Here is a 123,224-nt window from a genome sequence, read left to right as displayed (position 1 = left end):
AAACAAGTTTACTATGTTTTCTCAATCATTTGTACCTGATGATGGTTGCTTGTGTTGCAATAGAAACGTCGTATTATATTATAATTTAATTTCTACGTGACTTTACCGAAAGAACCAAAGAGTAATTCCTGCAGTCACGAATCTAATTTAAGTACAACTACTTTGTTGAATCAAGCCGATGTATTTATAAACATAATTATTTATTTACGATTGAGAACCAAAGGGGGGGGGGTGCATGCTGCAGTATAGGTTAAGAACCACTGCCATAACACATTCCTGCGGAGGGAGTTGATAGGAACGTTGGGTTGCTCGGTCAATGGCCAGGGTCAACGGCGGCGTGGTGTATTTCGCAAATATGCCTGACTATGAGGGCGGGCACAAGCCGGCGTGAGTAGGTTAAACGTTGAGTTTTATAAGGGCACCACGGGGTGACCAGCCTCTCCCCACCCAGCCCCACCCCTCCCACCCAGCCCCTTCCCACCCTTCCCCTCCCCACCCTCCCCTCTCCACCCAGCCCCACCCCTCCCATTTTTGGATGCACGACGGACGGACGGACACAACAATCCCGTGGGCTGGTGTAACCAGGAGGTTCCTACCAGTATAAGAGACTCGTGATGTTCCTCTTGTGTGCCTCCAATGAGGGCTGCCTTCTTAGTTGTATCAGAGTGGTGCCGTGAGCCTGCCCATCCGTGTTCACTCGTGTTCCGCATTGCTGTGGCAAAGGCAAACTTAAGACAGACGGCGGGCACCGCTGAGACGATGCGGGATAAAATAGCCATGGGGATAGAAAATAAAGAGCACGGAGGTGTGAATGTGCTGTGCAACGATTGTGCGCGCACGTTGCCAGGTAAGGAATATGTATAAACGAATTATTTAAATGAGTTGTAGGTCCTACGAACTGAAAAGATTTTACAGGTGTAAAGAGGTGTAAAGAGTTTTGTAAATATAATACGTAAATGGTAAAATAAATATTTTATGAATTCAAATGACAAGTGTTATGTTGTGGTTTTAGTCGTATCCCACGCCCAACTTGCAGCCTTTATTACATTCTTCAACTCCTATAGACCATATCCATTGGTTGTTGTAATAAGCATACCATCAGCAAATCTTAGATGGTTAACGTTTTCCCCATTTAAGTGAATACTTTGAGAAATACATTTTTTGGGAAAACATTTTCTAACGTTGCTGTGAATAACCGGAGAAATGCTATTTTTGTTGAACGCTCCTTTTAATAGTACTGTATGTTGCAATTACATCCAGTCTCGTTGAACATAAACCCTGAGCATTGGTCTCTTTTACACACGTTAAATGAGCGTCCAATCTTTTTCTACTACACTAGGATGTTTACGAGTAATCTAGTGGTTGTTTACCTTCAAACTCATCGTGATCTTTTCAGCTTTCCTATTAGGCACTTGTATTTAAAAGGGAAATGGCTCATCCGGGATTTAAACCCAAGGACCCCTCGAACCCTAAGCAAGAATCATATCCCTAGATGGTCCAAGATTCACAACACTTGCCACACCCAAAATAGTTTTGCATTTTTATTAATCCAACTTCCCATAAATAAAAGCAACTTTGTCAATATTTAAAATCACTTCAATTACACTTCGTTGAAAAAGTTTCTTGTGATAGTAGATAACAAAACATGAGCACGAAGTACATACACAAGCATGATGTACAATGTTAACATTCTGATGCTACTTCTGGAAAGTATATTGATTGTCTGTCCTTAGGCGACTTTTAAAGCAGCAAAGCTAAAATGTTTCTCAGTGCAAAGGAATACAGTAGTAGAATCATTTCCGCGTTGTACTCCACACTCAGCTGCGCCAATCGAGAGCTTTCATGAACTCCTCTTCTGTAAAGGAAAGTAACTTGGCGGCTTCAATGTGCATCTGTGGAATGCGCAAGGGAGATAGGAGGGTTGGAGGTACAGCGGGGAGGGGGGGGGGGAGCGGGTGAATAAAATACCATGCAGGTAAAATAACTGAAAGGTAAAAAATTGAAAGGCATTGACAGCCCACGCTAATAATCTATTTAACCCTCACCCTCGTACATACCACGGCCACCTTTACTTACGAGGGTAGAGGATGAGCTGAAGCTGCCCATTGGTGAAGCGTATCTGTAAGTGCTTTTTTCTTTCCCAATTAAGTTCCAATTGCGCATTTGGAATCTGGGCAAACTGCAAAAGCAATTATACTGGTAGGAACCTCCTGGTTACACCAGCCCACGGGATTATTGTGTCCGTCGTGCAGGGAGGGGCTGGGTGGGGAGGGAGGGGCTGGGTGGGGAGGGGCTGGGTGGGGAGGGTGGGGCTGGGTGGGGGGAGGGGTGGGGCTGGGTGGGGAGGGGCTGGTCACCCTGTGGTGCCCTTATAAAACTCAACGTTTAACCTACTCACGCAGGCTTGTGCCCACCCTCACAGTCGGGCATATTTGCGGAATACACCACGCCGCCGTTGACCCTGACCATTGACCGAGCAACCCAACGTTCCTACCAGCTCCCTCCGCAGGGATGTGTTTTCAGCAGGCACCTGTTGCGGTAGGGTCACACGTCCCAGGTGTGGTTCCCTCCTAGGTACATCGAGTAGCAATGCTCCACGGAGATTCTTATCACAGTGACGGCAAGTAGCTATGCTGTTTTTGGAGCTGCCGTATGCCAGACTGACCAATGTCTGGTCCACAACTGAACGAGGTAAAAGGTGCTCAACTGGACTGTAAGTCACAAGACCCGCCACGAAAATGCAACACACCTTTTGGCGTTTTAAAATGTCAATGAGCTTCATCTGTTTTTTATATCCTGCAATCAGCTCAATTTTCTGTTTCTCCAGACGCTTGCTTTCAGCACTTAATTGTTCGATGCGAGCCCGTGCCTGCTCACCAGAGTCCTGTTGTGACATACGTGCACACACACACACAGCCGCACATACAGTATGTATCGTTCCGTGGTACAACGTTTAACCGATTTTAACTCGACTCGAGCACACAGCAGGATATGTCTGCCGGAGGTAAATTGTGGAGGTGGAGTTGCATCAAAATTATTCAATAAAGAGGCAACAAAAGCAGGATGGAACACGTTTGGAAAGTTGAGTTTGATAATGAAAAGCAGCATACTACTTGTGCCTGAGAAAACTGTTTTTGTAAGTATACATCAACAGCTATAGAATTATGGATCAGATGCAAACCTGATCATTACGAGAGAAAAAGGGGTGCACAGATGCATGCTGGGATGTTATAAATCCCAGCATGCATCTCTCCATACTACCAAACTTTTCAGATTTTGTTCCATGTTGTGTGCCAGTGTCCACGTTTATAATAAATCACAGCTGACAAAATGCACTGATTGAAAACTTTCCTCTCCAGGCACAAGTGTGCCTTTTAAAATAATAAATATTTACCAAATGCACTTCGTATTGCTTGTGTTTGCCTATTTATTCATTATTTTATCCTGATGCATTTTAATAAATGTCTAAAGTGTGTGTGTATATATAGTTTGATTTATTTTCCAGTTGCATTCCTCCAACTATTATTTTATTTTGATGAGCAACCGTGTTATAAATGACGTTTGTTCATATTTATCTCTCGTCCAGCTTCGCAGCCTTCGTTTTGAAGGTCTTCAACCAATTTCTGGCATTCATTATCATTGTTATGCTATTGACCATGGCTGATAATGATGTTTTTAACCAAGCAATGTGAAGATTATTCATTTTTAATGAACATGTGGAAGCAAACTGCATTATTGAGTGCTGCGATCTCACCAGAGTGGCTATCCTGGGAAGTTGCACGGATTTAATGTCACCTTCACAATAGACGTAGGTCAAACGTGGCCATTATATTTTTTACAATTTGTACAAAGCTTTGTCACCTGTGAAGCCACGAGAGGAAATGCCGATTGTCTCCTGAAATAATTCACCTCCCTCATCCCATCACAATGTTTACGAATCATTCAGCAAAAGCCTCCGGCATCTGTGACCTGTAGGATTCTCAGAGTGGCGGGTGGGGTAGGGGCACGACACGGGCTGAGAGAAGAGATGGACTGACTGATGCGGGTACGGGAGTATGTGGGGCTGAGTGGACTTGCCGAAGACCTGTACCAGCGGTGTCAAGATCGGCCTCGAAAGAGGAGGCTCGTGAAGACGCTACTGGTCAGTTAGAGTCAATTGCCCTTCACTTACAACAATGAGCGGAGCGCCGGGCAGCTAAAACGCAGGAAGTCGGCACAGTAGGGGGCACAGCTGGTGCATCTGCCAGCCATTAAAGTCAAACCATGGCACCTGTTGGGTCTGTCCCACGACCTCTTGCCAGCAGCGAGCCTTCGACACTTCACGTGGCCTCAAAGTGCACCCGGTCTGGCACAAGCGCCGTGATGACGTCACCGTCACTTAGTGGTGAATGGCGAGTTTTGGTATTGGTGGTATCCAGGGGGAACTTGCTTAGGATGCCCCACGCACCTTGCTGGCTTGCTGCAGCCGAGTGAGCTCTGCTTTATGTCGCTCTGCCTCCTCCAGTGCTCGGTTTAGTCGCACCTCAGCTGCTCCCTGAGCCGAGGAAGCCTGCTTCTGAGTCCGCTTCAGCGCTTCCAACTCCTGCGCCGACAGAACCCAGAACCCATGCACACGCATGCCAGCACCTCCATCAGCACGGTTAGCTACGTACGGTGCGAACAAAGTCCAACATACATATGTACAGCACAGCATTTCATTGGGAGTATTTTTTTTAAGTTGTAAGTAACAAATGCAAAGCTGTTGGTAAGAGGCTGAGCTCTCAGAGCCGAGATCACAGGTTCGAATGTTGGAAAAACAGATTTTCCAGTGCGAGTTGGAGAATACAGCCCAGTCATCATTCACTGCACAAAACAGTCCACTGTACAGCATGGCAAAACCCTTTTTCTTAATCAATCTCAGGCGTCTGATACATTTGTATCACAGTGATGACAAAATGTGCCATGAACAGCTCTCTGTAACTTGAAGGCGTACAATCCTATGGTTGCTGTAAGAGGCTTATTTTAGACACCAGAGGTATAGCGTGGATATTTGGAGTTTTCATGTTCTCCCCCCGTGGTGTGGATTCTTCTCCGGGTCCTCCGGTTTGTCCGTCCACAGTTAGACTCAACATCATGCGTTTAGAGTATTTGGCTGCTTTAAATTTCCACACGATAAGCCACACTTCGTTGAGCTATCATTTGCCGTGGCCAGGTCGCTTCTTAAAAAGAGCGAGACAGCTTAGTGGGCCCTTACCTGCTAAAATAAAAACGTGTTTGTTTAAGCACGAGCTGTAACATCGGTTTGCATCCCGGGGTTTGGAGACCTTGTTGATGGAGGAAAGCTGTGCGTCCAGGGCATCGGCGCGGTGGGCCTGCTCGTCGGAGAGGGAGCGGAACTTGTCGGCGTGCGCCTGGTGAATCTGGGAAGAGCGCTGTAGCCTCGCTCGCTCCTCGTCTGCCTCTTTCAGCCGTGCTGACGTCGCACTCAGCTCGTCGTCCTGGCAGAAGGGTGCGTGTGAGGAGAAAACTGCCCTGCAGCTGCGCTTATCTGCAAAATGGCTGTGAAAATAACGTGTCGTCGACCGTTTCTGGCCAGAGATAATAGGAGCGGTGATGGGTCAGGGGAGTTTCACTGCATTATAGGGCGGTATTACCCGGTGAGAACTAATTGAGACGAGTAATTTCTATGAAATGATTATTTACGTGAAGGGGGGCCAGGGCCGGTTCAGATATCCCTTACCACTGATGTTAGCTATGGCCCGGAATTGACCTCAGGTCACCAGCCTCAGAGTGCAATGCACTATCCACCGCAGCACAATTCCACCCATTTCCTGTGACACCTGGGTTCAAGTACAGTGGAACCTCGGTACACGTCGTTAATTCGTTCCAGAAGGTAGGAGGACTTATACCGAAAATGACGTGTACCAAACGAATTTTTCCCATAAGAAATAAAGGGAAAGGAAATAATCAGTTCCAGAGGAAAATAAATGATATTTTATACGGCATATTATACATTAATGGGGATATCGGAATATCGAGGGTGATCGATTATTTTAAAATTTAAATGCATGTGATTTGGAAAACACTGATATAAATATATGACGATGTACTGAAAACCACCTTCTTTCCACAAAGGTTGGAGAGTCTGTCCAGCTCCTCCTGCATCACTCGCAGCTTGGCCTTCAAGAAGCGGATTTGTGCCTCTGGATATAAAAAAAACGCACACACAACAGCACAGAAGACACAGCGCGAGCAATGACGACTCTGAGGTTACAGACACTCTTTACGAACAAGTCAGAGCTTTGGAGGGGCAGGAACAAGCCAAATGCTTCACTGTTTTTGCGACTAGGACTTCAGTTTGGTGAATATTTACCTGGAGGAAGATGTGAAAGTAGACAATAAGGGTATGTATGTGTGTAAATATATGTGTTGAACTTATTTCGCACCATACGTATCCAACCGTGCTAATCGGAGGTGCGTATGAAGATACATGAATGCAATATAAAATTTGCACCTCGCAATAAATACGATGAATCGCGTGCGTGAGAATTTGTGTAAAATTGATCTGCAAATCAGAATCGGAACTGGGAGTGTATTTCCCACCGAGTAAAGCCCGTAGAGCTCACAAGCTCTTGCTCAAGGGGGTGACTCGGCCGACAGACAACTTCAAAGCCTTCCACAATCAAAGATTAAGAAAACAAAGAAAACTTAATAATAGCAATACCATTGTGGGACCTCCTTTGCTAGTACCAAAATATGATAATAGGTTTTTCCCCTTTTATCTGGAAACAAAACAGGTGTTAAGATGTTAAAACACCAAACTGAAACCTTTAACAAGGAATCATGTCTACATTAACCACAATGCTTGTGGTCAGAATGCAAACAAAAACATACTCTTTTGGCGTCCTCTGGTCTAACACCGTTTGAGGCGAGGCTCAAAAGAAAGATGTCTCTGGCGTGGACCAATCAGTTTCAAGAACAATGCATATATTATCAAAGTATGTTTTTTGTTTGCATTCTGACCACAAGCATTGTGGTTAATGTCGACATGATTCCTTGTAAAAGGTTTCAGTTTGGTGTTTTAACACCTTAACAGCTGTTTTGTTGCCAGATAGAAGGGGAAAAACCCATATGTCTGTGTGCCATTGTGCAACGGTACCTGCTCCCATCTCATTGGCTGCACTGGGCATGATGTCATCATCGGCTTCAGCAGGTAGCAAATCATCTCCGAGCGTGCCCTCAATTTTGTTGATGGTTTTGGCCAAAGAGAAGTTGGTAAAATCTTCAGGCACAGCGACATCATCTGCAGCATTCTTGGATTCGAGTGTCCTTGCTCTGACTCTGATACAAGACCAAAGTTATTTTGCTCAACTGAAATTGTAACTGAAGCTGAAATATGTAAAATAAACACATTAAAAAAATCTAACTTTGAAAAAACTGCTTTCGTTAAAGAATGTTTTTTTTTACTCTTCTCAAGCTGTATTCAAGCTATGTTCAATCCCAAGGGCAGACATGTAGAACGTGTTATAAAAGTACATGAAATAAACAAGCAGTGCCATGAAAGCTCTAATGCAATTGTGTAAAATGGAAATAACCCGAATCTAAATTGTAAAAAAAATTGAAGGGTGAGCAACAGAAAGCAGCAGAGTAAAGATATTTAGTTGTGAGAATTGTTCTTCAATTAACCAGTGAATTTAAATTACAACAATTGGCACATTTTAAACGTTTGCACACAACCATTTCATTTGTTTGGCGATGTCGGGTGGCGGAATGTTCCACAACAAAAACGTGTCCATATAATGACATATAAGACATTTATGAAAAGTTCAGTTACAAATATACAAATAAGACCATGTTAAAGCATATATATATATTTTTTTTATAACATGATGAACAAGTGAAAATGTGTCCATCAAGAAAAGAAGTCGCATTTTCGTGGAAAAATGTATGAAAGTGTGAATGTTTCAGAAACGTTGCAGTCAAATACAGTATTATTATTATTGGTGGAAGATGTGTTGGGACATTCTGAGTAAAGGAGGCCCAAGGGTGAGGAGCAAGCAAAGCACTTGTGTTGGAACTTACTTGATTGGCTTCCTGCCTTTGGTTGCTGAAACTGGTCTCTGAAGTTTAGTCATTTTCGATTCTCCCTTTGATTTGATTGCCTTTGTAAAAAAAAAAAACCCCACAAATATTTCAGGGGACCTGATATTAAAAAGACACTTGAACAAAATGGTCACCAAAATCACACAAATTACGGTGTTATTTGCAGGGACAAATTACCGGCTTTGGTGCTTGGGGCAGCTGGTCCTGCAGAGAGACTGATCCTGAAGAAAATACCCTGCCACTGTAAGCAGAACATGTAAAATATTAGAAGACGAATGCCACACATGGCATGATGACAGTCATGCACAGCACACGTGCAAAATCGGTATCGCAATATGGCCTAGGCCTCCCTTAGGTCAACTCATTGTAAGATGAACAGATTGCATGGTTTTGGTATCTGCATCAGTGACTGTGGAGTTGTCTCTCCAACCGTCCAGCGAACATAGATGAGATCATTATTAATGGCACATTATCATTAGCCATTACGCTACGATTCTAATTTGCTCATTATTAACGAAGAACATATCAATATCTAACAGCCTTTCAAAATTCTTACCCCCATATCTTATTTTTTGCATATATTTCTTTTTTAATTCATCACTATTCATAACATCATTTTGCTACAAGCATCAAAGTACAGAGTGAAGTCATCAGCAACAATTAAGGACCTCGATGAAATACCACAGACCCACAGTGTTTCTGTCTCCTCAAAAGGCATCCCCACTACAACCACAAAATCCCATTGTTTCATGCTTTACTGACGTGATGCATCTTTTTGCATATGCAATGAGCAGTAGTTTGTATGTATGTTGATATTCTTTTGCACAGTGTGTAGCCAAACGTGCTAATCGGAGGTACTGCTTTTAAATCTTGCCAACAAATGTATTAAACAAAAGAATGCACAGTATTGAACACAACTAAACTGGGTGGCACCCTATCTCAATTCGCCATGGTGGAGAGTTGTTAACTACCTCGCCTGATATACAGGAGGTCGTGGGTTCAATCCCGACTGATGCCTGTATATTTGGCGTCTGCATGTTTTCTCCGTGGTCATGTGGATTTTTCTCCGGGTCCTCTGGTTTTCCCCTCCACATTAAGAATCATACATTTAGAGTATTTGGCTGCTGTAAATGTTCACGTTATAAGCCACTTTGTTGAGCTATCATTTGTGATAGCCAGTTCGCTTCTGAAAGATTTATGTAGCTCAGTGGGCCTTACCTGGTAATATAAAAATTATATTCTTTGGGTCTTTCGGTAAAGTCACGTAGATAGGTTAAAAAATATATAAAATAAACAAAAAAACTACGACGTTTCGATCGCAACACAAGCAACCGCCATCAGGTGGAAAAAAAACCAATATGAATTCCTGCAGTCATGAAAGCTTCAAGTCAAAATAAAAAAATGTTTTAGTTGAGATTCAATTGCTGGTAGTGCCCCTTCGCATTCATTTTCCTTTTAGCACAGTCAATTTTGACCGCAATGGCTTCACATAGTGAACTCGCACTGGGCTGTGTGCTGGCATCATGTGTAATAAAAATCCAGTTCATTTCCCTGCAGTGTTGGTAAAAGTATGTAAAATGTTGGTTTATGCATCCAGTGTGAAGGCTGAGTGATTCCTTTAAGTCGGAGACAATTGCAATGAATGGAAAACGAAATTGCAGTGATAAGCTGGATGGATATTGGTAATTGATAGAAAGCTCTTACCTCAACGCTGTTTGGTCATTTTCATTGTCTCCAATGTCACTGTATGCAGAAAAGCTCAAATATGTGGGGACAGGCTTGGAGAGAAGCTCTTGTTGCTCTCTCTGTAGAACCCCACCCATGCGCACACACACACACACCATGCATTTAAAAAAGACATGAAGCATTGCACAGTCGACAATAAAATGCACATGCAACGTCTACAACCTGCTGCTCATGCAACATTCTTACTCCTACTTCTGCCAGGCTGTGTGACTTACTTTTTTACTAGGCCGCCATAGCATCAGAATCAGAACAAAATATTTATTCATAACTGGAGGAATCCGATGAGCTAAAAAGCTATTTTTCACAGATGTCCAGTAGGGGCGGGTAAGAACGTTACAACAACAAACAATACAAAAACATGATAGTAGTTACAAAGAGAGTGACCCGCTTTCAGCTGTGACCATATGATTGCTTCCTTTTGGCCTAGGGGCAAGGGATGCTGAGCGGATGGGGAGCACGGAGAGGAAGGGCTGAGCCCAAAGGTGCCACACATTCATGAAGCTCTTGGGACAACAAATGGTCCATGCTGGGTCATATAAACAAGGGCCCGGTATGCCTCGGAACGGTTTCTAATGTCTAGAAACTGTTCTAATGTCTATGAGACCTAATGGTCATGGAAACAAAGAATAAATTACACGGGAGGAACTAGAACTGCGCAAGCAGGTTGCTTACGGAGCAGCAAGATACACTGCATGACATTGAAATAATAATACTGTACAGGTACATTCTGCTTGCAGCTACAAGACACATTATAAATACAAGGGGGGAGAAATACCAAATCAGTTAGTGCGCTGTACTATGCACATGGGGAACTGAGTACGATTCCCAACCCCGGCTTACTTCAGTGCAAAGGGATATCTAAACTAGTCCAGGATCCTCCTCAAGCAGCATGGTAAAGCAGGATCAAACATACCTTCAGACCAAGAGGTGTACAGAGGCTGTCATTCAGCAGTGGATTGGAAAGAGCTAAAAGTGGTGTATTCATTATTTACGATATACAATACACTACAAAGTTAATAACATTACATTTAATATATCAGAACCGTGTTCAACCAGGTAGGGATAATCCTGGACGGGAATGATCTTTCTCCTGCCTACTTTAGTGGAAATTTTATTTTGACATGATATTTGTTCGTATGTATTCTTCGTCACGAATATTCCATTGAAGTCAAAGTATCTGTGTCCAAGCAAGCATGTGGGGGCTCTGGGGCAAGGGTGGAAATTCTGCATTCCCTTGACAGTGGCCAGTCTCTTCCTAGGACCCAGAGGAATAATAGCAGTTAGCTCTTGATTAGAATTTGAACGAGCAACCTTCTAACGGTAGGCTGCTGCAACGCCGCGAAATATATTGCTGCTTCTACTAAAGAGACTACTGATAGTAACCTCCTGCTACTGGTATATTTCATTTAATTATAATGGAATTGACGTTAGCTGTAGGTTTTTTTCAAAGGGCACGCACCATCACTGCCTCAGCCTGCTGCACCAGCACCGCTGTCTTGGCCTCGAGCTCATTATTGAGCCGTCTGCATGGCACACGCGCGAAACCAAAACAGGAATTTCCATGACCATTATCAGTATTACCAACACATGGTAAGCATTTCCATCAGCATCATAATCACCACTATCATCTTCAGCCTTACCATCATCAACACCACCACTACCATATCATTGTCAGAATCACCAGCTAAAAAAAGCATACAATGTATGTTGAATTTATTTGGCACCATACGTAGCCTACCGTGACAATTGGAGGTGAAACCAAGTAACTGGTATTGGTCATATATCCCAATTATGAAAAAATAATACCTGCAAAGTACTTAATTGGGATGACTTGAAACAACATCGACCAACTGTACAAAAACTTGGCAGGGCTTTTATAAAAAAAAATATTGAGACTCAATTAGCCTTTCCTGGGTAAGCAAGCATCATAACAATTGTCATTATGAGTATCACTCATTTTTTTATTGATAGTAGTATAGATAAATGGAAATTATATATATTAATTCAACCAGTATAATATTAATATAATACTATGACAACTATTCTCATAAAAAGTATAATATCGATTATAAATACTGTACCAGGATTTTCACTCCCCCTCCTCAAAAATAACTTATTTCTACCCTAAAATAAAATGTGGAAAGTTAACCAAAAAATATAAGCGGGAGACCAGTGATAGTGACAACAAACATTGTAGGGGGGTTGTTATTTCATGTGGATTTCAATTCAATATATAAAGTTAAGTTAACAAATGCAATACCAGTGGATTGATAAATTGTAGTTTCATTGCACAATGATCACAATGCTAAATATAATACAGTATGCTGAAGGATGCACCAATAGTGACAGACACATGCACATACTTGTAATTTTCCTCCATTGCAAGGAGGTCATCTTGTGTTGTTTTCTTGGGCTGGGCAGAGGCTGCCCGGGGAACAGTTTTCTGAGCTGGTGGCTTTCTGGTCTGCAGTCGGGGAGCACAAACCCATATACAGACATCGTCATTAGCGACAAAACTATTCAGGCAATTGGTAAAATAATCCAGCAACGTACATGTATCTGGTGGAAATACATTTAAAATCATTGCCGGTACTTAACATAATTCATTTACACTCAGGTGACAGTCCACAGAAAAAAATATGTCTTTGGTGGTCTTCACCAATATATGCACCTCCGATTTCCCGCACCTCCAATGAGCATGGTTGGCTATGTACGGTGCGAAAGAAGTTCAACATGCATGCATAATTGATTAGTATTAGTAACGAATTGGCATGTTTTGTTAACGTGATAAAACCTTACTAATTGGCTGTGTCGGGTGGTGGCGGGCTTTACAACACATTTATATTTACGCGATTTAACCCAAAAAACCTGTATTATGAATCTGGAATGTGTTTTGAAGGCACATTCAGCTGGCTACTGCGATAGCAACCGTAACCACTAGAGGGGAGCACTAGGCTTCCTTAAACATCTCTTAGGTCAGGGGTCGGCAACCAAAATAACAAGAAGAGCCATTTCTTTCTAATTCGGTACAAAATTCAGTATTTCAAGAGCCGCAATGCATCTGAGTACATACTGTACATACGTACATATCGTCAAGAAGCAGCCCGTAAAGAGCCGCATGCGGCTCCGGAGCCGTAGGTTGCCGACCCCTGTCTTAGGTCATGGCCATCAATGCAAGCACATAGAACAACATGTTAGTGGAATTACAGTACAGTATATACAGACATTTTATTGACACCTAGGGAATTGCACGACGAATAATTAATATTTTGAATAGTTAAGAATACAGTACAGTTTTAAAATTTAGGATTTAAGCAACAAAACACAATGAACCACTTTTGATATCAAAACATTAACTTGATAACAGTGTGGAGTACAACATTTTCATACGCACAACTTAAATGCCAGGCAGTACAATATTGTGTTCATAGTCTTGAATATACATTTCCTCACAGATATGTTTTAACATGTGCGTGAAGAGATACTTTCTAGATATATTGCTATTTAATTAGATTTGTAACTTTCATCCTTAACAATGGAGCGATAGTTCAATTTTAATGTGTCATTTTATTGAGGGACTGTGTGTTGTCTTGGTGTGGTGTGCTGTTGTTTTGCTACCTTGCCCAAGCTTGGAAATTATACTTATGCAATTTGAACTCATATACTTAATCTATTTTACGTATTTATTTTTAGTGATCTGCTTACCTTTCTTATACCTTTCACTCCCATCGTTTTAGTATCGTTTGTTGTTGTAAATTTCTGATCCGCCCCTACTGAACATACGTGAACAAGAGACGCTGTCTTTCCGACAGACCTGTTCTTCACCTGAGGACGGCTGCTTGCGTTGTGGCCGAAACGTCGTGAGAATAAATTTTATTATTTTATTATTTCCCTTCTACGTGACATTACCGAAAGAACCAAGAAAAAGAGTAAGTGAATTGACAAACAATGATTCAAACAAAGTAGATTCGATGCATATCGTGAGCTTCAGAATCGATCTATAAGGGTCAATGCATCCTTACACGTGTTGTTTTATACCATTTATTTATCATTAAAGACACGGCTTGATTCAATGAGCGTTCCTCCTGCTTAAAGGACTGATGTATAGTTACGCAGCATACTTAGTTTCATTTAAGTTTTCATTTAGTTGGTATAGCCCTGTGAGCCATTCGGCTCTTGAATCGGGTGCAACCGCAACAAACAAAAAACTAAAACAAGAAAACATCTTAAAGTGACTGCGCAAACATACAAATCCAGGAAAAAACAGCAAAAAAATCTTCCAGAAAAAATCACCATACACCAACGCTCTGTGAAAAAATCCCAGTGGGATGCAAGTCAATGTATATATGTCCAGTTTATATCCATCTGGGTGGCGCTGTGGTTAGATCGCTTGATTCAGGGACGGTCGTGAATTCATTCCACGTCTGGGGGGGGGGGTCAACTTGACCTCCCAATACAAAATACCGAGCCCTGCTATGGCGAGGGGAGGCAATGTGTCATTTCCACACGGATTCAGACGGATCATTTTACGAAAAATCAAGTGTCGTGGGCGGATATTAAAGCAAATGTTAATTCGAGGCATTATTATTATTATACATCGCGTTTATTGTTGATTTTCGCGCACAATTATAAACATAGGCTGCTCAAAATTAAATATTTTATATTTTTTAAATCGCAGAACAATAACTTGCGCGCAGGCCCGCGTAAGGCCAGAGTGAATGAGTCACAACCCCAAACGGCTTTCAAACGCAACTGCAATCGGACAACTGCAGCACCCTCATATGTCAGGCGAAACCGCACATTTATCCGCGTGCACCTGACGCATCGGTGATATTAGTAGCAAATCTGAGCCGCTAACAATGAGCAAAACACACAAAGTGAATTCACCTTCGCGGAAAGCGAGCGGTTTGTATCGTCCGCCATGTTGCCCCCCTTTGCCGAGTGACGTCACGCGGCGGTAACCATGGCGATCGTAAACAAAACCCAACGGTGCTGGACCACAGCCTCTGTGCGAGGCGAGCGGTTCTTTATTTACTCGAATTATTATTTACGTTGCCATGAAAACCGAAGCCGCGGGGTTTTGCAGACAGAAGCGACAGCAGTGCAAACAATATTAAGATTGACACATGAAAGGGGTGACTTGTGCATTGGTGTCTAATAATACTAACACATACACACGGATAATAATATTCAATTACAAAATGTGTGGTGTATTCCATTTGTATATTATGACCCGTAACATGTACGCAATTTGTATACGCATCTTATTGAAATTTTCAGTTAATATTTTCCGTATGTGCTCATTAACCTTGGAATTTTAACGGTGTATTTTGCGCGCCTGTACATGAACGCTGATCATATAGCGTATGTTTTATTTGTTAAATATCAACCAACGCTTACAAAAATAACCATACCGAATTTGTTTGTTGCAACGTACATTGTTTGTGTGTATTATGTATGTAACGCGTGGTGCGTGCATTGTTATAGCACGGGTCACTTAACACGCGGTGCGTAAACAAGGCACAAAAACACGCACACACGTGCGCACACGTGCACACACGTGCGCACGCGCGACCACGTGTGTGCACGCATAGCCCCTCCCTCCCTCCATCCGCACGGCGCTTGTCACTCGGACTGCACCAAACCTACCCACCTCCCACACAGTGAGGGTAGAATCTCTAAACTCCTGCCCGTCAAACATCCTTATTTTAACACGCCGTGGGTCCTTCATTGACTTGAGATCGAGTAATTATAAGAACTTGTAATATTTAGAGTGTGTTTATTAATCGAGCGCGTTTCTTGGAAAATTAACGATTAACTTAGATCGTTCCACCCTCATCAAATGTGGCTCACTTGGTCGGGTCCTGCTCTGGCAGAGCAGAGCTCTCTTCCTATGTGGGGAGAGAGAGACAGACCACGTGAAGCGGGCGTCGGGCACGGATAACAAAAGTTTTACCTTCGTGCGCCTGCCTGCTTTACGGGGAGATATTAAAACAAGACGTTGGAAAAGATAGAATCTCAACAACTGTGCTCGCAGAGAGGGGGGCCCAGTCGTATTGTACGGACCGTACATGTACATAACGCGGGGCAGCCCACCGCTAATTGTCCGCAGCGTATGTTGAAGCCCCGACGTTCGCCTGCATTCCTGCGCCAGGAGACGAGCCGCGATGATGGGCGAGGGAGACCTTGGATCGGGCCGGCCAACAAGGGAGGAGAAACCTGCGACGGGCAACGTTTGAAAGTTAAAGAAGGGGGCCTTCGTCCGTCCTCCCCACCCGCTTGTGTCCCCCCCGGCCTTCGGGACTGGGTGTCGCATGCGCAGTCGGGGGGGGGGAGGAGGAGGAGGCTGGGTGGCTCGGGGTAGTTGGGGAGCCCTGCCCGGGGTGGGAGCGTGGAGACACGGAGCGGTCCGTGTTGGGGGCCGACAAGGCGGCCAGAGAGAACAGGCTAGCACGAGGTCCTTCGTAGGAGGCTAGGCCTTTGTGCCTCCTCCTCTGGCCGCTTTGTGAGGCTACGCACGGGGGAGTCGGGCTTGGTAGCGGGGCTGAGAAGAGATTGCGGCATTCGAGGGTTAGCGGAGAAGTCTTCTTCACCCGTCCGGGGGGGCCCCAAACCAAGCGGGAGCCGCAGCTATGGAGGAGCAGTCGCTCCTTGACAGTGGCCTGTCGCTGCCTGCGATGCCTCTGGACACCGATCTGGCCGCGTTGCAGAAAAACATCCAGGCCACGTCTATCGGGTGAGTGGTCGTCGGGAAACAACGAACACGAGGCACATGTTCACTCCACTGCTAGCTGCAACCTCCCCCCCCACACAACCCCGAGGGCCACCGCCGTGACCTGGCACCAACGGCCGGGGGCCTAGCGAAGGCTTCCCGCAGCGGATTCAGGCGAGGTCGGTCGTAAACGGTGACGGGCTATGAGAACTAAAACAACAACAAAAATAGATTAAATTAATAACCGCACACTTTGTGTAGCAAGTAAAGTGTGAGATTAGCGGGGAGATGTTGATGTGCCTTGCAGTTTTGTGAACGTGCATGCACGGACGTGTTTGAGGATTGTGGCTGAGTTAAAGGGTCTTCATATGAACAACACTTTAATTACTTTACAAAAGGTAAGTTTAAGGCAACTAATTTTGTGCACCGATCGGCGTTTTTGCTCAAGTCAATTCTTCTTTTTAAACAAAAAACACGTTTTTTTCACCTTTGCAAATGTATCCCCTTAGCTTAAAATACTTGTGCCCACTCGCATGATTGTTGCTAAGTAATAATTAATATTAATTGTTGATTATTATCGCTACAAGATAATGTACACTAAGAGTGGTTGGCGGGGCGGGGGGGTAATTGATTCCCGCACTGTATTGTGTTATCCGATATTTAACTCTCCAAGTTTTTGTCATTCGCAAAGTAACATAAAATCATCTTGCTAATTATTTTACACATACCCTGCAAAAAACATTATCTTACATAACGGAATTGAGCTGAACGTGTGGGTTTGTTTAATTTTATTTTACGAATTTCAGTTAATCGATTGAAATATTTGTTAGTTTTTCATAATTGTAATAGCGGGATTTAGGATGTATCATTGTGTTTTTTTTGTTTTTAAATCTGACAACGTTAACGCATTGCACGCAATGCAACGTCGACGAGTACTGCTGGCTCACCCTATACACGATTCAATATCAAGACTCGAGAAAACAAAAATAAACAAACCCCGTTTAGCACACACACACCACCGGTTATCGATACCTGGCGAAAAACCCCAGAAATAATGGTGAGAAACATTTGGATGCGATCCAAAAAGCACTTCGCGAATTCGCTTAATTCGCACTTTCGCTGGCCGCAAACCGCTTCGGTGGTGGTGGTGGGGGAATTTGTAAACAAATCTAATGAAATGAAAGAATAAAAGGGCCGCCAAATAAACACGTCTTTAAAGGCTGTGCCTATTGTTCACGCGTCCGCGCATAGACAATAGGGGGGGTGGTGGTGGACCAAAGGCCCCAAGCTCGCTGCTGCTGCTTCTCAATGTGATGGAATGTTGTCCCCATTGTTTTCTCAATACATTTAAAGGAGGAAAAGACGACATATAATACGACACTTTATCAACTCTCCCACCCCCCCCCACACACCCACCAACAAGGGGATGCTTACAATGATGTCATAATTTCGTGACGCATTCGTACGGTGGTGGTTAAAAAAAAAACATGTTTTTGTGGACACAATGAATATAAAATAAATTGAATCGTCACAACTGGGGGACCCCCTTTAAAAAAAAACCAATCCGATGTGGTTTTCGTATGTGCGTATTATATCATAACCATAGACACGCGCTTTGTTGTTTGTCTTTGTACGTTATACGGAATGTACACATGGTATGGTGTGCATACATTACAGCAGTCTCTTCGGCTTTATTTGACTACATACTATATATGTGCACGCATGGTGTTCACATGAATAATGCATTCACTGTTATGGCATACTTAAATGTCATTACATATTGCTTACAATCGTGATATACTGTTTATACTGATATATTGGCGCTATATATCTCGAGGTGTCATACGGATTCTAACGTGCTCTGCCTTGACATGTGCATCTTGTATCATCTGTCATTGGATATGCACTGTCCATATTCTCTGCTGTATGTGCATCTTAGACGGTCTAAAACAGAGTGTGTATGGGTATTTGTCCCGTTCTCAATAGCCACTATTAGGCAACTACTCTATGTATGCGTGTACCTGGTTATAAACTGGTAATATAAAATGTTTTTAAAATGTAATTCTCATCTGGCCCCATGCTGTTACACGTGCAGTCTCCAACCCTTGTTGACGATTATCTGCGTGGCCTGTCTGCTATGCAGAAGGACCAATGCCTGAAACGTCGCCGATTATGTACATTTCTTCTAAGGAAGTGTTATTGACTTAATTGAGTTTCTTGTGTTTGAGTGTATAGTAACATGCATGCGCTAGTGTATTAATGTATAATTAACTCTTACAGTGCAGTGTCTTGTAAGGAATAGGATTGCGTCTATATTATATTACGCCTATTAGGTTTTCCTTTGAATACGAGTTGTTTTAACTCGAAGTAAGTTTATCACGATTTGACATGCACCCTTTAATAAAACAGGTGCCCGCGACTCGTGCGCCATGCCACAATACGCCCGAATCTCCTCTGAAATAGCGACCTTTATAAGTAGTAATAACTGCATTGTACTTGGCAGTACGCATTGTGCAGATGTCGTTGTAGGACACTCGCTGCGTGCTTGTGTGTTTGTGTGCGTGCCTCCCCGTGGTTTTGCACGCAATATCCGAGCCACGTTCAATCCTCCTCCCACTTGGCGTGATGTGTGAGAAAGAAAGGCAACACGATGGACGGTGCCGCAACAGCAGCATTCATTATCAGCTGATTTGCAAGGCCGAAGCGGCAAGTGTTATTTAATAGCGGCACTTGATTGAGGTGAGCTTGGCTGGACCACATTACTACACCACGCCTGACCGCCTGTAATCCCTGCAGGCTACACAGCACAGCGAAATGCTGGAACGTCATGTAAAGAGGTCCATGTCCTCATTGTGCCTTTGTTTATCCACAGTTTTTTACCCCCATTTTTGCAGGAGAGCCCACGTTGTCTCTGAATGGCCAGCCCACCTGTTTATGCTTTGGCTAAAGGAGAGGCTCTTTCTCCCTCCCTCCCTCCCTCCCCTCCCACCCCACCGACTTGAATGTGGTTCTATTATTTACGCACACACTGCATGTTTCATTACAGTGGCACCACGCAGGGCATATACAGTGGGCTCAATCTGGGGTGCAGTGGTTGGTGCACGATACTGTCTATGAACGAGGTTTGAATCCTGCCTATTGGCTAACATTGAAAAGTGATATTTAACATATCCTGGCCTCCCTCTGGGGCCGTCCATAAATGACGTCACGCACCTGGGGGGGGGGGGGGTCAGACATTTGTGGCGATGTGTGACGAGGGGGGGGGGTGTTTGAGAAATGTGGCGTCACATCAAAATGCACAACTTTAAATAAATATAGAATTGTTATAACAACACTAACTGTTATAACAACACTCCTACAACATCAGAGTGCAGCGCCACATTAAATACGCACTACAATGACAATAGTTGAAAGCGATTTGAAACATGTTTTTTTAAATAGAAATATGTTTTTGGGGGGGGGCAAAGCTTTGTGACGTCATTTTTGAGGGGGGGGTCTGACTTTTTGTGACGCCGTGTGACGAGGGGGGGGGGGTCAAAAATCGTCCAAAATCGCGTGACGTCATTTATGGACGGCCCCTTTATCAACCTGCACTGACCAGCATGGTGAAGTGTGGTCAAATAACCTCGACGGAATAAGGAGGCCTACTCGTGGATGGACAAAGAACTAAGTTTTAACGTGCACACTGTAAGATCTGTAAGTATATTGTGTACTTGCTTGCTATCAATATATATTTTACACACATCGGTACGCGTATGCGTTGCAACAATAGTGGTTACGAACATCTGAAATTGGCCTTGGCATCCCTACGGTTGGCTCAACCAAAAATGAGGACTCGCTGTGGTGTTGACATCTGCACTGGAGAGTCAAAGGTTGCTATGTGCGCTCCTGGCCACACCACCACCACCCTCGAATAAGTAAGTAAGGGTCCGTCTTAACAATACTTGTGAGTTAGCTATGTATCCAACCAGTTTAAATGGGGAGATGTGCTCCAGTGTTTTACACAACTCTACTGTATTTCAATCCCAGTGACCCGAGGCTCAATTTTAGACCATGCCAAATGGTATCTGAGTGTGGTGTTTGCCAGCCTAAAGTTGTCTTGGCTTAAAATATGTACCTGGTGATGTGCGTCAACAACAGCAGCGCTTCGGAAACACATCACTCGGCTTTCATTTATTGGCCGGTGCCTTGCGCTAGCCACTGGCTGTGTGGCTTACGAACAGCACTTGCCCCAAAACAGTCGAAGGCTAAATGAGCGGACACAATGTTAGAGAACAACAAAAACCGCGATAAGCCAACGTTTCAGGCAATGCCCCTTGTCCTGTTCCTCCACCAGGGTCATTGACTAAACGTCAGGAAATGGCTGCGCTTTAATTGATGCCACGGTGCAATGATTGGGCAGGGCTAACGGGCCCGCCGGAGCTTAAGGAAAGGTTTCTAAAATTGTGCACTCGGTATGACGGCCAGCACAGAGGCACCAGCACGCCCAACCCTATCCGGCGAGCCATGGGAAGGAAGGCGCTGTCGGCCAAAACCGCAGCGGTCTCACAAGCAATCACCCGGTGTTTTGGCCGCACTGTATATTTAGTACGGGTACGCGTGTCCCGTAAGTGAAACGGTGAGACCAAAAACAACCCTGGTTGTTACAACACGCAAGGTTTTGCGGATTACTCACTCCCGTATCCAGCGTGTACAATTTTGTAACTGAGAGTCTGCGAAACACATTTGCAAATTGAATTGGCAAAGTAGCTTGAATTTGAAATGACAACTTTCAGTGTTTTTGTAAAACATTGTTCTTGCTCTGCTCCCACTACTTTCCTCTTCTTTGAGCATTTAATCTGTCCTCCGTTCTGAAAACCCTTCCATCGCAATGCGCATGATGGGAGGAGGTCGCTCCTTCTGTGTGGCTTTTAGGTTGAGGTCATTTTTCTTTTGGTTCTTCCATATCTCTGCCTTGCTGTCTGTGTAACTATGGGAGCCTACCTCTTTGTCACCTGGAGTGAATGTCTCCTGAAGATCATCCTTCAGTCTGGCCGTTTGCTCATTTTTTACGGAAGACTTTTACGTTAGATTTAATAACTCGTTATTCCTTATGCCACGCTGGTGGTGATTGTACGTTAACTTTGTATTATTTATACGGGGTTTAGAGATAACGATTCCCTGTGAAAAGATACAGTCACATGGGGGGGGGTGCGTGTGGTGTTTGCAATGCATGTGTCTGGAAAGGTGACAGTGTTGCCCCAACCTATTATACTTCGTCATTCATAAGTGATAAATGCGCTATTAAGCCATTGTCTGTTTCTTTTTTTGAGCATATTTATTGACTGCTAGTATGCTCTTGATGTTATTTTACACACTTTCCCCACAATCAGTAACCCCATCTGTTGGTTGACATCTGTGTACTTGCACGGTCGCATTTTACTTGATGACATAACGTTTTAAACATTTTGCTGTGGCTGCGCGATGTATACGTGCGCACGCGTGTGCACATTTATGCGTATTTTTAATGTGTTTTAACACAGAAATCGTACGAATGGGGCTTTCGGTGCATTGTCATGTTAAAAGCTGTATCATTTAAGGCTTTTAACGGTCATAATTGGCAGTGAAATGTTCATACAGCTTTCACCTCATTCCATGAAAGCTCGAGTCAAAATATACTTTGTGCACGAGCTTGGAAAACATTGGCTGCCCTTGACCTCCCAGGGCATGCTGAAGCATGCCAAGGACAGGTGAAAATAATCCATTGGCTGGATGTTTCGGAGTAAGCGAAATAAAAGCTATTTATATTTGAAAAAACAATTTTTACGTTATCTCCGTTCTGCCAGCCTTCTTAACGCGTTACACATTTGCATGTTTAAACTTTTCATGTTGGAAAATAGAGTTGAGGGTGGGTGTTGGTGGCCGGGTATAGTAGATCCTTAATTTAAGAATAAACTTATTGTTTGCAGGCTTGGCCTCGCCTACTCGTGATAGGAGTGGATTGCAAGAGTCGATGCTCGAATTCTTAGTAAACCAATCCAAGAATCGAACCCAGAAACAAAGCCGTCCATAAAAGTCGGTGGTTATCGTGTTTACGGAAGAGAGCGTTGCATGATGTTCACGACCATCCCTGCTGGCATTTTTAGCAGCGTAACTAACAATAATGCCTTCTCTAAAGGGCGCTGTTGTGACATTATTTAGTGTTTCTCTTCCCTGCTTTGTCGGTACTGTGTCTCAGAATGTCAAATGAAACCCACATTGTTTGTTTGCATGATCAAAGCATCGTTCTAGATTTGAAGCTTTCGTGACTGCAAGGATTCATACTCTTAGGTTTTTTCGGTAAAGTCACATAGGTAAAAATAAATAATAATAATAAAATAATAGAAATAAAATAATAAATCACGACGTTTCGGAGGCAACACAAGTCTTTGTCATCAGGTGGGACCGTCACAGCTAGATTTACTGTATATTTAGAATTTTATTTCTATTATTTTTATTATAAGAGTAGAAAGCATCGTTGGTTCAAGATATATCAATGAAAGTTGGCAGGCTTGGTTAGGACAAGTCTCGAGAAGGGATGATGTTAAAGATGGTCAAGAATACTGATGGAGAGGCAGCCATGGAATGGGACACGTCCGAGAGGACATCAACAGAGGAGATGGAGCGATGAAATCGGCTGGTGTGCGGCCATTGCACGTGGAAGCTTATGGCGCAGGATCGTGAGCGATGGGGGCGGCTTGGGAAGGCCGTCATCCAGCAGCGGATTGACCGAGCTGATAATGTTGATTTAAAAAAAAATCAACCCATTCTTTCTCTTTGTGCATTCCCTTGCTGAGTTTTAAAAATGCATGCGCCGAAGGGAGATGGTTCCTCCTCCACGCCTAGACCAGGCATAGCCATTGAAATAATTGGCGCACACTCAAGAAATTCGTGCTTATAGGCTTGTTGATATCTACACGTGATTGAGCATCTCTTGGATTTAATATTTTAAAAGGCTTATTTACCAGTACAATATTCATTTTCATTAAAGCTTGAAACAATTTCTATATACACACATGCTGCGGACTTGTTTTTTTGCATGTGAAAATATGCATGCAATATTTTTTACACATGTCTGTCACATCGTATAGCCTTGTAAGTCCAGGACAGCCTTGCAAAACAGAGATTGTCTCGGTGGGTTTATACCAGCCTATGAATACTAGCTAGCTTCCAATCATTTACATGTGTGTTTTGTATATATGGTGACGAAGATAACACTACCTTGAGCGTTATTCATTTAGGGTCAGAATTTATGCCTCCGTATTATCACCACATTATGCAGCTTAATCGTCAATCGGTAGCCTGTCAGATTAAAGCGGTAGTATGCAGATGACGTCATCGCTGTCAGTCATGATCAACCCACTGCTGGATGCAGTCCTGCCCAAGCTTGGCATCACCTCTGCCGATGCTGCGTTGTAACAAGCATATCAATACGTTACTCGTAGTCACGTGATCATTATATTACCCGATAATGCTGACTTACCAGTTCCATACATCTCCCCCCCCCCTCTTAGCTACACGTGCGATATTTGGCTCTTACATTTTTCCATTGCGCTCGGGTTATTAAACTTGGGCTAAAATCTGCCAGCGTATTTCTGTTTATTGTTATCGTACTTTCCTGAAACGTTACACGTTGCGGAAGGTGGCCTGCTCAGCCTGGCGGTCGCCGCAGTCTCTCACCCGCAGCGCGGTGTTGTTGTGGGCGGTAGGGTTCGATTCCTGTAACAGGCACCTTGGTAAGTAATTCCTGCCGGGGGGAAATGACCAAACCGAATCCTTCGTGGGCACATTGGAACACCAAATACCACGCGACGTCATTTCACAGTACTCGGCCGTTTGTTATTTTTACTGTTTCAGTCCAAATCTCAACTTTCAAATTATTTGCATCCGTATTGTATTCACATACTGTAATAGGTTATGTATAGACACTTTTTTACATGCCGTATGTTTTTTTAATCTGTAATATAGTATGCAGAGAGCCGGGTGGTGTAACTATTCTGTAAAATATTTGAACTGAACTATTTGACCAGGTAAGGCCCACTGAGCTACGTAGCTCTTTTTCAGAAGCGACCTGGCCACAAACGATAGCTGAACTAAGTTTCTTATCACGTGGACATTTATAGCAGCCAAATACTCGAAACGTGTGTTCATTCTAAATGTGGAGGGGAAAACCGGAGGACCCGGAGAAAAACCACACGACCAAGGGGAGAGACATGCACATTCCAAATATACAACAGGCTTCAGGGTCGGGATCGAAGCCACGGCCTTGTGCATACCAGGCGAGGGAGTTAACATCTCACAACCGCAGCAGCCTTTCTCAATCCTGCCATCCCTTGGCAATTCAATAAATTGTCATTTTGCAGGACTACTGTCTCGTTCAAGAATGAATTGTTGTCTCGTTTGTATTGTTTCTAGTGTGCTTTTGTCTAATTTTGGACACTTTTGTTCCCCTTTATAAGGCTGCCTATAACATTACCATATTGTTTGTCTTCGCCGTTGAAACATATGACCAAATGCTAATGCGGTGAATTGACTGGACTCCACTCCGATTCTGTGATGGCATTCAAGCAAAACCAGAGGGACCGTGTGAGCTGGGCGGCCAGTGTGTAGTCCATCATGTACACGGCAGCGATGTGTACTTGTAGCTTTGCTACAGGCTAGAATTTACACGGGGCAGCTATGTGAACAATGGTACACGTAGCCTTGGCAGTAGTGTTCACTTTACTGCAATCCGCAACCTGACCTGTCACGAAGCCCAGCAGGGAGTCCAGGAAACTCTTGAGGCCCATGTGGCTTTCCTGGGTCCCACTATTTGGACACCTGGGACCAATAAAACTGCCACTTGCACCAATGGAACCACTGTGATTGTCACTGGAACCAATAAAACTGCCACTCAGACCATTGGGCCTAACACTCAGATTGCTGGTTCCACCTGAGACTGCCATCGGAATCCGCAGAACTGCCAGCGGGATCACTGAGATCACCAGAACTTGGATTGCCGCTCGGACCGTCGGACTACCAAATGGTTGGATGCGCTCGCTCCTGCGTGTATACGCACACAGACGTAGGGGAACACCCCATAGAAGAATTGCGATTCCTGCATGAATCACCCACAGTGGAATCCGAATAATCAAATGCGATTCCTGTAGGAGTGACCCAGCTCTCGTGTGGAGCTCCTGTACACTGCGTGTGTAATATGCGAGGGGCAGTCGCGGCGATGTAAAACGAGGATTACTTCGGGAGGCTCGGGTGGTGTTGGGGTAACGACGAGCGGCTTGCGTTGCACGAAGCCCCTGGTCGCACGAATAAACATCCTTGCCTTCGACCAAACACCGCGTCTGCAGTCTCCACTGTGTCGCGCCTCCACCTCAACATTAGTCTTCTCCCTGTGATTTATTCATCTGTAGTGTGCGGGTGCGTGCTCTATATGGGGAGTTGTTGTTATACAGGGAGCGGTAGTATAGCGGTTGGCGTGCTCTGCTACAAACTCTGCAACCCGAGTTCGATTCCCACCCACGTCAAAGTTCTGATAGCAGTTGAATATTTTATGCACGTTTCAAAGTCGTCATGCTGTGGAAGAGCTATGTAGGTAACGCATTTATTTGTTTAGGGCCACGTCTGTGTTACAATTCTCTGTACAAGTGCATTATAATAATGATATGTGTGGGCAGCAGGGTGATAACACTGGTGCCTCGCAGCAAGATTAGTCCTCGACTGTGTGCCGTTTGTGTGTTCTCCCCAAGTTTGCTCGAATAGCTTAGCAAAAAATGAACATACAATGTTACTGGTGTTGGCCAAACATTTCCAATGCAGGAAAAGTTACCTACCTGGGTAAACAAACAATAATACTATAAGGCAGTATAGCAATGAAGATTTACTTGTGGTGGTGAATCCACATGTTATTCATCGTGACCATGAAAACATTCAAATAACTTGCTTCTTTTTAAAACCATTTAAAAAAAATAAGATTGAGTGGTGCTAAATATAAATTATTGTTTGTATTTATTATCATGGTTCGCTTGTGTTTTTTGATTAAGTGACGCATTATTTCTGTAAAATGTGCAAAGTGTATCTGGTAAAGTAATGGTATAGTTGGTGAGTGTGTGCGTGGTCATACTGGGTAGTGAGTGGGCTTCCCACCGACTATCTTTCGGCTTCACTATCACTCACTGTGGCAGTGTGAATTACTTCACCATTATGTCGATCGTATACTTTTGAGCTTTTAGCGCTCTACTCAAAGCAATGTACAGCTTAAGGTTCGCCATGCCCTCTGTGTTTTTGGGATACATTCCAACATTTTTGTATTTATCTTTTCTTTTCATAACTATAAGACTCCAACCTTATATTGTATTTGTGCCAAATGTTAGCTTTCTAGAACATAAACATCTACATCAGTCACACATTCATGATTGCACTATATCATCTGTATGTAGATATTTTTCTTTCCTCGGTCAATAAATTACGTACCACTTTGTGTGATTCAACAGTATTGGGACTGGTCCCTGCCATGGGAACGTTGAATTTCCACTCCTGTCTGGACAGCTGCCGACAGGGATTAACACTGTGCCACTTTTGCCTAAAAGTGGTTAAATGCTTGACTTTTCAGCTTCTCATTATAATCCGCGGACAATGAGCCGTATCTAACTCTTGTGCATTCCAAGAAGCCAATGGGTGGCATTAATTAATCTATCAAATATTCTCAGAAAAATCAGCAACAAAGACAAAGCTCTGAGCTTGAGAGTGGAGCCCCTTGCTGTGCAGAGTGTGGTCTACAGTGTCACATTTTGTTTATCTCAAGATTATTGCATTGCACGTCTGTCAGCAGCCTTGCATTGCAATGACAAAGATCCCCCATGTAGACTGGCCAGACTGTTGGGGCAAGTCCTGTTAGCGCGAGCACCTGATGAAGGCCGGAACGGCACACGGGAGGATGGGTGGCCAGCACCACGCCCAGCCGCCTTTGTCTCCCCAGTGGTGATGTTTTCACTTTACACCAGGTACTTACATGAGGCCGAGTCGACGTAAGGGAGGCCCAGGACCGGTTGAGATAAGTGTCACTGGTGTTGGCCTTGAGCGGGAATCAAACTTGGGTCGACGGGTTCGTAGCGTGGCACGCTAACCGCTACACTACCGCCCCCCGCATTACAGTAGACTCAACACGGACACTCTAGCGCAGTGCTCTGTGCGTTCAAACAGGATTGTTTATTTTTTATTGTTTTGTGCATTTTTACACCTATTGAAATGCGGTGTTTTTTTTCTTTCTTCCATTCCGCATCCCTCGACAGACAGGGGACCCACGTGTTGCTTTGGGGAGTTGTTTGCAAGTGATATTTTAGGTTCTCGCGTGGTATCCTCCAAGGGTCTATGTGAGCACGAGCTCCAGGCAGTGCTTGATCAGCTTTGCAATTGAGCAGATTACGGTAATTGCAAAAGCAAACTTTGAACGCGTATATTCTTCAAAGCCCGCTGGTGGACATGCTGAACTTTCCAAACCCTCCTTCACGTGAGATGCTCCTCTAACTTGGTTTGAGAGACCCCAGATACAAAAACCGCTCAACTCGGCGGTCTGACACTGGCACGGACAGCGTGAGCACTCGCGAGCCACCCGGGAACACCTGCACTGTTGATCTTGTTTTGTCGACTGTATTCAGTCCACTTGTGGATGAGCGTCTTCCTCCTGTGCCGGTCCCATCACCGTCGAGTCCCCTGCAGCCACCATCCAACTCAATCTATTTGGCCCAGGGTGATCCCCCCCCCATCAGGTTGGTCGTCTCTCTCGTGTTCTTGAGTGTCCCACCACTACGTTTCGTCTGCTTCACATCCCACACGACCCCCCCCCCCCCATATCCACCCACCGTCCCAATTGGGTTATCTCACGTACTGGGAATTCCTCGTACTAAGGGTTAACTGGAAATGACAAATCAGAATGTAACGATTTAAAAGACTATTGATTAAAATAAAATCCTTAAAAGAGATCCTTAGGATCTGCATACATGCACCAAGCCATGTGTACGAATCGATTATTTAAATTTCATTCTTACTGTATGTCGCTGTGATAAATTCTGTAGATTCATATGACTGTCTGACATCCACCGCTACAATGCTAAGAAAGAAACCCCGTTATTGACTTGTGAATCAAATTGTAATAAATCAACGAGTCGTGGAGGGGGTGACATCCCGAATCCCTGTGGCTCAGAGCGCCAAAGTAGTAAGGCCCTCTCCTTGTATCGACACGCTCTCCCAAACCCATTTTCTCTTTCTTAATCCATTTTTGCAACGTCTTGGACTCCAGCCGACTCCGTGACGCACGCGTCTCCCCTGTGCTCCGAGTTGCGGCAAGTGGCATCTCTTCGACGCTGCTCCAAGTGGCCTTCAGAGTCTTGCTCTGTGTGTCTGTCTGGGCCCCCCTGCGTGCCATGGCTGGCAGTATTCACAACCTGCAAATGACTCGGGAATTCGCCGTTTTCAGCATTGTAGTTCACTTTTTGTTTTCATTTACATCAATGTGGTGCTGCATTTTAAGCTGTTAAAGCGAATTTTTTATTTTTATTCCATTCCCCCAAGTTGTGTGTCCTCAAATACTAAGGAATTGCGTTTGCAAGTGCTATCCTCAGTGTTGTGAGCAACATCGTTAACGTATACAGCTACGCAATGGAGATGCAGGGCTAAGGCCTCTTCCTCGCATTGTATCGGGAGCAGTTTACCGGGCTATAATTCCCACTTCAATTCCTGGCTGTGTACAGCAATGCGAGTTGGTATCCGAGGTGGACTTGGCCACGAAATAGATGCTACCGCTTCACGTGATGTATCAGCGATGGGGAGACAAAGATTGGTGGCATGTGTGGTGTTGGCCTCACCGCTCCGCCATGCTCTTTTCTAGAATTAATGGATGTCCACAAATAACGCTTATCCCAGCAATATGTAAAATCCAAATAAGGGAATGCACGCGTGTGCGCGCGCACACGCGTGTCTCAACATTCTTTAAAAAAATGGTGGAAGCATGGAAATCCTGATTTTTTTTTTTAAGCGTTCCCAGATAAAATCTTCAATGGAACTTGCTTCACCCGTGGCTGCGTTTGCACCCAAGTCATTTTGCAACCCCGCGCCTTTCTCCATTGCGTGTCATACTGGCCTCTGTTGTGCTGCGATAGGAACTCCGCGTTGAAACCCTCCCGCCATTCTGTGGAACTCTGCTCCTGCCTGCAGGCAAGGAATGTTTGTTTTTGTGTGGAAGGCAGAAGCGGCAGGGGAGGTGGGGGGGGTTGGTGGGTATGCTGTCCCTAATATTTGTATTTGCTGGTTCTGCTAATGCCATCAGTTCTGCAGGCAAATAAATATTGCAAGTTCGATCGTTAGAAAGCACCACCACACAACCGCATTCTGAAAGGACCCCACAGGGCTTCCGTGTGTGTGTTCAGTGAGGACTTATTAACTTCAGACAGCATTATATAATGTAATTTTTTAATCCTACTGTTTATTCTTTAATTTAGGTGAGATGTACATTTATTTTGCTCTTAAAATTCACTCTTTCGATTTCCCAAGTAGAGGCACTGCCATTGAAGGCCTTATCGCTGTTTTTGTCATACTTGCAGCTTAATTTACAGCAATATATATTGACCAGTAACTAGAAATCAATGGCGATCTTTGCTACCGTTATTTACAAAATAAATTGTGTCCTAAAAATAAATGCCGTCATATATATTGTTTCAGAATCCGATCTACTGCTCGATCAGATTCGGCGGTGGATTGCAATGATTCGGATAGAACTTGCCAGGCCCGATTTAAGTCAAGTCGGGCACAATCCGGGGCACCACGAGGTGTTGACTCTCTTGGCCGTCACACCCAAGATGCTGCGTGCGATGCCAGTTGCGATTTCCCCCAACACGATTGGGAGGGAGCACAAGGCGAGTGAGCAGAGGGTGGTCTCCATTTTGTTTTCGGGCTTTTTGGTTTCCAAAGAGGCCGCTCGCTGCCGAATGAATCTGTCCCCGATTTTTAGTTCCGTGTGTCTTTGAGAGATCCGAATCCAGCTGCCGCCAACTCTCCATTTAATGGGAACTGAACGGAGAATTATCAAATCAGCTTAAGCCGAATTGCGATACGCCCGGACCAAGGATGGGCAGAAAGCCCCATCCTGAATCACTTTTAGCCCCCTCCGCTACATACACCGACTCATTCGGACGAGAAGACACTCCCTAATGTAATATACACCCGAAACATGTGCCCGGCGTCGATAAAGTTACGTAAATCTGATTACACACACACGTACACCTGTTGGATTATAAGATGGCGGGTTAACTGCTCGTGCAAGTGACGGTTTAATTTGTTTTGCTTTGCGGGGTGGTCCAAGGGTCTCCTTACAGGAGCTTGGCCAGATCCTGACATGGTCCAAACTCCAAATTAAATTGTGAATTGCAATCCATGCGACTTGCTGCGGCTTCCAGTCGGGTGCAGGGTTGCAAGCCGTTGAAGGTCTTCTCCTGTGTGTGACTGTGTGCTTCGTACACACCCAGTCCCTGTGGCATCTCTTCCTCATTTGCATGGAATCCTGAACGTTGAAAGACGATGAAAGCCTTTGGGGCAACAGTGTGCACACTCTGCTGCCCTGTATATATTAAGATGTTTTCAGCCAATTAACAAGTGTTTATACATCATTGGTACGTGTGTTGAACTTCTTTCAAACCGTACATAGCTGACCGTGCTAGTCAGAGGTGAAATATATTTTATATGTTTAAAAAAAAAATATCCCCAAATAACCCTGCAGACAACATGAACACATGACCACTGGGCTACTATTTTCACCCAGTCCATCGTTACTTTTATCGTACGTGAAGAGGTTGCTTTAAAGTCCGCAAAGATTGGCAGGCCGCTGATGTGTGCTGCGTTGGCATATGTCCTTTGGGCAGCTATGTTTGGTAAACCATGACTGTTTGCAATTCTCTGAGTATCCTAGTGGGCTGTGTACGCAGCAGCGGCAGCATGCACATGTGTTTTTTTCCAATGCTTGCATAAGCACCTCAATTTGAATAGGTTAGCCAAAGAAGGATGTAAACCCTTAAAATAGGCCGGCCTTTTGAATAGGTTACTGCCGTGTATGTGTGGGTGAGGAGAGCTCAAGCAGCAGCCAGCAAACCCGTATCCCGCCATGCACATTCTGTGCAGTTTTATGGACAAACATCGGTGCCAGTTGGTATTCGAACGTGGCCTGGGCTTGTCCTGGATGGATTTGGCTTAAAATCAGTATATATATTGAAGTGTGCTTGCGAAAATCAATATTGACAAGGGAGAGAAAGGTGGGCCGGGAGTGTAGTGAGGATGCTGACATCTGCTCTCCCTGGGGTGGAGACATCACGTTTTGTTAAGGGTACAGTACTCCACACTTTTTTGGGCTGTACTGTAGGCAGTGGGGTGATTCATGCGGGGAGAGTAAATCGAGGCCTGCATTGGTGCCTCCGCAACTAAACACGAGGTAGGGCAGTGGCTCTCATCCCTTGGGCTGAGGCAGTGGGGGTTGGGGCGGCGCAGTCTGCGGCATGGATACCGTGCAGGATAAATGTTGAACTTGCACGTGGAACGCCAGCGCCTTGTTGCGGCGACAAAACACGCGCACAAGGTGAAGTAAATCGTATGTAGGCATTCTTGACTAGAAACTATAGTATACAACTAAACCATTTTTATTTTACCAGCTAATGTCCACTGAGGTATATAGCTATTTTTCAGAAGCAATCAGGCCACAAATGATAGCTCAACAAAGTTGCTTATCACGTGCAAATTTATAGCAGCCAAATACTCTTAAACGCGTGTTTTTAAATGTGGAGGGACAAACCGGAGGACCCGGAGAAAAATCCACGCGACCGCGGGGAGACAGACGTGCAACCTCCAAACACACAGCATGCGGGATCGAACCCACGACCTCCTGTATACCAGGCGATGTAGTTAACATTTTGCCACGGTGGCACAAAGACACGTTGATTGCTGTGTATTGTGGCCTCGGTTCCCTTTGGGGAAAGTGCGGGGGGCCGGGGAGGGGCAAGGGGGGGGTGCTGCTTTACCGGTGGTCTTCCTTTGCGGGGCGACCTTACCAAAATTGTCGAGCCGCTCCGGGTAGGGATTTCATCCCGTGGTAAACCGGAGATTGCAGCCGATTCTCAACATGTGAACACGAACGCTCCTCTTCGAATGTGTTCAGCAGTTGGTTGAAAATAGTTGACGATGACCGCCGCAGCGAGGAGACGCCACTGAGGACGTTACAGTTATCGAGCGGTGGATTGAGAATGTTTTATCGGGCGATCACAGATTTAAAAAAAAAACGAGCACACTTGTTAATCACCAGCAGTGGGAATTTTTAGACCAGCAGTGGAATGAGAACGGTTGGCATGGATAGTTGGTCAAAAGCTTTACTTGTCACCTTCACGTAACTGAATTGCGCGTGCGTTTGCGTTTACATTTGTTGTTGTTGCCTTGGACAGATCCGTGCAGAAGTGGCTCGCGTGCGGGTGTGGAATGTGGGAATGGCGAGTGTGGGGAGTTGTGTGCCGACTGCTCGTGCCAGCAGCCGTGAATTTGGCAGCGAGCGCTCGGCTAGAAAAATAAAACCTTTTGGAAGTATAATGTTATAAATAAATATATAACTCTGGCGGACTTATGAATGTTCTGTCGCATGGCCGGTGCAGTCTTTGTGGTTGGCATCTCCACTATGGCAGCTTTGCGAGCCTTTGGCAGATCAGCCCTTCAATGCTTCCTCTTGGGCACTTGGCTGCTTATCCACGCGCACCGTCCACTGGCGTGGACTTTGAGGGCAGTGCAGCATCACTCGCAAGAGGTTGACCCATCGTTTGTCGTATTCTCTTCAAGAAAAGCCAGTGGAGGCCAATGGAGGCCAAACTGCCGTAAGGCAAAACATGACATTGCAGGAATAGCTAAATAAATGTACACGCATCATGCGCCTCAATTAGAAAAGTCGGAAATCTCCTTGAAGTACCTTCTGAGTGTTTTGTGTTGCAGAGCTCCATGAGTATCGCTCTTTTGATGTGGGTGAAGCTGCTCACTGGACTCTTCCGGTATTACAAATTTTTGGTGTTCCATTTGTTGTCTTTCCCCCGCACCGGTTTTGCTACGTACGGTGTGACAGAAGTTGAACATACATGCGTACAACTTTAGCAACATTCCCACAGCCCCATGTTGGTTTTGCACTCACAAAATCACACTGAGGGAACTGATCCAACAATCCAAGCATTAACCTCCTAAAAGTCTTTAGACTGGTTGGAGCTTTCGTGGGTAAATAATTTACGAGTCGGTAGCAATAAGTCGGTCCCAGAATGGGAAAACTAATCTGTGATGTAAGACCAAGTAGTTAATAAAGAAATGTTCATCTTGGGTGCATTGGGCATGGCTGTAGCCCGTTAAGTTTGGTTATCAATGAGCGCTGCCTAAGAACATTTTTATTCCTTGAACTTCTAAGGTCAAGTGACCAGTGTCATGGCCTTACAACCGTGTGAGGGTCGCTCTGTTCCAGTGAGATGACATTCCTGGTTGCGTAACCTTTCCCGCGTGAGCACACTGTTACATGTTGACGTGTATCATTAACAGCCGCGGCCTTCTTTTTCAAGAAGAACAGCATCATCCAGTGGAAATAATGTTGTTTTGAGTCGAGGGTTGGGCGCGGCTCGTCAGGACATATCTCCCGGGGGTCTTTCCAACGAGATCTTTCACATCGCCGTCGGTGCTCGCAATTGGCAGATACAGGATTTAACAAGCAAGTGAAATACAAAAAAGAGACGTGGGATAAACCGATGAGACGGTATGAAGGTGGACACGCGTGGGATGGAGAGAATTTTCATGGCACCTGTGTTTTAAAACACATTCCTGCGGAGGGAGCTGGTAGGAACGTTGGGTTGCTCGGTCAACGGCGGCGTGGTGTATTCCGCAAATATGCCCGACTGTGAGGGCGGGCACAAGTGGGCATGAGTAGGTTAAACGTACGGGGTGACCAGCCCCTCCCTGCACGATGGACGGACGGACAGAATAATCCCCTGTGGGCTGGTGTAACCAGGAGGTTCCTACCAGTACTATGTTAAACTTTACCAGGTAAGGCCCACTGAGCTGTCTAGCTCTTTTTTTTCAGAAGCGACCATGGCCACAAATGATCGTCCAATGAAGTGGCTTATTATGTGGAAATGTATTGCAGCCAACTACTAGTAAACACACGTCGATTCTAAATGTGGAGGGGAAAAACCGCAGGACTCTGAGAAACATCCACGCGACCACTGGGAAAACATGCAAACTCCTAATATACAGGCTTCGGGGTCAGGATCGAACCCGTAACTTCCTGTATACCAGGCGAGGTAGTTAACATCTCGCCATCTCGGTGCCCCGGCATAGCGTTGGGATTGCCGACAGCATGGAGAGCCCTTCATACAGCAGTGGATGGAGACTGGTCGCTGATATGCAATATGCTGCTGCACAAGCAATTGGCGCGGCTTTCTTTTCAGCTCTTGTGGGCTGCCGTTTTTGGTTCGGGGGAATGCACTCGCTTGACCGATGCAGCTCTTTTAAGTTTACAAGCCACAAAAGTTGGGCCCCTATTCTCCTGACTCAAGGGTTAGGGTTAAAGTTGTAGTGTGCAGAGCAAGCGTGGGTGGCAAGAGAGGAGAGGCACGATGAGACTTGGCTTTCACAGACATGCGCCACAGCTGCTGCGTCTTAATCCAGGCTTTGCGAACCGTCATCGAAATGCCGTTTCTTCATTGACATGCGGATTAGATTCCTCCGTTCCTTTACAAATTTGTTACGATTACAGGCTATGGGCCTCGTGTACACCTTTATACGCATGGATTACGGCTATTATGTTGTGCTGTGATGGTTGTGTGTGTGTTTTGATTCATGCATAAAGACAAAGATCCCCCTTATAGCCTTCAAACTTTTGGGTGAGTGCTGTTAGCGAGCACCTATGATTTATCTACAAACACATATGGACAAAACTTACTCCACCAAAAAACTGTATAAGTCTAAGAAAAATGTAATGTCTTTGCAAAAAAGCATCTTCCTTATTTTCATTTCAAGTCTGTACCATATTTTCCAAATTTCCAAGATGCACTTTTTCCCCACGTATTTCTTAAACACGTATTGGGGTGCGTGTGTGTGATACCAGATACGTGTGTAACTTTATGGATACATGGTACAAGTTTGGGGTGTTTCTTTCTGAGGTGTCTTTATAATCCGGAGAATTTATTTTTTGCAGCCTGCACACTTGCTCCGAGGTTTTCAAAGTTTCTCTTCACATATCAGGGTCTCATGCGGGGGTGGGGGGGGGGGTGTAATATTAAAATGCTATGAATGGATTATTTTTTTTTTTTCAAAAATTGTTTGGCCATACCCCTTTTGGTGGGGACCCGTCTGGTTTTGGGGCCAGCGGTGTTTCGTTCCCCATCCCTCTGTACCCCCCCCACCGCCTTATATAACTGGTTTGGTTTACGTTGACTGCTGTGCGCACGTGCGTCACAACGTGACGGGCCCAGTGCATTTGCCTCAATAAAAAAATGATTCGGCCAGATAATAAGAAGAACATTCAGGTGAGTGCGGTTAATTGGGTCCATCAATAATGCCCCCCCCCCCCCCAAATCTCATCACGGATAAGGGAAGTTTTCCTCTATTTGTCTCTCTACTCGATAGGCTCTAACTATCAATCATACGGCTGTAATCTTGGTGTTGAAAATCTATGCCGTGCTGCCGATTGTATCGGTATTTATTCCAGTAATTATTCTCTCGGTTAGACGTTAAAAACAAAGTGTCACCGGTTTTTTTTTTACGTCGCACAAGCACATGCGATTAGCTTGTACGTGACCCTGGGGGTGACTGTCACACACAAGGAGCCACCGAGTAGTCCTTTGGACTCTGCTCATGACCTCGTCCACATTCGTGATTTCATGCGCACACACAGCATGAATATTAACGGTTTGCCATGTATTGTGTGCTTCTATTCGTGTGCAATTCTCGTGTGTTTTAATGGCAGCATCCAAGATTTGGAGCAGAACCATAGGCACAATTAGTAGGAGAAGCTTACCACTTCACGCTTGCGTGGCTACCTTGTTTAAAAGTAGGCTTTTTTCTGATGCCTTAGATATGGCCACTATGTTGATCTACCATTTGTGGCCAGGTAGCTTTTAAACACTAAGTTTCAGGTTTTTTTTCAGTTTCATTTATTTGGTATAGCCCTGTGAGCCATTCGGCTCTTGAATGGGTGCAACCGCAAGGAAAAAAACATGAACAAGAAAACATCTTAAAGTGACTGTGCAAACAGAAAATCAAAGAAAAGACAGCAAAATATTCCACAAAAGCACTGTACACCAACGCTGTGCAAAAATCCCAGTGGGATGCAAGTCAAACAACAACAATCACAATACAACTTGGAATAAGGCCATCAGTCTAACTCCGTACTACAACAAACAAACATGGCCAAACCAAAAAAAGTTTTCGAAATCAGTTAATAACCTCCATTGGGCTTTGTATGGTAGGATGGCGATGGTTTAGTTTTATTTGAATGTGTTTGGGTGATTGTTTTTTAATCTTTCTTGTACTTTCTACTCCGATCGTGTTTGTGGATTGTTTGTTGTTGTCACCTTCTTACCCACCCTCACTGGACATCTTTTAAAAAGAGATTTATAGCTCGTCGGTTTCCAGTATAAATAAATACTCTGATTTTGACGGTGCTCCACTTTTACCTTGCATGTTGGTAGTTAACGCTTTATGAAAGGGGTTTGTACGAAAGCATCAAGTGGTTTAGAGTAAAATTAATTTTTTCGTAATACTTGTTGGTTATTAATTTTGTGTGTCGGTGCCCCCCCTCGGTGTTGAATTATGTTATCCACAAATGCCCCGCCTCACCGCAACACACACTCACACATTGTTGTTAAGAGGGGTTTATGTTTAAACATGCACACGTGCATAAGGATACCAGCGTAGACGCACAAAGACAAAGATCCCCCCTATAGTCTGAACAGACTGTTGGGGCAAGTGCTGTTTCGCGAGCACCTATGGAGGCCAGCACCACGCCCAGCTGACTTTGTATCCCCAGTCGTGGTGTTTCCACACCACACCAGGTACTCGGTTGAGGTGGAGTCGACCTAGGGGAGGCCCAGGACCGGTTCAGATACTCGTCGCTGGTTTTGGCTGTGAGCGGGAATCGAACTCGGGCTGCCGAGTTCATAGCGCAGCGTTAGCGCTAACCGCTACGCTACCGCTCCCCATTACAAACACGTACGTACACGCAAACACACATCCCGGCTCGGAACCACCAACCGCAGACACGTGTTTTGTGGCGTCTGCCCTCGCAGCTGACGTGAAGCTCTGTCTGCAATTCACAACGTCGCATGATATATTTTTTATTACGAGATCGCGACTCCAGCTACAGTTTATCCATTTCCATCACTCGCACAAGGCACATGGTAATGTGCCCACATTTATCTATCCATTCTTATTATTGTAATGTTTTTTTAAATATGTTTGTTTCGTTTTTTTTTTATCAGTTGCTCAAAAGCCGAAATGCCAAGCGGCAGTGACCAACTGCACCGTTATCAAAGTTGTAACGGATAACAGCTGGAGCAAAAAAAAAATCTAGCCGGGTTATTATTATTATAAGAACTTGGCGAAATATACGATGGGAGGGAATTCCTAAGTGGAGAAGTGCGAGGGAAGAAGCAGAAATAAAAGTGTTGTGACCTGCAGTGTGGTGAGTGGGTGGGTGGGTGCATGAGTGAGTGTGTGATTGAGTGGATGAGCGAGTGTGGTGTTGTGACCTGCGTTGTGGCGAGTGAGTGTATGAATGAGGTCAGTAGGTGTGTTTATGGATGAACGTGTTGTTGTGACCTGCAGTGTGGCGAGTGAGTGTATGAATGAGGTCAGTAGGTGTGTGTATGGATGAGTGGATTAACGTGGTGTTGTGACCTGCAGTGTGGTGGGCGAACACATTGCGGGATGAAACGCAGAAGTCGGTCTGGCGAGGAGCCTGCCTGCAAGATGATATTGACCGCAGCCTGGGAGTCGTGGCCCTCCTGGTTCTTGAGAGACCTGGAACCACCAAGATTCCGAGTGTCTCTTGATTTCGCTCTGTGCTCAGACAGGGTTATGTGGACTTGGATTTTTAACAAGTGTGTACGGTGGACGTGGTAGTCCACAGTGTACAAACGTGCGGTTTTATGAACAAAGGTGGTTACATTTGGCATGGTCAGATGCCTGTTGGGGGTGCTGTGTCTGCTGAAGGATGCGTCGCTAGCAAATGGGACCTTGCTTTTGCAAGTCTGCAGCTTTGCTTTCATGAACTGAGAGAAGCCTAATGAATCTGGCGCTATGCTCTCTGTCGGCACCAATGTTTTATGCCCCCACTGCCGGAGAGGTTTTTTGCGTGCCGTTTACATAACGAGGTAAGAAAGTCGTGTTTGGTGACATGCGATACATTGGTACAAATACACCCATTCACAAAGACACAGATCCCCCATATAGCCGCAACAGACTGTTAGGGCAAGTTCTGTCAGCGGGCGTGCTGACACGGCACAGGAGCAGGTGGGTGGCCAGCACCACACCCGGGAATCGAACTCGAGTCGCCAGGTTTGTAGCGCAGCACGCTAACCCCCTGCGCTACTGCTCCCCACCCATTCACACACTCGTGCCCATTCACATCGGAAAGATTCCCTTATAAGACCGGATAGACCATTCGAGAAAGTGCTGCGAGCGAACGTTTATTACGGCTGATGCAGCACACACACACACACACGCGCGTACACACGTGTACACAAATAAAGATGCTCATTTTAACATGGATATGCCGTTAGTGTGGGTAAAATTAGCAAGCACCTATTAAGGCCGGCATGATAGAGAGCGAGAAGGAGTGCGCGTGTCCAAAAACACACACAACCACTGGCTCGCGTGTCTCTGCAGCAGTGGAGTCGGGTTTTAATTTCAGGCAGAGTTCACTTATGGTGGGTCCAGCTAGATTCTGGTACCAATTGTCACGCGTGCCCGCCCAGTAATTGTGGGGAGCGGTAGTGTAGCGGTTAGCGCGCTGCGCTACGAACCCATCGATCCCGAGTTCAAATCCCGCTCACTGCCAGCGCCAGTTACGATTATCTGAATCGGTCCAGGGCCCTCCCCTAGGTAGACTCGGCCTCGGATGAGTACCTGGTGTGGTGTGTAAACAACGTCAATAGGGAGACGGGCGTGGTGCTGGCCACCCACCCCCTCGTGTCCCGTTCCAGCCTTCATAGGTGCTCACTAACAGCACTTGCCCCAACAGTCTGTTCAGGCTACACGGGGGTTGGGTTGGATCTTTTTTTGCCCAGCAATTGTAACTGTGATTTTCGTGCAGAGTGCTAATCAGTGCACCTCCCCCTCCGTGTTGTGCACACGTGCACGCCACATGAAGCCCCACGCATCCCTATGAATTGGTGAAGAAAAGTGCTTTTAGCAGACGTTTTAACACCCGCGGTTTGTGTATGGACCTCTATCTTTCGCTGCTGCTGTTAACATCTCCCCCTCCGTCACACAAGTTTGGGTGCGGTCGACAGGGCGGCTTGGTGACACGGTGGATTTTCTTGGTTTTTTTCGACAACGACTGAAAAAACACCACGAGGTGTTTGCAAACTCTGCTTCTACTTGGCAAGATGGCATCGTAGAGGTTTTCTGCCAAAGATGCAGTCGTGAAGGAGTGCTGGTCGCAATTTTTGGGGGTTACGCAAAAACCGAGCCAGATGTATTTATTTGATAGTCAAATTGTCTATGTACGATTTGTCCAATTGTGAGTGTTTCCACTCACAAGTGGATAAGTGTTTTCAACCAGCAGTCTCTACACCATTGACAACACAGTTCCTGAAGTTTTAGTCGAAGGGCTGTAAAGCTTCGAGCTTGCTATAAATCATCTTTTCTCTTGGAATTATCAGTGGCTTAATGGGTTTTTGGTGTTTGAATGCCTTTTTATAATCTAATTGTGAGCCCAATGACATTAATTTCAGTAAAAGCCCACGATATAACGTGGGCGTCAAGGGACATGAATTACTCCCGTGTTATAATGAGAAATGCGTGTGTGTGTTTCTGTCTTTGTCTCCATGTCTGTATGTGTGTGTGTGTATCTGTGTGTGTCTCAGTGACTGTGCATCTCCGCGTCTGTTTCTCTGGTGAGTGGGAAACGGAAGTGTAGCGGTTAACGTGCTGCACTACAAACATGAGTTTGATGCCTGATCGCGGCCAACACCTGTGACAATTCGCCGAACCACTCCTGGGCCTCCCCTAGGTCGACTCGGCATCAAATGAGTACCCGGTGTGATGCGTGAACATTGCCACTCGGGAGACAAAGGCAGCTGGACGTGGTGCTGGCCACACACCCCCTCGTGTGCCTTTCTGGCCTTCATAGGTGCTACTCGCTAACAGAACCACTTGCCCCAACAGCCTGTGAAGACGAAAAGATGGTATTTATATGTGTGTGTCTGCGTTGTGTGTCTCCATGGCTGTTTGCCCAACTGTACATTCGTGACCAGGGTAGTTGTGGGGGCTGACGGCTGTCTGATGGTTGTCTGACGTACTGCGTCGTGACCAATGGAGAGAGGGGGATGGCAGGTGGGGGTTGGGGGCTGGATCGGCCACTGAATGCCTGGGCCCTTTGCTGTAGCAACACTGGGTGCAAATCACCGATCTGCATGATCAACATTTGAGCTTGATTTGTTTTTGTACTTCCTCCGTCCTCGTACGTTAGGTTTTTTCGGGGGACCGAATTTGTCCCGTGGTGTGTCCGATTTTGCGGTGTAATGAACCACGTTATATTGGGATCTTGGTGTATTTTTTTGTGAGGCCTTACATAGGATTGGCTGTTATTTTCTTTGCATTGTAGTTGTAAGTTATTTTAACGGACGTGCTTTTTGCAATGGCGTCACAGTGTCTCCAACATCAACTTTGCAACAGATGTACTGTCTACGTTGAACTTCTCTCGCACCGTACGTAGCCAACCGGGCTAATCGGAGATGGTGGGGGGGGGTCCTTTGTATACAGAAATTGAATCAAACTATCGACTGTGCTCACGACTGATTTGTGAGTCCGCTTGTAAAGCGACCACTAGCCTAGCCAGTCGTGCATGCCCTCCTCGGAGGTCAGTGATCGTGTTAACGTGCAGAATTTGTTTACTCATTCCCCGTGCATAGGAGAGTCAACTCGTGTTGTACACAAACCCATTCATTACACAGTGAAATGACACACACTCCTGGGGGGCAGGGGGGGGACTGATCCCCATAACTGAAGCAATGAGCCAACATTTCTGAGGCCTGGGCTGAGGCTTTCCAAGGACAAGAAAGTCAGCAAAGAAAAAATCTTGGGGTTTTTATTTAAAAGTGTTGTTTGACATTGGATTAGTCAGACAACAACAAAAACTTCTTCCAAAGCATTTCCATTGTTTGCAAAATAACATTGAACATTATTAGATCTAGCACGGCTTGACGGAGTCAACAATTGCAGAGCTCTACGGAAGGAGCCGGCGGGGTTATTGGTCGGCTGAATTGTTTTAAGGAAGCAACTCAAACGCATCGAGTGACTAGTTCAATTCTCACAGTCAGACGGTTACTGAGCCGGCTAGGAGATTACCAAAGCGTGCTGTCTGATGTGACGAGGAAGTTAAAGACGTTTTCGTGATTTGAGCAAATGCGTGTTTATGTCATTGGCAAAATACAAAAGTGCGGGGGCAAAAATTTCGTGCATAAATGACTAATTACATACCTTATGTGTGTACTCCACTCCTGGATGAAGGCCTTCCCATGCCGTGTTGGTCAAGGGGTTTGTTTGACCCATATGTCGCTGTTTTGGTCGGTGCTGATTGGTCAAGGGGTTTGTGTGACCCATACGTCGCTGTTCTGGTCGGTGCTGATTGGTCAAGGGGTTTGTGTGACCCATACGTTGCTGTTCTGGTCGGTGCTGATTGGTCAAGGGGTTTGTGTGACCCATCTGTCGCTGTTCTGGTCGGTGCTGATTGGTCAAGGGGTTTGTGTGACCGATACATCGCTGTTCTGGTCGGTGCTGATTGGTCAAGGGGTTTGTTTGACCCATACGTCGCTGTTCTGGTCGGTGCTGATTGGTCAAGGGGTTTGTTTGACCCATACATCGCTGTTCTGGTCGGTGCTGATTGGTCAAGGGGTTTGTGTGACCCATACGTCGCTGGTCTGGTCGGTGCTGATTGGTCAAGGGCAGGACCGGTTCAGATGGTACTGGGTGGTGTCTGTTAAATCGAACTAGGGTCACTGGGTTCATGGCGCCGACCACTACACCACCACTTCAGTTGCAGAATATCTTATATTCTCAGAATCTGTCTGATAATTATTTACTTTTAAGTGAATGACTTACTTCTCAATCCACTGTTTTACTTAAAATGTAAAATGTGCTGTCTGGGTTTCCAGCAAGAAGCACACACCGATTAACGGTAGTCTACCACTTTCATGGGAAAAGTTCAGTGGCTCCTCGTAACCACGAAACACACTCTGATGTACCGCCGCGAGCCGCAAGAAAACACCGTGGAAGAGAGACAAAAACGATGGAGGGGGAGGAGGAGCAAACAAAAAAAAAGCCCGAGCAGATTCCGTGACAAGCAAACGGAAACATAGGCAGTGGATGGTCAAAAATAACAAGCGCGCGAGGTCTTGCCTGATCCGTGGCGCATTCCAACGCAGCTGAACGCCAGCCCAGCCTCCGACCGCAACTAAACTTAGCCTCTGCTCCCCTTTCCAAACAGCGCGGACGCCTGGAAAAGAACACCTGCACACCCGGGCACAAATTCGCGCACGCACGCACTCTTTTAACGAGCTTCGCCCAGCGGCACACGCATCTTCACATGTGCGTACGCGGGCACGGGCTCGCTCGCTCGCTCGCTTGCGCACGCACGTACGCACGACGCGTGCCTGTTGCATTGTTGTTGCAGGCACCAGCGGCCAGTTGTTATCAATCACCTTTAGCAGAATGTTCCACTTTGCGTCATCAACAGCTGTGATGAATCTACTGCTGGATGAAGGCCTCCTCCCTGCGACCTCGCCGCTGATAGACGGTCCCGCGACGCTCAAATATTTATCTGGCCGCTGCACGCGAGCCAGTCTCATCCCCACAGACGGTGGCTCTCCCCGGCACGGTCCCACCACTGGCCGTGTCACTGCAATCACCACGAGTCCGGTCCTTTGGAGGTCAACCACTCTTATCAATGTGTCCTGCCCAAGCCCACCTTTCTCACGAGTCTGTCTCCGATTTCCAATTGGTCTCCGGATCAATGCGTTCCTCTTTTGTGAATTCACAACATGCGTCACTCCACGCTCACTCTTCGCTTTTTTGTTGCGTTTCATCAGTGGCTATGTTTCATATCCACATGTCATATGATGTCTCATGCACCGATGGAAACAATGATTCTATAAACACATCGGTATGTTGCCATTATCTAATTCAGATTTCCAAGAGCACCCCAACCTGCTCTCTCGCTCCTTCGGTTGAATCGGAATTGTAATAAATGTGATTGTCCCTGGAAGCTGTCATCTGACCAGCACCATGCCCGGCACTGCCGCAGTGTTTCAGCAGAAACTCATTTGAGTTTGAGCCAACGCACAGAGAGGCCAAGGCCAAAACAAAGTTCAGACGCAGTTTGCCGCTTGCAGTCGTTTTCAGGATTTTAACCCAGGAGGCTGAGCTGAACGCATTTATCTGCAAGATGTGTGTGTAGCAATGCGTAGTCGACAATCGTCAGAAGTTAAGGATAAACTGCCGAAGCAAGTTTTGTTAGCAAAAAAAATGTTAATGCTGCCAATTGTATATTTGGGGTTGGGGTTTGTAGCCCATATCACGTGGCCAATCGTTGCGCACATTTTAGACTGGCGCTCAAATACACACGCACTTTCACGACCGTGCTAGCTACCCTGGCGATGCCGAACTTAATACATTGCCCGCTGGCCCTGTTTGAAGGAAAACTTTGTGAATACAGTACTGATGATATATACAGATATTTATATACAAAAATGTAACATTCTTTGCAGTCCCACCTGTGTAATTAGAAAACCTGCTGTGCCTTAAACAGGGCAGGTCCACAAAACTGCCTTCAGGATTCTGGGTGGGTTTGCCTTAGTTTGGCTTTCTGAGTCTCGGGCATTTTCACCGTTTCCTAAGGATATTAAAACGTATTTTGTGTAAGAAGAGCAAACATTTACACGAGCATAATTTATGTTGTCTTTTCGCATAAATAAGCCTAGAGTTTAAAATGTGTCTTTATAATTAGTATTAATTTAGAAACGTGAGTTTAGATCATTTAGATAATTTGGCTGTTTTCAATTCCACATGGTAAACCACTTCGTTGAGCTCTCATTTGTGGCCAGGTCGCTTCTGAAAAAGAAGCTAATAGCTCAGTGGGCCTTACCTGGTAAGATAATAAAATAGTTTAGTTTTACTTGTTTTAGTGATTTTTTTACCTTTAAAATACTTTGCACTCCTATCGTGTTTTTGTATTGTTTGTTGTTGTAACGTTTAGACCCCGTCCCTCTACTGAAGAAAGAGCCTCAGAGCTCATCGGATTCCTCCGGTAGGAATAAATCTTCAGATTCTGACGTGTTTTGTAAAGATTCGAGGAACTCACATGTATTTAAAGATAACACTGGTCAACAAACAACAAATTCTGGCCTGGACTTTTGCAGCTGTTTTAGACTAATTTCAGGGTGCTGATTCCAAATCTGATCTCAGATTTGCTCTATCACATCTAAATTTTATGCTATCGGCATACCCCATTATCATTGATTTTACCCGAAATTAACTCTGTCACTTATGATTGCAAGTTGTTGCGAGTCAATGACTGCTTTAGTGTTAAAATATGGTGCTGTATTTTTAGGATAGTGTGTTTATAATATAATTTTATGTAGATATCCACATTTATTTAATATTTTTCTTCTGCAGTTTTGATTGAAAATGCAATATTTGATATCTCAAAAACCTGATGTGATAGACAAAAACTGATGCCAGATTTGGAATCAGCACCCCAAAATTACCTTAAAACCGTTGGAATACCTTATGCCAGAAAAAGTGTGGTGACCAGTGTAATCTATGCTGGTATCATTACTACACTTTGCACTCCACTTTCACGCATGCATCTCTCCACGTCCTTCCAGTGCTCGCCGAGCCGCATTGCATTCTGGTTGCCAAACGAATACATTCTAAGGTCGCACTCATTACACACAAAGCGCTTGCCACAAAACAAAACCACAACACCTCACTGATCTCGTCAAGGAGCATAAACCATCACGCGAACTCCAGTCATCCTCGCAGCGGCTTTTGGCTGCCAGCCATCGAACAAAGACGGTGGGTCACCGCATCGCGCGCTTTCAGGTGAGCTTCCGCGGCTGTCTGGAACGCTCTGCCTTCAGATATTCGGAAGCCACTGGAGCTATATGCACTTTTAAACCATCTAGATTGAAAACCAATTTCTTTAGAACTGATATTCTTAGGTTTTTTCGGTAAAGTCACGTAGGTGAAACATTAAAATTAATAAAAGTAAAATAAAATAAAAATCACGACGTTTCGGAGGCAACACAAGCTTCCGTCTTCAGGTGGAACCGTCACAGCCACGACAGCTGTATCAAGTAAATGACGGTTCCACCTGAAGACGGAAGCTTGTGTTGCCTCCGAAACGTCGTGATTTTTATTTTACTTTCATTAATTTTAATGTTTTTCCTACGTGACTTTACCGAAAAAACCTAAGAATATGAATCCTTGCAGTCATGAAAGCTTCAAATCTAGAATTAATGCCCTCTTTAGAAGTGCTTTTTGTATTTAGTTTGTTCTTTCCCCGCACTTACATACTCCCTGCCGCTTGGCACACTCTTCAATTTAGTTTCTATATTTTTCATTCGTGTTTCTGATCCATGTGACATAGCAGGTAGTGTGCACTGATTGCCAATTGACTCGTCAATTCACTGGACCCTACAGCACACCAAGTGGCTGCTCTAAATGGTTTAATATTAAATAATAATAATACTTGTAATAATCCGACACGCCATAATGCGGCGTTCCTCAATTTCCAATGCATACAAGCGGTCGGAATAACTTAATTTTGTAAATGTAATGTCAGATTGAAATCCCTACCTCGTAAAGATCAAAAACCACTTGCGAAGGTAAAGTTAATGGGGGTTAATTAAAACGTGTTTTCTTTTATTATATAGTAGTAGGCTTTTTATAGTTTCCTCCTGCCTGCCTTTGGCAGAGTAGGGAGGAAGAGGGAGTGGGTGTGGAGACCAGTCTCCATTGGTTAGGTTCGTGTTTGACGCGGTGTGTCTTGCAGGCCGTGTATCCGTGTGCCAGCGTTGCTGTGCTAGCGTACGACAATGTGTGGCTTGTCAGTTTGCGTGATTCCGTTATTGTGTTGTGTGCGTGGAGAGTGGCGGTGCGATGGTTAGCGCAAAGCCATGCAAAGCCATACAAACCCGGTACCCCGTGTTCGTGGCCATGGAGATAGCAGTAGTGGCAAGCACGGTTGGCTATGTACGGCGCGAAAGAGGTTCAACATAGTACATATCTGAACCGGGCTTAGGCTTCCTCTAGATCAGCTCAGCCTGAAATGAGTACCTGGTGTGGTTGGTGAATGTCGGCCAGCATCTCCATGAATGGTGTATTTGACTAATTTATGGATCCCTGCTGTATATGTGCTTGCATTATAGGGTCTGACTGTGTCTCTGCTCTATTTATTAACTGTGCAATTAGTGTGGCGTTTGAAAACAAGCCAGGCTAAAAACACACGCAACTGATTATAATCCATAATTATAAAATATCACAGTTATGCATAACTTCTTAATAAGTGTAAGGCATAATCTCAACTGATGAAATTACTCAGAGTAGCTGTGCGTTGTTAAATAATAGACTCGTGTTGCTAAAATAGCAGCGAATACACATACATTCAGTCGACCTTATAATGTCACACCAATTACGTTGTCGACATACAATTATCTCTTTCCTAAAAATTACATTTCAAATAAATGTGCGAGTCATCATTACAAGTTCCAGGTTAAGGGTTCTCCCCCAAGTGTTATGTTCCTGCCATCAGAAAATGATTATCATCAGTTTGTAGAACGACTATTAACAACATTGATTATCCAAATGAGAAACGTTGGCTTTTTTGTAATTTTAAGAATTAAGTATAATTTAACAGCTACCAGAGAAATGTGTCCTGTCATGGTTTTAAATGAAGCCGCAAGCTGTTCAATTCGTTTGTTCATTTCTCAGTCCCCTTGTCCTGGTGAGGGTCCCAGCGGCAGCGCGCTGAGTAGTGGTGGTCCAGACCTCCCTTTCCCTGGCGACAGACTCCAGCACTACTACACTATACACTACTATACACTACACTATACACTACACTATACACTACACTATACACTAATATACACTACTATACACCACAAGGCCCAAAGTCAAGGCTGGGGCCTATCTCTGCTTTCAGGTTGAAGCTCGATATTCCAGTACCAAGGTCGAGACAGAGATACCACTCGTGGCGACTGAGCTCAAGATGATGACTAATACCCCGAAGGCTGTTATCAAGACTTAATCTTTCAACTTTAAGGCTTCCTTGTGTCACATCCAAGGTCACAAACAACTCTGTAATTCCTAAGCTCGCGGCCAATGCAGGACCAGCGCTGCGAATGGAAAGCTCGTGTTAGGATTGTCATTTGGCAAGTTGAGACAATGGAAGTGATGCTCACAGATGTCTTTTTAAACCAGGTGAAGCACAGGTTGGCTTCCGATTTAAAAAACAAGACCACCGGTGATATGCGTATATGGGAATTCGAACCACGTGGGGCATTAGTAGAGATACGCAAGCATTTCTTTGTGCTCGTTACAAAAGAAGTCGACAAACTTTCCAATTTGCGTATGTGTGTTTAACCTCTGTCGCACCGTACGTAGCCAAGGGACGGCGAATTAAACACAAAAAACAGTGAGAAAGAAATTTCCAAACTAGATGATTTATCTTCTTGGTTCTTTCGGTAAAGTCACGTAGAAGGGAAGTAATAAAATAATAAAAATAAAACATAATAAAACAATTCTCACTCTCATTCTAATTTTATTTTTATTATTTTATTACTTCCCTTCTACGTGACTTTACCGAAAGAACCAAGAAGATGAATCCCTGCAGTCACGAAAGCTTTAAATCGAAATTTAGATGATTTATCAGTTTAACACGTAGGCTTTCGTGACCAATATTATTCATAATCAACGTTTTTGGGTTTAGATCGCGTTATTTATAAATGTGTCGTAGCCCTCCACCACCCGACACGGCCAATCAGTAAAAAAGTGTCACGTTGACCATTCTGGCGAATTGCCCGATGATGCTGGATGCAATTACCAGCGAAATGTCGTACTCAAATTGTAAATGTTGTGGTTTCACGCTTCAACACACCGGTGGGCTAAAGCAGTGAACTATTTGTCTTTTGTCAACGTGACACTTTTTACCGATTGGCCGTGTCGGGTGGTGGAGGGTTACGACACATTTATAAATAACGCGATCTAAACCAAAAAACGTTGATTATGAATAGATGATTTATAAGTGCGTAGCTCCAGTGGCTTCCTAATATCGGAAGGAAAAGGATTCCAGACGGCCGCAGAAGCGCATCTGAAAACGCGCGATGCAGTGACTGTGTTTGTTTGATGGCCAGCTAAAAGCCGCTGCTGCTGCTGCTGAGAGGATGACCGGAGTTTGCGTGGTGGTTTATGCTCCAGAGAAGGTCTTGAGATAAAGTGAAGCTCTGTATAGAGGAACTTAATTTTTTTTTATTATCAGCACTCACCCATGCATTCTCTCTAACCTCAGAGATATTATTCCTTACATGCCGAATGAATCGAGGGATTTCAAGAGGGACAGCAAAAAATAACCTTCGCTCTCCAAAGCACAAAATACATTTCCCGGCAAGATGCCCTTCATCAGGATATGCAGTTGAGTTTAGTCGAAAGGGGGCATTAAAAAATAATAAAGAAAGTGTCCATATTCTTAGGTTTTTTCGGTAAAGTCACGTAGGTAAAAAATTAAAATTATATTATTTTATTTTTATTTTACTTTTATTAATTTAAATTTTTTACCTACGTGACTTTACTGAAAAAACCTAAGAATATGAATCCTTGCAGTCACGAAAGCTTCAAATCTAAAAAAAGAATAAAGAAAGTGTCATCCATTAAGTTGGTCGCCGGCCTGATTTCAGCACAGCCTGGCGAGAGTCAAGTAAATGCACGCCTGGGCGAAGTACGATGTGTTGTCACTCGCATCGCACGCAACAGTGCGGACCACGAGTTCAGCTGTTGTTGTTGTGGATGTGTCGTGATCGATGGCAGCTCGTGCTCCATAAGCCGGTGATTGAGGTTAGAGGCTCAATCCAGACATTATTGGCTTCTAACTTTTTTCTCCCTTTTGCAGTTGATGCCAAATGCCAATAAAGCGTCTCATCTATTAAAGCACAGATGGGGCTTATGTTTCTTTCCATGTGAGGGTCATAGAGCCCCCCTTGTTGTGATGCTCATTTCCTGCACAGCAGCTTTGGTCATTGCCCCCCCTCCCCTCCCTCTCAAAGACCTTGCGACGCTGATGCAGCTCACAACACAGCACCGTCGGCAAGCGGAAGCTGCGAGCGCATCTCGGAAGAAGGGGGAAGGTGTCGGCCTCGCGGCCTGCCCTTAGCACTTTTTGCCTGCTAGACTTTGTTGCGTTTCAGCAGCCGTGGGATTTGAGGGACCCGCGTTGGGCGGTAGCCGATCTTTATAAGCACACGCCCGACCACAGTATACACACGTTGGCAATTGTTTTAATCGGTAACTTTGACTGAGCCTGAAGAGCCTTGAGCCACTTTCTCTGTGTCTTTGCCGTAGGTCAGCAATCCTGAGAACCTCGGACTGAGCCTTGGGTGACTGGTTAAAGCAAACTTGCCGTGCTCACGCACTGCAAGTTTCAAGGTCTCAGCCTGCTCGCCGCGGTGGCTTGGAGATGTTTATTACCTCGCCTGGTATACAGGAGGTCGTGGGTTCGATCCCGACCCCTTGTGCCTGCTGTATATTTGGAGCAGAGGTCGCAACCGGGTACCCGATGCCCGTACCCTACCCGATACCCGGCTACCCGTACCCGGCCGGGTACGGGTACGGGTAGCCGTTTGCGACTCTGGTGCGGCTGGGTACGGGTAGTCCGTGAGTCACTGGTGAGTCACCGTTTGTCACTCATTTCGGGTAGGGTACGGGTACGGGTAGGGAACGGGTACCCGGCCGGGTACGGGTACCCATTTGCGACCCTGGTGCGGCCGGGTACGGGTAAGGAATCAAAACCCGTTTGCGACCTCTGATTTGGAGGTTGCGTGTTTCTCCGGGTCCTCCGGTTTTTCCCTCCACATTTAGAATCAACATGCATTTAGGATATTTGGCTGATATAAATTTCTTAATGGTGATATAAGCCACACTTTGTTCACCTATTATTTGTGGCCAGGTCGCTTGTGAAAATGATATATTTTTAGCTCAGTGCGCCTTACCTGGTAAAATAAACATTGTTTAGTAATAGTTTTAGTTTAGTCTGGCCGTGGCCACTACTAAAAGCATCAGTGTATCGGTGTTCCTTGTGGAATTTTTTTGACCTGGCCACACCTTGTTGAAGAGACTTTGGAGAGTCAAAAACTCACCCAGTCTGGCCCAGTATTAGCAAATAATCTAAAGGGTTTTAAGCAAATACATTTTTAAAGATATGGCTAGTGGTTTGCACAGCCATGCATATGACAAACCTGCCATCGGAACTGCTTGGTTGAATTAAGAAAAAAGAAAAAAAGATGGATTTTTGTGTAAAATTAATGACTGCACCGATCCACTGCACTGAAATAAAGTGCACTTCCACATTTCCCCCCCCAGCTTCAATACCAGTGTATTGAGTTAAATATACACGTTCTCCTGCAACTTACTTTCCGTGCCAATTAATTATGTAATGCGTTTCACATAATATAAACTCTGTGAGTGGGAGCCGATCTTCATAAGCACACGCTCGACTGCAGCATACACACGTTTGCAATTTAGTAATCGGTAACTCTGACTGAGAGAAAGTGGCTCAAGGCTCTTCAGGCTGTGTCTTTTGCTGTATTTCAGCAATCCTGAGAACCTTGGACTGAGTCCCGGTTGACCGGTTAAAGCAAACTTGCCGTGCTCACGCAACTGCAACTTTCAAGGTCTCAGCGTGGCCGCCCGGTGGCTAGGAGATGTTTACTACCTCGCCTGGTATACAGGAGGTCGTGGGTTTGATCCCGACCGCTGATGCCTGCTGTATATTTGGAGTGTGCGTGTGGTCGTGTAGACTTTTCTCCGGGTCCTCCGGTTTTTCGCTCCACATTTAGAAACGTGTGTTTAGAGTATGACAAATGAACGTCATGCTTTCAAAACAATGAGGCTTTTTGGTAATTTCCACCGCATGCACACCGAAAATTCTCTCACTTTCAATGCTAAACATTCAAGTTGGACTGACCCCCCCAAAATTACATTGTAGGCCTTGGTTTGATACTCTGAAAGGGTCTGTTTTGCACGTTTTAGAACGCGCACTCTCTTCAGCTATGCCAATGAATGAATGGTTCACTGTGTAAAATCCCTACAGCTTGACCTGAACCAATTAAATACAAACAACATTTTAACGAGTTTTTTTTTATTGTGCAGTCCTTGGTGACTGGACTTTGGTTATTTAAACTCTGTTCACATGATAAACTTGGTAACATTAAGAACCGGCAACATGGCATTTTCCACCCTGAACAACTAAGGAATCTATATTTATTTTTTTAGAGAGAGAGGGAGCGATCTTCAAATGCTAATGGTCAAGTGGTGCCGTCTTCCTCTCACGATCCGCTAACCCCAGGCACGTTGCATACGAATCTCAGTCCACGCCATCGTGACATCGTTTGACCTCTTCGTAATTCCAGCAGGTTTCATTTTTTGCTCTCGTCATTCTCGCCACGCCCGTCTGCAAGCTCCAACGGCAAGACGACGGTGGCGGACGAAGCCTGGGCACGTGGAAGGGCCGACTCGTCCTGCATTCTGTTAAGAAATCTTTCCCTTGAAAAGAATCGTGTCCATTCACAGCACGCGCGCCATCCTCCTTCGCCGGCGCTTCTCTTTGGAGGGCTGCGGCGAGAGAAGAGGGGAGCGGGCAGAGAATGCCAGGGGGATAAGGAGAGAGTGAATCGGCGGAGGGAGAAGGTGGGATGCCAAGAAGGAGACGAGAAAGTGAGAGCTGAAGAGAGAGGGAGGGAGATGGACACTCGGGGAGAGAACTGGAGAGGGCGTCGCGTAGACAAGAGTGAGAAAGAGGATGAGAGTGCCCTCTGGCATGGTTTGACATGCGTGCCAATGGATTGTGTTCCGCTTATAAACGCCCCGAACTCTCAAGCCTTTCGCTTTGTTCCCATTCAAACACTGAAATAATGATAGCTTTTATTTCACCATTGGACCCTCTCGGGGATGTGCAATAAATTCAGCGGCACCCATCGCCAATGCATTCTGTTCCAACCCCCAACATTGGCACTGCAATCCCCCTTAACCGCAGACGGTGAAGTCTGCCAACCTAGGATTTAAACCCCAAACAAGGTGGCTATCTGAAAAGCATCTCTCTGTTGCCGTGGTTTTAGTATTTTGTGCAAACAGGGGGAAGTCTTCCCCAGCCACCTCAGTAGCAGATTATGGTGGGGGGGGAGGTCTCTTTAAGGATCTGAATATGAAGCCGGCTCTGGTAACATAATGTCCAAGGTTCTGCTCTTGTAGAGTGGCCAAATCAAAGAGAGGGTATCCATGTGCTCAGCTGGGGCCTCTGGATTCTACTCGAGGTTCTGTACTCTAATGAAGGCCTCGGGTGGGGCGGGTAGGGCAGGGGATTCGGGGAAAGGATGTTGTTGATCACTAGGTAGGAAAGTGTGACAGTGGTGGCAGTGGTGAACAAACAGGGATCCCCACCCCCCAGGTTCGACGGGATAATGCAAGAGTCGTTTACAGTCGTGTCCTGCAAGGAGGAGAATTTGGGTCCGGCTGCTGGCGAGGCATCCATCTCGCCGCCGGCGTAGACAGCGAAACAGCAGTGGGCTGGCTAAGCAGGGAGAAGCTGGACCCAGGTGAAACAGGTGCTTCATCCTGAGGTCTTAGACCAGATTGTGACCGGGTTTCGCTCGACCGGAAAACCCGATTTGGTTTGTGCTGGAGGAAAGCATCGACGTAGAGGGTTTACATCTCGCTGTCAGGAATTCTGCGGGCGGTGCCGGCAGAAGTCGATGGGACCCGATATCGCGCCTTGCGGCCTGCAATTGCGAGTCTTCTTCTGGTGGAGGAACTCCACAAGGGGCCTGTCTCTGGGCTCATTTAAAGACCAGAATTTTGGCCATATCCGGCATGCCGTCGCGAAGTGAGAGGGGTATCAGTGGGGTCAGCCAAGGTCATATGCCAGCTCTTCAGAGTCGTGAAACCGGAGAGGTCACCGGTGAGGTCTGGGGTCACGCCCAGTAACCTGCACTTGTTGTTGACATTTTTTGTTGGCGGCCTCCCTTTGAGCTCTTTGTGATCTGTTTTTCAGCGTGTCCGACCGTAAAGACGTTTACTTTTCTCTGATGGCCCGTAATGTCCGCAAGGCAGACCAGTGGATTGCTACAGGCTTCGTTGACCGAGCCACCGTTTCCGATAATCCGAAAGGAAAGCGCAGTCATGAGGACTTCATTGAGGCTTGTTCCTAAGGTTCTTTGCAGATTTTCACGTCAGCCCGGAGATTTCCCTGCCATCTTTTTGTCCTGCTCACAAGCTGAGGCTACTTGCAATAAACTTTACCCAGTAAGGGATCTCTTTCTACTTGGAAAGATCAAAAGCATGGAGCAAGTCAGAGCTGCTATTTGTGCTCGACAGCCAGCAGAAGTGGGGTGGTGGGGGGGGAAGCCATCCTCTAAGTAGATAGAGGGTGGACTATTGCATGAGTCATTGCATCTAGGAGGCTTACAGAGGTAGAAGTCTGGGTCATGCTGGAACGATGTAATCCCCTTTCAACTAAGGGCCATGGCAGTCCCTTGGACCAGTGGGGGGCTGGAGTCTCCCTGGCTCCTGCTTGCAACGGCAGCCACGTGGAGTTCACCCCCCCCCCCTCCACACACACACGGTTCACCAGCGCACCAGCCACCGCAGTCTGGATACGCCGGTGTGTCTGGAGAGGACTCATTCGGGAGGGCAGTGCCGCAAAAGGGGGTGGGAGTGCGGGAAATACGTCAATAAATAAATAAAGCTTCCCGCCCGTCGGGCTCTGTTACAGGTTCATCTGTTCTGAGTTGGAGTGTCTGATGCCATTATGTACAAACATGGATTTAGTGCTTACATTAATCCTGTTTTTCATCGGCAGCCTCCGACACACTCAGTTCCCACCAACCTCTCATCTCTTAAGCTTTCGGGTTGGGGCTGTTGTTTTGTGTTTGTGGCTGGACAGGGCGACGTAGTGGCGAGATGTTAACTGCCTCGCCTGGTATGCAGGAGGTCACAGGTACAAACCCAACCCTGACGCCTGTATATTTGGAGTTTGTATGTGCTCCCCATGGATTTTTCTCCGGGTCCTCCGGTTTTTCCTCTACATTTAGAAACATGCGTTTGGAATATTTGGCTGCCATAAATTTCCACATGATAAGCCACTAAGTTGAGCTATCATTTGTAGCCAGGTCGCATCTGAAAGAAAGCTGTATAACTCAGTGGACCTTACCTGGTAAAATAATAATAGTTTGAGTGTATATACGTTGGAAAAATAAGAGTTAATTACCAGTTGGTGATGTTAACATTGATCACATTGGACCAAATCTTGACTTAAAGCTTTCGTGACTGCAGGAATTCATATTCTTGGGTCTTTCAGTAAAGTCAGGTAGATAGGGTCGAAGAAAATAATAAAAAATAACAAACTACGACGTTTCGATCGCAAAGCAAGCGGTCGTCTTCAAAAAAGCCCTTTTTTTTTAAGACGACCGAGTATTTTGTTATTTTTGATTATTTTCTTTGAACCTATCTACGTGACTTTACCGAAAGACCCAAGAATACACATTGGACCATTCTCAGTTTGCCTGTAGAGTGCAGGAGATGGTGTCCCTCCTTATTAAGCTCTGAGAGAAATTTGACGAACTAAACGAGTGGCAGAGGGGTCACATGGTGCGGTTGGTAATGTTTCATGTTGGGCTGGCACCATTTAATGTTGATGTTGCATCAGCTTTTTGTGGGTGCCCGGCATAGGATGATGCAATTCATAGGCTCTGAGTTGAGAGTATATATGTCTGCTGAACTTTTTATGGCACCGTATTGTAGCTGACCGAGCTAATCGGAGGTGTGGGAAGATATTGGCCACTGCCGATGAAAATCGGGGTTAATTACATCCTTGTTTAATTTGAACTAAACTTCAGGAAACTTTTTTAAACAACTTAGGGAAACATTATTTTATACATAATTTTTCAAAAAATACTTGATAAAAATAAACCAAATTAAAGTGGGTGTGAAAAGTGCAAATTGCATTTATTAAAATAAGCAACAAATATTCAGAGGGATTGTTATGGCTGTCTCGAATGCAGTATTAGTTTTTAGAATGTTTATGTTTCGGAGGGAGTGTTTTCGCAACCGCAAGCGCTCATTGGCACGCTAACAGCCCGTGAGCCAAACACAGCGGCTTCATTTGAGCACCCTCAAAGAGTTGACGCGCCTCCTCTTAACGAATTGACTTTCAATGGGTTGTTTCTTTTATCATTCGGTACATTTTTACGAATTGCACTTTTCCTTTATTACAAACGGTGCATTACATAACGTCATGGAATGGGACCAGAAGATCCCAGGAGACTTTGCGCGTCTTCTTCGCCTCGGGGCTGAGCTGCGTGACTCGACTGCCCCCGGCCTGCAGTGAGCCACCCGTCCCCCGTCACCGCCGCCGCCCGTAGCTCGTATTTCCAACCCGACCTGTTTTCAGATAACTTGTGAGAGGTCAGAGTTGCAGTCGTTCACCTGGCCCATATGGTCTCTCTACGGCAGCCCTCCATCGCGTTTTTTGTGCAGTCTTGCCTTTTGTTGTGGGCCAGGAGAGTGATAGGGTTGTGCGGCGGGTTACTTCGTTACCCGGGTGTGTGTGTGTGTTACCCTTGGCAGGTTGTGTGCATTACCTGGGTGTATGCATTTCCTGTGTGTGTGTGTGCATTACACTTGGTGGGTTGTGTGTGTTACCCTGGTGTGTTCCTTACCCTCGTGTGTTGGCATCAGCGTTAGTAGGTGCTCGCTAACAGCTCCTGCCTGGTAAACGTTTAGAAACATGCATTATTTTTCTGCTATCAATGTCCACATGATAAGCCACTTCGTTGAGCTATCATTCGTGACAGCCAGGTCGCTTCTGAAAAAGAAACTATAAGCCCGGTGGGTTTTATCTTGGAAAATCAAAAGTTTAGTTTTATTTAGAAATATTTTTTAGTGATTAGCTTACCTTTCTTATACTTTGCACTCCTAGCCTGTTTTCATATTGTTTGTTGTTGTTACGTTCTGACCTGCCCTGACTGGACGTGTGTGAAAAAAACGAGCTTTGTAGCTCATCGGATTCCTGCGATATAAATAAATATTATGATTCTGCTGCTATGTGCAATAGGACTAAAAGGGGCTCTTTTGTCGTGTGTGTGTGTGAGCAAAGCTGCAGTGCAGGGGTTGGTTTGCTAACTGATACCAATGACCATCTGTTTCTCTGCTATAAAGTAGGGGCCATTGCTGCAAATGTCACCTATTTTACGTAGGGTGTTCCCTTCCGGACAGTGTTATTAACGCATGCGAGCCGATGACCTGGGTTTGATTCTTGGCAATGGATAACATGGAGAAAGTATTCGCTGAAAGTGTTTTTGGATCGCCTCCCTCCCCTAGGTCGACTCGGGTCTGAAATGAGTGCCTGGCACAGTGTGGTAAACATCAACACCGAAGAGACAAACGCAGCGATACGCAGCCGACCACAACTCCGCCTCGCGTACCGTGTCGCTGTTAATGTCCTCCAAGAGCAGAATTTATCCGTACGGATCCTATGAAAGGATAAATGAGAGATCTCGGGTGTTTTGTGATACGGTCACGCGTTGGTTCACATTCGGTATGTCGGTCAAGCGACTTGTTTGAACCCATAACCACACCCAACCCCCCCCCCCCCCCCCCAGTTGTGATCAGAATTGGAACAACCCGGTGGCGAGATGTTAACTACCTCGCCTGGTATACAGGAGGTTGTGGGTTCGATCCGGACCCTGACGTCTGCTGTATATTTGGAGTTTGTATGTATTCACAGTGTTTGTGTGGATTTTTCTCGGGTACCTCCGTTTTTTTCCTCCACATTTATAATTATCAACATGCGTTTCGAGCATTTGGCTGCTAAAAATGTCCACGTAAGCCACTTCGTTGGGCAATAATTTGTGGCCAGGTCGCTTTTGAACAAGAACTATATCGCTCGGTGGGCCTTACCTGGTAAAATAAAAAATAGTTTTTAGTTTTTAGTTTAGTTTAATAGTAGGACCAAGGTGAGGTCTGCTTAGGCCAAAGTGACAGCCTGTTTTAACGTCCGCGACAAATCGGCATGCGTGGTTCTGTTTTTATCGAATCCCTCGTGTGCTTTGCCGGATTTAAAATGCTCTCACTACCAAACACTTGGTGTAATGTTTTTAAGAAATGCAAAAAATCGTGCTAACAGCATCTCGGATACGCAGTGCCTTCCCGTGACTCTCGCAAGGGGAGTTGTTTCTGTTTTTGTGTGCGTCTGAAGGGCTATTGGAGTCGCGTTAAAACCCACTTCTGCTGCTCTTTGAGGGGGGTCACAAATGTGATGTTTTTTGTTGCTTATTCATGTAGTCATTGGCACAGTTAACAATTTTAATGTCATTTTGGTCAATCTTGCATTCGATCAAGGCCCTCCAAAGGCTATTTAGTAGTTCCTGGGCTCCCGAGCACCAGGAAAGAAAAATGTCAATTGCGCCCCTAGCAGCAGCAGCAGCAGCAGCCGCCCGGATTTTGAAGACGTGTTCGAATTGCTTTGTTTCTCCCTCCCGCGCGCGCGAGACGCAAAACGCACCCGCGGTGCTGCAGAGCATCTTCGCCGTAGCGCGTGGTGGCGGTGGCGGCGGTGACTGGACATCTGTGACATCTCCTGGACATCTGTAGAAAAGAGCTTCATAGCTCATCAGATTTCTCCAGTGTAAATCAATAGTCTGATTCTGGCTGCTGCTCACGATCACGTGACAGTCAGGTGCTCAGAAACAACGTTCAGGGTGGTGGTCCAGATGTCTCTTGACCCCCCTCCCAATTAATTGACCCCGAACACGTTTTTCCTGTCCATATTAATTTCTGTGTTTTAAATTAACCTGACTCATAAAAAAAATATAAACATTTTGAGGATTAAAGTTGGTGGGGGGGGGTCACAAGACATCTCTGGGCCACCCTGTACTGTAATGGCAAGCGGTTTGCAACGTAGTCTTGGGAGACCAGGCCTCGAAGACGTCACCGTAAGACTGGCGTGGGCAGTCGAGCGAGGCGGGAGTGACGTTATGGGATTTACCCACCACCACCGCCGCCGCGTTTCCAGGCTTGTGAGGAATAGGAGCTGTCGGCAATCGCGGTTCGGACAGTCACGGCCGGTATATAAAGCGTTGAACCGTCTCATTTTTTTGGAGAACAAATACACGATTTGTGTTCTGTCGTCACGGTGTTATTTTTTCTTTCATACGTTCTTTTCCCACGTGGGGTCATTATGGTTTAATGTGATTTCCAAGGGTCAGAGGTGAGCCTCAATCCGCCATTACTGCATCTCGGAGCGAGCTGCAGACAAGAGTTTGAGCCACAGATAAAGTTTGAACAGATTTTTAAAATACTACCCCACCCTCATCTCCTTTGTACTGTGCAGCTCATTCTGTTACCTTAATATGTGACGTTAGGATGTCGCTTGCTTACACGTCATTGTGTTGTGCATCCATCCCGAGCTTCGTAATCAATACGAATCAATGAGTCGACGCGTCGTTACACCACCGCAGCATGTGCCCCTTGGCAGATTTACGCGTGCGTGCGTGCGTGCGTGGATGTGCACGCACTTTCACGGTTGCGCGAGCAGAAATCGGGAGTGCGGTACGAAAAATTACGCGATGCGTTAAGCGTAGCGAGCTGCGTTCACGATGGAATTTGTCGGTAGGATTTGCACTGGAATCCGCACGTGTAGATGCTACTCGGAATTTGCCACCACCACTTCGTGTGCGTGCGTGCACCGCATGCAGTGCCAGCCCGCCCCCCCTGCTTCCCATCCGAGCTCCTGTTGCCACCGACGCACGCAACAACGCGGTTTTGCCGCCCACACACGCGGCAAGCTGAATATGTGCGTACAGCACCGTGACCTGAAGTTCTTAATGAAATGAAATGTGTGGAGAGGATTTTACCAATTGGCCGTGACAAAAAAAAAACCCATACTGGATGTATTAAAACTATAGCAGCATGAATAATTAAAGCCGTGGACCGCTGTAGTTCATCGCACTGGAAGTGTGTCGAATGGCAGTGTTATTAGATTGAGCAATGAGAAGCAGATGGTGCGAATTTGAGAGAGCGTGCATGTTACTGCGTGTGTGAGCTTGTTCCATCGCATGTGTGTGCCGCTGTGTATTTGCACACAGAGCTATGAACCTTGCGACACGACTTCGATTTTCGCTCATGGCCAACACCGGTGACGTTTATCTGATCCGGTCCTGAGCCCTCCCCTAGGTCAACTCGGCCTCAAATGGTTACCTGGTGCTGTGTGTAAACATCAACACTGGGGAGACAAAGGCGGCCAGGGGTGGTGCTGGCCACTCACCCCTTGGTGCACCGCGTCCACCTTAATAGGTGCTGCTCGAAACAGCACTTGCCACAACAGCCCGTGAAGGCTATACGGGGGATCTTTGTTTTTGTACGTATATAGTACACCGCTGTAGTCTGCGCTCCTTCAATGGAGGAATGGCACAACTACACAAGCTCACTCCTGAAGACCCCGCGTGGAATAACAGACCTCGACCATTTAGCTCCTGAACATAAACGTTGATTATGAATAATGCCATGCGCACGAATTGTAACGGCTCGTGGCCAGTCCGTGTGGCTATCGGTGTGTTTGCCCCTTGTTTACACGGAGCCGGTCTCCGCTCTTGAAAAGGCACACCAATGTCAGGGAACATATCAAAGATCCCGTGACGACAGCATCCGTATCAAAATTGGCCTCTTCGGTGCCAGTGTCATAGTCAGGATCCAAAATTGGAATTTCTTTTGGCAACTAATTGAACGAAATAACATTCTGCCGTGACCGCTACGGTGATCCAAGTCTCATTGAAAGGACTTTGTCCGAACTCATTGACCGTGCGTGTCTGTATACTTAATTGTCTACGTGTATTCTGGGAAACGGTAGCACAGTGGTTAACACACTGCACTATAATCCCTTTAACCTGGGTTCAAATCCTCGCCGCGTCTAACACCAGTGCCACGCGGTATTCGAAGCTGTCTTGGGCCCACTGTAGGCTGACCCAGCCTTAAATGAGTACCTGTGAAGAGCAGCACTCTGGGAACCGAGGTGCAAGGCATGATGCTGGCCGCAACACCCCCTGAGGTGCTGTGTCAGTTGTAACAGGTGCTTGCTAATCGCGCTTGCCCCTAAAGTATGTCGGGTTAAATGGGAGGATTTGACTCTTTACTTTGGGCACATGCACCTGGGTGTGATGCTCGCTATGCTTGAGTGTGTACTTGCGTGCATCCACGTTACAATAAGTTCACGTGTGTCGGTGTACGTGTCGCAGTGAACGCCCGTGCATTCTTGCATCGCAGTGCGTTTGTGCCGTGACCTTACCCTTCGGTGGACGTGCCAAAAGTCGAATTGGAGCGTCTCAGCAGCCGATATCAATTGCAAACAATTATCTGTCCGAGTGTATCTTTGCGGAAAGTTCCTGTTGTGTTGTAATATTACGCTGCTCGTGCGCTGCAGGAATGCCTTGCTGTGGATGTCCTGAATTATTTTTGTAGCCCCTAACCAACGATCCTACGTTTTCTTTTGTGCTGCTGCCGATTGTAAAAAAAAATAATCTGCAGAAGATTGAGGAGTTTGAATATGATTTTCTAATCGACACCCTCATCACCCGTAAGAAAAGCATTCTGCCCGGCACAGGACACCGTCTGAGTAGAGAAATCTGACCACGGAACTTTGTCTGAGTAGGCGTTTCGTAGTCGCCGCGCCTACTGGCGCGTACAACACGTACAACATGTACAGCCAGACAGGCTCCGGCCCCATTGGGTCTCCTTGCGAGCCATGGCGGAGACAAAATATGCGCCAGACTCGACAAGAGGCGTGTGTGTGGATGTTGAACTTCTTTCGCACCATACGTAACCAACCGTGCTAATCGTGGCCAACGGAACCTTGGCTCACTGGACATGGGCCAGGTGATTTTCTTGACCCGACCCCTGCCAGGTGCCATCCTCGCTGGTGGCGCCGCGGTGGCGAGATGTTAACTACCTCGCCTGCTATACGGGAGGTTGTGGGTTCGATCCCGACACCTGTATATTTTGAGTTTGCATGTTCTCACTGTGGTAGCGTTGATTTTTCTCCACGTCCTCGGGTTTTTCTTTCCACAATAAAAATGCGTTTCTTCTCAACGTGGAAATCAATTTCAATGTAATAAGCCACCTCCACTTCGTTGAACTACCAGTTGTGGCCAGGTCGCTTCTGAAAAATAGCTATATAGCTCAGTGGGCTTTACCTTGTAAAATAAACAAAAATTGTTTAGTTTTAATCTGGACAACGCGACTACTCATAAAAGATCCTTCCCTACCCTCCCGACCTCAAGCCGTCCGGCAACCACTCGGACATTGGCACAGTGAGAGGGCGCACTGACTCCTGGCCCTCGGTAAGAGACGCCTGTTGAGGGGCTGAACGCAGAATGCTCATTAAAACCGAACAGCTGCACATCTCGCCACCCACCCAAGCAGTGACGCGAGAGCCTGCGAGCCTTCTCCTTTGGACACGTTTTGCAAAGTTCGTGCTCAAAACGTCACCGACGTTGACTTGTCGACGGGGCTGGGTGGTGGAGGGGGGGTGTAAGGCGTTGTTGCATTTTACTGGTGGGTCACAGACGGGAAGTCCTCCTGCATTGTCGCGCGAGCTGAAGGTCGCGGGGTCGCGTGTCGCGTTCTGATGGCAGCAGCCATGGTTTTGATTCCCAGACACTCGTAATAAATATCGGCGGAAGTTGAGTATCAGCAACGCGCATTTTCAACGTGTCCAGATTATCCGCCCATTTTTGTCTACGTGCGTCCCCTTTTATTTTTATTTTATTCCTCACGTAGGCCGGACCAAAAATGAACGCGAGCGTCAAATAGGTGACGTTGACCTCGCTTCACTTGGAAATCTTCTGTTTGGTGGGACAATCCATCAAAACCTTGTTAGGTTTTGAGATCGAGTTTGATAACTGATAATTGCCCAGGAGGTGTCGGGTTGGTGCTGGTTAGTGACGTGACATCTTCCTCAGCACTCTGGGCTACCCCAAGGACATCCGGTACCAGACCACCTCTTGCCGAGAACAACAAATGCTTTAATTTGGCGAGCACATGGTGTTGAAGACGATGCATCATCTGCGCTGGCGTGGTATTGTTTTTGCTCCGTTTTTACGCCTGTAAAGATGAAATGTGCCCACCCGTATGCGGCGTGATATTGAAATGTCCTCCGCGGGTAAGTAATTGATGCCGCAATGTTTTATTAAACGTGTTGTGTCGTTTTGCATAATGCATCCCAAATGCTGTCCTCCCCGACTATGGAAATCCATCCTGTCCCATAAACCCACGGTCAATGACATTTTTGCAATTCAATGCCAGATTGTGGGACCCTGTTACATTAACAACGGCACAATCATAAAAAATGCAATGCTGTTAACTAGCCAGCCCTGATTAATCACAGGTCTGAAAATATGTTAGTTTGTTTACTCCCATTCATTCTTATGGGAGAGATTTTTTTTCCACACAGTTCATGAATCCATGGTGGTAAATTCGTATCTATGGATTTTATAATATTGCAAATGCACTATTTACAAAGTAGCTGGTAAAGCAACATTCTGTATATATCGGCGGGTGCTGTATACTGTTTCATACAAATGTGAAGCAATTCTAATGTTTTTTTAAATATGTAATCTTATATTGCGACGGATGTAAATATTGAATGATAGCGATAACATTACTATCGATGTTTCTGCGAGGCTTGCGGGAGGGTTGGGGCTTTGGCCTTGCAAAGCAGGAATGGGGGGCGGGGGGTGAAAGGGGGCGGGTCTGGGGGGGAGGCAGTGTGGGGGGGGGGGGTCACGGTGGCGAAATGTTAACTACCTCGCTAGGTATACAGGACATCATGGGGTTCGATTCAGACCCTGGCGCATGCTGTATATTTGAAGTTTGCGTGTCGCTCTCTCCCCCGTGGTCGTGTGGATTTTTCACCGGATCCTCCAGTTTTTACCGTCCACATTTATAATCAACATGCGTTTGAGAGTTTGGCTTCTATACATTTCCACTTGGAAAGCCACCTCATTGCGCTATCATTTGCGGCCAGGTCACTTCTGAAATAGAACTACAGAGCTCAGTGGGCCTTGCCTGGTGAAAAAAATAATAATAGTTTATCGGTGTGGCAATGGGAGTGGGGGACACTACAGTGAAGCCTTCAGTCACAATACAATTACAGTGGTGTCCGTTTTGTGGCCTGGTTAAGCATCGCCGAGTTCGTGGTGCGGATTGCTAATGTTGATTTCCGCGCCTGCAAAGTAATTTCTGCCAATGGCCAACGAGAGCATATGAAGCGTCGAGAGGCGATTTGTAAGCAAATGACCAATTTTCCCAATAGGATGCGGGATTTAAGTTCGTACATCATCAGCATTGGTTGTCTTGTGAGAACATCAGTCCCTGTCGTGGGGAATGGTGGGAATTCTGCGTAGTTATTTCGAGGCCAATATTGGAAATTAGCACGCTTCTAAAAAAACATTTGGACTAGCATTGACGTGGATATTTTGTATTTTTTTTAGGCCAAACCCATCCAGGATTTTAGCCGTGAGGGTGCCGGTCAGAGTCCCGGTCAGGGTGGATGTGGCACCGCACCCCCACCCCCCCCCTGTTAGTTAACTGGGCAACCGGTTGGTGAGGCCCCAACGCCGTTTGGCAGCAAGACGATTAGTGGAGGTTGCCAATGGGAAGCGGCCGAGTTCTTTGCTCCTCGATAAGTACATGGCATCTCAACAGCGGCTCGGGGAGCCACTGGTCGAGATGAGCTCTCTAACCTGTATGGAAGGCGCTGTTTTTGTTCCGGCCACTTCGACATCGTTAAGAATGTAACGAGAGAGAGTTGCGGCTGCCCATTGACCCACAGTCGCGAAACAAGTAGGCAGACATCCAATGCCTCCTTCCAACATCTGTGCCTCCGGAGTGGTTTTTTTTTGCGCGCGCATCCAATGACCCACCTGGGCTTGACCTTAATTACCTCAAATTTCGATTTAAAGCTTTCGTGACTGCAGGGATTCATCTCCCTGGTTCTTTCGGTAAAGTCACGTAGAAGGGAAATAATAGAACAGGTCTGTCGGAAAGACAGCGTCAGACGCTGTCTTTCCGACAGACCTGTTCTTCACCTGAGGACGGCTGCTTGCGTTGTGGCCGAAACGTCGTGAGAATTGTATTTTATTATATTTTATTTTTATTATTTTATTATTTCCCTTAATTACCTCCTTTGTATTACAGCATCTGCATAGGGCCGAGTCCCCTACTGAATAACCGAGTAGTAGTAATAGTACACTATGCATGGAACACTGCACGGTCCCCGAGGGAGGGTGCAGGGAGTTTGTGTATGGTGTGGGAGGTTTTTGTTGGTGTGGGTGGGTAGTAGCGGGAGGGGTGGCAGGGGTGAAGGGATTTGTCAATGGCATCGATCGCCTCATAGAAATTAATCAATGGCCCGGAGAGAGAGAGAGAGCCTCTTCCCCGGACCGCAAACATCTTTAGCCACTCAATCCGCTGTCGTCAAATTGTTTTTAATGAGCGCAAAACCAATTCCCCGTGTCGGCGGCGGCAGTAGAGTGACTGGCGTGGTGCGTGCCATGCCACATTCCAAGCTAGAGGGTTCGTGTGTGGCTTCTTGTTTTGGAGGGATGTAGAGGAGGTGCCGGGGGGGGGCAAAGACCAAGGAAGACCCGGGAAATCGAGACGGGGCACTTGAGAGATGCGTAGGGCTGTTCTGTGGCCAAATAGTTTCATGGTGCGCGTATGTAATGAATGCATTTAACAAGACCGGGTTTAAATTTCGATTTAAAGCTTTCGTGACTGCAGGGATTCATCTTCTTGGTTCTTTCGGTAAAGTCTTCACCTGAGGACGGCTGCCTGCGTTGTGGCCGAAACGTTTGATACGGGGGACCTGAAATTCAGTCTTGTGGTTTTAATCACCGGAAGAGAAAATGTGTGTCTGTGTATTTCAGGTTTGGTGCATCGATTAAGAATGGCGCGCACACACATTTTGTCAATCACAACCTGCAGGTGCACACACCTGAACATATTTGCACCTCGTAGCGCCAGAGTCGCTATTGAAACGCACGGTTGTACGCAGAGCAACTAAGCATGTATGTACGTATGTTTAACTTACTTTGCACCGTACGTAGCCAACTGCGCTCATTGGAGGTGCGGGGAGATTGGATGACAAACTTTCCACAAAAATGCAGTTGTAAAGAAATTTGTTTTCAATCTTGATTTTAAAATGCACAGCTCCAGTGGCTTCCTGATATCGGAAGGAAGAGCGTTCCAGACGGCCGCAGAAGCGCATCTGAAAGCGCGTGGCCGAGCGTATGTTTACACGGGCAACTACATGTATGTGTAACCGAAGCTACGGAGTGATTTGTCTTGGCCTCATAAGCATTGCATGTCTTGTGCAGAAACAAAACCATTGGTGCCTTGTTCGTTGCTGTCCAGCTCAGTGTGTGTGATTAATTAGAACAAAGGGATGATATGCTAACCCGAAACTTTTTGTATGTAAGAGTACCATTTTATACATCCAGGGCACTTGATGTACTTTTATTCCACATTGCTTAACAGATTGCGTCATACTTGAAAAGCCCTGCGCTATAAAGTTATGTAAAATAACAACGCACCGATTCATCAATCACATCTCCCCAAAACGGTTGCTCATCTGGAAATAATTAAAGGGACCCCCCCCCAATTGTTAGTCGTGAACACTGCAGCACCATTGGTTGAGTTTATTGTGCACAAAGCATGCGATGCTGATGCTCTCTCTGTCTCTCTCCGAGGATTAACGTTTTGCAAAGTGAATTCTCTATTTAATGGTAACAGCCCGTTGACGGACTGATAATGCTAAGACATGTGTTGCCCCCCCCCCCGCTTCAAGAGTGGGCTTCCAAACGCTCCTTAAAAATATCCTGCCCCGGTGGAGCATGCCACAGCTCTCTGTGCAGTTGGCTCACTCGGGATACAAGGAATTTGCAGCTTAAGTCCACACCCACAGAGTCGTGCAGCCCGCGTGCGTGTGTACGCACGTGTGCTTGCAATCTCAAAACAAAGACAAAGATACCCCCCCTCCCCCTTGTTGTAGCCTTACCAGACTGTTGGGGCAAGTGCTGTTAGCGAGCACCTAGCTAAGGCCGACGGCACACGAGGGGCTGGTGTTGCTGACACCACGTGGCGATGTTTACACACTGACTCGGGCACTCCTAAGACTGAGGTAAATCTAGGTAAGGCCCAAAGTAGGTTCAGATATGTCACTGATGTTGGCCAGGAGCAGGAATCAAATGATGGTCACCGGGTGCATAACGCATTGCACTTAACGGTTGCATCGCCGCTCCCTACTGGGCGGCGAGTGACACGCTCCGACTCAAATGCCAGTGAGCTCTATCCCTTCGCCGAACACGCAGGAACTTTCCATTAATTAATTTAATTAATAACCACGGAAATTTCCCCAGTGTTCAAAAGTTAATGGTCATGATATATAAAAAATATATCACTAAAACCCCCGATCAGCTAAGCACATAGCGTTAGTGGCCACGTGGTTTTTTTCCCATCAGGACCGTACAACATCATCTCTGCGCCCTTAGCGACAGTGTCGATTAGGGTCTGCGGGCGTGCGATTAACCGTAAGGTTAAGGCTAATTAGCATGGCAGCGCGAGCATAGCGGGGATGGTCGCACCGTACGTAGCCAACGGTGCTAATCGGAGGTGCAGGAGGATACAGACTGCTGTTTGCAAGGCCCGGTCCTAAGGTTGATCTGAGTGCAATTGTGATGCCCCATTCGAAACGGAAATGAAAGGAGCCTTGCGAACAAAAATATGAGGCTTATAGAAATAGGGGTAGGCATAAATTAAGATTCTGATTTCGGAAGGGCCGGCAACCATATTTACCCATATCTGGACAATCTGCTGCCAAGGGCAGAGTTGAAGGAGGCTCTGGAGAGGTCAGTCGCAGAGGTCCTAAGGATGTTACCGGACATTGAGTTCGTATTCAATGGACCCAAATGCCCCTTTGGCCGACAAGGAGGATGAAACGCCTTGGGCTGTAGGCCTGGCAGCTCCTTGCGAGTCCAGACTTGCTCAACCAGAGAGGAGTCTGCCAGGGTCTGCCAGAAATTCGGCTGACTTCATGGGTGTGTTGAAAGGGGCAAGGTTTTGCCGGACTAGTTCTGAACTCAGAAGTCCAAGTTTTGCTTGGTGGGTCTCCAATGCAACTGGAGAGTTTTGCGAGATGGTGCAGGGACAGGCATCTGGATCTGGTCGTCGGTAGTGAGGTACTTAACCTCTTCCCGTTCCGAGACGTCTGCAAGTTGCAGGGCGGGTCGTCCCATTCACCGCTGAATCCCGGAACGCACAAGCGGCTAAGCGTTAATTTAATTTAGAGTCGTAGTATCGCCGCCGTTTTTGTAAAGACATCGTACTTACTCGCCGCAGACAACCGTAGCGACACGACCGCCGTACTCTACGATGGCTGGTGCCAAAACTGTGCCACACGACCCTCCCGCGTGGCACTGTGGGAGCCTCGGTACCGATGAAGTGCACACGCACGTCGCTGGAATGAGAAAGGGTTGACATTGGCGGGCCCCGGGGGCGAGGGCCCCGGTCGTCTTGGGGTTCGACGACGAGGTGCTCCGTTGGATCCACCGAGCCGGCTGTCGAGGCTTTGTGTAGGCCATGGCAACAAGAGTTTGGGCCCCCACCCACCGTGGGCTTGGGCACTGCTCCGCAGAACTTCAGAATCAGAAGAGTTGTTTCTACTGGAGAAATCTGCAGATGTCCAGTAGATTCACGGTTGTCCAGTAGGACATCTACTGGACAACTTGCACAACCAGTGCTGTCGGCGTGTACCTACGGCGGCGGTGGGAGTCAACATGTACGGCACACTGGGTGACGCGCGTGAATAGTGGCACTCGCGTACACATTTATATATAGTGTGTAAATACGTTCCGAGTTAGCACAGGCCGGCTGTATTGTGTTATTGGATACAATTAATAGCTTTACCATATGCTACAATATGGGAGCTGTCTAAATATCTGTTTTGTCTACCCATGCGTTGTTTTGTCTACCCTGATATGTGTTTATCCGCCCGTTGATTTGTCTACACTTCTAAGTGTGTATAATTTTCTGTCTATCATTGTTTATCTCTAATATGTTCTATATCACGATAAAATAATCAATAGCTTTGTGTGTAAATGTATGTTGTAAATATGTTGTCCGTCATCAATTTTTGTACTTTGTTTGCATTGTCTGCATTTTGCCCATCTATTCGTGTAAACATTTGTCTCTGTTTATCTGCCTGTCTTCGTGTGCTGTGTACGCGTTTATTTTATGTATACATTTCTGACCCATAGTGTCGGAAGTCCGTTGAGCTGCAGATTATTTTTTACCCTCATCTCAACACGGTTTGCTTAGCTGAAACCTGAACGCAGGGACCACTTTTGTGTACAAAGTGAATTTTAAACATCTTCAGACATCGGTCGTTAACCCATCGTGTGCTTTGGTTTGTCCGCCGGGATCGTTCCATCATTGACATTAGCAATCCCGTGCGTACGGCGGCGTACTGCCCAGGTTTTCCAAGCCAGGAGGATCTCGGCCGTGCCACCTCGGCAGTTCTGAGACGGCGAGACCCGAGGTGTAAAATTTAAAAGTTCACTTAATTCCGCAGACCAAACAAAGTCCCTGCTCGGTGTTCGAGCGTGGCGTTTGGAAACGCGCACCGCCCTACGGTTCTGTTGAGTCCACACCGCGCGCCGCGTAAGAGAAATTAGAATCACAACGGTAATAATGATACAATTGATAACCGCGCAATATTTCACGGACGTAAATGGACCGCGACTCGGGAGGCGACGGAATCTTCATCTTGACGTGGGGCTCCCCTAATCGCCGTCGGCCAGAACGGAATAGCCGGCGTGAAGCGGTGGACAATCGGCAATGCGGAGAAACGGCAGAGACGTGTGTGCGTGCTTGGTGCTACTGACCACACCGTGGCTCCTCGTTGGCCTGCGTCTGTGGTTTTTTATAAAACGTTGCTCCGCTGACGGCATTTTCATCAACGCTCTCTCCCGTAAGGCCATCTCGGCAATCTTTTTTGCGTAAAGCTCTTGCGCTGAGTGAGTGCGTGCATGCGGGTACGATTAGACCGAACCCTTAACACATGTATATGTGTGCACATTTCCACAATGGCCGAAAGAAACTCGAACATTTTAATATCAATATTTTTTTTTTGGTTCAAAAGTCAACAGTCTGGCCATCGTTTTTTTTTGGGTTTCTCTTCACGGATGGCCTGTTCTGTGTTTACGTTCTCGTGTAACAAACAGCTCGGCGGCGCTGCTGCAAGAGGCATGCTTTATGAACTACGCTCCCAGTTGACCTGCGCAATGACCCTTTTCACGCCCCGGTGTCATGTGCGTACAGCTGTTGCGCAATCGCAATCAGATCGTTGTCTCCCTCCCCCCGTCACATTTTTTAATTTCCTGGATGTTGGCTACGAAGCTCTAAACCTCGTTGCCGTGGCATATTTTCTGTATCGTCTTTTATACAGACCGTTGCCTAATCCACAACCGCTCCTGTGTACACCCAGTGGCTTTCCAACGCTCGGGAGGTGACAACTCAGGAGAGATATTGCCTCGTTTTTTTGTTTCGGTTCGTTTTGGATATCGTCACTGAACAATAATCCAGCTTTACTATCGCAGTCGTGTCAGGCGAAAAAGAAGAGGAGGAGGTGGAAGAAGAAGAAGCGTTCTTCCAAAACTCTGTGAATCACCGGAGCATTGCCCGTGTTCGGGGAACAGTGAAAATAATAAAATAATAAACGCCATGGAACTGCTTTGATGTTTTCAACCGGCCGAGTCGCCCTTGGGATGAAAAGCTCCTTAGCTCAATGGGCTTTACTCAGTGGGAGATACACTCCTGATTCTCAATAAGCCTTCATTGCCCAACTACGCACACGCTGTTTGTTCACCGGTCATTCGTATACGTTTCGGTGAACCGCATGTCCACCAATTTTATAAGGTCGCACTCATTTGCACACAAAGTGCTCGCCACAAATGAACCCCAGTACGTCGCTGATCTCGGTCAAGGAGCATGAACCGTCACGCGAACTCTGGTGGTCATCCTCGCAGCAGCCGTAGCTTTTGGCTGCTGGCCATCGAACAAAGACGGTGACCACCGCATCGCGTGGCGCTTTCTCACATGAGCTTCTGCGGCCGTCTGGAATGTTCTTTCTTCTGATATTAGAGCCACTGGAGCCATGCACTTTACAATCATCTTGATTGATAACTCATTTCTTTAGAACTGCTTTTTGTGTTTAGTTTGTTGTCCTTCCCCCGCACCTCCGATTAGCACGGTTGGCTACGTACGGCGCGAAAGAAGTTCAACATACGTACAATTATATATTGTTTCATTGCACCCTTGCCCCCAACGCTGTTTTATCGAACGTGGGGTGACGTTTCGGCTCGTCGCGGTTCGGCGCTGCCGAGATTCTCGTCGCCGCATCGACAAGAAGTGCGCGGTCCGCTTCGACTGTACTGTACAGTAAAATGATACGGACCCAATTTTATTTTATCCACAAATGTATGTCATGCGTACGTGTGTGTTGTTGTATTAGTGTGATAACAAATGGGGAAATAATGTTTACATAACGTTACACAATAAGGGGGAGGCGACGCTATTTTTCCCCGTCGGGTCTACGATTTGTCGAGCCACGCTTTTCCCCAACGTGGCGTTTTCCAGACACGTAAATCGCCGTGTTCGGCTCGGGCCGGGGGTCGGCAACGAAAATGTAACAAGGAGAGCCATTCGGTAAAAAATAAATACATTTTTATTCGAAGAGCCGCGGTGCACTGTGGTCAATACGAGAGAAGGTGGTGGTCCTTCATAAACAACGTCACAAAGCAGTCCTTGAAGAGACGCTTGCGGCTCCAGCCGCAGGTCGCCAGCCCCCTAGGCTAGGTATGTTACTCTTTTAACATTTTAAGTGGTCACAACTTGATGAGGCCGTAGGCATGGAACGATTTGCCCACCCAGCAATTTTTTGATTGTTCAGATTTGTGGTCGCAATTCAAGAACGTCTCCTGATTTCTGCTATGTCTTTAGCGTTGTTTACTTTTTTTTTGTGTCATTTTTGTATAATGTTGATCCTGAAATTGAATTTTAGTGTATCCTTCGTATTCATCAGATAATTGATTCTAAACATGCACGATGCGTTTGCATGTGCCTTGAGAATGGGAATTCAGTTTGCATCGATCGGTTGTCGTGTTTTCTTGGTTACCAAATAGTCAGAATATAGCGGCTTCATCTTCCAAGTCAAGACGTCCCAGGATTGCATGGCGTGATCGGCCAAATATAGTACAACAAAGTGAAGTAGATTTTTGTGTGAGTAGTGTAGCGGTTGGCACGCTGCGCTACGAACCCGGCGTTACCCGACTTCAATTCCTGCTCGGCCAACACCGGTGACGATTATCTGAACCGGTCCTGGGCCTCCCCTAGGTCGACTCTGCCTCAAATGAGTACCTGGTGCGGTGTGCAAACATCGCCACTGGGGAGACAAAGGCGACCGGGCGTGGTGCTGGCCACCCATTCCCTCGTGTGCCACAGTGCCGGCGTCGCTAACAGCACTTGCCCCAACAGTCTGTTAAGGCTACACGGGGATCATTGTCTTTGTTTTTTTGTGTAGTTATTAGTGATTGGGCTAGGCCATCGACCCATCCGTCATTGCTGGCTCATTGCACTCGCCCACCGATCGTCCACTCCACTCTTGAATTTATTTTCCCGTTCGTGCACTCAACACCTCCGAATTTAATATCGCCTTGTATTAAATTACAATCGGCGAGATTCTGATTGTGCAACGCGAGATATTGGAAATGTGTTACTGGTATTGGCCAAACATCCCAATGTTGGACACTTGCTAGAACATTACTCAATCGGGATTACACGCAGCAGAAGCAAAAATCAGCCCCCTCCTACCGTGAAAATCTGGAAGAACACCCCTCTAAGTCTAGAGATTCGACGAGCCTTTCCCGGATAATCGAGCGCAAATAACAGTCGTGGTTGTTGCGAGGGGGAGGAACATCCCCGATTTGAGATGATGGAAGGACGTTTGGAGCCGTGCTTTTGAGAGCAAGAGAAGGGGGAGTGGGGGGCGGCGGGGTGGGGGACGAGGGGCGAGTTGGAGGAGCGCCGCTCGTCCGCTCGTTGACGCGCGCGGACGGGGTGACGAGATCACCGGCGCGGCGCCCAGTCCTCGGCCACTCGTTACCGCTCGGCAGCGAGTGAAACTTCGCTTGTCGGTGTTTTGAGTGAGATGCGGCCGTGATCCAGACTTTCAGCTGTGCGTGCGTGTGGACCGTAGTGCAGCCGAGGTGGGTGTACGCGACGTACAACAGATAGGAACGTCGTTTGCGTGACGTCAGATGTTATTTTTTTTTGATGGGAGAGTCCCTTGTGTAAAGCAAAGCTGATTCGTTTATATTCTTGGTTCTTTCGGTAAAGTCACGTAGAAGGGAAATAATAAAATAATCAAAATGAAACAATAAAATTATCACGACGTTTCGATTGCAACACAAGCAATCATCATCAGGTGTGAAAACCACAGCAGCAACATCTGGTTCTAGATTTGAAGCTTTCGTGACTGCAAGGATTCATACTCTTAGGTTTTTTCGGTAAAGTCACGTAGGTAAAAAATAAAAAATAAATTAAAATTAATAAAGGTAAAATAAAAATCACGACGTTTCGTCACAGCACGCTTGCTGTATCAAGTACTTGATACAGCAAGCGTGCTGTGACAGTTCCACCTGAAGACAGAAGCTTGTGTTGCCTCCGAAACGTCGTGATTTTTATTTTACTTTTATTAATTTTAATTTATTTTTTTATTTTTTACCTACGTGACTTTACCGAAAAAACCTAAGAGTAGCAACATCTGGCTTTGTGGCCCGGTGATGCCGTGATTTAGAGTGTCGCTTGCCACGAGAAGGTTATGAATTGAAATCCAGGTTTTGGGGGTCGTCTTATCCTGTTCATCTCTGGGGTCGGTAATAATGTAGGATCGGGATCACCCCTTGCTGAGTAGCCAGAATGGCGTCTTACATTGTGTCTTGTAAGCAGCCGTCATTCATTTGCTGATCTCACATCCAAGCACAGGCCAGGCCCAGCTTTACTTATCTTCAGAGATGTGACGAGATTAGGTTCCATATCGCCACAAGACAGGTGATGGTACGCCTCTGTGTGTGTGTGTGTATATATAGCCTGTTATTTATTTCGTGAACACTTAGGTTTATGGTAACATAGCAATCCTGGCCTAACTTTTCCAGTTTCCAAAAACACGTTGCTTTATTACAGAGATCCGTCATTGGCACTTGGCTCGTCACAATTGCATGGCGCGATAGCACGTGACAAAACACACAAATGTCGTGTTTTAAACGTTCCGTAATAGGTCGGCCGTGGGTTTGCAGATCGGCAATTTATTTTTGTTGAGTGTTCACGTCATGAATGCTCGCACCATTGTTTGTGCAGGGCAGCCGCCACCGCCGCGGTGCATGAGCGGATCAACGAGTCCCGCTGCCTTGGTGCATGTGTACGTCAACAATGTGAAGTCTGCGTTCGTCCTGATGGCCTGCGAGCCCGTTGCCGAGCCCAGCTCACGAGGAGTCAACGGCTTGATTCGGGCAACCGCGTAGTTAAACTAAAAGCTATAAACTATTTTAATTTTACCGGGTAAGGCCTCCATTGAGCTATTTGTAGCTATTTTTTCAGAAGTGACCTGGCTATCAAAAATGATAGCTCAACGAAGTGGCTTGTCGCGTGGAAATGTATAGCAGCAGCCAAATACTCTTAAAAACGCGTGATGTCGATTCTAAATGTGGAGGGGGAAACCGGAGGACCAGGAGAAAAATCTGCGCCACCACGAGGAGAACATGCAAAGTCAGGTGACGAGATTGAACCCACGACGACCTCCTGTCTACCAGGCAAGGGAGTTAACATCTCGCCATCAGGGAAATTGCCAAAGCACGTTCAGAGTGATTTCCTGCGAAAATCACCATTGAGGTTGTTGCTCATCTCCCTGTATTTGACCGTTCGCAGCCCCTGTGCCAGCTGTGGAGGTTTCCCATTCCTCTTAGTGGGGCGGCAGGTCTCACCAGAGGACAAACCACTGTGTCGACTTTGCTACAACAACGTGGGTACAGTAAAACCTTGGATTGCGAGCATAATTCGTTCCGGAAACGTGTTTGTAATCCAAAGCACTCGTATATCAGTTGTGATCACGTGACGCTCGGCAGACAAAGCGTATACACGTACTGCTCGTATTGCAAGACCTCGCTCGTTTATCAAATTAATATTCATTCAAAATTTTTGCTCGTCTTGCAAAACACTCGCAGACCAAGTTACTCGCAATCCAGGGTTTTACTGTACTTCGTTTTAACGACCCTGGAGGAGAGGGGGGTGATGGGTTGAGCCACATCCACCACACCCTCCCACAACCAGATTTTGAACTTTGCGACCTTTCGCTCTGCGAGCCGCCCTACTGGCCCACCTGGCCGGTTCGTTGCGTTTGCTACCGGCCGTGAAACGACTCGGGGGTTGTTTGCTTATTTATGTATTTACCGTACCTGCTCGAGCTATACAGCGAGATTCATGTCTTTTACAGCGCCTGGTGATGGTTGTTCTGGGTAAATGGATGATACTTTGTCGTGTTGCTTTGTATATACAAAAAAGTGTCATGCCCTCCCCCGGACACATCAAAAGTTACACCTACTGTATGTCATCCGCCGCGGTTATGAAGACGGAGGGAATTGTGGATTTTAACGTGTGAAAATATCAACACGACACAAAGCGCAACGCCTTTTAAAGTATCGCTGACAGGGAATGGCCAGTTTAGGAACGGGTTTATTGCGGGCGAATACAGCCACCGGCTTGCTTTAATGACCAATTACAGGGTAAATATTTACTAGGTCGCTTGCTCGCAGTCGGTGAGTTTTACAACCGAATGCTGCCATATCGTTTGGTACAGTGGGGGGGGGGGCGGGGTAACTGTTAACTTGCAGTGGGGTCTGACTCAATTGTATTCGCAGAATTTAGGCACGGAGTTTTTCTAATTTTGGAACCACCACAATCGGAAAAATGCCACCAAAGGCCCGTTATGGAGAGATGTCGCCAAGCCTTGTCCTCTGTTCCCCCTTGTGTGGTCTAAGTTCATCAGCGACATCATCATCGTCGTCATCACCTAAAATGTGATGTTCAAGTCTCCCACGCAACCTCGTGGTCCGAATAGTCGTCATCGCAGTGACGATACCCATATTGCCATTGGATATACCGGTGAACTGCTGCGGGGACAGTAGAGGCACATGGCGCGATTGGGAATGTTTTGAGACAGCTTGGATTTGGAACTCACTTTTTTTGTCATTCCAGCTTCATGTAGCCTGGCCGATTTGGACACCCGGCAACTCTCGCCGACCACTCGTACTCATACCCGCTCGGTGTTACAGCTGCTTTGTACTTTGTCGGTCTATGGTAGAAGTTCCCAACATTCACGTTTGTCGTGTACCCCCCCCCCCCACCACCACCATTGGAACTGCCGGTGCGCACTCGCAGATCGGCCCTGCTTAGTGACCCCGCGTGACTCTACCCCACGTGACCACTGTCATTACGTGATTTGTCTCTCGCGTCCGTCACCACCTCCCCCCCCCCCCTGAGATGTGAACGTGGGACGCTGTACCACAAGTTGGGAATGGCCGGGCTGGTCTAGGGCTTTCTGCTCGGCAAATGTGACCAAAGAGAGCATCACCAACGCACTACTTGTGTGGTGTAATGTCACCGGCTCCTCCCTTGCCCAGTAGTAATTAACGGTGCCTGTCGATGCTTTAATGAGTGGCGAGCTGCGTGTCGCGCGTATAGATTTACAGTTTGTTTTGTCCTCAAAGCTGGACTGTGCCGAACAAGGTGAAAACCTGAGTTTGTATGAGTCGGTGCCCGCTGGGCTTTTCTCATTCATGGCTTTTATCAATTCTCTACCGGCACGGGAAAAGTCGTGCAGAGAGAGCCGTGAGACGGGCCCTGAGGAGTCGCTACCCTGGCCACCTCTATCTGCCCGGACTCCTTCCCAGGGCGTCCCCTTCTCTGCACTCTGACTGTTGTGCAGGGGGAGAACAGCTCTCTCTTGAGTCGGTTTTTTATTTTGTAATTGTATCTCTTCTGAATTCTTTAGAAAATTCACGTTAAAATATATATTTTTTTGCTCTATTTCATAATTGATTTCACATAATGTTCCCATATCTTTTTTTGGAGCTTGGAGCAGCGATATTATACCGTGAGCTCAACCTGCAAGGGGGGGGAAACCTTTGGCGTTTGTTTTTACAAAACGGGGGCACGGTGCACGCCACAGAAACGGCAGCCATGAGTGGCAGCGTACTTCGGGGAACTTCCATCCGCAGAGTTGGAGGGATCAGCATGTGCAGGTGGATTGTAGTCCTGTGGGACTGTAAGGGATTGGAACTCCACGGGGGGGGGGGGGGGGAGGGGGGAGGCCTTGAACTGTGAAGTCCGTCAGGGTGTGCCGTAGCGGCACTGGTCGCTGCCTTTGCCCGGCACGTGCTGGAGGATGAGGAGGAGGCTGTCGCACGGCTCTGTGGCTACTTTGAGGCTGACGTCCACTCGCACACAAATATAACATTGACAAACATATTAATTTATTTTTCTTGCGTATCCGGCGCACCAACTGTATCACAGTCACGTGTAAAAGCATTCGCTGAAATAAATAGCAAAGGATCGATCGTGACTCGAGATGATGATGATGATTATTATGATGGCGTTATATAGAAATTAAATGATGGTTTTGGCTCGGGGAAACCCTGGCACGGCCGTTATAACAATGCCCCCCTAAGTCACCTGGCCGCATCGTGAAGCACGAGATTCTTGCCGCGACCCTCTGGATCCTGCGGTGAACTGTCTCTCCAGCGTCTGCGCGTTGTTTGAGAGCAGAAGGGCAGGCTCTGTGCTGACCTCCACCCCTCGTATTAGTTTGATTCTGGGGATCATTGGGGGTCAGACGCACGGTAATTGACTTGGTAATGAAACGCACATTGAAATCCTGCGGGTGCATCGGGGTTGATCGGATTTGCCGAGATTTAATTCTTTAGCGTTTTTTTTTATCATTCTCTTTTTTTTATAATGCATTTCCACAGAATGCACTTTAACCATGAGGCGCACGTTAACCTGAAACGCCCTGTAACCCATCTGCTTTGCGGTGCCGCGTTCGTCCCAGCTGTTCTGGGATGATATGCCCCCCTGGTTTGCTCCGATAGAAATGTAAAACGGGGCGGAGAAACGGTTTGCGTCAACGGCCATTTATTTAAAATGCAGTCAACGTAAGGGGATATGTACGTATCAAGAGGTCGGTGCAGAATTCTGCAGGCCTGGAAACTGATATTTACTTAAGTCCGATGAATAGCCTCGTGGTCGGGACGCGCATCACTGGCCCAACTGTTTCACGTCGTTATCATCGGTCGCTAAATTGGTATTTTCGAGTGGAAACGTGTAACCCTGCAGCGTTGACTGCCGACTTCTATGTATGTTGATCTTCTTTCACACTGTACGTAGCCAACCGTGCTTATCGGAGGTGCGGGGGAAGGACAACGAACTAAACAAAAAATCAGTTATAAAGAAATCAGTTTTCAATCTAAATGATTTAAAAGTGCATTGCTCCAGTGGCTTCCTAATATCGGAACAGAAGAGCGTCCCAAATGGCCGTGGAAGCACATCTAAAAGCGTGCGATGCAGCGCCTTTGTTCGATGGGCTTTCCAAAAGCCACTGCTGCGAGGATGACCGGAGTTCGCGTGATGGTTTATGCTCCTCGACAAGATCAGCAAGGTATTGTGGTTCATCGGTGGCAAGCACTTTGTGTGCAATGAGTGCAACCTTGTAAAGAGAGGATCTGACCAGTTTGCCCACCATTGCCAGTTCGATCCCTGGCACAGCAGCTAATATATATTTTTCTCTCTCTCCTTGTTGGTATTGGGCACTGACACGAACTCGAAAAAAGACCGAATTGTTCATCTGGTCGTCACCGACCACGCTCCGGTTCCGATGCAACTTAAACTCCAGCCGTGTGCCAAGCGGGACTGCAACTCTCGCTTGAGAGAGTGGTCCACAAGTGGTGCAGGGGGACGGGGGATCTTGTGCCGGTATCCTGCACCGTACCGTCGTGAGTGAGAGGGTACTTAGTTGAAGTTTTTCAGTCCGACTTATCGATGGTGGCCCCAGACGGCGAGGTCCCTTGAGTGTTTTGGATTTACCAAACTGGTTCCAAGGTTTCTTGTAGGCCATGAAACAAGAGCGGGCACTCCCCCCCACCCCCTCACCCCCCCACCCCCTCACCCCCATGCTCGCGTCTATTGCTCCATGGAACGCTGTGTACAAGGTACTGAGCAAGCCGCCCTTTTAGCCATTGGCCACGTGGTCAAAGAGGCTGCTAACGCCTGAAATGGATCTCCTTGTGGCCATTACCTGGGCAAGGGAGAGTGAGCCAGTTGCAGGCCTTTGTGGCTGCCCCCCTGCCCCCCTCCCCCCTCCCCTGTTCGCTATGATCTCAAAGGGCAGTGCTCAGAATGTGGCCCCCCGATTCACGCCCACGGTACTGTCGGAATTTCATTGTGAAACCAGGAAATGATCTTTCATGCCTTCTGTCTGCTGCATTGGTCCCAAGGCCCCGGAGGAGGTCAGAACAGCCCCTTTGTAGGACCAGCAGGATAGCGGAGAGCTAGCATCAATGCAGAGCGGGTTGCTTCCTGGGAGTTTGAGAGTCCGATCCTGGAGGCTTATAAGGAGGAGGGGAAGGGTCATGTGACGCAGGTCATGGCGGTGTACTAGGCTGTTGTCCCTCCCCGCACCTCCGATTAGCACGGTTGGCTACGTACGGTGCGAAATAAGTTCATACATACGTACGAGCCTTTATTAATAAGCACTCGCAAATGGCATTTCACCCGCCACTGCATAGGGAAACGTGTTGCGTGGGAACCTGACCAAGCAACGCAACTCGACAGTTAGAAACACTTTCACGACTTCACAGAAAATACGTAAAATGTCAAATTCTCTGTAATTTATTTTTCATTTGGGTTCGGGACATCCCCGATGTTATCAGAAGTTGCTGTTCCGACAACTATCCCAGTGAATTCTACGCCGATTGCGAGTTGCTTTTTTCTTTAACCACGAAGAGCCGCTTAGGAATAGCTAATCCCACGTTTGTCATCATTCACACAGCAGTTATTGGTTTGCGGTTGTGGCCAAAGATCTTCTTACTCCATTTAGTCCACAAAAAGATCGGCTGATGAGGGGATGAAGCTGGACATTTGGCCTTACGTAAATAGCTGCTTAAAAACTCAACACATTGGTCAACATTTGAGCTTCATGGTGCGTGCTGGTGCACAACTTTGAATGCGGTCTCATCAAATAATGTATTAACATACTTGCGTGTGCTTTTTATAATATGTACTTTATATATTTCCACGTATTCAATAGTTAACATTGTATTCTTTTTATTTTCCATTGACGCCAGTCAATCCGTTTTCCACGTTTTTACCTCAGTCCTGTAGTTGCAATCGGCCGTCATCTGATCCAAGGATTTAGTAATAGTGGCAACACCGTTTTCTTTCACAATCAATTTTCTTGTCCTGTCATGGAATGTTAATGCGAGTTCTATCACATTTTACCCTGTGGCTATGAAGAGACACACCGAAGAAATGTCCTCTAGCTTCTGGAATCCTCGACACGCCGTAGACAGCAGGGATCGAGGCAGGGAATGATTGAGGAATATGTGTCTGTCTGCCAGCCTCCCCTGCTACAACCTCCAGACAAAGGCCTTCCTATTCAAATTAATAACTCCTCTCTTACGGGTCACTCTATGGAAGTTGGTATGTATACATGGACACACAGCATATTTAGGCCCCCCCTCTCGTGCTTGCCTGTATTATAGCCGTACAATTCACCGTGCATAAGAACGTCTTAATAAGTCACGCTGGGGGCCTATAGAGTTCTAGCTGAGGATTGCAGTGGTGCAGGCTGCATGACACGGGTGATTGTTATTAGGTCTCTGAGTCATCTATAGCCATCTCCGCTGTGTACTAGTCGGAAGTGATTTCTTGCTTAAATTTACATTGGCGCCTGTCCCTCCTCACCTACTCACCAGCCCTGAGCCATTTGTGGGAATTCCACATTGCTATCGTGGGGGCAAGTCTCTCCGTAGGACTCTGCCACTGGTGATTTCCCAACAAAGTGGTATCTATTTTATCACCCTGGCTATAGATGATGGCTGCGTCAAACTGCCAACCAGGACTCGAACTCGCAAGCTCACTAACAATTCTAAGCCGCTCTGCTCGCACTAACGGCCAGCCCCCTGGGTGGATATCCGACCGTTGTGCTTTTAAATATTCTTCTTTCAAGAGTTATGCAAAAGTAAGCGCAGTACTCAACAGTGCCGGTGGCTTAATCACGTCTGCTAAGATTACCGTCGTGGTCACAACCACTATTTACCCCCCCTACTCCCACAATGGTACATTCCAAAGTAAATATCCCATGATGCTCATAATAGTAGTTAGTTCAAGCTTATGCTTGTGTGACAGGTGTTATTTATACTTCACGTGGCCTCAAGGTGCACATAGCCTGGCACAAGCGTCGTGGTGACATCACCGCCACTTAGTGGCGAATGGCGGTTGTTGTTGTTATTTATACTTGAGAGCGTTCCATTTGGTAGAAGTGGGGCGGGAGACGATGCTGGTCCGTTGATAACCACGCGGATGGGATTTGTCATCAGCAATGGGGCAGCAGTGTTAATTTATTGCGATGCACTTCCAAAGTAATTTTATCTTTGCATCATCAATTATTACTTCAAAGCAAGTATAATCGAGGGCTTCGTGAATCTCACCTTAACAACGGCACAAACACGCCGCCGATGTGTGTGCATTGCCAATCCTCGTGACCCGTTGCTCTTCCTAGACTCCGACCTCAACAGTTGCTTCACTCTAACAAACTGGATTTACCCGTCACCATTAATCTGGATTAATCTCTTGCAGCCGACGAAATCGGGGCCATCCGCAGTGCATTAGAATGCTCAAAACGTGGCTCCGCAGACCAATTATGTAAGCGCAGACATCATTAAGGGATCATCACAAAACATCAAACCGAGGATTTTCTTTGGTCCACGAAGGCAGAGGTAGGATCCGTGCCAGATTTTAGTGCCAGCACCCTTTTACCCCACCACCACCACCGCCCCTGCACTGCTCTGGCTTCAACCAGCTGATGGTAATGTCCGCGGGGGGTCTCCTAAATGCCAAGGAGTTTTTTTTTTGTTTTTGCAAAGGCAAGACAAAGGAGTGGTCAGTGGCGCGAAGGCTTCTTCTCGCCAAGACGAAGCCCGTGAACCGTTGCATCAGAAAATGCGTTGCGCCATGAATAAAAGAAAATGCGTTTTTACAAAAAGTGGATTGCGTCCTATTCAACCACCTGATCTATTTTTGTTATAGAAATGTATGCACGTTTAGGAAAAAAGAATGGACCGTTTGTGTTTGGTTATGACGGCACTGACCTTTTGACCTTTTGCTTGTGGGCCCGCTGACCCCCCCCCCCCTAAGCTCAGTCAATTAGTGAAGAGAGAACAAAAACCAAATCAATTGTTTTCAAACTGAATAATACATTATGTCCACGAATCCATTAAACAGCAACGGGCACATTTTGTGTTTAACTGTAATGGCGTTAATTTTCCCCGAGTGCGTCCAGAGTTAAATAAATTTACGTCAACGGAATCCTTCAGCTCATCAGATTCGGCGTGGGAATCGATCGCCGTCGTACGCGCGCGCACATGCGTGTACACGCGTGTGTGTCATGCTGTCGGCTACAAAATTGTCCACCCAAATAGGAGATCTCGTGGCGGATGCAAATCTACCGAATTGCTTCTCTCGGCCCCAAATAATGCCGGCTCCTTCGGTCAATCTGCAGCACAGGAAGTCACGTCGCCTCTGCCACCCTTATAAAACTAGAAAAAAATGTGTTTTTACTTTTTCTTTTATTTTACCAGGTAGGGCCGACTGAGCGACATAACTCATTTTCAGAAGCAACCTGGTCACACAAATTATTGCTCAACGAAGTGGCTTATCACGTGGACATTTATAGCAGCCAAATACTCTAAATGCAAGTTTCTTATTGTGGAGGGAAAAAAACCGGAGAACCCAGAGAATAATCCACGCGACCGCTGGGAGAGAGAGACAACGCAAACTCCAAATATACAGCAGCAGGCGTCAGGGTCTGGATCGAACCCACAGCCTCTGATTTAACAACTCGCCACCGTGGCGCCAAACTAAGTCTGGTGGAACAGCCCTTCCTCTTGCTTTTGCAATGTATTCCTTACCCCGCCGTCTCATTTATTCTCAAACGGGTAAAATGTCTACATTGATACATAAGGTGGTAATAGGTCGGTGTGAGATATGGAGTTAATGGCCCGAGCCCATGCTACGTGCTGCATTCACAGGGTTTTCCTTGGAAATTAGCACAGCGGTGAAGGCATACTCTCGTGGGAAAGAATTCTCTTTTATTGATCGTCATCAGCCATGATCAATCCACTGCAAGTTTTCGGCACGTCGCACGATAGCCACATCCAGCACAAACACATGTTTAAATGTGCTGCTTTAATCCGCCATGAAGGTCCCTCTTACTCGCGCGTCACGATGGTTTCCTATCTGCTTGTTAGTGATATGTCTTTGGGTCTAGAAATGTAGAGTTTTTGAGGCCTGTTTTGAAGCCAATCTCAAATATATAAATCTTCAAAATGTTCACTTAAATGCAACCAAATACTTCCTCCTCCCCCACCTCTATTATTTTAACCCTTTCCCTCCGAACCAGGAGAAAACCGAAAATAAAAAAACTTTATCGGTACTGTGGCTCCCACAAGGCCACGCGGGAGGGCGTGTGGCACGGTTTGGCACCAGCTATCGTAGAGCGCGGTCATGTGGCTACAGTTCTCTGCGGTGAGTACGATGTTTTTGAAAAACAACGGCGCTACACCTCTCTAAATAAAATGAACGCCAAGCCGCTTGCGCGTTCCGAGATTCAGCGGTGAACGGGATTCACACCCCCTGCAACTTGCAGATGTCTCGGAATGAGAAAGGGTTGGGATGTGCAATGGAGTGAGGTGTAAAAGCTTTGGTGGGGGTCGGGAGACGGGGGAGTTGAGAGGCCCAGAAGATTTGGAAAGAGGTTGTGGAGTCACAAAAAACATAGCTGACGTGCGTCTATGGAGATGGCATATGGTGCTGTTGCCCCTCCATCCTGACCCTTGACCCTTAACCTGCTGCCCCTCTCATGGAAATGTCTGTTTTCTTTGGCCCCACTTTAACATCATGTGCCTCTCAAGAAATCGATATTGTGTGCGAGAGAGTGTGTGTGTGTATTTTTAACACCCGAGTCCACAAGACGGTTCGATTCCCATCTGAGGATCGTAAAACATTGGGTGTTTTCCAAATACATGTTTTAACTTAGCGGTAAATAGTGTGGACTCTTCCACCTGTATGTGGAAGGAGAAGTGAATGGTTTTAAATCCCTCCCATCAGAGGGAGCGACATTGCCTGTAGGGCCACATGTACTCTTACAGTTGCAGAGGGCAGTCGCTCACCTCCGGGGTTTGACTGGGAGGGCTTGACTGCAGAGACGAACATCATCTTCCATCTCGGCAGCCACTCCACCTGAAACGTAATATACGCCTTCTTGCGAGTTAGATAATGTATTACGTAAACCTAGCTATTAAGTGTGGCCCAGGCATTGTATTGATGCCAAGTGAAACTAAATACACACCTGGAATTGTTGTGGTGTATCGGGAGTTCGTGTTGCACCGTATTGGGCAGCACCAGTGGCGTTTTCTGTTGGGTTTCTCTATTGGAGCGCTCCCTGATGTCATTTATCCGTGTGTGTGTGTATAACAAGGACCATGCTTTTATTATTCCGTGTCACATTTATGGAATGTGACACCAAAGCGAGCCTGCTACGGGATGGTTTAGGTAATTAAAATATTTTTTAAGACATTTGCACGTGGGCAACAACCCGGAGCGCCCCGAGAAAACGAAAAGTGCTCGCTGGACGATGAGGCCCAAAGCGGCGAGGGCCAGCGGCTCCCTCGCAGCCCCCCACCACCGGCTCGGCGTTCCGTGCGTTGTAATGAAACCTTCGAGTACTTTCCCGCACCTCCAATTAGCACGGTCGGCTACATACGGTGCCAAAGAAGTTCAACGTACACGCGTGTGTACGTGTTTACACGCGTACGTACGTGCGTAACGCTGAGGTGGATGAGCAGAGAGGATCGTGTCGCCTGTGCAGGAGGCGTCATTGTTTTGCTGCCATCGCGCGAACATCTTCCTCCTCGATTACCCAGCAGCAGCAGCAGCATTTGGGGCCCAGTCACTCAAGGGGACACTTTAATTTATTTTGCGCCGCATTGATGGCAAAGTACAGCGACTCCTCGTCCTCCGACGGCTTTAAGCGGCGGCGTTTGATTAAACAGCTTGCAAATTAATGCAATTACTGCTCTGCTCGACTGAATTACTCGCGTCTGCAGTAACAATTGGCAGAGGCAGCCTAATTGCTTCCATTGCTTAACGAATCAAGCAACGTGTGTGACGTGGACGGGCACCTCTCTATATAAATGTCTTTTCCAGCCGACTGCACGTTTCTTTTGGCTTTCTGCTCTGGGCCTATCCCACATACAGACACCTGCCGTAAGCATCCGTATATGAAACTTGCGCGTTTAGACTCTTGAGATAATTTTGCTGCTATAAATGTCCAAGTGATAAGGCCACTTTGCCGAGTTGTCATTTGTGGTCAGGTCGCTTTGGAAAAATAAGTGAACACCTCGTTGGGCTTTGTCTGTTAGGATGAAGATGGTTTATTTGTATGTATTTGGGTGATTTGTTGACCTTTCTTGTACCGTGTTTGTGTGCTGTTTGTTGTTGTAACGTTCTTACCCCGTGCCCCAACTGGACATCTGTAAAAGAAAATAACTTTATAGCTCATCGGATTCCTCCAGCAGTATAAATACGTTGAGTCACGATCGCTACGCATTGCACATTGCCCGTCTGACATCCCATATTGCATTTCATAGCCCGCCCCAAAATACGGGCTGTCGGATGTACGAGATTGGCGGGATTCGTACGTCCATTGGCACTAAGTACGGCGCACGCACGTGATGTAACAAGCCCCGTGCACCTTTCTCGAATCGAGAAGTTTTTATACATATATATACACATTTCCACAGGCATCTTCCCCCCCACCCCACTCCTCTCCCCCCACGAAAGGTTGCCACATGGCTCGCGCGCATTGCTTAATAGAATACAGTGCACATCCTTGTAAGCATGTTCACACGCGTGTGCTCCGGGCATCCCAATTCACGTGGTGCCCGGCATTCCCCTTCACCCTACAATTAATATATTTTAGTAATTTAGAGTATACCAGGCAAGGCCCACTGAGCTGCATAGCTCTTGTTACCAGAAGAGACCTGGCAACGACAAGTGGCTGATCATTATCACGTGGGAATTGATAGCCGCCAAATACTCTTAAGCGCGTGTTGATTCTGATTCTGCCGCACACGCCAACCCGGGGCACCTCTGCATAAAAGCCCACGTGCGCGCGCTTCTGGAGTGCACGCTCCCCTTATTATAATTTTTTTAAAGGGAATTCTCATTCAATTTATTTTCGCGGCCTCGATGTAATAAATGTTGTTTGCGCAGAAGCTGCGACTGCTGTGGCCATGGCAGTCTGTTGGGGGAAGATATTGCGCTTTGTCTTGCTGTGCTTGGCAGTTGCAGCGGGGAGCGGTGGCGTAGCGGTTAGCGTGCCGTGCCTCTGACCGACCCGAGTTCCATTCCTGCTTACGGCCAACGCCGGTGACTATTATCTGAACCGGTGCTGGGCCTCCCCTAGGTCGACTCAGCCTTAAACGAGTACCTGGTGCGGTGTGTAAACATCGCCACTAGGGAGACAAAGGCGGCCGGGTGTGGTGCTGGTCACATAGCCCCCCCACCTTATCCTGTGCCGTGCCAGCCTTCATAGGCGCTACTCGCTAACAGAACTTGCCCAAACGGTCTGTTAAGGCTACACGGAGCTTCTGCATCATCTTGTCTGGAACTTTCAGAATAAATTTTTTCAGAATAAGAGGGAGGAATCTGATGAGCTACAAAGCTTTTTTTTACAGCTGTCCAATTGGGGGCCGTTAGAATGGTGCAGGTCGCCACCCCGTGCAGCGTGCCCCTTTAACCCATCGGACAGCGCCGTCCCTGGCGACGGGCGGTCGTGCCCGTCCGTGCACCTCGCGTGGAGATTTTGCCAAAGCCGTCACCAGCGCAGTTTGACATTTCCAGCGACCTTGCCACGGGATGTACCCCGAGGCACGCATTGTGTTTTGTGGAGGCTGCTTTCTGCATAACAACACCGCGGACCCACTTGGAATAGTTTCCCCTGCACCCGGCAAAGTCTTTCAGGTTTTGCGGTGAAGATGTCTTATAAACTGGCAGCTGACTCGCAACAAAACCTCAACCGGTTCCTTGGCAGTTTCTTTCCGCCTTTTGAATTGAAATATGAAATTGGCCGCTCAAGATGGCTTGTGGTGGTGTCTCCCACTCCTCTGTTAAAAGCAAACATCTATGTGCCTTGACCTCTGCTATTATAATCACATAAATGTAGTGCGTGTGTTTGCGTGTGAAGCAGTTGGGTAGAGCATGTCTCTCTTGTTCCTCACTTGCAGAGTTCAACTCCCAGTCTGGGATCAATTCAACAACCCTCTTAACTCCTGCGGGGTAGGTAAAATGAGTACTACGTTGTGGGTAGGTAAATAGCGGTTGTCCTGTTGATAGACAAGCCCCCACCCCCGTGTAGAGATTGTAGCTCGGCTGTAAACAGGAAGTGAGTGCTGACCCGTGCTTCCTATTGAAAAACTTTTCCCCATTTTTTTTGTTATCCCTGTTGAGCCGTCTGTGTATCATGTCACCAGGACCCACGTCTCCTTTTTGGATCTTTTGACAGGGCAGTAGAGTTCGGAACTTACAACTCACCCCTTGCACGTGTGAGCTTTAGGTTCGCCGCACGGCGGTCAATTCTCAAGAGCTGCAATTCAGCCAATTTAACGCCGGAACCAAATTTTTTGCGATTTGTATGTTTTTTGCGCGGTCATTGGTGACCGGGATGAGACCATCCCCCAGCTTTGGCGAACAATTACTATAACCGGTTTCCCCCCCCCCCCCCCCCACATTCACCTACACACACTGACCGGTGTAACGAAGAATGGTCAAGCAAACATTTCTCAAACAAATCGTGGCATGGGAAGGTTCTTAACCCAGCAGTGGATAGACCAAGCGCTGCCAATGATGATGGGGCATCGACAAATCGAACGCACGAGATGACCACAACCGATCGTGGCGTCCGCTCGCGGATTTCTGCGTCGCCTTCTGGAGACAAACGCGTCGCGACGTTTTAAGTTGAGAGAGAGACCGCCTTGCCCTGGGCCACGTAAACTTTACACGACGGCTTGCATTTCCAGAGGGCGAATTGATTTGCTCGTTGTTGTTGCAGATTGAGAACGGTGGAGACCAAGCGGCCCGGTGCCAAATACGCCTCGTCAGACTTTAAACGCGCCCGATGTGCGTGTGTTTTTTTTACGAAACTAATCAAATAATCATCGCCTGCGTTTACGCACGCGGTTGATGGAACACCGCCGGTTATACTTTCCCGAGGGCTTCTGGCAGCCGTTTTCTGTTTTTGCGCGTAAGAGTCCACTGCACGTCTGAGGTACAGGGTGGGCCCGCTTGAGCTCCATAGCTCTTTTTGAGAAGCGACCTGGCTGTCACGAATAATAGCCCCATCGAATATAGCAGCCAAATACATTAAATGCATGTTGATTCTAAATGTGGAGGAAAAAACGGGAGGACCCTGAGAAAAATTCACACGACCACGGGGAGAACACGCAAAGTTCAAATAGACAGCAGGCGTCATGGTCGGGATGGAACTGGCGACCTGCTGCACACCAGGCGAGGTAGCTAACGTCTCACCACCACGGGGCCCTCCCACCAGAATTAATTCCTCCCGCCAGGATCGGCTCCTATGCATTGTAAACACGTGCTGTGTATTAGGGGCCGATAGATTCACCCACCGTGGCCTTTGGGATGAATCGTTCCGTAGTTTTGGGGCCACAGTTCCATTTGAAGACTCGAGTGTTGTTTTCACGCCGTGTAGAATGGGCCGGCGCGTCCGGTGGCTGGAGCGATGCCTCGTATCCATGAGGTACAAAGTGCACAAATCGAAATGCGTAGGTTCCTTGATATTTTTCCTACCGCCGCTTCGGAAGTGTCTTTCGTTGTTAGTTTTCCTGTTAAATGTTTATTCTTCGTGCGTAGGTGTTACCGGCCCACCCATGCGTGTTACGGTCCTGCAGTCAACCGTGTAGGTTACCGAACACATTTTCAACCCAGATCTCTATCTTGGTTGATGTTTTTGTTTGGGAGATTGTTCGTGCGCCGGGTTTCTCCGATGCGGTTGACCCACCAAACAACCCCATGACCTATAACCCTACAGAGTTGGGAATTCCCGGTGTTGACCTCTTGACTTCTTGACCGCAGCGTTTTCTCGACGCTGTGGTTTATTCGTACAGCAGTCACCGACACGCTCCGAATGTGCACAGGACGCCGCGCCAGTGCCCGGCACTCGGGGGGAACTCTGCTCAGATGTTCGTTTCTTTGTTTGTCTGTAAAGTTTATGTACGCATCTAGGCGTAGGTTTCCTTGACACTGTACTTTTTCAGGGTCCCAAAAACGTAAAATATTACACAGGATGACAAAACTGTATATTTGAGTAGGGGGGGGGGGGTGTGCTCTCTATCAACAATTTCCCCAAAATATTTTTCAAGCATCTTTTTGTGCGAGGGTGGTTGGATGAAAGCATTTGTTGTGAGCAATAATCAAGAAAAAAGTACAACGTTTGCGGAGTGGCGGTGACGATCTCTGCCAACTGCTGTGTTCAAGTGGCGTTATCAATCTTGAGCGTGGGAAAGGGGGGCCCAATGGTCGTGACGGGAGTCGCAGCCCAAGGAGGGAACACACCCGAGAGGATGACCGCCTCCGTGGAGACGGAGCGATGAAATAACATGAGCTCGTGGTGCAGGAGCTCAATTGCGTTGCTGCGTCATGACACCATGGCGGCTGATGATGACTTGGGGAGACGGCTGACGATGAAAAGTGGCCACATTCGGAGCCAATATCTTCCCGTAGCCCACTCGAGAAGGTGACATTGAAACTCTTGACATAAACTTTAGAGACGAGTCCGTGGTGTTCCTTGCTTTGGTCATAATTCCCCTGCTGTGTTCACTACGTGCTGGCAGCAGCAGCAGCAGCAGTCACACTGCCAACTGCATGCAAACTCTGTTTGAGAACAAGCATGCTCGGGCATTAATATCAGCAAAAGATGAATGATAGTATAATGAATGTCTCTCCGTGGGTTTTTGCTTTTATTTTTCCTGACTAATTTCAACATTCATAACGACGATTAGTACGTTCACCAGCGGCGTTGGTGGTTTAGCGTGAGAATCGCCCCCGCCAATAGACAAAGACTTCCCCAGCAAAGCAGTTTGCCCCGCAGTTATATCCAGCAGCGGCTGCGGGACCTCGTTTATGTTGCACAGGTGTGTGGAGGAGTCGGTGTGTGCCCCCCCACCGCCACCACCACCACCACCACCCATTCGGTTATTGCCCTCCCTTCGCCGCCAGGAAAAAAAACCCTCGAGGCGTGATAGATGTAAGTCAACAAAGTGTGGGCCCTCGCGAACGAACGCCCTTGACGAACAACCCCTGCACCTCTGGGTTGCAAGCGATGTGCTTTAGCCACCAAGCCAAGAGACGGGGAAGCTTTTGGACAAAGGTGCATGGGTCACGTGTGTGTGTGTGTGCGTGCATTTGTTTGTGTCGAGATGGAGAGAGAAGGCGTTCTTGCTATTGGCGAGGTTACAGGTGCGATTCCTGGATACACACGAGGTGCGCGTGGGTGTGGTCACGCATTCCTCGTAAGCGCGTGCGTGCGTTGTGTGCGAGTGTGCACGCGCGGGTGTAAACCCTGTACGTTGTTTGTAGCTGTGTGTGTGTTTTGCTAAGGCACTCAGACCAGGTTGTGAAAGGTACTCTATTAATAACGATGATAATGTTGTCTGGGTATGCATACGCACGTGTGTGTTTGTTGGCACGTGTATGTCGTGTGTGTGTGTGTGCATAGCGGTGGCGCAGTGGTTAGCGCATTGCGCAAAAAACCCGGCGACACGAGTTCAATTCCAGCTCACGGCCAACACCAGTGACGATAATTTGAACAAGTCCTGGCCCTCCCCTACATAGACTCAGCCTCAAATGAGTACCTGGTGCGGTGTGTAAACATCGCCACTGGGGAGATGAAGTCTACCGGGCGTGGTGCTCGCCCACCCACCCCCTCGTGTGCCGTGCCAGCCTTCATAGGTGCTCTCTTAACAGCACTTGCCCCAACAGTCTGTTAACGCTATGCGGGGGATCTTTGTCTTTGTGTGTGTGTGCGGCTGTGCACGTGTTGCGAGTTGTTCCCAGCAATGCTCGCTTGTGTGCATGCGCGTCTGTTTGTCCCCAGTGTCTGTGCCCCTGGGGCAATGAGATGAATTCCCACCCACAGCGTGGCTTTGTAACGCTAATAACGCCTCGTGGTCGAGCCGCGTAGGAAGGAGAGAGGCATATCGAGCTGACGGACATGTATTGTGAACACCCAGCTTGTTTCCTCCTTTTTAAGAACGCCCTTCAACACTTTTAATTGAAAGCCGCTCTTCGGAGCTTATTTGTACCACGTGTTTTTATTTTGCCGGCGGAGTACGATCCGTTGCGCTCAATCGCTGCCGTTGCTGCAATCTTTATCGACCGGGCCGTGCGGTGAGATTCAGATGAATGTGCCCAACCGCAGTTACCGCCGCCTTGTGGGGAAAACGGAAGGCTTTGTCCCACTGGGGGCTGAGGTCATTGTTATGAGTGGACTGTGCACGGTTTGTTGTCCTCGTATTTATCGGGTCCAGCGTTGGTGATGTCATCGCTGCTTGCTGCTGCTGCTGCCGCTCAATGCGATGCAGGCTATAACGTAGCCAGCGCATTCTCTCTCGTGTCACGCTCTCGTTCTTAAAAGAGCACAGTCAGCGGCTTTGCTCAGCACCAGGAGTTGCTGTTGTTGTTGTTGTTTGTTTGCAGCAGTTGCTGAGAAATTGCCTAGTTGTTTGTTGTGGAGAGACTGTGCAGTGTGTTTATTTGTTATTCTCTCAAAGCCCGGTGTAGTGGCGTGCAAGCAAAGTCTGGCCATCAGGGAAACAGGTCACGGGGATGTGTTCTCGTGTATTTTTTGTTGTTGTCTGTTTCGTGCGTTCCAAAAAATGTCCCATTTCAGATTATGCAATCTCACATTATGTAATGAAGCCGGCCGACCGTTTGGTCGTGAAACAAATCACGCGGGTCGGGTCCGGTGGGAGCGGGTCCGGTGGGAGCGGGTCCGGTGGGAGCGTTTTTGTTGTTGACCGCCAGTGCTGCCATCCACTGGGCGACGTTGCTATTGCAATGTCCCACGTGGCCCTTTGCATCATTGTTTTGGGGGTGCTCTCAGCCTTGTTCTAACACACCAGTTCCACGGTTGTGTTTCTGTGTGATTTGTTTACCTTTCCTATGCTCTGCACTCTCGTCGTGCGATGAAATTGTCTGTCGTTTTGACGTTCTCAGCCCGTGCCCCTGCGAAAACGAGCTTTGCAGCACATCCAGAGCCCTCCGGAAACAAATAAATATTCAGATTTTAATTCTAAAGTGTTTTGAGATTATTGTTGTGAAGGTCCGGACACGGGAGGGCATCCTCAGATGTTATCTGACCATCGATGAAGCACGCACAGCACTCGACACCAATCTTGGCTACACTTGTTGTTGCTGTGTTGTTGTTGTTGTTGTTCACAACGTCGTGCATCTCCGATCCTAGTTGGTGGCTCCGCGGCTAAAATCTTGAGGCGGGTGGCTTTGTGAGAGGCGCCACCGTTCTTGGGGCGTGATGGCGCACGAGCGACCGTGGAGCGTCAATGTCTTACTTTCGCTGCTTAGGACGATTGCGAGATGTTTCGTTTTTTTTTTGTTTAAAGAGGGTCGTGTGTTTTGAACATTTTTAACGTTTTCATGTTTTCTTTTTCTTGCAGCCAAACCGCAAGATCAAAAATTGAATCTATTCTGGTAAGTGCCTCCCATTTACATTGATGATTTCATTTGCTGTTTTGTATTTTAGAATTCCAATTGTTGTCCATCACGTTGCTTCATAGAGGGCCTTGGTTTTGATAGGCTGAGTGCAGCTTCGTTGGGATCCGCTTTAAAGGCCCCTCATTGAAAAGTCTTAGAGAGGAGCCTTAAGGAAGAGCTTCATCAGGACTCCTGTAGAGAAGCATCATATTGCAGTGTCATAAGGAGCTTCGTAGACTCGTCCCAGGAGAGAGCCTTATCGATGGGTTATATTGAGAAGCCGTGAAGATGAATCTCTTGAAGAAGGGAGCCGCATTGAGCGGCTTCATGTGGGCCCTGGGTCAACTAGAGCCGGTGCAGTGGAGCTTCATCGAGGGAGCTTTGAACAGATGATTTGCCACCTAATTGTGAAGCACCACAGAGGCGCCTCCATTGCAAATGTGCTGCTGCTGTATTATCACAATGCCTAATGACCATCGCAACGGCATTGATAAATCTCTCTCTGGTAATAGTCGGCACACTTTGGCGCCCGTTGATGCTGTTTGTTGCATGCTTATTCGTCTTATCCGAACGCCTTCGCCAATCTGTTGCTCCCAAAGAATGGTTTCTCTTATCAGCTCGTCGCATTGTCCAATGTCTCCACCCTTCCAGCAAGAAGTCCATAAGTTCACGGACAATGAGAAGCTCTACCTCTATCTTCAACTACCTTCGGGTCCCAGCAATGGGATTAAGCAGTAAGCCGGCACTTGCGCTGACCACTCACGCACACGTATACATGTATGTTGAACTTCTTTCGCACCATACGTAGCCAACTGTGCTAATCGGAGATGCGCTCCCACCCCCCCCCCCCCCCCCCCGATCATACTGCCCACAAGTGTTTTGTATTCAACGGTGTTGGGGCCTTCATGTCCTTATTTTATTAGCAATCAAATCGACCGTTCAACTTCGCAACCAAAGTGGGGGTCCGTTCAAACGCGAGGCTGTTTTGCAAGGGAGACCTGGGAGGCAGGGTAGACTTAAGGGGCACTTAAGTCTACCACGTGGTAAGTTGGGCTGTCGCACAGTCCCCCCGACTCAAATCTCAACTTCATTCAGTCGAAGAATCCACTAAATTTGGCCCCTGAGTGTGCATCAGGACAAGTTTCTGGACTCGCTGCTTCTAGAGAAATGCTTGGTTGCTCTGTGGGCTTGGTCAAAGCCTGCCTGGGTACAAAGTACAGAGGGGAAATTCACAGGGTACAAAAGTGAATGTCAGAAACAGGTGTAAAATACGCGAGCACAATTATCATTCGCGTACCGTTCAATGTGATAAAGCCGAACGGTGAATGTGATCTTCCAGTCTACTTCTGTTCCCGCTGTTGCAATTGCCCCCTGTCACTTTGCGCTGTCGAGTGACAAACTCATTGAACCTCTAATGAAGCCCTCTGCTCCGCATTTCTCCCAGATCACTTTCATGACTCCCGCAGCAACAACAAAAAATCGATGGCAGCGGATCAAAAAATTGTCTCGCTTTTTTTTAGTGTGTCTCTAAATGTGAGGTCATCTCTTTTTGGGAACGAAGAAGAAAATTCGTTATTGGACTTGGCGTGCGTGCGTGTGCCTGTGCGTGTCAGTCTGTGTTGGACCCTTTGACAAGTTCCACGGAGGGAAAAAACTAAAAAATCCCTTTGTTCATTACCACGATTCTATTCCCTGCCTGTGATGGAAATGTTTCCAGTGACTAAATGCCGATGTCAATGTCTGCTAAGCCATGATGAGAGCACTTCAGGAAGAAAGTTGGCGGAGTTTTGTTATCCCGCCTTTGCAGCTGCGCAGACCACATCAGTTTAATAGATATGGCCTACAGTTTGGGTTACATGGCCACAGTTTCATAGTCACACTGGGGCCACGTGTCTTTAATGTGTCCTCAGGGTTTCTGCGTTTCCTGTGTCTGTCTGTCTCTGAGTTTACTGTGTGGTCCATAGGGTTTGGGTTGCATGCCCACAATCACACTCCTGTGTCTTGGGTCTCCGCTCACTAATTTACCACTCGTGAAGAGGATGGGCACATACTCTTTGTTTTTTTCGGTAAAGTCACGTAGTTAAAAATAAAAATAAATGAAAAAACAACTGACTTAAATCACGACGTTTCGGAGGCAACACAAGCTTCTGTCTTCAGGTGGAACCGTCACTTGATACAGTTTGCTGTAAACTGAAAAAACCATAGAGTATGAATCCTTGCAATCACGAAAACTTCTAATCTAGGATGGGCACAGCGGCCTGTTGGCGTTCTTATGTGGGTGATGGTTCCACCGGTGGAGGAGGAATGTGAAAGGCAGGAGATTCGACGATGTTTAGGTCTCGACTGAGCCGTTTATTCTGGACGTCTGCTGTGCTCCACTCTTTTAGCACTACTAACAAGTGCTCGCAACGGATTATGTTGTGTGCAAGACTTTAATCTCCTTTAATAAAATAAAAAAAAACAATGTTAAAACGGTTGCAATGAAACGCATAAGTTCAGTTTTAGATGAAAAGCTTGCCGTGCGAAATTGCTTACGATTAAGTGCATCCGATTTGTGCTCGGATGTAATTGCCGCTTGTCCATAATGGAAAATCCATACTGGCTTGAGCATGGCTGTCAGGAAGAGAATGCAGAGCAGCTAGGAGTAAAACGCCACTTCCATGAAGGCGGTACAATTTACTTGCAAAGGTGATGATGCTCACTGCGTGGACTGGCTTGGCAGCTTGCTTCACCGGTCATTGTAGCGACTGTCAACACGTTGATGTCACCCAGGTCACCTCTGAAAAAGGATCAAATGTCCCATCGCGTGTCGCTACGGGGCGTGTTTTCCATCTCTTGGTTAAATTTAAGGATACTTCTACGACTACGATGTTAAAACCCTTCGATACTATGAAGGGGGCGCCGTGGTGGTGAGATGTTAACTACCTCGCCTGGTATACATTGGTTTGTTGGTTTGACCCCGACTCCTTTATATTTGGAGTTTGCGCGTTCTCTCTCGCCGTGGTCGCGTACATTTTCTCCGGGCCCTACCCATTTTTTATTCCCGCATTTAGAATAGACACGCGTTTGTGGAGTATTTGGTTGCTATAAATTTCCACGTGATAAGCCACTTTGTTGATCTACCATTTGTGGCCAGGTTGCTTCTGACAAAGAGTTATAGAGCTCCAGTGGGCCTTACCTGGTAAAATAAAAATTGCTTTAGTTTGGAAGGGAGAGTTAGTATAATTGTCTAACATACTTGTTGCGCCACCTGTTAAGAGGCACCCCGTTGCCGTACTAACGGGTGCCCGGCGCACACTTGGCGCAAGTCCCCCACTCAGTGCCGCTTCGACGACCAACCCGGGTTTACAGGCACGGAGCACCGCCGCTACCACCGCCACGCCAGCTAGGGTGCGGCCGGTGCGAGATTGACGGCTTAATTTTGAGGTGCGCACGGGACGGGGAACGACGTCGGACGCATGTGGGGTGGCCTGCGTTCGTATCTGCGACCGTGTTGTTTCTATCTTTAGCTTTAGGCCAAGTGCACCTTTTACGCCAGTGCCCCCACCCCGTTTAAAACCCACGGCCCTCCGGCTCGCAGGGCGCGCTGGGCAAGTCGGGGATGTGCTCGAGCACGCGCTTGCCTGGGCGTGTGTCTGACTTCGCCCAGACAAGTCACAACACATCCTGTCTCAAAGACCTGCCCGTCGCACCCCCACCATCACCGCCCCCTCAATCCCCCCCCCCCGAGCCCCCCCCACCCTCTTCCCACCGGCCGAGCCGAGTCCCCCTTGTGGAGCTGCAGCACAATCTGCGATTGTCCACAATCGTCGTTGCCAAACGCTGCCTCCCATAAATAGAATGTGGATTTGGTGGGTCGTTTTTTCCTTCGCTTTGCAGCGACGGCAAAGGCTTTGCGGCAACCAACGTGGACTTGAATTGTCGGTGCTGCTGCTGCTGCTAGTGCCAGCACCACTACAGAACTATTAATATTACACAGGTCAATGCCACCAATACTACTGCTGCTACAATTACAACTTCTCGCAAAGTTAGTGTTAACTATATGCAACACGGTAGTTACAACTACCACCACGACTTCCACTGATACTACGACAATGGTTAGCACTACCGTCAAAAATATTATCACCAGTGTGGTACTATTACTACGAATAGCAACACTCCTGTGACTGACAATACAGTAAAAGTCCTTTCAATGACCCTAATATCCGCTTTTCCTGGTATATGTACCCCTGAATCGATCTACACAATACGTACGAATAATCCTTCCAAACTCCAAAGGGAGTTTTCAGATGATCTGGCCAATGACAACAACCCAGACCTCAGCGATGTGTCTCGCTGCTGCCTCCTGCTGCCTCCTGCTGCCTCCTGCTGCCTGCTGCTGCCTGCTGCTGCTGCCTCCTGCTGCCGCCTCCTGCTGCCGCCTCCTGCTGCTGCTGCTGCCTCCTGCTGCCTGCTCCAGCCTGCTGCTGCTGCCACTGCTGCTGCCGCCTCCTGCTGCCGCCTCCTGCTGCTGCCTCCTGCTGCCTGCTCCAGCCTGCTGCTGCTGCCACTGCTGCTGCCGCCTCCTGCTGCCGCCTCCTGCTGCCGCCTCCTGCTGCCGCCTCCTGCTGCCGCCTCCTGCTGCTGCCTCCTCCTGCTGCCTCCTGCTGCCTCTTGCTGCTGCCTCCTCCTGCTGCCTCCAGCTGCCTCCTGCTGCTGCCACTGCTGCTGCCGCCTCCTGCTGCCGCCTCCTGCTGCCGCCTCCTGCTGCCGCCTCCTGCTGCCGCCTCCTGCTGCCTCCTGCTGCCTCTTGCTGCTGCCTCCTCCTGCTGCCTCCAGCTGCCTCCTGCTGCTGCCTCCTGCTGCTGCCTCCTGCTGCTGCTGCCTCCAGCTGCCTCCTGCTGCTGCCTCCTCCTGCAGCTGCCTCCTGCTGCTGCTGCCTCCAGCTGCCTCCTGCTGCTGCCTGCTGCTGCCTCCTGCTGCCGCCTGCTGCTGCCTCCTACTGCCTCCTCATGCTGCCTCCTGCTGCTGCCTCCTGTTGCCGCCTGTTGCCACCTGCTGCCGCTGCCGTCACCGTCCTAGAATCTCACCCAGACTTGGAACAACGCGGGCATTCACAATCGATGCTGAATTCGAGAGCCAAACGTCACCGCACCTTTGACGTGCCAGAACAACAACAACAACAGGCCTGGATAAGCTCGTATAATAGCAACTGTCCCTAGCACTACCACGAGAGAAGACCCATTCCACCGAGAGCGGTATTATCACGATCGCTGCAACCCCCCACCACAAATCCGAGCATCTATTCCGGTCCGTCAACACTGACGTTGACCACGGTGAAACGTCAGCGTGACGCTTTTCAGGAAACCCGCCGAATGGAATGTTAGACGTGGGGAAACGTTAATCCAAAGAACACTTTTCGTGCGGTGTGTCGATGGGGGGGATATCTTTGCCGGCGCTTTAAAAACGGGGGGCGTTAGATGCGCGGCAATGCACAATTTCTAGGAGCGTTCTCGCAAGGTTGCGGTGTGCCGCGTCTGGAACGCGCTCTTCCTTCCGATGTTAGGAAGCCACTGCAGCTGTGCACTTTTAAAGCATCGTGCTTGACAAACTCATTCCTTTAGAACTGCTGTTTGTGTTTTTTTATTGTCCTTTTCCCCCGCACCTCTGATTAGCACAGTTGGCTACGTACGGTGCGAAAGAAGTTCAACATACGTACACAGATACGTGCTGTTATTGCCATTTACCGCTACCACCACCACTCGCACATGCCGCAGCTGCCACCATCATGTGCCGCTATCATGTTCTCCACATTATAAGATGCTCCAGAAAGTTAAAAGGCACATTCCATCCAGAAACAAAAATTCATGCCTTACTGACGCTGTGCCCTGAGTCTATAAAGTTATGCGAATCTGGTCTCGCACACCTACCAGATTGTAAGGTGCACCCTCAACTGTCGCGTTAAAATGCCGAAAAAATGTTTGCCTTATAATCTGTATTTATCTCTGTATGTTGCACTTCTTTTGCACCATACGTAGCCAACCGTGCTAATTGGAGAATTGGGGGGGGGGGATGGAAGGACAACAAACTAAACACACAACGCAGTTCCAAAGAAATTAATTTTAAATGTCGGTGATTTAAAAGTGCATAGCTCCAGTGGCCTCCCAATCCTGAGAATACGCCAAAAAATAACCGCAAATTGTAGTCGCGAGACTGTCAAAGCCAACGTTGACCACATGGACCCACTGCTGCAGCTGATGCTGCTGCCGCTACCGTGGGGCGCAAGCCTGTTGTTCACGGCGCCGTTGCCAACAGATATTGGTGCTCCGACCTCCGCGAGTAGCGCTCATACTGCCGCTGTTCTTTGTTGCTGCTTCTGCTATTGCCGTTCCCACAACTACCGCCGTGTCTGCGCTGTGTTGTGTGTAGGGGCTTTTTTTTCTTTCTGCCTTTTACAAAACTCTCACCAGGCCTCTCGTGTGCCCAGCCGGCTGGCCCTTAGCGCCACTAACACCCAAGTCTTTGTGCCAAATGTAACCCTTGCCAGCCGAAAGTTTCTGCTGGGGTTAAATGCGCGCGCGTACGCACGCACGCACACACCGAACGTACGTACATGCATACATACACGTGCATAGACAAAAGACAAAGGGTTCCCATTTAGCCTTGTAGGACCATACGAGCAATTGCTGTTCGGCGAAGGTTTACTCGGAGGCGGTGTCAGTGACTACTGCACCCGGCTGACTAACCATGTTGGCCATCCGAGGCGTGAGGCTGGGGGACTGGTTCGGGGGGGGATACTACGTGCCGTGGCCAGAGATCGAACACCGGGTCGCCGGGTTGTTGCGGCACAGTGCGCCGACCGCCGCGCCACCGTTCTCTCTTAAGTCCACGTCAAACGTGACGGCGGCCAACATTCGCCACAAACTGGTGGTGGGCCTCACGGGTGCACCTGTTCAAGGGCCGGTGCGCTTTGTGGCCGCGCTGAGTAGGAAAGCATCGGCGGGAAGATGATAGGGTAGCGGTGTATGCAGCTAAGGAAGGCCGGCACGGCACACGAGTGGCGATGTTCATACACCACACCAGGTAATTCATTTGAGACTGAGTCGACCTAGAGGAAGCCCAGGACCTGTTCAGATAATCGTCACTGGTGTTGGCTGCCGCGGAAATCGAACTCGGGTCACCGGGTTCGTAATGCGGCAGCGGTTATCGCGCCGCGCTACGAACCGCTCCCCAGTAGCCCTGTAAACAGCCGTGTGTGCGCGTGCGTGTGTGCGTGTGTGCGTGTGTGCGTTTGTGTGGAGATGTTGTTAGCTGCCAGCCGGGACACGTCGTGAGCGAGTGCGCACGTGCGTGCACGCGGTAATCCGCGCGCAGCAAGATGTGCGTGACCCCCCGGGGCTGCTCTCTCCGAGTGTCTATCTGCCCGGCTGTCTGCCCGTGGTGTCTAATTCCGCCTGTCGGGTTCTGTCCGTGTGTCTGCGCGTGACCGATCGCAACCGTCCGCGTGGGACCGCGCCAGTCCTCGTCTCTGCCCCCTTTGCCCGCTTGTCACCCACCTCGCGCTCTCTGGCCCTGCATGTCTGTGCGTGCGTGCTTGCGCGTGGTGTTGTTTCAACACGTGTCTCTGCGGGCGGCGATGGTTACACGCGCGCTTGTTCGTATTTGGGGGGGGGGGGGGGTGATTGGTAGCGTAGTTGTTGGCGCACTGCGCAATTAACTCGGCGACCCCGAGTTGAGGATCGGAATCTTTATTTATCCTGGAGGGATCTGATAAGATTCGAAGCTGTACAGTAGGGGTGGGTTAGCAAGTTACAACAAATGATACAAAAACACGATGTGAGTGCACAATAGAGAAATGGTAAGCAAGTTGCTCAAAATAATTATGAATAAAATGATTCCTGCCGAGTCCGATTCCCGCTCACGCCCAACACCAGTGACAAGTATCTTAGCTGGTCCTGGGCCTCCCCTACGTCGACTCGGCCTCAAATGAGTACCTGGTACAGTGTGTAAACATCGCCACTGGGGAGACAAAGACGTCCGGGTATGGTGCTTGTCACCCACCCCCACCCCCCCGTCGTGTGTCGTGCCGGCCTCCATAGATGCTCGCTAACAGCACTGTGCCCCAACAGACTGTGAAGGCTATACGGGGGACCTTTGTCTTTGTTGCAGCGAACACAGCAAGATGACTGCCAGCCGCGCGGACCAGATGCAGGCATTCTCATGGATTCGCCAGCACCTGGAGGAGCACAACGACACGTCCCTGCCCAAGCAGGAGGTTTACGACGAGTACAAGTAGGCTGCTGCCTCCCCCCCCACCCCCCCCACATCCACTGCCCCAGGGCAGCCGATCGATGGTTCTTAAAGCCCCGGGCCCCCCCACACCTTGGAAGCGATCGGTCGCACAAAAAACAAGCCGCTCTCGAAAGAATCGCTAATTTTCGCCTGCGGCCGCTTTAACACCAACATCCGAGCCAGCAGTTGCGCAGAGAGGAAGTCGCTCGGCGCATTCGGGGATTGCAAAACGACCAATCCCGTGTGGCAAATGTGCGGCACGCGATGAAACAAAGCGCTGAGCAGATCGATGCTTGAAGGTCGAGTCTCTCTCTCTCTCCAATGCAAGCAACCGGTTGCACGCCTGCTCGCAACCTGTTGCAGAGACATCCACATGTAAGCGATCCCGTTGCATGCAACTGGATCCCTCGGCTCACCCCTCAAGCCAGTTGGTGAAATCCCACATTTGCATGGTGGGGCCAGTTTCTCTACAACACAGTAAAAACGACCGGTGTTCATTTTACTGCCAAGTGCCACGGTAGCGAAATGTTAACTACCTCGCCTCGTATGCAGGAGTTTGTGGATTCGATCCCGATCCTGACCTCTTCTCCGGGTCCTCCGGTTTTTCCCTCCACCGTAAGAATCAACTTCACGCGTTTATAGTAATAATTTTTACACGATGAAAGCCACTTCGTCGAACTATCGTTTGTGGCCAGGTCGTTTCTGAAAAAGAGCTACATAGCTCAGTGGGCCTTACCTGGTTTATAATGAAAAGTAGTTTAGTTTATAGTTTAACCTTAAAGATTATCAGTTCCCGTTGGGGTCACAGAACGTGTTGCCACGTGACTTTTCACCCCCACCACCCACTACCCCTGAACCCTCCCTGTCTTCTCTGCATCTCATAGCGAGCTGCAGATAATTTTAGCAACAATTACAAATAAATAATATATTTTACTCGCATAGAGCCTCCAGACAGCCAAGCAACTTTACGTAACTCAACTTTGTTGTCGTCTCCTGCAAACGGCCACTCGTGTTAGCAAGAGACTCGCCCACCTACGGAATTGCAACTCGCATATTCCCCGTTCATTTATTGTATTTTAACAAGGTGAGAACTCATAAAAAGAGACCGGGATGGTCTTAGTTTGCCAGATTGACCTGTGCCTGTAAAATGGTAAAAAAAAGGAATGAAACGAAGTACAGCAAAGAAAATAACAACAACAAAAATCAGTCGCACATTTTAACCACGGTACTTGGTGGCTGGATCATGTGTTTCTCACACAATACCCCAACGCCCTTCCCGTGGGCATCGAGGTGGGTGTCATACCCTTGGCTTGCCAGCAGAATGCCGTACGGCAAAGTGTAGACCGATATCATCTGTCACTTCTGTACAGGCTAAGGCGTTGTCCCCCTCGCGTGCGTGGTTTTTTTCCTGGGTTTTCTCCAGTTTCCTCCCACGTGTATAGGGAACACTAATTGGCTGAAAACTGCTTTTCTGTGTAGAGATCTGCAGGGCAATTGTTGGCAGCGCTGGCGGCCTTCCAGCCCATCCGTGGCTTCTCACCAATTGTGCGACGCAATTTGCACGAACGACGACGCTATCTCAAACTAACCGTGAGATATTTGATAGCTGATGCACGTCGTCCGCTCTCTCCCTGACAGGGGATACTGCGAGAACCTCGGCCACCGGTTCCTGAGTGCGGCCGATTTTGGGAAGCTCATGAAGAACGTCTTCCCGAATATGAAGGCTCGCCGCCTCGGCACACGCGGCAACTCCAAATATCCTTGCCAACACAGGCTCACTCACTCGCCGGTTCACTCGCTCGCCCGCTCACTAGCTCGCTCGCTCACTCGCTAACTGGCTCATTTACTCGCTCACTCGCTCACTCACTCACTCCTTCGCCGGTTTACTCATTCCCTCATCGGTTCGCTCGCTCACTCATTCACTGGCTCACTCATTCACTGGCTCATTCACTCGCTCACTCGTTCGCCGGTTCGCTCGCTCATTCTCACTGGCTCACTCGTTCGCTTCCTAGCTCATTCACTCTCTCACTCACCTGCTTGTTTTCACTCCGATACACTCCTTGTAAAATCTCACGAGAATCGAGCTTAACGCCACAGCTGCAAATACATCTATCGCGCACTTAAGTGATGTGTCGCCAAAGAGGATGTTGTGAGACCCGGTGGTGAGCGTCGTTCGGCGGCACGAAGCGCTCGCAGACCCAACGTCGCAGGCGGCCGTGTGCGGGGACCCCCTCTCGCCGTGCGTTGACCTTAATCGCGAGCCACGTACTGCTACAGCGGGCTCAGGAAGAAGGCTCTCGTGCAGACGCCGTCCTTGCCTAGCCTCGAGGTTGGCAAGAAGGGAGACCCGGTGAGTGCCCCCCCCCCCGCCTGCCATGTACTTGGTTCCCGTTATGCGATTATCACGGTTGGCTACGTACGGTGCCAAAGAAGTTCAGCGTACAGTATATACCATTACGTCAAACCGGCCTCAAATGAGTACCGGGTTGGTTGTGACAACATCGGCAATTAGGGGACGCAGGCAGTCGGCGTGTTGCTGGCCACCCCACGGCCTTGCGTGCCGCTCCACAGCCTTATGGCGGTGGGTGGAGAGGGAGATGTGATCTCTCTCGCCAGGTACACATGAGCATGTGGGTTCGACCCCGGACCCTGACGAGGTCTGTACAGTATATTTGGAGTTCGCATGTTCTCTCTCTCTTTCTCTCCCCCGCGGTGGTCGTCTGGAATGTTCTCCGGGTCCTCTGATTTCGCCCACCCGTCTCCCCTCGCCCATCAGAACGAGTGCGGCGACGGTGGCGCCGGCGGCGCCGGCGGGCAGGCCGAGTGCCTGGAGCAGCAGATAGTGGGGGCGGCCTGCAGCCTGGTGTGCGAGTGGGCCCAGAAGGTGCTGAGCCGCCAGTTCGACACGCTGCTCGACCTCGCGCAGTACCTCGTCAACAACAGCTGCGTGCCGCGCAAAACGTCCTACGCCCTCGTCGTCATGTCGCCCTCCGCAGCCGGTCAGGCACCCCCCCTTCCGCTTTCAACCTCCAGCCCCCCCCCCCCCTACCGCCACCTCCGCCCCCCCTTACTTACACCTGAGCAACACCGCCCGCACCTTCGTATCGCGAATAGGCATGCAACGACTCGCCCCCTCTCCTTCCTTCCAGCGTTCGATGATTTGACACGAGTCAATGATCGATTCTGATCTTTTTGTTGTCGCACGGGTATTGTCTCGCCCGTACATTCCGTCTTGGTGTGTTGAGTTTGCCGGAAGCCAACGCGCAGGGTACGTCATGTGCGTGCAAAATTATGAAAGTTAAATAAGTGGTCTCGACAATCGATTGTTACGCCCACGATCCAACCCAGGTGTCGCGAGCGTAAAAGAATCGTTTTTAATCGGCGAGTTCGTTCGTACGCACGTACATACGCTGAACTTCTTTCGCACCGTACGTAGCCAAACCGCGCTAATCGGAGGCCATCGCTTTGACTAAAATGCTTTCACGATCAATCGGCTGCAATTCTCCAGATGACCGTTGCCTCCCGTTCACCATAGGAATGTGGAATTTCAATCGCAAACTCGGTGCTGTAAACAGGAAATGAGCACCCACTCCCCCATGCTCGTTGGAGCAGGAAACCCGCTCCGAGTTGTTTACATTAATGGCGACGGCCAGGGCCGGATTAAGGTTCTTGTAGGCCCTGGGCACTTCTGTTTCGTAGGCCTTCGGTGCTAACTTTCTACAGATGGTTACTGCTGCCCTATGTTACTACTGCCGCCGCTATCACTCGCTAAAGCCGATTTTTTAAAAATCCATCTCCGATCAATCACAGGACCACAATGCCGCCTTCTCTTCCCTTGTACTGCTCTCTGTGGAGAACGAGGTTGTGCGAAAAACACCATTTGAAGAGGTTCTTGCTTATTTTGCAATTTAACAAAAATCTCGAAAAGTTCATCTCCGGTGTCACTTTCTCTCTCGCCTTATGAGAAAAAAAACGATTGACACGACTCTGCCTCTTTGTGTACACACTGCGCCTATCCTTGCTCTAAATATATTTATTCTAGAAGATATATTGGTAAATTTTTTTCTTATCATACAAATAAAAAGTGTTCTTGATCCAAGTCGCTGTGAACAAAGTAATCCGCCTCCCATGGAGTGTGGACATTGATACCAAGAAGCTAGTTTAGAAGATCGTTGCTGACCGCCAAAAACTAAATAAATAATTCCTCTGTGGTTTCTATACCAGCGGAAATATTTGGTGACCTTTGAACTGGCAGCGAATGTCAAATTCAGTCAATCGTATTGTTAAGTATTCAGTGATACATTCGAACAATAGAATATTAAAACAGACATTGTTCAAATTAGCTGTCAGAGAAAATTTTCAAATGGTGTACTGAACGTCCTGTAATTGTAAATGTTTTTTTTTTCCGATGAAGACGTCCGATGTGCCGCCACCGTCACCTTGTTAGGGCGCTATTCTTGGCTCCGTGTTGGCCGATCCCTGTTGAATTACCCCGCTAGCAATAGATTCCTAAAACAGGAACGTTCGATGATCCAATACCTATCAACGCCGCAACGGCAAACTATTTCACCGTCAACTCAAAGGGAACCTACAATATGAACACCCATGAGGGATTTTTCTACCAAATTGAGCATGGGTAAGTTACCATCTCCTGTTTCTAGCCCAGAGCCAGTGGTGGATAAAGGACATTCCACATTTCTAAAGCAGGGGCAAGTAAGTTCTGCAGACAACTGTTGACTTCGGTGGTACTCATTGAGTGATAAGAGGGGGGCTTAGTGGATATCACGCAAATAATTGTTGTCTGCAGTTCTAACGCGTGTGTGCGTGTACCATACACTTGAAATTCGATTGTGTTTTGCCTGTCCCAGACAAACTTTACACAAGCCGCACGAACGCCAGCTGCTCGTTAACAATAGCGAATACAGCAACCGCCTCGGGTTAGTTACCGGCCTGCCCCACCCCTCGGCCCACTGAGGCCAAAGGTTAAAGGTTACATGTGTTCCTAATGATTTTAGAGTGACCACGCAGAGTGAGTGCCATGGGAGGGGGAGCGGTGGTGAGCTACGAACCCGGTGACGTGAGTTCGACTCCCGCTCACGGTCACCGCTAGCGACTATTATCTGAACCGGTCTTGGGCCTCCCCTAGGTCGACTCGGCCTCAAATGAGTACCTGGTGCAGTGCGTGAGCATCGCTGCCAGGGAGACAAAGGTGGCCGGGCATGGTGTTGACCACCCACCCTCTCGTGTGCCGTGCCGGCCTTCATATGTGTTCGCCAAAAGCACTTGCCCCAACAGTCAGCGAAGGCTACACGGGGGATCTTTGTCTTTGTGTGCCATTTGTTGATTTACTTAACACGTTACTAACTTGGCTGCTTTTAAACGCGTAAGAAAGGCAGCTCTGACGGCTCGAGCAACACGAGGAGGGCTCTTTAATCAATTTCGCTCACCGGATTGCAAAGTCCGCTCTGCTCAGCGGTGATTGGGGTGACGGTTTTAACAATGAAGCTCTCCTGCACCTCTGATTAACATGGCTACGTACGGTGCGAAAGAAGTTCAACGGGCGTACATACTGCCCACAGACTAACACTGCACCATAGACTCAACACTGCCCATAGATTAAACACTGTCCATAGAGTAGTAGGTTTTTACCCTTTTAAACTGGTACAAAACTGTCCATAGAGTTAACACTGCCCATAGACTCAACACTGCCCATAGACTCAACACTACCCATAGACTCAACATTGCCCATAGACTCAACACTGCCCATAGACTCAACACTGCCCATAGACTCAACACTGCCCATAGACTCAACACTGCACCATAGACTCAACACTGCACCATAGACTCAACACTGCACCATTGACTCAACACTGCCCATAGACTCAACACTGCACCATAGACTCAACACTGCCCATAGACTCAACACTGCACCTCCGATTCGCAAAGTTGGCTGCGTACGGTGTCAAATAAGTCCAGTTTGAGTACGTGCATACTTGAGTACTTGCGTACTTGAGTACGTGGGTACAAGCTGAGATGGGGTTTTATTTTTGTGTCCACGCTTCATCGTGCATTGGCGATTTTTTTTGTTGTTGTTGCAACCAATCATATCCAACTGACCGCACCGATTCATCCTCGAGGGTTGCCGTGGAGCATTGTGGGTAAAAGTAAAATATAGGCAGAGCTCCGTTCTGCTTCTCCAAATATTATTAATACAAATATTATTCAGTTAATCGGATCATGGCTTTCCGCGAACAGTATTATCACGTACAGTGGCGCATGTTTAAGCACGAAAACTCTCCAGCGGTTTCAACCTCCTGGGTCCTGTCACGTTGCGACGACATATATTCCTGCACGATCTTTGTGATTTAGTGTCTTAATTTTCGAATCTGTAGTTCGCCACGATAAGTGAAAAGTGAAAGAACTAAAGAGAAAAAAAAAGCGAATTTAACACGATGGCTTTGTGTTGTACAATCATCGTCGTGTCGAAGGGTCTATCAAAGTTTGTTCTCCGCAGAACAACCTTTTGAGCTGAACCTCACATGCGTGTGGAATGTCAGTTTCCAGTGATATTTGGTTTTTAAATCAAAATAAATCTCCCCGACTTGATACCAAATTCTGATTTTTTTGACCAAACATCTCGTGGTGAAAGTGCCGGGTGCCACCTCGTGACTGTGAGCACCGTTCCCTTGCCCAGGGGATCTTTTGCCGAGCAGGGAGACGGCTCTCAGTCATCCTCCTCATCCCTCTTCCCTCCTCCTCCCTCATCATCCTCCTCCCCCCTTCCTCCTCCTCCTCCTCCTAAGGTTTTTCCACTTGCTCATTATCCAATATTGACCATCGCGGCTGTGCTCGAACTAATGAAGTGACAATCCCAGATTATATACTCGCAGTGGCTTTTGTCGCGTAGTTATTGACGAGAGGGCCGAGCCCATCGACTCATTCCGTCTAACGAGCTTGTTTAATCTTTCGTCTGCCCGGGTTTAAACCCAGGCGCATGGCTGTGTGCATTGCCAAGGCCAATATGGACCCCCTCCTGAGCCACCAAGACAGCCCAGCTCCCTAAGTGTTTGAAACGCATTCCTGCGGCACAAAATGATCTATAAATTGGAGTCCATATCCATGCAAATGGAGCAGCGTTACTGGGTGATGATGGGATTTGAATTGCCGTTGACGGGCATGATGATGCTGCTTAGGCTGTCCGCCCTTGCGATGAATGCAGCAGTGAATGATTTATTAGCGAGCGCGCATCCTTTTGGGCCCACGGTAACTCCCCATCAGCTGGAGAATGATCGGACATGTGTGGGCCAAGACAAAATGTAAAAACCATAATCTCAAAAAGGTCAGGCTGCTATCCAAATAAAACCACTGTGCAGATTGCAACAGTGGATGAAATGGTGTATGGTTCATTAGAGCTGCTAGAAAAACCAGCTACATGCTCGGGTTTCCAAGTTGGTGGCTATCACGTACATTGATGGTCAAAAGCTTTCCCACATGCTCGGTGAGCACAGCAAACTCTTAACATTCGCCGGTTTTATCATCGCGTTTTTTTGCGTATTCGCGACACATTCATTGCAGTGCCGTGTGGATCGTGAGAGCGTGAGAATTATCCACGCGACTTTCGCCGCCCTCCCTCTCTCTCCGCTCCGCCTTCCGCGCTCTTTACACGCGAGTGCTTGCAATCACAATGTTTTGAAATTTCGCGCGGAGTTACCGAATCGTTAACGTTCAAGTGACGGTGTCGGGGGCGAGCGTCGGGCGTGAGTGCCCTGGTCCGGGAGAGTAATGGAGATGGGGGTGTGTTGTGCTGAGGTGAAATTTGAAAGAGTGCATCATGCTCGAGAAATAGAGAGCGATTCAGCATCCTTGGCTGCAAAAACAAGGGTGGAAATCTTGTACAATTAGTTCAACAAAGAGGGAGTGACGACGCAGCACTGCAACCCAATTTTTCTCCCATAAAGTCTACTTCTTGTCGAATGCGGGTTTCGCACAACACGCCATTTGCCAGGAACGTAAGCAAGGTTTTCCTGTATTCACTTCCGCGTTCGTGATATACTGATTGTATGTATGTATGTGTGTTGAACTTCTTTCGCACCTTACGTAGCCAACCGTGCTAATCGGTGGTGCGGGGGCTGGGCAGCAAACTAGACACAACAAGCAGCTCTTGTTTGTTGTCCTTCCCCGCACGTCCGATTGAGTTGAACAGTTGCTGGAATAAGTTCTCTCTTCTTTCTCCGCATTTTATGTTTCCGTGGGCCCTGCCAAGCAGGCCTCAAGCACTCCTCCCTGTGCCAGCCGTCGGCGTTCTTCAAGCCGTCCGATGGCTCCACGATCCAGCTGGGCGCCGTGCCCGGCGCTGGGCAGCCCGTCGCGGCAGGAGGAGGTGGTGGTGGTGGCGGCAGCGCCGCCATCGGGAGCGACGCCAAGCAGCAGTTGCAGCGCAAGATTCAGCAGAACTCTCTCAAGCGGCAGCAAGAGCCTAAGCAGCAGCAGCTGACCAATGTATCACTGGTAAGTCGCCTTGTGGTGCTTACCCCGCACCTCCGATTAGCACGGCTGGCTACGTACGGAACAAAAGAAGGAGTTGCATCAGTACAGACGTGACTTGGTCAAGTGTCAGTACCCTTGTGAGGATGCGACAGTGTAGTCCATTGTCCCTACATTTATGGCAGGACCGTAATTGAATGGTTGTGTGCCGAGTAGGGTTGATCATCGATTGTCGTGTGTTCAGTAATTGTTTTCGGAATCTATTGATTACAGAAGTCATGGAATCGGTGGTTGGATTCGGTTTAATTGCAGCAATGATTGAACCGATTTTGGCACACGCGAGCGTTCAACCCGCACGTCCCCGCGCGTGCCAATCGGCAGCAGTCGTAAGTCACCAGCGGCACTGCGTGATATGTTCAAACAGCAGGCATAAACAAAGACAAATGTCCCCCGTATAGCCTTAACAGACTGTTGGGGCAAGTGCTCTTAGCGAGCACCTAATGATGGCCGACACTGTACCACACGTGGGGGCGGTGGCCAGCACCTCGCTCGGCTGCCTTTTGTCTCCCCAGTGGCGATCTTTACACATGGTACAAGGTACTCATTTGAGGCTGAGTCGACCTAGGGGAAGTCAAGGACTGGTTCAGATTTTAGTCGTCGGTGAGCAGGAACCAAGGTTCATAGCGCAGCGAGTTAACCGCTACACACACAAGCTGGACTTAACCTCTTTTTTTTCTTTTGCATAACGATAACAAATACTGAAATTAACAACCATAGTGCTGAATGATATACATAATACAAAAATACAAAATATGCATTTGTAAGGTGCATTTCATCCTTAGGTCCCAATGCGCCCTGTGTATGTTAAGCAGGAAATGAACAGAAACCCACAGGGTAAATGGCCACAACTAGGGGGTGAAGGCCAGTTTAAAGAGGTGAATGTTCAAGACAGACTTAGACATATCTACCGATTCTGATTGTCTTACTAGCAATAGGCAGAGAGCGTTGCAAAGCCTGGAAGCCGCACTGGAAAAAGGCCGATCACCCCAGGAAATGGTTCCTTGACCTCGGAGAGCTTAAGAGGAATGTGCGATTTGAACATCTCGGGGAGCTCGCTGGAGATTGACACGTTATCCAGTTCCTGTGATAAACATCGTGGAGCTTAAGCACTGCACTGCCACTGCGTGTCGACAGAAGGTGGGCGGTGGTGGTGGTGGCGGCGGCGTGGGGGCACAGCCCAGGACGAGGACCCCGCAGGTGACCGCCGCGGTGGCCCAGCCCGCGCCGGCGGCGGCGGCGGCGCCGGCCGGGCACCCGGGCGGCACCGCAGAGGCCTCGCTGGCGGCGAAGGGGCGGCCCCCGCCGGGCGACGTGAGCGTGCGCGCCACCTGCAGCGTCGTCAACAACGCCACCTGCGCCAGCCCGATGATGCTGTCGCCGTCCATCAACTTCGTGCTCACCGCCATCCCCAGCAACTTCCAGGTGACGCTCGGGGGAGCGCGTCGCACCTGCCGCCCTTCACGGCGAGGGTGGGGGTCACGAGGGCAGGGCGCCAGCGTGGCCGGGTCGGGCTGGTGGGTTTGTGGTGTTGGCGACGTGGTTTTTAAAGGTGTCGGGGCTAAAGTGGGAGGATCTGGTCGGCTAGTTCGGTTCAGACGGAGGGATAAGCTGCGGGTACGCCTGGGCTAGGGTTAGGCTACGGTGTGCTCCCATCTCCGTCGTGGTATATTACTCTCTCCTGCAGCCGCGTATATGGGCTCTCCGCTATTGGTGCTACAAGGCGATGGAACGTGAGGATGATCCCAAAGTGTACTAAAATAAGTCACGAGCGTTCAGGCCAATGAAAAGAATGCAACTGGTGAACGTTAAAATGTCAGGCCCATTCGTTGTTGGTGCGTTGATCCTTTACTTACGATGGAGATGCGTTACGACGACCCCATCGTAAGTCAAAAATATCGTAAGTCGAAGATGGCCTAGCCTACCCAGGAGTCTTAAAGAATGGTGATAATTTAGCAAAACAGAGCAATTTACAGTACCGTACTGTTTAAACTATATACTGTATGTATTTATTAATTACAATACTGTATTGCACAGTAAAATGTAAAGTAAAAAAACAAGGTAAATTCTTAGCCTACCTATATGAACTGCAATTTAATAGAAAGTTTTTTCAGGAAACAATCCTATCTGCTATAAAAACTTTTAACATGCATTTTGTCGTATAGCTATCGCCATCGTAAGATGGAAATATCGTAAGTCGGACCATCGTAACTCGGGGACTATCTGTACTGTGTTATCTCCACGCATCTGTTAAGCACGCGGTCACAAGGTGAATTTTCATGTACCTATGCATATTGATGCAAAAACGCCATGCTTAGTGGAAACCCAAGGGTTCTGTATTCCTTGATGACCAGCACTGACGCTGAACTCAAGTGTAGTGAGCCCCCCCTCCCAGTCACATGGCGTTTCAAACTACTACTACTACGAATATTTTTATATTACCAGCTAAGGTCCACTGAGCTATACAGCTCTTTTCAGAAGCGACCTGGTCATCACAAATGTATAACTCAACAAAGTCCTTGAACCCATCCCGAGGCTCACTCTCATCTCTCCACTCCCCAACCTCCCTGCCCTAAACCCCACAACCATCCCGCCCCCCTACCCCGCCCCCGATGTGCCTGCTGCAGGTCAAGTCCACCAAGTCTCTCGTGCCTCCGCAAAGCCCGGTCCTCACTCCCGAAGCGAAGCGCCTTCCCCAGAACGTGCAGGTGGTCGCACAGCACATGCAGCTCGTCCAGCAGCAGCAGCAGCAGCAAAACAACGGCGGCACCAACGGCGCCGGCAGCAACGGCAGCGTGACGCCGTCCATCCTGTCGAGCAGCCCGATCGGAGACCGCGTGGGCAAACCGCGATACCCGCAGATCCTTCCCAAGCCGCTGGCGCCGGCGGGCTCGTCGGGCGGCTCCATCCAGATCAGCACGTCCACGACGGCCGTCATCCTGACCCGCAGCAGCCCCGTCAAGCCGCCGGCGGTGTCCTCCGCCGCCTTCTCGTCGTCGTCGTCGTCGTCTTCGACGTCGTCTCTGTCGTCGTGCTCCTCGTCCTCCTCCTCGTCCCCGTGCGTCGCCGCCTCCGTCGCCGCTTCGGCGCAGTCGCCCAAGCCGAACCACGGCGGCACGGCGCAGCAGCAGCAGCAGCAGATCGGCATCGTCAACATGATCGTGACGGCGGCGGCGGCGCAGGGCAAGGCGCACACCGGCAACACGCTCCGCATCGTGGAGTGCTCGGCCGGCGTTGGCGGCAGGGCAACGGCGGCCGCGGTGGCCGAGGGCGCCTCCGGCTCCAGCTCGGCTCCGTGCTCGCGTGCCACCACGCCCGGCGCGCCGAGGCCGGCGGAGGCGAATTGCGACGGCCCCTCGCCCGGCGGCGCCGAGCAGAAGCGCACGCTCGTGCCGCGGCCGGCGTCGCGTGCGCTGCCCGCCTGGGCGGAGAGGGACAAGGCGTCGGCCGGTGTCGCCGCCGCCGCCTCCCCCGTCGAGGAGGAGCGGCGGGGGGCTGTGGGACAGCCCAACGGGCCCCTGGCGGGCCGGCTCCCGTCGACCGGCGCTAAGAAGCAGTGCGGCGGAGCCGTGCGCAGGTCGCCCACGGTTAAGGCGACGGCCCGGAGGAGCGCGCCGAAGAGTCCGCGCAAGCGCCTGACGGAGCCGATGAACTTGCAGCAGCAGGCGTCGCCGGTCAAGCGAGCCATGCGTGCGTGGGCCGCGCCCGCGGACGGCGGCAGCGGCGGTGGCACGGCACAGGATGGTGCAGACATCCCCGTGGCCAACAACGCCAGCGCACCTGCTGCTGCTGCTGCTGCTTCTGCAGCCACCACCTGCCCCTCGCCCAGCGTAGCGCCGGGTGGTGGCGGCAGCGGCAGAGCGTCCGTGCCGTTCGTGGTCTCCGTGTCGCTCGCGCAGCAGGACGACGCGTCTCGCAGCGAGGCGGCCGGCGCGGGGAACCTGAAGCGAGAGTCCGCGGAGGCGCCGTCGCCGCCGCCGTCGCAGCCCAAGGTGCAGAAGGTGCTGTCGCCGGAGCCTGCGCCGGCCGCCTCGGCGCAGCCCCACAGCCCGGCCCGGGACGAGAATCTCCGGCTCGCCGAGCCGCACGACCAAACGGCGGCGGCCGCGGCGGCGGCGGCGGCGCTGCTGGCGGCCGTCGCGTCGCGCAGCGCGTCGAGCAAGCTGTTCGAGACGCAGGCCGGCGCGGCGGGAGGAGCGTACGGGGGGGGCGGCTGGCCTTACCCGCACGGCGACGACGACGACGACAAGACGCGCGACAGCATCGTCGAGGAGCTGGTCGAGCTGGAGGAGCAGATGGCGCTGTCGAGCGCCGCGTCGCTCGCCTTCGGCGGCGCGGCGACGCCGTACGGCACGGGCGCCAGCACCACGCCGTGCCCGACCCCGACCCCGACGCCCACGCCGTCGCTCACACCCACCCAGGAGCTGGTGTCGCTGCTGCAGGGGGCCGGCGCCGTCGGGACGCCGTGCTCGCGGCCCGGCTCGCGCATCATGCTGGTGGGGACGCCCGTGGAGGGCCCGGCCGCGACGGGCGGCGGCTGCGGCGGCGGGGGGTGCGGCAGCGGCCACTCGAGCAGCTGCGGGGGCAGCGTGCCGCCCAGCCCCGTGGACGGCCGCCACTCCTTCATGTTCACGCCCATCAACTCCGGCGCCGGCGTCTACCCCAACGGCGGCGGCGGCGGCGGCGGTGCCGGCGCGGCGTCGAGCGGCGTACCCAAGCCCATGCAGCGGCCCACGGCCACGCACGCCAGCCTGCCGTGGCTCAGCAAGCCCGAGGCCGGCGGCAGCGCCGGCGCCGGCGGCGTGGCCCAGGGCCTGCTGGCGGCGGACGGAGACGGCGCCAACATCCTGCCGAGCTACCAGGAGTCGCTGGACAACAAGTTCAGCAAGTCGCACGCGTTCGGCGTCCCGGGGATGTCGTCGGGAGCGCCGGCGCAGCGACAGTACCCCTGCGGCCAGGAGCCGATGTCGGAAGCGCATTTCTCCCTGTTGCACCAACAACACCAACAACAGCAGCAGCAGCAACTGCACCGGCAGCTGCGGCCGTCGACAATGGTGCTGACTAACGGCGGCGGGCGTGGCGCGAGCGGCACGAGCGCCAACCTGCACGAGTCGTTCGCCGTTCCCGCGCCGCTCGACGGCAAGGGCTCCGCCGGCGGCGGCAACTGCTCCCTGCTCTACCGCTGCCAGCACAGCCCCGCGGCGCAGCGGCAGAGGAACCTGAGCGGCAGCCTGGGGCCCGTGCGAACCCGGCCCAGGCCCGGCGCGGTGTGCGGGGGGCCGCCCCTCGCCGCCCTCTTCAACCCGGAGGTGCACGCGGCGTTCGCGGCCGGCGGCGCGGGCGGCGGGGACGGCCCGGCCGGGGCGGCGGCGGCGGGCCCCGGGCAGGCCGGGCGCAGCCACTCGGTGCCTCTGTCGGTGATGATGCAGACGCCCTTCTCTGCGACGTGCAGCAAGCACACGCCGACGTCGCGCAAGATCGAGAACGTGCTGCTCAGCAAGCTGGAGGGGGCCGGCGGAGACGCGGGCCGCGGCATCGGCATCAACAGCCTCCCGTCCAACTACAGCGCGCGGCGCAATCTCACGCAGATGCTCGAGACGCCGCCGCCGCTGCTGCAGCACCAGCAGCAGCAGCAGCTCCAGCAGCAGCAGCAGCAGCCTGCCGTGCTGAGTCCTGGCCCCAGTCCCCACAGCCCCAGCCCCGTCGCCTTTAAGTTTCAGGAGCACGGTCACCACCACCACCACCACCAGCATCACCATCTGCATCATATGCTTCAACAGCAGCAGCAGCTGCAGGGATTTTATCAGATGGGAGGCGGCGTACAGTGCCACGGGGTCACCGAGCAGAACGTGGCCGCGCTTACCCCGACGCCGACGCCCACCCCCACCGGCTTCGCCGCCGCCGACGACGACGACCACGTCGCGGCCCCGGCGTTCGCCGACTTCGTGTCGTCCCTTCAGGCCGCGCCGGACGGGCAAGCGGAGCCGGCCGCGGCGTGCGCCGAGATGTACAGCGGCGGCGACCCGGAGCGCGGCGGCGTCGCCGACGGCGGCGGGAACGGCGAAGGAAGCGACGACGGCGGCGCGGCCAAAGCCGGAGCCGACTTCGTGACGGGCCTCGGCGGCATCGGCGACCTGGACTCGAACCTGTTCTTCGAGCAGTGCAAGGCAAACTGCGCGGACGCGCCCGACGGCGAGACGACGATGGTGGACATCAACGACCCGATCTTCCAGGAGCTGTGCCTGGATCCCGGCGACGCCCTGAGCCCCGGCACGACGCAGGCGGTGGCCGCCTCCTCCTACGAGTGGATGGACGGCAAGACTCAGACTAGCATCGGCAGCATGTGACTTACGGGGGGGTGCGGCGATGCCGTCGGGAGCAGGAGGAGGAGGTTGTGTTGTCGTTGATCGTTGTTGGTTGTGGCGGCGGGGGGTGCGAGGTGGGACTCCTCCGCAGGAAGAGAGGGAGGCACCGTCCAAGACGGGTTTTTAAATGCCCCCCTCCCCGATGGCTTTGTTGCGCCAACACTGCACATTAAGCGTTCGTGTTGTCAGTTTAACTGCTGTAATTTGTTGTATTTTACCTAGGGGGACAGACAGACTTGCTGAATTTTTAGGAGTTGAAATACCGATTGGGATTTTGGTCAGTTTAGGGTTTCTTTTTTTATTCAGTTGAAGTTGTTTTTACGTTTTGGTTTTTCTTGTGTCTGAGAGGAAAGTCGACCGGTCCAGAACGAAAAACAAAACTCGCACATACGGTCGGAGAATCGCTGATGTCCGTACGCACAGTGGGCCACGTCACACGGTGTTTAGCATCCAAATTACACGGAGAGCGGTGCACTTTTTAAACTGTTAGCTTTGAATATCGATGAATTCAACATTAGTTGCAGGCAACAATCTGGCATTTCTTGATTAATGTTAAATGTCTGTGGCACCATTTGCCGCAACTCTTCTCCCTTGTCAGTCGGTTTAACACGCAGGCTTCCCACGTTCACTTCACTCCTTGTGCAAGGCACGTTCTGAGGAGAGAGGGAGTCCTATCTCAGAGTAATTCACCGATCTTTATGAACACTCTTTGATGTCCAATGAAATTGCGGTGCAAAGAGGGAGAGAGAGAGAGAGAAAACAACAAACCGCACGGACGAAATGCTGTCGGATACGTGCTCACTATAACTGTCCCTCCATGGCGTGTAGATGCCCGTTCAACTTGGCTCCCATCCCAATCTGATCCACCAACCTGACCTCCGGGATAGTGGACGGCCATCCGGACGGTCAAGGCACGATTCTGCGCGTCGCAAACCTCGGACGCGTCATTATTTGGTGGAAGGGGCACTCCACATCTCTCACCCGTTGCGCGTCGTTAACCTGATGCGCTTGGCCTGCAACCAGGCTGGCCGGGTAGCCGATGTGGGAGGGGTGAGATCGTGGCCGGGTTTTGCGCTGTCCACTCTTGGGGGGGAGGAAGTTGTGAACCCTGTTGTGTGACGTCATTTTCTAAAATTAAGGCCCGTCGTGTTCTTTCAGATGTTTAGCATCGAATTCCACATCTTGAATCACGCGCTACAAAAAAAAACGAATATTGGTGCCCGTTTAACGTCGAGTAGCCACAGGCCTCGCCCCGTCTTAAGTGGGACGTTCGTAACGGGAATCTCACCCGGTGGGGTAACGGACGAGCAGTCGTTATCGCTGTCCGTAAAGCCGCAAACAACGTGGGGTTGGTGTTGGTGAACCTCTGCACTGCATTCCCGCACGACGCGAGCGCCTCCTGAAGTGAACGGAACGGCGAGAAAAACCTGCAGGAGCCACCAGGGGCCACAGGTCCACGACTGACTCTTGTAACTCGGCTGGCCATTCACAGACCTCGACTCCAATCTCCCCCCCCCCCCCCCCCCCATTGTCCGAATTCGATTAAAATTATAGCCGATTTAACTCGTAACGACACACTCCCCCGTTCATTTCCATTTTTAAGACGTCCATTGCCCTCCCATTCCCGCCCCCCCCCCCCCCCCCCCCCGTATGCGTGGTGAGATTGTGTTGTACACATCAACTGATAAAACAGCTTTTATATAGAGTAGGTTTTTAATTAGGGTTTGGATTACGTGTATTATCATTTGTCAGGAAAAGCACGGCGGCAGCGGCGGCAGCGGCAGCCACGACTGCTGGTGGTAACGGAGAGTTCGCTGGGTGGGTGGTGACTGCGTGCGGCCTGGCGTGACGAGGCCTTCCCGTGATCGCGGAGCCTCTTGGTGTCTTGGATGTTTATTGCGGGAGTCCTCCGGGGCTTTGGGCCACGTTGAGGGCAGTGACGAAGGAGGAGGAGGAGGAGGAGGGGGCGCCATTGCAGCCTTCGTACCAGCTGATCGGAAGCTGAGCCGTTCGTCCTTCGAGTAAACGTTCTCACGGGGGCCGCAGCTGGCGACTGGCATTTGATGCTTGAGGCGTCCATCTTAAATCGTTTGTACATTTCAGTCGGTGAGACGGTGTAAGATGGCCTCCCCCCCCCCCACACAGCGGTGTTGTTATCTGCCACTTGTACGGAAAATAACTGCGATTACACCCGAGAAGAGCGACAATACGTCACGGGTAGACATCTCGTGGCGGCTCGAGTGAAGAGAGCATTGGGCCCCACCCTCCTTTCAGTCCACAGATGTGGCCCAAAGCCCCCCCCCCCGTCTCCTGCAACCGTGTTTGACCTTGATGCTCCCACAGCTTAAAAAACTCAGTCGCTACTGGCAACGAAAACACATTTTTTATGTTTTGTTTCTTTTATATAATATAAAGTGTCTCAGTACTTTTTTTAATCTCTTTAGAGTTTAATAATCGTGACCTTGTTTTGTTTTTCATGTAAAACGTGAAATTTGCATACGGCAAAAAAAATCATTATTTTGCACTAGTCATCTTTGTAATTTGCAAAACGAAAAATTTTGCCATCGAATTTTTTTGTTAGGTCACAGTGTACCGACTTCTCTCATTGGATCGTAGGTGTCACTTGGTTCTCGGGACACACCTGGTCGCTAACGCTGCCACGTTCACGGGCAGAAAATGCATTTCCAGGTGCTTTATTAATTTGACCTCTTTGAATTCAAGTGCAGCCGTTTCTAAATCGCATTTTTAGAAAGTCGGGAGACATTTTGAGGGAAATTTTCCAGCCTGAGACTGACCACTTACGTCGCTCTGACGGTGGCCCTGTGGATATATCATGCTGAGAAATTCGCTTTTCCTCAAAACCAGCACACCTTGTGTCCAGATTTCAAGCGCTTTGAAGTCAATTTTTTTTACATTAAAAAAAATATATATACTAAACTGTCAAGGCGGTTTCTTTTTTAAGTGGCATTTGTGGCAGCGGCACAAGTTAAACGTTATTGTCAATGATGCAAGCTGCAGGCGTACGAATATCAATTGTTAGCCGTCGTGTAGAGTTGGGTTGATAAAACACGGACATCTCGTGATAGACCCGCACATGTTCCACTTAGCAGCATCGTGCGTGAACTTTCATCGCCGTGAGCAGTTTGGCGTGGAAGCCACAGTTCCCCAAGTCCCAAGGATGCCCTGTCATTTTTAACAGGGCATCGTGTACAAAATGCACCACGGGCTCCAGAGTGAGTGATACAAAGAAAAGACCCCGTTGCAATATTTGCAAGTCTGGTTTTCTCTTTTTTGTTGTTGTTGTTGTCTTCTTTCCTGGAGTCATTAGTGCAACCTTGACCCGTAAAATGTAACAGCGGCTGTACTCAATCAATAAACGAGACGGTTTATCCTGCATAAATAAGTTTGAAATCAACTTCATTTATGTATAAATATGACCGAACTCAAGGCAGTTGGGCTGCTGAAGATGAGGCTCGTCAAGCAACAACAACCCAGCGTGCTACAACTCTTATTTGCGGATGACTTGCGGACATCCTTGAATAACGACGAGAATTTGCATTGTAGGGGTCGGGGGGGGGGGGGAGCCTTCTGTTGCATCGCGCCACGACCATTTCGGCGTCCTGCTGCAGCCCAGCCAAAGGGGGACCCCCCCTCCCCAGAGGCAGCTGCCTCTACGCGGCACAATGCATACGCAGCAACGGCCTGCAAATGGGCATGAACCTGCTGATCGTGGGTGATGTTGCCACGTGCTATTACCCGATTTAAAGTAACTTAAAGAATACATTTACTAATCTGCCAAATTTGGACCGTGGCATTGGCACGCATGGCCTACTCCCGTTTCTCATGGCTGCGGTGGCGAAGATGCTAACTACCTCGCCTGGTATACTGGAGGTCGTGTGGCGCCTGCTGTATATACAGGAGGTCGTGTGACGCCTGCTGTATATTTATAGTTTGTGTGGCTCTCTCCCCGTGGTCGTATGGATATTTCTCCGGGTCCTCCGGTTTTTCCCTCCACGTTTAGAATCAACATCACCACGCGTTTACAGTGTTTGGCTGCTGCTATAAATGTCCACACGATAAGCCACAACTTTGTTCAACCGTGATTCATGATGGCCCAGGTCGCTTCTTAAAAAGAGCTACGTAGCTCAGATGGGGCCTTGCCTGGTAAAATAAAAAAAAGAGTTCAGCTTTATACGTGACGTCACGGGGGTTTGACCCGCGGCGGGAGCGGCGTGCGAGCTGCCACCACGTCCATGATGGGCCCTGCCACGGGGCGTCGTCCCCGACCCGTCGAGCCCCGACCCTGGCCATCCCACCGCTGCGCGAGACGTCAACCAAACGCCGCGGGAGCGTTCGCCCCCCCCCCTCCCCACACACTCGCGCGTAGCCATTTGTTCGCGAGGTTTTTCCGAAAGGGCTTTAAAACTTCCTGTTTGTCATATCTCAGGCCAGAGGGGAGCCCCGGCAATTTTTGGGATTTACACAGCACGCACACATACACACGTGCGCACGCGTGTACATCATTGCATGGAGTGATTTGTATACAGCCTCCAGTTCATCATTTTCCACAAAGCCGAGCTGCTTGTTATTTCGTGTGGCGGACTTGTAGGTGCCGTGCATGCAAGGTTCTCGGTTGCATTCTGCGCTTGTGCGGAGATTCTCACTCTTGACATTTTTCTTCATTTTAAACAATGTCCATTATTGTTTGGCATGAGAACGTCACCACGTGCCACCGCAGATGTAACCGCGGTGCCGCGGCCGACGCTGAGGGATTTGCCGCTTGCAGCCGGCCTGCTGTACGCAATATCTCGGTTTCCAGATGAAAGGAATAAACACAGATCCATTGACCAATGCGGGTAACAAGATTGGCAGTTTAAGAGGCTCATAAATGAGAAGCCGCGGTGTGGAGTGGTTTCACTGTGTACGTCTATCATCCGATGTGTAATAGAATGGTGAAAATTACTTGGCGTGTGACCGTGTGGACATTGAGATTCTGGGTGGAACGGAAACAGGTTTGGCAGACGCAAACTTTATCTGTTTCCCCCCACGCATTTCGGCCACCGCTCTCCACGAACTCGGCACCCTTGCACGGGATGGAGAGACACGTGTGCTGGGCTGCGTGTTGTGTCTTGTGCTCACACTTCAGAATCTTTATTTACACTGGAGGAATCCGGTGAGCTCTAAAGCTCTTTCCCCACAGATGTCCAGTTTACAAGACCGCCGGCGGCAGATCCAACGGGTGGTGGAGCAGAGAAAGTACGGAAAAATGTGTTAAGTTAGAAATTTCAAGACACACCCCAACCTTATTGGGATGTTTCAGCTGTGGCGGTTCATCTCCAAAACCTGCCGTGTAAGTCACGTGACCACAGTTGCAAGTCACATGACCACAGTGTCACCCTGAAAAAGTTTTTGCTTTATCACACAGTCAAGTCGGGGGTAGGGAAGCAGGACTGGGATAGTGACAATAATTAATAGCAGTATGTTTAAAGACGGCGTGAGTAATTGGCTCTCGGACTGTATCCAAACACAAATTAAACTGAGTCACCTTTGTCCACTCAACATTATACCGATGGCTGCACCACAGCGAGTCGATGGGCAGGGCGCGTGTGTGCAGGGCGCGTGTGGTGGGGTCAAGTGCGGGTAACCCCCCACCTCTTTTCCGACAAACCTGGCCAGCATGGAAGAGTAGGCCAAAATACCCTCTTAAAAGTTCCCTCCAGTAAAAGCTCTTCCATCCAGCATTGGCGTAAGCAAGTAATTACAGGGCTGCCTGTTTATCAGTGTTGTTTTAAAGTTAACAATGCTATAAGGGTAGTTAAAATATATATATATTTTTGCAAAAAATATAAAAATTACACGTAAGTTTGAAATAAGGCGGCATCTCGCCTGCAACGGCGGTTTGCTCACCAAACCCGCTCGCTGCCCTTCAAGCGCCAAGCTCGCTGTGGCAAAGCGTCTCTCGACCCTGCGTGAGGCCACGCGTCTGTGAATGTTGTTGGTAATATTATAGTCGCAGTCCTGAGGGTGGGAAACCAGTTTCTGATGTCGCCCTAAAAAACCTTGTCGACATCGAATAGCCAAGAGGTGGCCAGGAATGACGGCGTTGTAACTTCTCACCTTCCACAAGGGCGAGAAAGCTGAAACTTGGCTTAACTATAATCAACTCTCTATTGCTTATAACTATACAAATCTCGAAAGCCTTATTTAAAACACACGTATACAATCCCCGTCGGTGAACCCACGTGATTTCAAGTTCAAGTTCATTTATTAGCTATAGCCCTGTGAGCCATTCGGCTCTTGAATCGGGTGCAACCGCAACAAACAAAAACATGAACAAAAAAACATCTTAAAGTGAATGCAGGGTGGACACTTTGAAAGGTTTGAGACGCGGACTATATACGCAGAGGTTACCGGATGTGTGTGTGTGTGTTCAGCCTACACGCGTGGCCCGTCTCGCACTCGCCACCACCGCTACGAATCGGCTCCATTGCCACGTGTGGCTAGTTTAGAAGAAAATAAAATTAAAGGGGCAAAAATCCTTGATTGTGTTTACACGCGACATAGTTTACCGGGTCTCCTTGTTAAGCTTAGCTGACGGCACTAATAGGCAGAGGTGTGGACTCGAGTCATGTGACTTGGACTCGAGTCAGACTCGAGTCATGAATTTGATGACT

At 48.5% G+C, this 123,224-nt stretch overlaps 2 protein-coding genes across 5 annotated transcripts; one reads left to right on the top strand and one right to left on the bottom strand.

The window, feature by feature from the left end:
* Nucleotides 1-1,528: 1,528 nt before the first annotated feature.
* Nucleotides 1,529-14,800, bottom strand: TEX9 (testis expressed 9). Of its 4 annotated transcripts, none has more exons than XM_078617132.1 (13): nt 14,716-14,762; nt 13,534-13,601; nt 12,192-12,292; nt 11,288-11,351; nt 9,787-9,887; nt 8,260-8,323; nt 8,062-8,141; nt 7,139-7,320; nt 6,100-6,182; nt 5,304-5,477; nt 4,448-4,582; nt 2,750-2,884; nt 1,529-1,892 (listed from the first exon to the last, which is right to left on the bottom strand). In XM_078617132.1, exons 2-13 carry the CDS (start codon nt 13,555-13,557, stop codon nt 1,818-1,820), a joined length of 1,218 nt encoding a protein of 405 aa, XP_078473258.1. In that variant the 5' UTR covers nt 13,558-13,601; nt 14,716-14,762; the 3' UTR covers nt 1,529-1,817. The 4 variants fall into 4 exon arrangements, with proteins under 4 accessions (XP_078473258.1, XP_078473259.1, XP_078473257.1 ...); XM_078617133.1 differs by lacking the exon at nt 14,716-14,762 and adding an exon at nt 12,915-12,981 and having other exon boundaries at nt 13,534-13,603; XM_078617131.1 differs by lacking the exon at nt 13,534-13,601 and having other exon boundaries at nt 14,716-14,800.
* A 697-nt stretch (nt 14,801-15,497) lies between these two features.
* LOC144734944 (DNA-binding protein RFX7-like) lies at nt 15,498-117,303 on the top strand. Its single transcript, XM_078617414.1, has 10 exons — nt 15,498-16,564; nt 93,337-93,370; nt 94,025-94,107; nt 101,522-101,644; nt 103,283-103,399; nt 103,910-103,994; nt 104,421-104,643; nt 109,911-110,152; nt 111,323-111,610; nt 112,813-117,303. Exons 1-10 carry the CDS (start codon nt 16,461-16,463, stop codon nt 116,530-116,532), a joined length of 5,019 nt encoding a protein of 1,672 aa, XP_078473540.1. The 5' UTR covers nt 15,498-16,460; the 3' UTR covers nt 116,533-117,303.
* The last annotated feature ends 5,921 nt before the right edge of the window (nt 117,304-123,224 follow it).

The sequence above is a fragment of the Lampetra planeri genome, chromosome 53, assembly GCF_965212315.1.
Source record: "Lampetra planeri chromosome 53, kcLamPlan1.2.h2, whole genome shotgun sequence".
Lineage (NCBI taxonomy): Eukaryota > Metazoa > Chordata > Hyperoartia > Petromyzontiformes > Petromyzontidae > Lampetra > Lampetra planeri.
The sequence above is the reverse complement of the archived record's forward strand: the minus strand, read 5'-3'. Positions and strand labels throughout refer to the sequence as shown.

Coding starts and splice junctions, on each gene's coding strand:
- TEX9 (XM_078617131.1), bottom strand. CDS start 14,751: ATGGCGGACGATACAAACCGCTCGCTTTCCGCGAAG. Junction 9,888..11,287: donor AGCAGGCTGAGGCAGTGATG/GTGCGTGCCCTT, acceptor GGGGTTCTACAG/AGAGAGCAACAAGAGCTTCT. Junction 4,583..5,303: donor AGCTTTCCTCCATCAACAAG/GTCTCCAAACCC, acceptor CTGTCGGCGCAG/GAGTTGGAAGCGCTGAAGCG.
- LOC144734944 (XM_078617414.1), top strand. CDS start 16,461: ATGGAGGAGCAGTCGCTCCTTGACAGTGGCCTGTCGCTGCCTGCGATG. Junction 93,371..94,024: donor CAAAAATTGAATCTATTCTG/GTAAGTGCCTCC, acceptor CCACCCTTCCAG/CAAGAAGTCCATAAGTTCAC. Junction 94,108..101,521: donor CCCAGCAATGGGATTAAGCA/GTAAGCCGGCAC, acceptor TCTTTGTTGCAG/CGAACACAGCAAGATGACTG.